Raw genomic sequence first — 140,803 nt, forward strand, 5'->3', positions numbered from 1 at the left:
TGGGAAATTTGGGCTCTAATTTCGGGACCGTCCGTGCAGGTGGTGGATAAAGGAAAGCCGGCAAAACAGAAAAGAGGTAATACATCACAGGTGACGAGGAGACAGATGTGGAATGATCTTTTACAAGCTGGTGTCCCACAATCAGAAATAAATGGGATCATGACATCAGAAATGTTTTGCCAATGGCAAAAGTTATCTCACACACAAAATACACGACTGCCCCCAGCCCCGCTGCCAGCCCCGCACCCACCCACGGCCCTGCCTGCCGCCTCAGGCCAAGGCAGCCCCTGGAAAATGCCAAAACAGCACAAATAAAGGTTCATCAGGTTCCCCAAAACTGCCGCCACTGTAGCCTCTTACCCTGCAGGGAAGCGATGCCCCTGTGTTCTTTAACGATAAAGTGGCGATCTGGGGGGATTTTACATGTGCTCACACTGGTGGATACTGGAGCTGAGATTACTCTATTACATAGTAGTATTAATAATAAAGAAACCACATCACAGCTCTGTAGATGAGGGAGCCCCTGCCCTCTGAGCTAAGGTTACCTTGACAATTGGAAATGCCTCTCTGTTTACCACAGTGGTGTTAATTTCCCCAATTAGAGAATATATTTTGGATATTGATGTGTTGGTGGGACAAACAGTTGAAACTTTAAATGGTCACTTCTGGTTCAGGATTTCACAAGCAGGATTTGCTATTTGGTCTGTAACTGTCTGGTGTGGATTCCTGAAGTGGGATCCTGCTGTGCTGCCCGTGCCTGCCAAGGTGGTGACTGTAAAACAATATTGTATTCTGGGGGGTTGGGAGGAAGGAGGAGGAAATAACTCAAAGCATTTAGGTGCTTCAACAAGTGGGAATCCTTAAGGAAACTGGCTGCTTTTAATAATCCTATTTGGCATGTTCAAAAACCAGATGACACTTGGAGAATGACTGTAGATTATAGAGAAATGAATAAAGTAATGTGTGTCCCCTCCCCATGCTTGCAGTTATGGTATCACACATGGTTATTCTTACAGAAAAAAATAGCAAAAAATGTACAACCCTGGAATGTGGTGATAGAGCTTGCTAATGCTTTCCTTTTGATAGCCATTGCTTCAGGAAGCCAAAATCAGTTTGCTTGTACCTGGCTACAAAAGCAATATACTTTCCAAGTATTGCTTCAGGGATACAAACACAGTCCCTCCATTTGCAACCAAGTGACAGCAGCTATAGTCAGGTACTGTTACCACTTGCCATTATATCGATGATTTACTGATTATGGCAGAGTTACAACAAGAAATTTAAGTAGCTGCTGAATCACTGAACGCACACTTACAACAGAGGCTGGGCAATGAATCCAAAGAAAATACGGGGCCCTAGTGCTACTGTACAATTTGGGGGAATAGTTTGGCATGGGCAGATTAGAGAAATACCAAATAAGGTACAGCAAACACCCCAGCAATTTCCTGCACCAACCACAGTAAAACAGCTACAGACCTTCTTGGGATTTTGAGGGTACGGGAGAACTTTTATCCCACATCTGGTGGTATTAATGTGCCCTCTGCAGACATTAACTTGGAAGACTCACAGAATCACAGAATGTTAGGGCTTGGAAGAGACCTCAAAAGATCATCTAGTCCAATGCCCTGCCAGAGCAGGCACACTTAGATGAGGTTACACAGGAATGTGTCCAGGTGGCTTTTGAATGTCTCCAGAGTAGGAGACTCCACACGCCCCCTGGGCAGCCTGTTCCAGTGTTCTGTCACCCTCACTGAGAAGTTTCTTTCAAATTTAAGTGAAACCTCTTGTGTTCCAGTTTGAACCCATTACCCCTTGTCCTATCATTGGTTGTCAACAAGAAGAGCCTGGCTCCATCCTCATGACACTCACCCTTTATATATCTGTAAACATTAATGAGGTCACCCCTCAGTCTCCTCTTCTCCAAGCTAAAGAGACCCAGCTCCCTCAGCCTTTCCTCATAAGGGAGATGCTCCACTCCCTTCATCATTTTTGTTGACCTGCGCTGGACCCTCTCCAGCAGTTCCCTGTTCTTCTTGAACTGAGGGGCCCAGAACTGGACACAATATTCCAGATATGGTCTCACCAGGGCAGAATAGAGGGGGAGGAGAACCTCTCTGGACCTACTAACCACCTGGCTTCTAATACACCCCAGGATGCCATTGGCCTTCCTGGCCACAAGGGCACGGTGCTGGCTCATGGTCATCCTGTTGTCCACCAGGACCCCCAGGTCCCTTTCCCCTACGCTGCTCTCTAATAGGTTATTCCCCAACTTACACTGGAACCTGGGGTTTTTCCTACCCAGATACAAGACTCTACACTTTCCCTTGTTATATTTCATTAGATTTTTCCCCGCCCAACTCTCCAGCCTGTCCAGGTCTCACTGGATGGCAGCACAGCCTTCTGGCGTGTCAGCCACTCCTCCCAGCTTGGTGTCATCAGCAAACTTGCTGACAGTGCACTCTATTCCTTCATCCAAGTCATTGATGAATATATTGAATAATACTGGCCCCACCCTATGATCGTTTTACAGCACCTCCGGTATAAAACACGGTGAGGACTGAAGTTCTTCCAGATAGTATCACTCCCAAAATATTAACTGCATGGTAAATGGAATTGTTTACACCAACAGATTGTGTGATGGGACCACGACCTATAACTCTAGACGTGCATATTCGTATAGTAACCGCTGAGAATGCCATATGGTTCTGTACCCCAGATTCTCTTATTTTACATCCTGTGTTGATATCAAATTCTCAAGTTCTTGTGTTTCAGGTATCTTCAACGAATATCTGTGCATTATCTAGAGGAGAGAGCACTGAAACCATGTTATTGGTGTCACAAACCCCGCATCGGTTTGAAGTTCAATCTGAAAAAGCGCAAACCAGAGCCCTTCTATCTATGTGGGCCATAACCCCACACCAGGTTATCAAACCCAGAATAATATTAGCCGAATGAGCTGGAGCAATGGCATACGTACTACTGGAAGGAGAAGACACTCCTGTTTTCCACCCTTGTCACAAGTTGGCCTGTCATGCTTTATAGTCTTGTACTAAAAGCATATGTCCTGGATACATTTCCATGAGATCCGCATGTAAATACTTGGATTTGGTTGGCCTCTACTGTAACTAACTCCTCTGCCTTTGGTATCGAGGGAGGATTAACAGCTGCAGATCTTTTGGCAACATGTTTCACTGGCGTGCCAACCCCAGTGTTACAGGATTATACTGTGCTAAATGCTTTTGATATTTGTGTTCCTCCTTGTTTTTTTTTCTGAGCAGGTAATGGCTGCACCCCAAGGAACATTACAAAATCAGTGGCGGTGGACTATCTCCTTCTTTGACACCATAAACGTGGCTCTGGTTTTGAAGGCATATGTTGCTTCAACACAACTGATGAATCAGCCAGCTTAGAGGATGACATTCGACATCCCCAGGACTTAATGCATCAAACAAAACAACCTACTGGTGGTGCCTGGCTGGCAGGATGGGTGGGACACCTGATTCAAAGCACTAGTGTAGTGATATGTTTATTCCTTTTCCTATACGTGTTTATTACGTGCCTCTGTAAGTTACCCGGCCCTACACTCTGCGAGCGCAGATGGACACCTCCAGCTTTGCCAGCCCCAGCAGATGCGGTCCCTCGAGCGAGGGGGTAGAAGGGGATAATAACGGAACATTGGCGAGGAGGATTACAAACAAGTTCAAGTGACCTGCAGATGTGGTGTAGAAAAATACATATATCATACTAACTGTGTGGCAAAACCAGCAGGTTCGGTGATCCTCTAGCATGGACCGAGCTCCACGATGCCTGTGTCCCCACCTGTGTGCTTCTGCCCGGGTGCTGCTCTGGGGATCCCACTGGTTGGTGAGGTAACGAAAATAAATTTACTCTTTGCATTTTATCTGTGGTTCTGTGGTTGTTCCTGCGTCCTGCCTCTGCTGACTCACACAACCAAATAGGGAAAAACATGTGATTATAAAAGAATAATATGTAATCTGATGTGATATATTCTGCATAAATTGTGGTCTTTGTAAGAAAAAAAAAAAAATAACAAGGAAAAATGTAGGAGTTTTGCATAAGATTCACCCCAGTGGATACCTATGGTAAGAGGGTAATGACTTTTTCTGTACTACACGCTCATTCAGAACAGGTTTTGGCTCTAGGCAGTGCATGGTTTAGTTGGTGAAAATGAAAACTCAGTTCCCTAATGCAGGCAAGTAGGTACTAGTTTACTAACTTTATTATTCTGGAAATTCTCTTTGGATTATAGGGACACAAACCATTTGGCAGCACCACACAAATTAATCCACACCTGGCAGTTGCATTAATTTCTGCTCTTTCTTCAGTGAAAATAACCAATTCCAGTAGATTAACTCCATCACCCTGGTGTTTTGAGTGGCATCAACGGGAGATGGCAAAGGTGGATGTAGAGTGGATATGCACTGGGCTCACTGGGGCACCACCTGTATTTTCATCCCTTCAGAAAACCAGATAAGTAAAAACAGCTAAATGGCACACAGAAACTCCAGCAGGTCAGCTAAGGACCATGGAATTTAAGAAAGCATCTATCTTGGTAGCTTGTTCAAAGGCTGCGTTTGCTCCTTTAATTCTGTACAGAGGGCAGTAACACCGCAAATAAATGTAATATAACTCCATTGTTCTGCCATAGTTCTGTGGGCAACCAAGCAGGAACACCTGTTTTTCTGTACCTTCACGTCTTGTTGGATTCTCTGCTGCATCGCACAGTGCACGCCTCAGTAACATGCTCACTGTATTTATGGAGTCTTTCTTCTATGTGGATTTTCTTAGCGTCTTACAAGAGATGACCTAATACTATTAGTCTTTCCCTTAGTATTATGGTCACTTTCCTTGAAAACTGAGTTTCCATGAAACTGAAAGAAACTTTCTGTTGTTGAAATTATCTAAGTTCATATAGATTTCGCAGAGAGGCCATAACAGGGTGGAAAAGCCGGTTGGAGGAGAAGGAAGGACTCTGAGATGACATGCAACATAATCATATTATATTAGACTAATTTCCTGAGGAAACTTTGTTACCCAGCACACCCTTTCTCCTCAGCTATGCAGTAGGCTCCTAGCACTGTGATCTGACAGAGAATGCCTGAAGGATCACTACTGGCACCGAACATTGTTTTGTAGCAAGCCTGTTAGGAACAGGGACAGGCCTCTGTGGACCAAGCACTTTCCAGACCTGACAAAAAGAGCATTCCTCTCCCTACGAGGTGTTTATTTGGCTCAGTTATATCCTCTCTGATGACTAGAAAGAGTTAAATTTACTCACAGATAGGCAGGAGAGAAGACCACAGCTGCCTGTGGGATTGGAAAGGCTGGGCCAGGTGGCAGCAGCTGAGTAATTCTCAAGGAAGCCAAGAGCAGCACTAGCATCTAACTGAAACTAGCCAGACTAGCTTAACTTACATTTTGGTTGCACAAAGATTGCTTAAGGGTTCCTTTAAATCCTGGGAACTCCTTGATTGCTCTGCAAAAAACAGGCCACAGGTGAAATGTTCTTAAGAGTTGAAGTTAGTTTTGATATGCGCTTTGAAAAGCTCAATGCAGGTGGCAGTTGTATCTGAAGACATCTGCAGTGCTGGACCAGAGCTGAAATTTATTTTCCTATGGTTGGTCAGGCACTGTTTGTTCCAGGTATTTTGGTAAGTGCAGAGTGTTTAGTTACATTACAATATTTGTTGTGGTTTTATTGACTGTGACCCAGAACAGAAGTAATTCCTTCTGTTGGAAGGATACTTCATAATACTGTGTCAGGGAAAATTTGTTGCTCAGGGAGCTATAAAAAAACTGAAGAACGAACTTGTACAGTATGAAAAACAGCCATGGAAATCCTCTCAAAATGGTTGTAATCAAGCAGGTTCAAGTTAAATGTTCAGCTTGTGTTACATATTACAGACATTGTCCTACCAATGTTCATTTTTCAGTAAATCTTAAGTTTTTTGTCTTAAGTTATAACTTTGAGTGGTACAAGCAGTGGAACCAGAGTATACAATACGGAAGGCCTTCAAGAGGAAGAAATTGGAAAGTAGATTAAGAGGAAGCTATGTGTTAAATGCTTCCTTTGGTGAACAGGCTGTGGCTTTAAAGGAAAGCTGCTTCTTTTAGTTCTTGACTTTAAGCTGACTGCTGAAAGGACTATTACTACTACTACCTATTAGCTAATTGCCTACCTAACAGCCAGATTAAGGGTGCCCTGACTGTCAGATATATGGAGGCTGTGGATTAAAACTGGACAGCTGTAGGTGTTAGCCCTGCTAATGACTAGACTTTCTGCAAGACAAACTCCCTGCCCTCTCCAGAGCCACACCTATGGAATCTGCTTGTGGGCTGCTGCAGTTTTGTGTTTAGTGAGTTAAGGTTGTGAAAAATCAGCGCTGGGCAGCCAATGTGGCTGTGCAGCAAACTCTGTGATTCAGCAGGTACTTGGTGACCCTTTATAAGAAACTGTTGGGAGTGTCCAAGCTCTCCCCGCGGTGTTGGGGAACGCACTCCTGGTCCTACTACATTCGCATTTCTCGACATTTGCTGCTTGCAGGGCCTTGTGCCTCCTCACGCTGTCACCTCGCTAGGGAACCTGCTGGTCACGGGCAGCCCCGGCGGCGGCAGCAAACACCGACGGGGCTTGGAACCTGCCTGACCCCTCTGTGCAGAGTTTTCAGTGAGGGAAACTGAGGCAAAAATTATTAAGCGCTAGTCTACTCAGAGCCAAATATGTTACCAAATATTTACAGCTACGCGGATGTAACAAGCGCTAGTGGCTCAATATAGCGCTGTTAAATTGTCACTGGGGGTTTTGGACGAGGCTGCTGCTTGGTCCAGCGCTCCCGCGGGCGCTCCTGGAGCTGCTGAGTGGCTTTGGCACGTTGTTATCATTTCCAGCACCCTGAGGCACACAGGGAAACACCTCTTGACGGCCTCAGTCGGAAACCACGTTTAAGGGGTGGGGGGGAAGCCCTTGTACGGGTGCGGGCGGCTGCTCCCACACCGGCCCACGGTGCCGGTCCTCAGTCAGCCGGCGGCAGCTGTTTCGCTGCCCGGGGTACGCACGAGGGGAGAGAAACCTTCACGGCAATTGTCACAACGGGCGGTGAGACTATGGGGGGGCTGAAAAAGAGGCTTAGTGGGGGGGGGGGGGGGGGGGTGGTATGCACAGACAGCAGCCGCAGCCACCGCTCCCAGCTGCTACGTGCCGGCACTGCCAGGCTGGCTCGCCATTGGCTGCTTGCTGAGATGGGGCGGAGCCGCAGCCACCGCTCCCGGCTGCTATGGGCCGGCACTGCCAGGCTGGCTCGCCATTGGCTGCTTGCTGCGATGGGGCGGAGCCGCGCCGCTCCTGCCGGGCGGGGGCCGGCAGAGCCGGGTCCGTCCCGAGCACCGCCCGTGCTGCTCCGCGCCCTCCGCCGCGCCGTGAGCGACCGCCGCCTTCCCCGGTGCTGGCTGGTCCCACAAAAACACCGCCGCTCGTCGGTTGGCGCATATTTAACCCTTGGGCGCAGGCGGTGCTTTCTCAGCGCGGGGTCTGCTCTGGAGCAGGCGCGGTGGCCTGGCAAGTGCAAACCAGCGAGTCGCCAGTCAGATTTCAGCACAGCAAGGAGTAGGTGACAGATGCTCAGTCTGTGTACAAGCGTGAAAAAATTTCTCCAAGATTTTTAGTTTCTGAGCTCCTACTCTGGCTGCAAAGAGTTTTCTTTCCCCTTCAAGTAAAAGAAGAGAGGATACTCTTATCAATGTTAAACCATTGCATTATTATGGAAGATATGTGCTGCATACTTCCGCTGGTTATTGACTAGAACCACTTTGTATAAACTACCTGTGGTGTCTTCCTTTTAATGTCTTCTGAACAAGAAACTTGCGTGTGTGTGAGGTGTATGTGCATCTTGGTCTACAGAGTAATGGACCCATGTCAGTAAGAGACTGACAGCCCTTACAGAGACGCCAGGCCACAGAGATTGCCCTCTAAGCTTTTGAAAGCCTCTTTAATAAAAGGAGGCCTGTATTGTTCCATAGCTTTGCACTAAGTATAAACAAGGGGTTGTATATACATAATGAGTCTTGTAATGCTTAATGGAAAACTGAAATACAATTACCCTTCGCATCACAGTGAGTTCACAACTTGTAAATCTTTACGTGTGTATTAGCAGACATTAATATTTAGTAAGTCCTGATCTTTACCAGATTTAAACAAAGAAAAATGTATATAAGGACCTTGTGGTTATAAAGTACAGTGCCTAGGTTACGGTGATCTCTGGATGCATGTGAAATTTTGTGGTATCAAATTTTCAAAGAAACAGACATCTGATTTCTTACAAAACTTGGAAATAATGAACAAAATTTACTTTGATATAGCTTTAGGGCACAGGAACAGGGAAGGATACAGAGAAGACATCTAATCCATTCCTTGCTCCAACTAGGATCCTTCATCACTCCTGACAGATGTTTGTCTAACTTCTTAATGTGTCCAGATGACGCTGTCAGTGCTTTATGGTACTTTCAGACTGTATTTCACTTTTAAGAATTTATTTTCTGACTTAATCTTCCAGCACTTTAAGATCACTAGCACCAGTCCAGTTTGCTGCAGGCTTGAAGGTTGTTTATTTTACTTTGTTTGCAGTTGCCTTTTCTGTCTCTCTTAATGTCTCTCCTCAGTCTTCTTGTCTATGGCCTCAACTCCTACATCTTTCTTTTAGATGATGTGCTCTAGACCTTGAAGTTTCAGATTAGTGGAGCTGAAATGAAAGGTTTTTTCCCCCCTATGCTTATGGTTGCTGTATTGCTAGAGACAAGTTCCTTTCAGATGGAGAGGTCTCCTCTTGGATGTGGAAAGTGTTTGCCCCAGGGGCCTGATAGCTGGTCCACACCAGTAGCACTAATACCAATACTGTGGTTACTGGCATGTAAGTCACTGCAGGCTGATATGATCAGAGGTAGCTTCTAGGCAATGGAGATGAATTTCAATATCTTTGCATGAGAAACATCCTCTTTTTTTGTCCTACTGGACCTTTTTTTTGGAGTGGAGATTTAAGAGTGAGATGCTGGTTAGATTAAAACCCACTAGGGACAATTAACATGCAAGACTAGACAAATCTGTGCTGGAATGAGGTAAGGGATACTAATTCCAGATGGAATAAAAAGCAGTCTATTAAAAAGCATAATTTCAGGCATGAGGGTGTACCTGCTCATTCGTATTTGAGCAAGTATTGGGTTTTAATAGTCTATGGTAATTCAAACAAACGTAAACTACTTGTGTAAGGCAGGATTTGGGAGTTATCCAATACATACTGTGTCAGAGACAATCACGCTCCATATTTTTTTGAGATATAGCAATTCTGGACTCGTTCTAGAAGTGTATCGGTCTTGGTCACAACAAATATAACTCAAGAAGTTACCTTAGTTGGAACTAAGGTAACTGGAGAGCAGTTTAGAGTGATGAGCCCAGGGGTTGTGTTTCGGGAGCTGCCCTGGTAAGGGTAAACAAGAAATTGTGCTGAAGAACAGTGTAACTCATTTCAGAACACAGCAGGTCTTTTCAGGCAAAATATGCTCAATTCAATATGACGACAGCTGAATTATCAAGCATACCTGTGCAATTCTGCTGAAGTTAGTGGCATATACAGACACCAGAGGCAGAAGTGATTTATCTTTCAACCTCAAACCTTTGTACCTTGCTAATTAGGTAGAATGTTGTTTGGGGCGCTTGCATTTTCCAGCTTTGCTTGTAGCTGGCAACAGCTGCATGTACCAGATATTAAGGAGGTAAACAAAATGCAGGGAAACAGTAAAATACTTTTGAATGCATCAGCAAATACCAAAAACTCATCCCAGACATGATCTGAAAAGAAAAATGGTTGATTGTATTTAGTTTTGTCCAAAAGCTGCTGCTTTTCTTACAGTTTGGTGACCAAAAGGGAACATTAGAAAAGGTAATGATCTCAAAAGTATATTTCAAGAAAATAATCCCATTTCTGAATTACAAAAGGCAGATATTTTCTTTCTTATTTTATGGGAAATGTGTGAGTGGGATCATCCATTTTGACCTGGACTACTTGGTTACTGTGGTGATGTGATTTTGCCACTGTCAACTTAACAACATGAAATTTAACTACCTGCAGCTCAAAAGTGGCCTTTCTTCTGCTGTATAGTGATTGTTTCTTCTTCCATTATTCTGGTGTGTGGTGGTGGTGTTGTTTTTTAAGGAATGTGGTACATTCATAAAGCAGGGTTGGCTGACATTGACACGTCATCAGAATTGCTGGAATCACAATGTGCAATTCAGGACAGCCTGTGGGTTTAGGAGTTCTGTCAAGCCTGCACACAATAGTATGTAGTATTATACTTGTTAATGTTGGGAAGCCACAGACAAATGTAATGTCCTGGAATAACTGACACCCGCAAGGGAGAAGCTGTCATAACTTTTGAGGCTGTCAGGATTCCATAACAAGAGAATCTGTCAACATAGTGAAAATGCTATCCTGTAAGAAAAAATTACAGATAATGTCATTGTCTAAGAGTGTGTGCAAACTCTCCTGAGAAGCTGAACCACTGTCCCCAATGCACTTGAATTAGATTTACTTTGCTGTAGTGATGAAGGGAAAGGGAGTATATTGCCATTTTGAAATACAGACCAGATTTTTTTTTTTTTTTTCTTGTGCATTTGCATTTGATTTTATTTTCCCCCAATTCTTTTACAGGCTGCACCAAATAGGTGACAGGGTTTATTGTTGTAGACTTGTAAATTGGAAAAGAAGTCAAGCCAGTAGTCTGCAGGGTGTGTACCTTGCAGACTTTGGCAAGTAGCTTGCAGCAACAGTGCGAGTGTGCTCTTGTGTGGTGCTCCTGGAGTTTTCCTCACCCAGAATGCTCAGGTCTTCCCTTGTTGTCCTCATTGTTCAACTGTGATAAAAGGCAGCCTTTATCCGCAGTGCACATTTGAACCTTTGGGACAGTTGCTGGAAATTTGGTAGAAATTATACATTTATTTGCTTTCCTGAGAGCTGTTGTGATCATTCCAGAGTACTGCAGAATGTTGTGATGTTGACACACGCAGGCTGAGTAAATCAGCTTGTCAGAAACTCTATTAAAAATAAACACATAAAAAAAGAAAAAGCCGAAGTGGAATAGGTATGTGCTAAAAGCCCTTTTAGTGACTGGAGAATCTATAGCATAATTCATGTTTCCTTGTAGCTGAGGGATTGCAGAGGGACAGATTCCCACCTGTCCTCAAGTTTAATCCTGGCATGACACGCTTTGTTAAACTGGAATTTCTGCATTACCAGACTGGGATGGATCTGGTGCTAGGCTGTGTGTGTATGCTCACCACAAATGGAAGGTGGAGAATCCTAGGATGAGGTGAAGACACTCATTCCCTGTCACTCCACGTTTCTTGCCTCATTAACTCATTGGTTTGGTGCCTCATCTAGGGTCCTTCCGCTCGTTTTAAAGGCCATAGCAGTTCCACGGTTGTGCCTTGAGAGGCTGCATGCTTCAGCTGAGGTGCTTCCCTAGGAAGTTGATTTGGTGCTGCTGGCCTGCAGCGCGTTCTCTTCGTAAGGAGGCACTGGGTCTGGAGAGAGCTCAATGTGAGCCTCCTCCAGGGAAGTCTTCATGGTGGCCTCCTCGTAGGAGGGAGGCAAACACACGGTGAGGAACGTGGCGTCAGGGAGCAGGGTGGAGTAGTGGAACCTCTGCTCGCTGTTCCAGGGCAGCACGGAAAGGAAATTGGACACGTCGTGCTCGGGCAGGACCTCGGGGAGGTCGATGCTGAAGATCTGCCCCTGTGGAGCGGGGTGCTGGCAGCGGCGGTACAGGAAGAGCAGCAGGAATGCCAGGAAGAGCATCATGGTGGCAGGCAAGATGATGCACAGAAATGGTTCTATGTCGTCTTTGGTTGAAGTTGTCTGTTGTCTGCTCTGTAATTAAAGCAAATAGGTAGAGTATTGGATTCCTGGAGCCCTCTTAATCGGAGATCAAATGCACATTCTCTACCTCCCCCTGCTATCACCTGGCCATTGCTTTTTCAAATTACTTTCTGTCTGCATTAGTGGCACTTAATATATTTTGCAAGCTTGTGATTTGTCGAATTGTATTTGGTTATCCATTAAAACAAAATACTTTGCAACTCTCCCACTTCTGTTGTCTCTAGTTGTCAAAGAGTGGTGGGTTTCTAGAAAACCCTGTCTCCATGGGTCAAAAAACCCAACAACCTAGAACTGTATGTATTTTTGTATGAGATTTTGTTACTCTTGGATTATGCTGGGACCAGTCCTTTCTGTGAGAGATTCATTAAGCTTTTAAAACCTGGGAGAACACTGAATTGCAGAGGAATAGGGCTGTTGATCCACCATCTAGTGTTGTATCTTTCAATTTGGAAAACTCTAAAGAAAAAAATATTACAACAACTATCCCTTTCATCAGGACCCACTGCCTACAGTACTTCTGTGGGCTGTTCTAACCTTACAGGCCAGCCTCAAATAAAACATAGTATGTCAGGACAGACTGGACTGGGCTCTTTCTTGAGATTGTTCTGCCAGCTATTCAAGAATCACAGAATCATTTTCCCTGGAAAAATAACTTCTAGTATAAGAGTAAAAGCAGCTGTGACTGTTCAGCTTAGCCTCCTGCAAAATACAACACAAAAAGCCTCAGTCCTACAGCTTTTGAATTATGCTGTAGTATTAACAGGAGTTATAAGCTAGTTTTTTTTAAATAACATTCATGCTCTTCTGTTGTGTTAGCTTCACTTCTGAAATGTAATCTATCCTATTTCCAGTCTGACTCTGTCTAGCTGTAGCTTTTAGTAACTGTCTGTCATTCAGAGTCTAGTCTAGAGAGGCAGGAAAAACCCCAAACCCTAAAATGCTGCTTATTATCAAATCATTCGCTTTGCAAGTACTTGAAGACTGTAATCAGATGGCTTTTTCATATTTTTATAGTGAGACTAAACAGATCAATAAATCAAATTTCCTTTAATTTGAATGAAAACAGCTTTTAGAGCTTGGGGAACTCAAGTGGTTCTTTCCTCAAAGCATCTGGAAGCAGGGATGCAAATGGTCTGTTTGCAGTAAGGGCTTTGTGAAAAGGGCCAGTAGCTCCAGTGCCCCCTTCCTAGTCTATGCAAACTTTCTTTGCTTATTCTTCCAAGAATCATGGTCATTATTTTAACTGCAAAATCACGCTGTAACCTACAGTCAACTGATTATTTACCAGGCAATTTTTACCTCTACAATTTTGTGTCATGTTAGGAAATTCTTAGTGTGCGGTCATGCCTAAGAAAAATAAAGTAAATAGGTTTTGATTTCTGACAAATAGTGTAGGGGAGAATTCTGCTTTTCTTTCTTGAGGTAATGTATGTCTGAGGCCAAAGCCATTAAAGTAATCTTAAAATACACTGAAACTATTGTGGATTAGTCATTAAGCTTTTTTTTTCCTTCTTCTTTTCCAGCTGTCTTTTTCCACAAAAATGCATACTAAAGAGCTATCTTGTATTTACTGATCATTTCTTATTAAAGAGTTTCTGGCAGTACAAGCTGTTGTCTTCCCTGACCATTAAATGAGCTACAGGAAACAGCAGAGTTGGAAGAAACTCTTCAGCTATTATTCTAATGAAGGCATTACATAATATTTTTTAAATGGTGTTTTCTTTAAAAAAATCTTTAACACTTTGTTATTGTATCTTATGACATGCATAAAACACTTCCCAGGAAAAATGAATTAAAACGTTATTACCACGTTTGTGCACTATGTATATTGATACTCACTGATACTGTTACATTATCAATACTTTTATAATGAAGATTTAGAAAAGCTGAGCTTCTATTAGACAGCATTTTTCATGATAATGAATAATTCAATGAAGAGCACATTTTTGAGATCCAAATGTAAGTTTTAGGTTTAATTTGTAGGGAGCAAGCTTTTAAGTTGGGTTGAGGTGGTATTTTTTGGATCTGCGAGTTGCACACTAGTGTCTTTTTTTTGTAAGGACAGAAGGTGAGATTGTCAGTGTTTCCGACATGAGACTAGTAAATGGTATGGAAAGCCCTGATTCTCTTACCTTTAAATTCAGTGCAACTTGCCTTTGAATTTCACCGAAAGGAAGTTTGTGTTTTAAATAATGGCCAAGAATGACGTATCCTTCGTATGCTGATGGAAACACAGATGAGTTTTAAGGTCATGGCAATGTCAGGCAATGACATGTCCTGGTATGAGACATGGCCTTATACAAAGGCTGGTTGTCTGAGAATCCGCAGGATGGTGAGGAGACAGAGGGAGGGAGTGGTGGGTTGGATGTGGATTTGAAGCACAAAATAAGAACTGATGTTCCTGAAGTGAAGAGCTGGGGACTCATCAGGGGAAGGAGGAGTGGAGAAGAGTGTCGATCAGAATTGTGCACCAGTGTGGATGGAGAACTTCGGCTTGTGAGGAGGGTACACAAGATGTAAAGCCGTGGGGGCGAAAGCCAAAAGGGATCTGAGAATGAGGGCAGTAGGATTGGGTAGGACTGAGAAGTCTGGGGAGCAAATGTTGAGGCTTCTCTCTCACTGCACCAGTCCCATTCTTGTTGCAGAAGAAGAAAAAAGGCTGGTGCTGAACTTGGAGGCAGGGGAAGGCAAAGTTAAGCTTGACAGAAGAAACTAACAAATGGTCTTGGATATCAGGGGAATGCTTTGCTCCAAAGCCTCATTTGGAAGCCAGCAGTCAGGCCTTTCAAAGAACTATCTGCCCATGCAATTATGTAAGATGTATTCTTGTTGGAAGGGCCAGTTTGTATCTAATGGTAAGAAAATGGAAGAAGAGAAGCTATTATATTTGTAGTATGAGCTAGCTTAGAGTACCACAGTCTGTGAAGTAGGTATAAAAGGACAACCTAGATTCATTTGGGTGTCAGCATGGTTACTGGGCTGAAAACTTAAAAAAAAAAAAGTTGCAAACTCAAGGCTGAGTAAATGTCAGTGTTTTGGAAATCCGTGAATCTTTAATTTGAACCACAATGCACGTAATTTTTAATTACATTATTGTGTACAAGGTGCCTACTGTCGGGTTGTGATAGATTCCTTAGGGAAGGAGACCACAGTAGCTCAGTGTAATGTGTTGCAGGATGTGTAGAGTATGTAGTGACTGAGTCAGGAGACTGAGGGAAGAGAGAGGATTGCCTGCTGGTTAGGGATTCCATTCCACATGTGCCCAGCAATGTGTATAAAACAAGACATAAGAAATTTGTAATTTGAAGAAGATGCGGTAAAGAAGACCCTGCGCTGTATGCTGAGAAATGTGGGGAGAGTAACACGAGTGGCTAGTAATGAAGTGCATGCTGTGTTCCATGCAGTTGTGAAAGAACAGTAAGTATGTCATACTACAATCTGCAAAATAGTAGCATGTGAGGCAGGTAGGATTAAGGATTGGGTAATATGTCTTTTTGTATGCTAACAGGTGACATTAAGGACCAGTTTTCCCCAGTCTGTGTTTCAAAGTGTCCATACTTTTTAAACACAGCTAACATTAAGCCTTAGCTGTCCTATTTGGGTGAAATAATCCATAGGCTACTTAGAGTATTTGAGTTGAAATTCTTTTAAACAAGTTAATACTGCCCCATAGATGCCCAGAACCTGAAGCATAAATCACAGGAAGTGACATATCTGTTTTATTACTGCCTCCTGCCAAACATTTTACATGAACTAATTTACATTCAGATATAGCTCAAAAATCTGATTAACTTATTGTAGGTATATCCATATATATATATATCTCGAATGTATTGGGAGACAACTGAGCAGTATTAGTCTCTTTTTCTGCTATGGTTTTGTGCCTATTTCTGGGATGAGTGGCTAAGGGGCTACTGAAGAATGTTGCAAAGATCTTGACGTTAGGACTTGGAAAAATCTTTTAGCCATAAAAACACAGATTATACAAAAAACAGAAATAATTTTAATTAAATTAAACAAAGGTCACTGAGGGGAAAAAAAAATATTTGCTCTGAAGTTCTAAAATTAACTTCTAAAACTGAAACTCTAAAATGAGAACAGGAACCAGTGTGTGTAAGTATCAGAAATAACTGCCAGAACTGGAGAATAAAATGATCTAGAAATGAGATTGAATCTTGAGTAATTGAAATGGAAGTGTAAGCAAGTAAACCAGCTGAAGAACATATATAAAACAAGATCATCCACTGTTTAACAACTGGAATTTCCAAACCAAGCATATGAAGTGACTGAGGGAGTTATTTGTTTGTGTTTTCTTAACTGGTTTGATTTTGATGCTGCTGCTTCACTGGAGGTCCGAGTGGTCTGCCCATATTATCACAAGCAGCTATTGTTGGGTTTATAATTGAAAAAAATAAGGCTCTGGCTTCCAGCATGAAATAAGTTACAGACACATAAATACAGGAAAAATATCCTTTATAAAGAGAAAGGCAGAAAGGGACATGGTGGTAAAAGGGATTATGTTTCTAAAAAGTCCTCTGTTTTCCCAGAACTGATTTTTAGTAGGATGGTTTGGCCATTGTAAGCTCACGTTTATTCTCTTCCTTTCATTTATATCTTTGTAGGAACTGAAGCAGAGGGTCAGTTTTCCAAAACACTGAGCACAGGCTGGAAGTAGTAAAGCCTTTCATTAGTAATCTGTCTGCCTGCATTTTTTTAATGTGTTGAGCATGTAGAATTGCCAGCTTACAGATTATGTGACCCATATCAGTTTAGATGAGCTTTTACTCGTGTCTGTTGATAAAGGAATGAAATGCAAAGTGCAGCCCAGTTCTGTAGTATTTCCATGATGAGTAATGGAATGGGTTTAGAATTGAGCTCTTTGTCTAGACCAAAGAAGCCTTGTTCCTGGCTTTAAAGGGCATTCCCTTTATAAGGCCAAACATGAATTTGAAGGAAAATTTGTGTAAGGATGGGAAAATGAAAGTTTATTTGGCTTGCTTAAATTCCCATTGAAGTGTTTTTTTCATTGGTGCTAGGATTTATTATGTTGTTAATGATTTGTTAGGGTACTTAGCACTTTATTAAAATTATTTTTAATATACCATATATTTATGCTAATATCTTTTGAAGTTGTATCAGGAAACTGATACTTCTGAAATGTTTTAAGTGAATTTGGAACAAAGTCTACTTTGAAGTTGTTAAGCTGTGGTCCACGCATAGGTGCTTTTCCAAACTCCATCCTACTTCTTAAAGCTGATTTGTTATTGCTTGTAAAAAGCAAAACCATATAACTCTGGCAAACAGGTAAACATTTTTATGTGTTTTTGTGTACATTAATAATTTTAAAGTGAGCCTATATTTACACTGAATTTTCAAATACTTGTTAGAATGTGACTCTACTGCTGTTTGTTGCCCACTGTCAGACAAAACCAGTCTAACTCTGGCAATGTTACTGATGAGGTAGACTGTTAAAACTGTAGAGGCATTTAAAATCTACTTTTTCTCCTGTTTTGACCCCCCCACCTCCTATCCCCTTTTCTTTTACAACAATACACTTGATATCTCAGCTGTGTAGCACAGCCAGTTCATTTGCTAATACTACTTGACTCAGACATTTACTGGGGATATATATGCACCTTAAATTGTTATTTGTGATCAGAGAAACCCTTTTGCTGTCTCCCAGACAAAGCCAGAAAGGCAGGCTGTGGATTTTCATCTCCGATGGCCTCTTTCCTCCCCCCACTTGCCTGCATGTGATCCTTTCTCAGAGAAGTAATCAGTGCACAGCTTAGGGAACCAGAGTTCATTCCTGACTGCTACCGACTCTTAACATCTGCAGAAAGGCTTCACGGGACCAGATCCAAAGTGTAAACGTGCATTTAAAAGAAAGGAAATCAAGGAACAGCAGAATGCATTATGCTTAAAAGAAATAATTAAACTTCTTTACTTGCCACTCCAGCAGGATTTTTCCATCTGAAGTTTTCTTTTCACCACAAATGTGTTTAAAACAACTTAACAGCAATAAATACATGCTCTGACTCTCTGTAATTGAGAGGTACTGCTTTAATGATATATCTCAAACACCAGGTATTTACTCTGTGCTACACATTGAGGCATTACACAGACATACACACACATGCAAAGTTGAAGGACATGCCACAGAGACGAGCAGAGGCGTACAGACCTGAAGCTCAGTTTCCAGAAGTGGCCCACCCGGTTCACTGTTTAGCCAGTCATAGTTTCCCCTGTCAGCGTGTCCAAATTTCCTCCAGCTGCTGCCCAAGAGCCACCTCATGCTTTCATTAACCTGGTCTTCTTTCTTCGTGCCTCCACCTTGCTTCACTGCTTGCAACTGTGTCCCCGCCTCCCAGCCTTGCCCCAGCTGGGCTGCTCGCAGCTAATGATCCCTCTTAAATGATATCCCGTTTACAGTGGGAAAAAAAGAAATTAGACACCCCTCCTCCCCTTGTCAGGAAGCCAAGCAAATAGATTTCAGAGCCTCTCTCTCCACTTCCAACTCAATCTCTCTGGATTTGCTTCGGTGGCCTACATTGCCAGCAAAGCTGGCATCAGGTATCCAGGAGCTGGGGCTGATAGTGCTCTGATTGGAGCGCTCCCTGCATTAGGATTATTAAAAGGGGAATTTGCATGTGAATCTGAGCCCACATGGTCATGACTCCATGTGGATAAGTAACACTCTGTATTTAGGGATCTAATAAACACGCTTTTCCAACAAAATAAAATAAATAAAACCTGTGCTTCTGTGTTGAGAGTGAAGGTCCACCCTCGGTTACACAGCACGAAGAGGAACCACAATCCAGGCAGGTTTTTTCTCCCTATTGCTGGAACATACAGTAAATAGTGAGGGTGGTTTCTGGTAGAGAGGCAAGGACATGAGGCTAAATGCTGTGCTGAATTATTTAGCGGTGTTAGGATGTAGATGTTAATGATAAATCCAGAGAGGGAGCTCTGCCAGGAAAGCTTTGGTCACTGAGATCATACCACTGCTTTCAGTAGTTATGAGTTATCAGTTCAGTTAAATCAGGACTCGTCCACAGCTTTCTAGGATACATGTTGTTAAATGGCAGTTGTTTCCAGCAAGAGGCCTTTGTGCTGTTTATGAAGAAAAAATTAAATCAGTGATGGTTGCTGACCTCTGAAGGGAGGAGTATTTAAGTTGAAAGTTGAATCAAAGTTTTAACTCTCACTGAAAACTTGTGTCTTTTTCTGCCTTGCCGTGAGCAGGAGGAGAGGCCGTTGGTAACATCCCATTCAACTGTGGTGTATTTGGCATGGTTTCTCAAGGCTAACCTGTTTAAGCAAAAGTTGTGTTCTGGACTTAGGATAGAAAACTGGGGTCAGAATTGTGACCTCTTCTTTCTCGATTGGATGTCCTTCTGTGAACTCTTCTCTGAGCTCACAGCTCCCAGAAAATTGCAGGCCTAAGGGGCAGCAGGCTGGCCTCTTACAGCTCCAACAACAGCTGCTGAAAGTGCCAGCACTGGCTGTTCTTGAGGAGAGGACTCTGGAAGAGCCTGTTCCAAGGCTGGATATGGTCCCTGTGGCTGCAGCGTGCAATGGGGATTTACCCCACAGGTGAACCTGGGCTGTGGGAAAATAGGAGGTTTTTTTGTTAAATCTGTCCTGTTTTGTTACCAAAGTTGCCATCCGAGCAGTGGATAGGGAACAGGAATTTTGAATGAAGGGTCCGCCTTGGTGCTGAAGCAGCTGCATCGTTCATTGGAAACTGGATCCCGCTCTTGTTTCTGCTGAGAGGTCCTGCATGAAGCTAGAAAAGCTTTTGCGTGCTTGTGAGAAGATTCCTACTTTCCTGGGCTTGTGAGCTGGGAAAGCACTGTCAGAGGTGCTGCAGCCAGAGCTTGGGGGAGTTGTGTTGTGAACTACGATGTCCCACGAGAAGCTGGGTCCTAAACATGACTTACCAGGTCGCACCAAGACTTTTGACTTTGTCTTTGCACTGTGGATGGAAGCAAGAATGGTGACCATCTTTCTGAATGTGGTGTTAAGAAAATAAATTCTTTAAGGAGCCTTGTGATTGTGTAGCTTAAATCTGTCATCTCATGTGCAAGCAGGAAACATTCATATACCATCTTAATTAGGGTCTTGATACAGCCCCTGAGATGATTAACACTATTTTTAAAAGCTTGCTGTAAATTTGCTTTGGGACTGTGCCATGAATAATGAGGAAAAGTAAAAAGTTATGTCCCCTTAAAGCATAAACACCCTATTTGGCATCCTTAGGTTGTAGTTAGATGAATTGTAGCCAAAATAAGGTGTGCTCTTTTAAGACTCACTGACCTGATTTACCAAATCTGCTTTGAATTTTTGACCTCTGGCAAATGTTTAAGAATGATTTAATTTTGTAGAGCTGAGGCCAAATGGGAATTTAGTGAAATGTGGTGGCCTTTATCATGCAGGTAATTAGAATATAAAATAATGATTGTCGTTCTCACTTTATAATTAGTGGGCCCAGCAGGAAAATTATTGAGAGCAGTAGAGATACTGTCTCTCTGCTCCCAGTGGTTGGATGCCCACTTGACACTCTGCCTGTGTAGAGATCATCTGCTTTTCTGCAGAACTAAACCAGCACCACTCAAGGCTGTGTTTGTGATGACAAATCTATTGCAGATTTCTGGCACACATAACACTGATTTCTCCTTCCCACAAAGAGTTCATAAATACCACCATAGCTTGGGCATGCTGCAGTGCGGAAGCTGGGAGGGGGAACATCCTTGAATCCAAGCCCCATGGCCAGACGTCAGGCTTGCTGCTTTGACGCATGGGAGAGTTAGACCTTTGGAGGTCTTCAGACCTTGACGTGTACAAAACTTGCTCCCTCTCCCCACACTGGCTTTGTTATTTGAAACAGTTTAATTTAGCAATTGCCCTCTCAAATAATCTGGAGAAAACAGCTGGCATGGAATGGTACCACCAAATTGACTGAAGTTTGGTATAGGTTTGTAAACAAACGCAACATGATGCTTTTAGCTGAGGCAGTATTGCTGGTATCACTTCCAATATTCTAGCAGGGGGGCAGGGAGAGACTTTCTGAGGAAGCCACTGCAGAAAATAGGCACCTCCACTGTCCTCAGTACGAAGCCCAAACTGTTTGTCAAAAAAATGTCATCTTTCTGATTTGCTGAGAAGTTCGAGGCCAGCAGTGCGAGTCTAGGCTGTGTTACCACTAGCACTGGTAGGGAACAGACCATCCACAGTGCTCTAGGTGCCTTTCAAATTTCTTGCTACTTTCTTCCACCAGTTGCTTTTGCTGCTTTCTACAGGCAGTGGTGGACCATCCCTGCTGGAATGACTGTGCTCTCATGTGTGAACAGTGCAAAACTAGGAATTGTAGTGGGTGAGGTGTTACCAGCATAAACTGTACTGCATTGTCAGGTGTAGATTCATTGGATGAAGTGAAGGGAGATCCTGTCTCTTGCCTATAACCAGCTGGTAGGTGCTTCTCTGTCCGTCAGGCAGGAGTGGCGTTGGCTCCTATCCATTCCCTTTCGCTTGGGTAATTAAGCAATTCATAATGATTGGCTCTTTTTTGATAAATTTTTCATGATATTGAGATTTTGGCTTTGCTTTTTTGTTAAATATCAGTACCTTTGTTTTTCCAAAACAAAACACCTTCTGAAGAGCAGTCTCCTTTCCCCCCGCCCCCCATCAAACTAAAATCACTGTCTCTTGACAGGGTAGATACAGGTTGGTATAACCCCAGTGAAAAGCAGGATTCTGGAGAGCAGCGTTTGTGGACAAGCTCCACAAAGGTTTGCTGTTGTTGTTTTTTGTTTGTTTGTCTGTTTTGTGTTTTTGATTTTCTTGTTTGTGTTTTTTTATTTTATTTCTGTCAATCTAGATTTAATCCCCTTCATTTACAGTTGGTCATCCTTACCCTGTTGTGTGTGGTTTTTTTTAAACTACTCTTTTGTCATTGCTTTAAGGCCAAGTGCAGCTCCAGAGCAGGAGAACTGTAGGTATAACCATGGTCTCCTACAGGTTAATGTCTCCAATTCCAGGTTTAGAGAAGTCCTTGTATCTTTCCTGTCACTAATCAGTGAATCTTCATTTTTTATTGTTAAAATGCTTAAAATATTTGAAAGCTTGAGGAAATACAGCTTTTGAAATCCATGCTCTGAAACATACTTAGCTGTAACAGTAAGAATCACAGTATCACAGTATGTCTGGGATTGGAAGGGACCTCAAAAGATCATCTAGTCCAATCCCCCTGCTGGAGCAGGAACGCCTAGGTGAGGTCGCACAGGAACATGTCCGGGTGGGTTTTGAATGTCTCCAGAGAAGGAGACTCCACAACCTCCCTGGGCAGCCTGTTCCAGTGTTCTGTCACCCTCACTGAGAAGAAGTTTCTTCTCAAATTTAAGTGGAACCTCTTGTGTTCCAGCTTGATCCCATTACCCCTTGTCCTATCATTGTTTGCCACCGAGAAGAGCCTGACTCCGTCCTCGTGGCACTCACCCTTTATATATTTATAAGCATTAATAAGGTCACCCCTCAGTCTCCTCTTCTCCAAACTAAAGAGACCCAGCTCCCTCAGCCTTTCCTCATAAGGGAGATGCTCCATTCCCTTCATCATCTTTGTTGCCCTATGCTGGACCCTCTCCAGCAGTTCCCTGTCCTTCTTGAACTGAGGGGTCCAGAACTGGACACAATATTCCAGATGGGGTCTCACCAGGGCGGAGTAGAGGGGAAGGAGAACCTCTCTCGATCTACTAACCACCCCCGTCTAATACACCCCAGGATGCCATTGGCCTTCTTGGCCACAAGGGCACAGTGCTGGCTCATGGTCATCCTGTTGTCCACCAGGACCCCGAGGTCCCTTTCCCCTACCCTGCTGGGTTGAAAATTACTTGTATAAACTAAACCAACTGATGTAGTAGGTAAGCTTGTACTGGGTTCCAATTGCCTTTATATGTGTGAGGATGAGCAGTGTGACAAACTGGACCAAAGACATGGTAGCGGTGGCCCTTCAGGCTCTGTAGACGGAAGGTTAAAGGTTGAGTACTGCTGGGTCCTTGAGTGGCCTCTTGGAGATGCAACAGAGAAACTGCGAGGAGAAAGCTGTGGTTCGCTGGAGGACAAGCTCAGGTAGCGGAGGTTGCCCCCTCCTCACTGACCGGCCTCTCACATGGGTCAGGCAGGTTATTTGCTCACCATGGGTGGCTTCCGTGCAGCTGCATCCCTGCCAGAACAGGGGCTGTAAATCGGGAGATGCTTGTTCAGCATTGTGCTCCATTGTCAAGGAAAGGCCCTTCTTCAGGACAAGGGAGAAAATTGTTCCCATCTGTGGACTTTTAAATCTGCAGGAAACTCCTTGAATTGAAGTGTGCATTATTTAACAGAGCATCATCTGAGAGGCTTTGGGCAATTTTGTGCTGTTTTAATTTAGGTGAACTGGAACATCCCTTTGCTTGAAATAAAGCACGTTTTGTGTTGTTTTAATTTAGGTGAACTTTGCTTGAAATAACACACTTTTTGTGTACTGTTGCAATTCAGAGTTCACATCTTGAAGCCAAGTCCCCAGTTGTGAATCTGGAGATTTCTATTACCAGCTTATGGGCAAGACGCACAGCTTCCTGCAACCTGTAAAATAAAGTTTGCTATAGAAATGAAATACGTTTTCCAATGCAGGGGTTATAAAGATATTTCAGAATTGACCAGTGCAAGGCTGTAAGGATAAGAGGGTAAAGGCACTGCCACAGTGTCCTCGGGCTGGGTTGATGAGAGTGTAGAGGTGTGTGAGTGGAAGTGTGCTATGGGATTGGAAATGAAAGGCCCTTGATATTAAAAAAAGGTGAAGCAGCATGCAGGACCTTCAAGAGGAAACCACGGATACAAAGGCAAAGGCTTGAAGTGGCTTCTTGAAACAAGAGACTTATCCAGGCAGCTGCGTGTGGCATTGAAAACAGGAGACAGTGAAAGAAATGTGTTGTCTGAGGGATGTGTGAATGATTGAAGGGGAATAATTACATGCTAGAAATACCTGGACAGTGTAGCTGCTGAGAACCGTTCTTTCATATGCACAGTCTGTCATGTCCTAAATCCAGGAGACTTTATTGTCATTTGAGACAGTATTGAGAAAATACCCACTGCAGTGACCCCCTCCTGGACCACAAGGGGGAAGGGGGTGCCCTGGGGTGTGTTCTGTTTCAGAGGGCAGTGCCTGCACTGATGCTGCTGTGCAAAATGTTGTTTCTGTGCAACACCCCAGCACTGCTCCGTGGGAACACTGCTACAGTGGGGAAGCCTTGGGTCCAGGCTGATTACACGTGGATTTTATTTTTAAAGAACAACTAGATCTTGCTTGGGGCAGTGATGTACAAACACAATCAGCTGTGAAACACATCAGCTGAGGCAATTGTTCAATTTGGTGTCTGCTGCACGATGGGGATCCTCTCATCCCATTTCCAGGCATAGCCTCATGCCCTCAAGGTCAAGTGACGGGGGGTGTCATGGCAGGAGGAACCAGGTGGCTGCTGTGGGGCATTGGGGCCTACCCGGGTGAGCAGTTAAGTGGTCCCAGGTTGTGGAGTCAGTGCTTGTTGTTATTCAAGGTTTTTTTCCTAACTGTATTTGGCTCCAGACATTTGCTTTTTGCCATGTGCAGGATGATGCTTCGTTGAAAGGGATGCTGGCAGCCTGGCTTGGTTCAATGGCTCAGCCTCTAGAAGAGAGAGTAAAAGTGAAATAGTTTGGCACTTGTGCCCTGCCCTGGGCTCATCTTTCTCATGCTGTTTTTCTTCAGCAATCACTGCAGATCCGTGCCGCTGTCTAGGATGGCACAGTTTACCCTATGCCCCCCACTATCCCTGGGGGACATTTAATGGTGATCACCCTTCTTGTCCTACCCTCAGTACATCTCTGCCTAAAAAACTGTGGCAGGCCATTCATTCCATCCCTCTTGCTGCTCTTGTTCCCCTGAAATGCTAAAGGAGATTTGATTGAAAACTTGTAAGAAAAAAAATATTAGCAAGCCAGATTTAACCTTCACTTTTTTATTTTTCCTTTTTTTTTCTTTTTCATGGTTGGTTTTGCAAACTAATAATCTTTATTCTCTTGGGCTTGGGGCTGGTCAGAAGAGCCTGCACTGAGATATTCAATTATTTAGCATCCTTTTAAAAGAATACGCAAGAGAGATGTAAGATCTGCTCTGATGACCATCCCTGCAGCTGAGACTTTAAAAGAATATTTTTATCAGGGTGCTTGTTCTTGCGGTGCAACCATTGCAGTTCTACCCAGGAAACAATTCCCATGTTTTCTCAAGGGAAGATTAATTGGTTTTGCAGGGAAGCGTTTCAAACCAGCCAAGAGTCTTGCCACTTTCCTCGCCTTACATAAGTTACTATAAAACCATTTTTCACTTTCTCATTATGTTTGACATTCTTGTTTCCCAAGCTTTAAGATGTATCTGTTTCTGACCTCCTGGGCATACTTACTTATCGGGATAGATTTCAGTATGGCATCTTATCCAGTTTTATTTTCATCTGTTCCTCTCCACATAATATCTGGCACAAAGGGAACTTCTTTTGAAGTACAAAGCAGGCTGACAGGAATGTAATGTAGCACTCAAAAACATAGTAAATAATTCAGAAATGCCACGCAGGAGAAGTATTTTAAATTATTTTAATCTTAAGTAATTTTGTTTGACTGTGGTGGGAAATTACTCCTCCTGAGAAGTGGTCACGCTAAGCATAATAAAAAATTATTCAGCTTGGGCATATTTCCTCAGAGCTGGCAAACCAGAAGTATTGTCTTGTCTTTATGGATACAGATCTCCTGGGAAATACAGTGTAGAAAAAGGGGCAATTCTCTTGTAAAAACGAAACAACCAAACGAGATTTACTGCTATGGATTTCTGTCAGGAGTCTGAAAATGGCACATGCAGCCTGACTAATGTGTGGTGCGTTGTTTTCAGTGTGTGATTTTTTGTTGTGTGTCTTCTTTTTTTTCCTTCATAATAAGTCTAGGACCTAATTGACCCAATGCTTGTTTCTAACTTGTTTTGATTTATTCGGGATTGTGTTGGGTTTTGAAACCTGGATGCTGAGTGCACTGTTCTAGGACATTGTGTCAGGTATTTGGATAAAGAGTTCAAGTTGTGTTTGTTTACGGTGATATTAGATGTTAAGAGGTTTATCCTGATGCTCGGTGCTTTGCCAAAAGCTCAGAAATCAGAGCTCACCCTGTGTTTCATGTGGCTCAACAGGCAGAAACCAAGCCTGGTTCTGCCTGTTCTTTCTACTTCTGTCACAGCCTCACTCAGTGGATTAAAAAAGTTTTCCCAGTCTGCAAAATGTGGATCAAGAAACACCTTTCTTGGAGAGAGCATGCTTCCAGCAGGATTACTGAAAGTATTGTCCCGTGATTGCCATGCTGGTACTTCTGAGTGTTTTGGTGTACAGATGTGCCAGTGGTTTCCTATGCAGCCCTCTTGTGCATTAGCTGTTGCAATCGAAGCACGTTTCCCTTCCCTTTAGTCTTTTACCCAAAGTATCTGCTTGGATCTCTAATTTGCATTTGTTATCCCTCCCATAAACTGTCTTTACAGTTACTTTTTTCTCTCCCTCTTGCCAGATCTGCCTGTATCCCACAGACTTAAGGCCCTGGAATAAACAAGAGGCCAGGGCATGTGCTGTAGATACTTTGGGTCCTCTTGATGTCAAGGACAAATTTTTGACTTGCTCAGTTTGTTTTCATACCATATGCAATGGTACTTGTGGCACTGGGCACTCTTGGCACCATGTCAAAAAATAATAATTAGGAAAGATGTCTGACTTGTTATGAGGGGAGATTTTTAACTTCTGTTATAGTTGACCACAGATGAACATGGTGTAGCCACATTGTGAAAAATCATCAGTTCTGAAATTTTGTTATAAACAAATGTTTGTTGTAAAAAACAAATGTATATCATGGAGGGGGATCTGGGTAACTCCTTGCATATCTCTTTGGCACTTCTTGTAATGGCAGAGGAAGGAAGAGGTTTCCCAAAGCTATGGAGAGAATGTGTGGCTTTGTGTGGTTTGGTGGGTGGTGTGCCTCCTCTGTTCCTCCTGGAGGAGGGTGGATGTCTTGTAGGAAGCTCTAGGGGGACTTGAGAGAGCTGACCTGCCTGGGTATGAGAGTCAGCCTCTCAAAATTGAACCATGGTCACTTTCTTCTGATAAATATGTTTTGGTAACAACTTCTATGGGAAGTTTTCATCACTGGTCAATTAAAAAACCCAAAAGCCATTTGTTAAATTTTGGCTACAAAGCAATGTGTTCAACGGCTGCTCAAGTGTCTACAAAGAAAGTTCACCACTTCCACCTATTTCTCTCACAGCAGTGGCAGCAGAAGCTGCGCTAGTCTGACCCCACTGTTAAGTGAGAAGGCAGTTGGGAATTTGAATATGTAAAGAGTTAGAGAAATAGTGGAGTAGTACTTTCTGTATTTACCCAGTTGCTGTTTTACATTAATGAATGCTGGTTAGGAGGAAATGAAAGTCCTTCTAATGGGATTTAAATGAGACGAGCAGCAGAAGGTAGTTTCCTGGAACGGAATTAGATCTGACTGTTGGGATTCAACATACACTCTTTCACCAGAAGTGCTGCAAGATTATTAAAGCATCACAACCTCATTTAGTTGCTTTGTAATCTGCTCTAATACATTTCTCTTAACCTTTGTGGTGGTGAGGTGGTTGTGTAACAGATGCTGAAAGCCAGACCTTGTGTTGCTTTGGTGCGTGGGAAGGAACCCATGCCCAGAGATCCCAGGTGGGAATTCCCACTGCAGCATTTTCACTCTTGAGATGGTGTGGAAAGGTTACTTAGTGCTGCTGTCCTGTCGCTGACACACTCCTGCCTTCAGGGAGCCCCATCACCATTCTCTTGACAGGGTACTGGTCAAACCTTTCTTCTTCTGCATATAAATTTTGGTGTGAAGAAGGTTTTCCTTGAATGTTTCCATTGTTATTTTTTCCCTGCAACAGGAATGATCATTGATCCAACTTTAATCAAAAGAGGGATTTAGGTGGCAGGGGAGAGTCCTTGCCTAGATTTTCAGAGGGATGAAGGCACTTGCATGCACCTGTAGATTTGGAACACTTTCTGGGTGCTAGCTGAACTGAGTGGGGCAGGTAAACACAGCTGGCAGCTGCCTGGCTGGAAAACCCAACAAAAGTTTGGCTGTGACAGTGGTCTGAGGAGCCCTGTGGTGCCTGCTTGTCCCCAGTAGTGTTCACAAGCAGCAGCTGCCACGCTGCGGGGCTGGGGCAGAGGTCAGCCTGGATTCCAGTGGCAGGAAGGTGGTGTACTTTGGTGTGCGGCTGGAAGTTTCCTTTGTTGCTGTGCTACTGAAGTTGCCTTTTAGGACAGTTTTCGGTTATCTCTGTAATTGAAAGTAGGTGCCTTTTCTCCCATTCTTTTCCCCCCATCTCCAGTGACATCAAAGCCAAAAGTATTTTCCTCATTGTAATGATTTAATGGGGGGAGAAATGCTTCAACTGTTTAGACATGTCACAGTTCTGCAGAGCGCCTACTTGTACCCTTAGTTGTCTCAGCAGCTTCATCCTCCTTCTCCCCAAATCTGGCCTGGACTCTGCTTAGTCAATCCTATAGGGCTCATTTATTAATGTGTTTACCTCTCAGCTCCCACTGAAAAAAAAAAACCTCAGCAGTTCAATGTGGCGAAATTCCCCAGGTCATCTGTGAAAATTGCAGTCCCTGCTGGTAGGTACCAAATATTTCAGGCCGCTTCTCAGTTCTGCTCCTTTGCTTCATCAGTAAGTGTAAAATAACCATCTTCAGACAAAACCAAAGCATGATTTATTTTGCATTTGCCCCTTTATTCTACAACACAAGCAACATAAATAGTTTATCATTTTTGTTTTAAAATATTTCCATTTCAGAATTCAGTCAGAATAAAATATACACAAAATACAATTTGCAAGCCAGCTTACAGTGACTGCCTGACCACTGGACACCCAAGGACCAAACAAAGCTCGCAGCACAACAGGACGCGGCAGACACAGGGAGGTGTTTTTTCTAAAGAACAGCAGAAGGGTAGAGGGAGGAAAAATGGATGAGACTGGGGAATTGCAGCTCAGTATGAACTCAGTAGAAGGTAAAGCCAAGGTAAGCACTTGCTTGACAAGGTGATTTACAGTCTCTCTTAGAAAGTATTAATGGCTCCTCCTGAATATACAGCTAGAGAGATGAAGTCCTGGGAATGATGTTTTGTGGGAAAATGCTTCCTATGGCAGCCATCATCATGGAAATAAAATTTGATTTTTATTTTTATTTTTTTCTTTTTCCTTTTTGAACAGGAAAGTATTAGATCTTTGGCAAAACGGAGTGTCCACTCCCTTTGGCTTGCTTTCAGTTTTCATTTCTGGTTGAAGGGCCCATGGAAGTATGTGTACAGTCTCACAAATAATGACAATTAAAGGGGCGAGGGAGAGAAAGTGAGGGGAACAGAAAGAAGGTGCTCGCTGCTGTCATTGCATACTTTTCAATCTCTCGCTCCCATCTACTCAGCAAGCACTGTGCAGCACAGGGCTCTGTCACCATGGTGCTCTGCCCTTCCTGGCTGTTGTCCCTTTGGTATCGAATCCTGCTTTGCTCTGCAGAGCAGGGAGCTCAGGCACCACAGCCTGCTTGTGCAGGTGATATTTGTCCCATGCTTGAACCCATGTACCTGTGCCTCTCCACCAGCTCAGCTCTCTTGTTTTAGCTCTTGTTTGTGGAAGCATTGGCACTGCCCTGCAGCCCAGGTGAACCAAATGCATGGACAGGAAACAGGGCCCTGGAGCTCCACAGCATTCGGATGAAATTTATGGAAAAGTGGGACATTAGGTAAAAGAATTGAAATAGATCCTGTTGCCATGTTTCTTAACAAAAAAAATGCCCTCCATAAACTCAGTTCCCTGGTTCAATGTGGCAGTGGAGACTTTGCAAACCTCAACTTGTGTATCTGCCAAAAATAAAGAGGATTTGAGGGATCTTGTCCCATAGGTGAGCTCATTTTTGCATTAATCCAGGATCATAGAGCGTAGCTCCACCAATATCCACAGAATTAGGGCATTTCTTCTTCCCTCTGCTTTTAGTTCTTAGCTTGGAGACCTCTGAGCACTAAGTGAAAAAGACTGATGAATACTTGCACCACATGCTTTTATATTTTCTTTTTACATAGGCAGCCCGCCATGTGTGGCCAAAGCCGTTTGTATAGTATGATACAGCTAGTGTCACATATAAAGTATATGTTCTGAAGGGGATTAGAGGAAACAACAGAAAGAGGAGCTACGACTTCTTCTTTGCAGCTGTACAATTTTCTGAAGTCCCAGATGTGCTGCTGGTGAGGGCTGCCAAGAGACCCTGACGTTGTATCCCTACAGAAGCTCTACTCAAAAAGGGAGGTTCAGAGAAGAGGGGTCTCTAGCTGCCAGATGCTGTTATCTACATTGCATAAAAATCCAACAGTTGTGCTTCTGTGCTATGGTAACTTGGTCCTTTTATACTAAAAAGAAAATTAACTTTTTTTTTTTTTTTTTTTTTTAATTTTTAATTGATGGTATTGCATCATTTCTTCAAACAATTGTGGAATGATCCGAAATGGAGAAAAACCTAACTCTATTTCGTATCATATGCCATGATTAGCACTACACATAGATCTTCCCTGAAATGACTATAACTACAGTAATGAGTAAATAGCTCAATTAATCATAAACTTATCAGAACACCCTCACAAAAACAGGGGCAAGGGAAGAAAGAACTTTTTTTTTTTTTTTTTTGGTGAATTAAAAGCTATTTATCACTGAATGGATTACTAAAGTTGACAATAGCCAGACCACATGCTTAATTTCCAAATAAGCTCCTACACAGAAGGGCTAGGTAGAAATAAATTACTTTGGCTTGCTGTGGTCAGCCTCTTACATGTTAAAACTGGATCTGTGCAAAAGTGAAGGTTATAGTTTTGAGGCACTGGGATGTGTTGGAATATGTGCTGGTTCCTGTAGATGTTTTTTCAAGCAGGAGGTGCATTGAGGGCAACATCAGGAACTGTACAGGGCTTTCCCTTTACTGAGAACTTGTGAACCTGCATGTAGGGATTGAAGGATTGAGTCCTGAGTATGAAAGATATCCAGGTATGTAACCTGCATTGATTTCCACAGTCTGGGCACTCTGACCGTGGGCCTGAGCTGTGGGGAGAGGCACAAAGTGCAGGCAGCACAGGGAGTGGGACCTCTCTGCTTGCTAACGTGTTTGCCACTCGGTTTCACTCTGATGCTGCGCTGAGCTCTGCAGTGCAGACACCAAAACACAGATGCTATTATATCAAGTGCAGATGGAGATTACATACGGTAACACAAGGTATTTAGAGGTGGGGGTTGTATCTTTGGCAGGTGAGGATTTGTCAGTGAATTTTACAGGAAGGTTTAGGTTTTAAACTCAAAGGCAAAGTACCTTATAGGTAATGGGTGTAAATGCTGCTTGGTGTTGACATGAGCCAGCTATTGTCCAGAATGAATTTTTTTATCTGCAATGACGCAAAAGCTGTGTTGCCTGTGCTTGGAGTTTTACAAGGGAAGTTTTGCCCAGGTCTGTGTAAATCTTTTCCTAATAATTTTTTCTGGATGCTAAACTAAGTTAGTTATTCTCAAGGAGAATATAAAATCTGTATTTTAACAGCTTAAAGACATGAAAGCATTTTGACCAAGAGACGGTGTTAATTCTGTGGCTGCTGAATGCTCAGAAAAGACTGCTATGGGGAAGGTACCAGAACAATTGTTCTAACCATTGCTGATGTGACACAAATATTCACAGAGCATGATAAACATACTACGAATGTGGATATTGCTCTGTAAAAATGCGAAATGCTCAGAGTATGGTAGGGACAGGAGCTAAAGGAATCTATACAGAAATAAATAAATAGTCTCTCATTTCTGCATATATTCACACTACAGGATAAAGTGCAAACATACACAATGGCCTGAAACCACATCAATTGGGGGTCAGACCCTCCTCCTGTTATACAATACAAGTAGCACTCCATTGATGTGTAGGCTGCTTTTTTTTCAGCTTTAAATATTGGTATGGTGATGAGCTGTTCCATGTGAGAAAAAGTAGTTGATGCTGGCCAACAGCAACTTACTCTGTTTGTGGCTGCCTGCAAGATTTTAAGATGTTACTCATGAGCTCTTATGGAGCGGTGTTAATGTGCAGAGGCATTAAGGGTGACAATGGGCACTTAGTGCCTAATTTCGAGGGCAAAGTTTAAAACAGGGCAACAGCAATACGGAAAATTTACTCCTACTCATTTCCAGTATGGTATTTCTAGTGTAAAAAGTTGAAACGGTACTTTGGGTCAAGATGGTGGCTAATCAGATATCATTAGGCTGTGCTGTGTTCATGGGCTTCAGGGGGGTGGTAGGGGTGGTGGCATTGTCACTCCTAGAGCTTTTCTTTCTATTTTACAGAAGGATCTTGGTATTACAACCAAGACACATACCCACCATATTTCTGGGATATTAGGCCCTCTTCTGGAGTCTTGAGTGATTCCATTGGTACTGCTATCAATTTTGCTCCTTCAACATAATGTAGGGATTTGCTTTAGTTTTGGACTAGTACAACAAGGATCTGCATCCATTTGATGCGTGTATAATGAAAAAGAGTTGGGGGTTTTGCATACAGTTAATTATTCTGATTTCTGTTGCTGCTTAATTAATGCACTGCTTTAAAAGCAGTTCTGTATAGATGCCCAATAAAAACTTAAACAAAAAATATAACCACCCTTTTACTCTACCTAAAGATGTGTAAGAAAGACATGCCAACAGAAATCAAACCACGCCACTACTCTCCTATATACCAAGGGCTGATCTCACCTATCTCCAACCAAGTATTACAACTGTTGGGGGAAAAAATGACAGTTGATGAAATTGTTAAATTACTCCTTTATAAAGTCAATGTAGGCAGCAAGAAAGTGTTGGTTTTCAGGAATTTTTATGTCTGTGAAACAATAAAGGCAAGTTTTGAAGAAAAGGAAACAGGGTGACAGATGCTATAGAAGGTTACGGGACAAATATTCCCTGCACAAGTCTAGCAGGTGACAAATGAGACAGAAGGGAAGAGGCAGGAGGATGGTGGCAGACTCTTTGTAAACACATCAGCTTGGGTGATGGCTGTTCAGTGAAGCCTCCTGGCTCCCTCTGTTTGCTTAGTTTTAAGATGCTAAAAGTTGTGCAAAATGCAGACCTGATATAAAGAGATGCCATTTTGAGGATGCTTTGGAGCAGGGACTGAAGCTGTATATTTAGTTGGTGTGCACATTTCAAAAGCCTTGGGAGAACGTCATTAAGGGGTCAGCCAAGATTAAAATCAGCTTATTTTCAACAAATTATTTTGCCTTCTAATCAACAAATTAGGTTGGGAGTATGAGATGGAATGTCCCAGGGGCTGTGACATAACTTGTGCAGCAAGGCAACCCTTTGCTGTGTCCACTGTGAACAGTGTCACATATGTATTTGACAATACAAAATCCTTCCCCTTCTCCCAACCCTAAAAATACCAGCTAATTGTTGTAGTTGCTATCAGATGGCTGCACAGAGGGGTTGTACCTCTGTGAGGATCTGTCTCCTCCTGTTTATATCAGCAGACTAGAAATGGGAGAGAAACAGGAAAGATCCTTTCAGACTATTTTCCATCTCGATTCAGCTCATTGTGGAGCGATAGGCTAAGTTCATCGTGGGAGAGAAGGGTGCTCCTGGCTACAGCTGCTCTAAATAAGTGAACATATAAGTTTCCAGTAAAAGCATAAGCTAACTTAGCTGTAGTGTTGCTTAAACTGGAACACTTTATTTCTACTGTGTTTAGGTGAGTGCTGGATATTGGCACATGCTGGTATTTGCTCTGTGGTGTGTCTTCCCCTCAGCTTCACTGGAAACAGCAAAACAAACTTCCTTGTTGCCCTTAAGGGGAATTAGACACGTGGAAAATGATCAGCTGAAGAGGCAGCCAGCATAGTGTTGTAGAGAGGGCAGCTTGACTGTGCCATTTCTCTTCAAGCAATACTCCACAAAAGCAATGAAAGGATGAATAGTCTGTGCTTGGTTCACCAGTTTTAGACCTGGGATGTTTTATATAGTCACTTATTAGCTACCCCAAACGTGACCAGCCTTCAAAGGCTCTTCTCAGAGCAAATTAAATTTCCACTTTCTCTAGTGAGTGAGGCATATAGTTAGTACAATAATATTTTTTGGCTTTCCTCTCTCATGCTAATTTCAGAAGGGAAAAAAGTTACCCTAAACAAGTGTCACCTTTTTACTTGTCCTATAGCCTCACTTTTTTCCTAACTTGTATTTATATTTTTAAAGTTACATAGGCTACTGGCCTGGTTTGACATCCAGATGACAGTGGTGTTCACAGCTAGCTGGAAGTGTGGAAGTTCAGCTGTAGTTTCATGTGGTTCCACTATTGTAGATTTCAATTAAAATGAAGGCTACTGAAATGTATCACCCCTTCAGGTACTAGGCTGACTTACTGGCAGTTTCTGGGGCCATTCCAGACCCCCCTGGACACACTCATGCTTTGCCTCCTTTGCTAGTGTGAGTGAGGGACACAGTCTCAAGTGGATAGAGGATATACATCAACAAGCTCATTGTTTCTTAATTTATCACCAACAAACAGGCAGTTAAAGAACCCCAAATACTTCTTTGCTGTATACCTTGGATATCGTCTCCCCTTTGCAACAGAGCACACCTCGGTTTAAATGATGATGTCGTAAACTCGGCCCACTCTTCCCAGCCACTCCCTCACTGCCTGGCGGACACGGATATCTGTCACGTGGCAGGTCAGCTGGCTGATGCAGGGGAACACCGCTGGCTGCAGGGCTGTGAATATTTGGTCTGGCAGGGCCTGAATCTGGTTGAGAACTGTCAGCACCATGTTGGTCCATGCCTACAAACAAATTGGATACAAGAAAAGACTCCTTAGAAGACCTTTCTAAATAGATGAGCCCATCAACTGCAGCAGAAAATAAGATATCTGGGGGCTGCAGTCTCATGAGGAGGTCTGAGTAATGCTAGAATCTTCATTTCATGTTCACTGTGTCTTCCTAATTCACATGCAGTACTCCAAGTCCTTATTGACTTTGTATTGCAGGTATCATGCCCACCCTTTTATTTCATCCTGCAGTGAACAAAGACTTTCAAGTTTGGTGCTTTCACTGATTGGTTCACTTGGAGATGCAAGCAGCAAGTTTCTGTTTAGCAACAGAGCCCACTATTTCTGCTGTCGAATTAACAAAGAAACCTACCTAAGTACAAAAGCATTGTGACAAACAGCAGCACATTTTCAAAGGCCCTTAAGTGGGTGAGAGCCCTAAGCAGTAAGCAATGAGTTCATTGTAGGCTGTTAGTTCTTAGCACTAAGTGCAGCTTTGGCCCCAGATGCAGAAGCACTCTTCAAAGCTTGAGCAGTATATGCCTGATTACACGTCCACTGATATTCTTTGGCAGGACAGAATCAGGCTTTTATCAGCACAAGCTGCTGAAATATTCAGTCCTCATCATGATGACTTCTTTATGTAATGACAACATTTAATGAAGAGATTATAATCATTACAATAAAAGCAATAGGAAAAAATACTTATAGGTATCATTTTAATTGCTGCTATTATTATTAGTACTCTACAAATATATCCTACCTGTATCTGAGCCTCGGCATCCCTAACAGATATATTCAGGGAACTGACTGTGGATCCTGAGCGCGGTCTCTTCTCTTGTCTCAGGATCTCTGGACCAGCACTGAATGAATGCCTCATTTGACCTTGATCTATAAGATGTTGTGGCCGCTGGAGTATGGGTGAGTCTGGCCCTCTTGAACCCAGGAGCTCCCCTTTCTTTTCCACTTTGACCTCTTTGGTGAAGGATGTCATGGCCTGTTGCTGCTTTCTTTTCTTGTATTCTGTCATGAGCTTGGAGATAGTTTTGTCCGTGGCTATGGTGTAGATCTTGTTGCCAGCACTCTCCCACCATTCTTTTTTCCTGGTTTGCTCTTTCTTCTCTGGTTTAGGACTTAGGGGTGGGGGTAGTAGCAACATTTCTCCTCGGGGTGTCAGGCTGTCCCCCAGCTGGTCCCTGATTTGACTGCGGTCATCTTCTGATGGTGTGTTCTTCCCAGATTGCCCTCCGGTCGATGGGGTGGAGGTTTCTGAATGAAAGGATGGTAAAATGAAGAAAGGGTCACCTTTGAACACTGGAGGCTCCTCTACATTATTCTCCAGGTCCAGATGCATCTGGATATAGTTGTTGCAGAGTTCCATACAGAGCTTATGAAGCCGCTTGATTAGCCATCCCCAGTCTGCATTGCTGACAGGCTGTACACTTAGGGATGGTATTCGAGCCCTCCACTGTCTCTTCTCTTTCCCTCGTGGGGGACTGACCTGGGCAGTTTCTTCAAAAATGTCTTCATCTTCTGAAGAACACTGCTGTGATGAGTCTGTGCTTCTCTCATCATCTTCAAAGAGGATCTTCTTCACTTGTTCTGCAGTGATGTTCTCCTGGTTTGTCAGGATTGTACAAACCAAAGCATGGAAGTAGATGTTGAAGCTCATGGCTGACTGGCGATATAAGTTGGCAGCTCCACTAATGCCAGACACTTTTTTCAGCAAACACTTCAACCCAGGTCTAGTGTCAAACTCTCTGGCTGTTCTGTAGGAGTCCAGCAGTAAGTCAAAGATTACAGCCAGGTTTTGCATGGAGATGTACCTGAGAAAACCAGCCAACTTGTTTTCTGGTACTTGTATTGTCATTTTCTCCTCCATGTTATAAGGGCCTTTCACAAATTCTTCCAGTAAGATGTCATATAAATTCTGGAGCAGTACTTGGTGAGACAGCAAGCTCACCACTATGGTCCTGAAAGGAATACTTGGTAAACCAAGCATGAGAAGGACAAAAATAAAATAAAATTAAAATGGTAGAATATAGAAGTACAGGAATACTTCATATTTCCGAATCTAACAAGGAAGATGCAAATGGAGGGCCCAATTTTCAGAGCCTTGTTACAAAACAGTGCAGGAAGATAAAGTTTTCTAGAACAGTCTTTCAGCTACTCTTTCAAACACTTTCCTAGGATTGAAGAAGGTTAAGAAAAAATAACTGCCCACAGCGAGCACACTAGTGGCACTTGTGTGGAGGTGGTGGTATTAAAACAAAGCTCTTTTATAATTTTTGTCCTTTTGTCTGGAGATGTCTACAATTGAGAGATTAAATACTCTGTGTTTCAATGTAATGGCAGCTGAAGGTACTCTCAATATTTCAGCCTGCTATAACCGAGGAGTTTGTTAACATACAAGCTGTGCAGCACTGACTCTGATCCCTGACTCTAATTTCTATTGTAGTTGCTGAACTTTGGCTAAATTGCAATATCCTTAAAATTTCTCCACCAGCATTTCAGCCAAGCTTAACTTTGCCTTGACAAATCGAGGCCAAAGCTAGTTCACCACTTGGTTTCCATTTCCAGTAATGCCAGGAGTACTTCTTAAAAACAAAACAAAAAAAGAGCGAACCAACTGACAAACAAACATCTACAGAAACATCAGCAGTTCAGTGGAGCATGCAAAGAAGCTGAAGTCTTGCTGCAGGCACATTGCACTGTTCGCTCTTAAGACTTCAACTTGAACACCGAGAACCCAGCACGGACATATCTGTTCCTAACCCTGTTTCCCACATGTAATCCTGGGTGATGCTTGGCTGTGCTGCTGTGAGTTGTTCTAGATCTCGCTGATTTTTGATTTGCACAGGGAACCAAGGAATAGCAAATTCCCCCAGCCAGAGTTTCCAGGTAATTGACTAGTAAATAACTGATTTTTGATTTGCACAGGGAACCAAGGAATAGCAAATTCCCCCAGCCAGAGTTTCCAGGTAATTGACTAGTAAATAACATTGGGAGGCTTAGAGGCCAGGGAAGCTAGGAAGAAGAGGTGGGACGAGATTGTTGTTTGGATTTAAAATCAAAAACTCTGGAACCTATCTTAAGGCATTTAAAAATAGGCTTTCTGTAAGATTGCAATGGTGATATTTTAAATTGAGCTGATGCTCTGGTACACTCGGTAATACTTGTTTTGATTTAGGGAACTATGATGGGTCGCATTTTAACTAGCACTGCTGTCTAGTGAGGAAGAGATTTTTCAGTTTGCTTGCAATACTGCAGTTTCAGGTCTAAGTCAAAGTAAATATTCATGTAACATGAGAAGTTCAATTGTGGGCCTTTAATTTTTTTTTTTTCAAAAATTACTCTACTTTCATTAAACAACTTTAAAAGTGTTTTCAAAATACCAAAATAAAAAGTCAGGTTTGAGAGTGCAACTCTTAAAAAAAGGAGTCAAGAAAAACATGTCTTAACTCTCAAAATTTTGCCTTATGTTAACTGACTTATAAAAGCACACAAATGGTCCTGATTGATTAAAAAAAAAAGTCCTGATACTCCTGGGACTACTATATGCTTGGCCATGTAGAAGCTATGGGTCAAACAGAATTGTGCTTCTAAGGTTAATTTACCTATGTCAGTTTATTTACCATGACACAGCTGCCAGTGCTAATAGATCAGTAAAATGTAATAGTCTTATTTTCTGACAGTGCTAAAAATCTTGATGATTAATACACACATTGGAGCTCTGTATGGGGAAGTAGTTTTCCACTGTAAAAATCATTATAAGGTCTGACTCAGAAAAGCTCTTAAGAGCATGTATAAAGTTAAATGAGTGCTTGCATTGATTGCAAGAGACTTATCCTGTTTCAAAAGCAGGATCACAAAGCAGATCTGCTTTTCCTTGTAATAGCCAAAAAGTCTATTGCCAAGGACAGTTTAAAGTAGTGCTTAATTCCAAAAGAAAGTAGTACAGAACTATAGGTGAAAGCACACACTACCAAAGCTGGTTAAGGATGGATAGTATTTTCTTATTCTGCCCAAAGTTTCGAACTGAAATATATTATTTTTTAAGAAGAAAAGCTCCCTTACCCCAGCTTCCTGTGAAACGATGCAGCATTAAGGAAACAAAAGCAAAAAGGGAGAAGAGAAACCCCACAAAGGTTAAAATAAAACTTTTGAAAGGCCACAGTTACTAGCATGCAAGACTGGCATATTACTGCACTGCTGTAGCAAATAATATGAAAAACAGTGGCACAGTCAACTTTTGAGCCCTGTTTTGGTGAAAAATGAGCATTGCTGGAGTGACATTTGCCTATCAGCATATACACTTTCTGCAGTTGTTTAGACAAAGTGCAGTGTGAGAGCATTGAGAGTTTGTGTTAATTGCAAGCTTGATTTACTTACTTGTTGCAAGACAAGCAAGACCCGCACTACCTTTATGAATGCAGCCTGTTAGATTGCATGGCCTTCTGTGCCATGAGAGGGGAGTCCTCCAGCCTTTTGCTTTGTGTTCATTACAGCAAGAAGAATGATCTGCAAACCTTCGGAAAAAGCAGATATTTTCCCACCATGAAGGAAGGGTTTAGACTGTGATCTCAACCTTTCTTCACCTGCGCAGGGCCCTTAAGGGGCCCTTAAGGTTCTCTTAAGGTGGGGCAACAGAGCATCTGCTCTTGGGGGAAACATCTGCACAGCTGTGTACGAATAAGGAAATCCTGCAGGGTCTCTCTGGCTCCTCATTGCAAGCAATAATTTAGTTTTGAATAAGAATGACTAAAGCAGATTTGGTATCTAGTAAAAGACAATTTCATGCCATGTATTACGTACCTTGCAATACAAACACAAACCCTGAATGCAGAATTCTAATTCTTGGCCCTACTGATGTTACAGCAGTTGCTTAAACCACTGAGTGCAAGCAGAAAGAAACATTCTTTGACAGGATCAGATTGTCATGCAAATGCATGAGTTTCTGAGGTGGTAAAACGAAGAAGGACTTCCACAAAAATAAAGTGCTAAGCAAATATGATGTTCCCTAGATCAATGTGTTGACAATTTCACAGCTTTGGATGTGGTCTCTGATTTATACTGCTCCAGTTTATCCATTAAATTTTTCTACCTTCTTAATCCAGTAATACTGAATTTAAAAGACCATTAGTGAAGTAGACATAATTTCTAGGTATTATTACAAACATAGAAGTACTTCCAAAGCTTTCTTCAAACAGATACTTTTAACTCTTCTTCTTAGAAAATAATCTCAATATTGGAAACATTTTCCCAGTTTTTCCTACAAAAATTCTTTCCTTAATTTAATCTGCACTTCCTCTACTTGAAGGTTTTGTGTGACCTTATGTATCCTTCAGGCATTTATAACCTATCAATCTTTACTATCTACTAGAAGTGTTTTCCTTATCTAGCTTTCTGCCTGCTCACCAGTGTAAGACCATGAGAACATTTGGAGAGCAGACAGTATTAAACTATTGTCTCCTGTGTCACAAAACTTAATTTTTATCGAATTGGTGTATTTCATTTTTTTGGTGAGAGCTATGGAGAGGCATGGGTTGTCGTGCTCTGTTCACATCTCCGCCAGCCTAACAATATTTTTATCTGGCTTTTAATGACACAATATTTTACTGAGAAGATATTTTACCTTCTTTGGGTATGCCCATTTGGTTTCTTATCTGGTGGCAGGTCAATGATGAGCACGCACGACTGGGCATGTTCAAACCCTTCCTTGTTGCTAGGCGTCTTTGGGGAGCACTGAGTCTCCAGCATGAAGACCTAGAAAACAACAAGTTACATGAAACAATCAGTTTAGCACTTGCACTGGGTTCTTGGGGAGCCTGAGAATAGGATTTCCTGCACTGTGAAAGATCTGTTATGATAACTTATTTTATAGTGATGGAGAGAATGCAAAGTATCCCCCCAGGCAGACCTTACCTGGAACACGCTGCTTTGGTAAAACAGCCTCAGAGCCGTGGGCTGCTTCCAGACACCCAGAAGAGCACAAGGCAAAGGACAGACATCTTTTTTCTTTGAACTCACGCAAGGCAGAATACCAAACACCAAAACAAGCTTTCTGCTGTCTGTATACTACTATCACAAAATATAATGTATGGTGGAGACAAGACCTGTTTACATAGTTAGCCTCTAGTACCTAGAAAGGTTGGCTGTTGGATTATTTTCAGCCATGAAGACACAACAGACACCTAACCTGCAATTATTTGGATGGGAAATGAAACAACTCTTAAGTTGCTGTAGCTTAGTAGTTGTGTCAAATCCCCCCTGAAAAGGACTTGGGGAGTGCCACTCACAGAATCTATAAGAGAAGTATAAATGCCACATTCCCTGCTTTATTGAGTTCTCTGCCTTTAAAACTTACACCTTTTTTTTCTCTTCAAACAGTCTGCCACAGACACATTACTTGTGATCACAAGTCCTGGTCTGTGGGTCTCAGATTTTCAAGCAGCATCAGGGTATGATTAATCGAGTCAGAATTTGACACTAAACATCTGTTGGTTCTTTTAATCCAGCTACTTTCCTAGGCTAAAACTGTCGTATGTCATATGTCGTATTTACAGTTTTAAGGTACCTTGCAGGTCATTAGGTTCAGTCTGCTGTATTTCAAGGAACTTGTTTCATATAACCACTTTCATAAAATGATCAATCTCCATTGTAGTCAAAAACACCCCGAGAAGGTTGTCTCCAAGCTTGCTCTGCTGATTAGGAGCTAGTGGTGAGTTTAAAATAATTTGTTAAATGTCAGCATTATCATGTAGTTCTCAGTAACTCTTCTTCTCAGCAATATATACCCAGGTATTTATAGAGACAAAATCTCCATTCCTCTTCAAACTCTGCTTTGATAGGTTGAACAAATATTGGTTTTGTTTCATATCCCAGTCTCTGTTCTAGTGCATTTTTTGACCTTTAAAATTATCATTCTTTAACAGAGTAATTAAAAATGTATATGACATTCTAGGTGAGAATTCATAGTGCCACTACTATTTCCTTTTCTCTACCAGAAACATTTCCATTGATGTATGCTAGAGCTGCCTTTTTTAAAGTTACATTACACAATAGGCTCATCATCAGTTTGCCTCAGGTACCTACAGATCTTCCCCCATGCTAGGCATTCCTAATTCCTACTTACAGGGGGACAGTTTTAAGCTGTGGTTGTGGTTGTTGTTTTTTTTTTTTTTGGTGTAGTTGTTTCCCCCCATTTTTATTACTTTTATTTGACTAACAGTAGTATTGATAAAAATGTCAGTCTGGTGATGAGGAAGTCTTTGCCTGTAGGGTTTGTGAGGAAGATATTGGTAAAGATGTACTTTCATAAAGAAAAGCCCCAAGTTTAAAAGGTTCTCTGACTTCCCCTGAAACATCAGTCAGTACCTGTTGTGCCATTGCTCTGATTCTCCAGTATTCAGCTTCAGCACTTGGCGAGAGGGAGGGGGCTGCCACTTTCACTTCACAGGCATCTCCACTAAAGCTTTCAGAACCACTGTGGAAATAGCCCAACAGGTTCTATAGAGAGACACAACATCAGACTTTCACTGTGCGTTAAATGAAGTCAGTGACTGTAGCGTTGTCCAGCCTGTTCATGTTCATACCAGATTCAGAGTGATCTGTCCGATTACCATCAGCCAGTCACCTGCTTTTTAGCATTTGATGTATTTGATGCGAAGGCACTACAACTTCTTATGTAGTCTGGTCTGTGATTGGATTTTTTGTTACAAGAAAGATAGCAGGTTGAGAAATAATCTATGTGGAGCATGCAGCTACAGGATCAAGTAAGCAACTTTGTCTTCTGTCCAGTTTTAGCCACTCCAGAGGAAGAAACAGATCAATAGGTTAAGTTTTCACCTACTAAACTCTTCTGATTTCATGCTGGCAGGGCAATTTAAACTAAGTCTGGATTATTAGTGACTAGTGCTGTCTGCACATGTTTAGAAAAGCTGATTTAAATCTGCATTGCTGATCCAACACCTTTCATTGTGAGTGAATTGACAAAATAACAAAAGCTACCACAGAATCCTTATGCTTCTGCCAAGGAAGCAACCTGCCAAAAGTTACTGAGTCTATAACTGCTGTGATTACATTTTGTCTGTCAGCAAAAAGGCAGTTTACCTTTACTGGCTCCAGAGTGGCAGAGAATGCATCCTGCAAGGCACAACATGCAAGCCTCCACATCTCTTCAGTGAAAACAGGCCCTGCTGTCACTAACACATACCTGCAAGGACACAGGAAAATGTTACCACGTTCAAGATGGAACTACGCAATTGTTACTTGTAATGGGAGAAGTTTCAAAACAGAACAAAAGGCCTACTCTGTAGCGTAGTCTCCTCGATTGTTACCCTGACCTATTTTTGTAATTATAGTGTAGTTTTGTCTTTTTTTTTTTTCCTTTGCTTTTCTTGGTTAAGTAGTCATCTTGCCAGTACAAGAACCACACATTGTGTAAGTATATAATGCAGTGCTTACTTTGATTATGACTCTAATAACCTGATGACTGTGAAAGGTATCAGTTACCTCTAAAGACCTGGGAATTCCAACAGAAAGACCCTTGATTATTTTTCCTAAGGGTTAATTATTGACTAACTACATATAAGTAATGCACAAGTGCTTTTTATGGGAATGATACACATAAAAATGTCTAAAATAGCAGGTTCTGAAGCAGACAAGAAACAGCAAGAAAAGGTTAGTAAGTCTAAAATTCATTATTCAAATAACAAGAGATAGATATATTGTAGTCTTCTTTAGAGATGTTAGCCAACTTAATCAGTTCACAAGTTCTTCAAAGACATAAAGACATGCTTTTTTTTTTTTTTTTTTTAATATACTAACAGAATGAATAGACTGTGTTACCTGATACAAGAGCAGCCAACTCTGGAAATAATTTCTGTTGGTTCTGCTACACAGGCTACCAGCAACTTGAAAAGATCCTTCAGCATAGTATTGATCATATTTTCATAACCAATATCTATAAGGAAAAGATACAGACTGGTTTTAACCTCATTGCCTTTTCATTATAATTAAAGTCTTGCTACACTTTGCAAAGCCAAATCTTTTTATGCAGCTATCACTACAGTTAAATTTTGAAACATGCATCACATCAAGCTGAAGTGAGAACAGTCCTTTTGATGTTAACAATATAAAATGTCTGGGCTTAAGTGGTACTGGAGAAATTATGTTAGATTCCATTTTCGAAAATTCTAGTTCTTTATGATCAACTATATTTAGTATATTCTTTTGGAAAGTATACTATAGGCTGTGATGATTTAATTGTGAAGATAGCCCTGCTCTGAGCGGAGGCTGGACTAACTTCCCTAGGTTCCTTACAAGTTATTTTTTTCCATAATTCTGAACCCTCTAAAGAAAAAAAAAATAAAACCAGAAAATTTCAACCCTCTTCCTCTTATTCTATGCTTCAGTAACCAAAAAAGCAATGAAACCATCTCCCCAAGTAGCTATTAAGTAACATGCCACTGATGACTGTCAGTAGATGTGACAGCGCAATGACGTACCTGAGTGTATGAAATTTTGAATGTGCTCCACTACAAGTTCACAGGAAAGGCCAATGGCATGCTTGAAATTAGCAGATGCCACATCCCAGTAAGAATGGTCACCGTGGCTGCGATGGAGCCAAAGAGACATCGCGGGAAGAAGAAGATGTACAACTGCGTAAATGCCAAATCCCGGGCCTTAAAATAAACACAATGATGGTTGTATGTTTTTGCTTACAAAGCCTACGTGCACAGTAAATTTCCTAAGTTGTTCCATGCTTCAGGCCAGGGGTGGTGCTAAAGAAAGCAGGTTCTGAAACCTTCTTTGTGTGACAAGAGTGGAAGGCAGTTTCGGATCTAGTGGTGAGGTAGTATATGAACATTTAGTCAGCTGTTTACCTGCTGTCTTTCCCAGCGGGTCTACAGGACTATATAATTTTCTTTTCCTATTTCCTGGACACCAGACAAGTGTTTTCTGTGGCTAAGACAGAGTACTGCACCTCTTTGTGCAGTAAATGTAAGAGCATGTTCAACATACTCTCACGAGATACCTTTTGTCAACACGGAACAATGCACTAACTGGAACAACAGATCACGCTCTGAGAAAAACCCTTTCTACTTGAGAATGTCTCTGGGCTGCTCTAGCATGAGTTACACAAGTTATCAAGCCTTTTCATTACCAGGTGTCTTGGCAACGTCCCTCAGCAATTCAAAGAGCAGATCCAGAGTAGGAGGCTGGTGCTGGCGGGGACAGTTGGATATGGCAGTTGTTAATTCTTCCAGCAGAATAATCCAGACATTGATAAGGCCTACAAATAAGGGAATGAAGATTAAAAGAGTGAGATTCTGCATTGACCACAGCTGGAACTTGCCCTCAGAAAGTGACAGAGGCTGGGAAATTAATTAAAGATCATGGGTTCTTGCATGTTCACTCTTGCTGTGTAATAGTTGTGGGCAGTATCAATTTTTGAAATGATGGTCTCCTTTTCCTTCCCTCTTTAATATAGTCTGTGTTTTGTCTCATCCTTCCTCTTCCATGTACGTCTTGTTCTGGTCTTCTTTCTGAGTTTAGGACTTCCACTAGTCCAGTCTCTTTAACCTTTTTTTTAAAAAATTTTTTAATGAAACACTTTACACATCTCACTACCATTGCAAATGCTGCCCACAATGGTTTGTAATCATTTCGGCTTAGCTAAAAGGTAAGGACCCTAAGGTGACTAGCCATTGTTTAACTGTCTCTATTTGGTACCTAGAACTGAACACCAATAATGCCTCATGAAGTATCATCAGGCTGCACCACATGTCATCTCATTGTGTTAGCTCTCAGAAATATATAACGGTTGTATTATTAATATCAGGATAATCAAAATATTATTAATTCAAATATTATATTGTGCCAAGAGAGGGGTTGTATTTTTCTCATATATAAGCTGTATCTTCTAACAGAAAGAAGGTGACGTGACCTGAACTTCCAAGCTCCGTGTGCGCTCGTGTGTGTGTAGACAATAGGAAGACAGTAAATTATGAAGATTTTCCCTTCCTTTTTGCTTTCAGCAGCTGGCAAAACCGACAATGAAATGTGGAAGAAGCAGTTGATCCATTCTGCATTTACTACTTTCAATGCACTTACCAGTGTCATCATCAAAGTCAGAAAGGATGCACTCAATACCATCCTCACTGCTGGCTGACTGTTCCTGCACTCTTCGGGGCAAGTTAACCAGCCGGCCACTGAGGAAGATGGGTTTCAAGGGCATTTTATAGATTTTGGCTAACAACTGGAGACAGTGTGGGGAGGAGAGAGAGGGGGAAAAAAAAAAAAAAAGAGAGAAGGAAAAAAAAAAGTAGTAAAGTTTGTAAAACTATCATATACAACACAGGTATGTAAAATAAAATACAAGTTAAGAAAGCAGCATAATGTCAGCATCTGTTCTGTTCATCCAGTAAAAATGTAAATGAAAAACATAACTAGAGGGCAGAAGCCTTCTGCTCATTGACAAGTAAGGGGCAGAGGGGAGAAAGAAAGGGAGAAAAGCAGTTTAAATAACACAATTTTAGGAAGGAAGTGTGCTACCTCCTCATTTGTGAAAGTCAAATGTTGCTACTTACTGATTGCACCTATGACCTAAGATGCTTCATTAGATGTACACAGAATATTTTGGAGCACTGAAGGACTAATTAAACACTGACAAAAGTACCTATACAGCTTTATCTCAGAGCTTCATTGCCTGGGTTGTCTGTTACCAAACAAATACAAACTTTGCAGAATTGTACTACAGCTGGGATGCTACCAGTATTCTACCAGGCCTTTCTAAAATAAGCCATGTATTTGCAATATATAGACGGGATCTCCTTTTAGTTATTCTTGTTCTTCTGGCAAGTTAAAAGGTATAACAAGATTAAAATGGCTGCTTTTTTAAAAAAGGAGAAAATATTTCTGCCTCACTGTTGACTGAGGGTTATAAGAATAAGAAAGAGTGATTTGATGCATATAGTGTGTAGACAGAACATATACTAGGTACACACATAGCCATTCACTATGTTTTTTAATGTGAACCAGATAGCAAGGACAGTTTGACATGTCTGCTGTTTATTACTCTGAGCTGCTTTATTGTTTCCTTCTCCTCTCAGTCTGTGTACTGAATCTGCCCGTTATGTCTGAATTTAGATATTAAGTCCTTTCAGCTATGGTAATATCTTTTGTTATGCATTTGTATTGTACTCAGAAAAAACATGGCCTGGGTCCAACAAAAAGACCTGCAGGTACTACAGAAATACAAACAATGTTATAAAATCAGACAAAAAATGTCCTAATAACTCTGGATATTAATCTGTCCTGTGTGCAAGGAGATTACAGGAAACATGCCAGCATTCTAATTGTTAAGAGATTTGCCCTGAGCTTCAGATATGTTTTCATGGTACAGATAAGCTGCTGCTGCATTTTAGAGGGGGTATCCTGTTGCTCTTCTTCAGATCTGAGAATTCTCAGGGATTTTTTTTTGTCCTTCATTCCCAACACTTTTTACCGTAACAGTTTAAATAAGAATGAATGTAGGTTTGAATATGTTACTACTAGGTTTTGAACATTCACATTTTCCCACATGCTCCTTGGGTCTGAGTGTTTTTATCTTCTCGGTTTTCCCACCATTAGCTGGCTTAGAAGGTATGAGATTCCTTCAGACTCCCACTCTCCACCTGGCAGTGCAGGTTATTACCATCAGGCTTACCGCAGATTTTCTTGTGTTCAGGCAAACCATCTAACCATTGATGCCAAGCCTGGAGGTTAGAACCGTTTCCTAGGCCAGGTTAGTACCTGTGTAAGATTGTTCATCGTACCTGAGAACATCTCCTGAGGTAATCAAGCGCGGGAAGGCACAAGTCTGTAGATGCAGATCCTGATCCTGGCACACAGTCACCCATCTCCTTACAATCTACTTCCCCTGGGAACAGGAAAGGCAGCATCAGGAAGGACAGAAGAAACAAACATAGCATTAGTTTTCATTTTTTCATTCAGTTGTGCCTAATGTCTGAAGAGAATCCAGGAAACATCCTTTGTTTGATCTTATTACGTAACAACCAGATATTCTCATGCAAACAAAATGGTAATATTTTATATGAATAAATGCTTTAATAAATACATGCCTATTTACTAACGCTTTAGTAGAATCTTTGGGAGTTCTTATAATCATACCTTATAGTCATCTGTCATATTGACTCCACTTTTTTCTATGGATGTATTAATTCCTTGCTCATATTGACCCTTTGCTCAATTTATTCACTGACTTTTTTTCTATTCATTTGCACCTCAGTGCCCTGGAAAATGATTCTAACACAAGTTCTTCCTTTAAATTCATTTATTCCTTAAATACAGCATTAAATATTTTCTGCTACAATATTTCCTTCTGCTGTCTAATTCAGGTGTCAAGGTCTCACAGTGTCAACTATATTATATCCTTGGGCTCCAGTGTCTCAGTATCGCAGGTATTACTGACTCTGTGGTATCAGCAGACTCCTACTTGCAGGTCAGCTTCACTAAGTGTATTCAATAAGCAGATCAGTTCCAAGGCACACTATTGCAGAGCTCCTCCCTGATTGACTCCATTCACACCAGCATCTTTCCTGTCTGCACAGACTGTTTTCCTCCCCTCTCAGCCAATGTTCTGCCCACCCTAGAAGACTTTGTTTGCAACCATTTCTCCAGTTCACCCAAACACTTCCCATTCAGTGTCAAATCTGAAGCTTTACTAAATGCTCGTATACATTAACATTTTATTGCCTTAAAAGTTATTCCTCTCCTAAACCCCACAAGATAAATATGAAATCCTTTTATTAAATCCTACTTTATTCTCCTTTTAATACATTTATTTACTTTTTCTATGCCCTTAAGTACTATCTCCATAAGATATTTAAGTCTTGTCTACTATTAGGATCAGCCAAGTCAGACAACGAAGTTTGCATCCTTTAGTTTTTTGTTAGAAGGCATATCAACAGTAGTGTATTTTCTATTGCTCATTGCTGAAGTAATCCAAGTCCTACTACCTTTAATACAAAAAATATACTGCTTTTTGACATGTAACCATAAAGGCGCCAAACTTATCTCATGGAAGTAAGGAACCTAAAGAAATGCAAGACAGGCTTTTAAGATCTCCAGAAGGAATGAGTTCCCTCTACTGGTGCTGGAAATGCAAGTTTGTTTCTCTTTTGTAGTAATAATTACAATTCCTGTCTGTCATCACAAGCTGAATTCTGCCCCCATTGAAATCGATGGGCTGAAATAGCTTAACAAGATGAGAATAACATTGAAGACTAGATCTGCTGCAGTTAGGTGATCATTTAAATCAAAGGGAGTCACTTACAGACCTAGATACCTCTGTGAATTAATATACATATAAAACCACCCCATTTTACCACTTGCTAGAAGTTTTGCGATTCACGTAAGGAAAAAAAACAATCATTGCCACAGTTCAATGAAAAGTGTTAAGGTCTAATGATCAAGGCAAGCCAGGGAATGTGAACACGGGGGCAGAATGACCCAAGCCCATCTGCCTTTGTTCTGAAGTTGGGTGAAGCACCACCATTACTCTGCTGGGCCACCTTGACTTGACACACCTGGTCTCCGCTGCCCTCAGTAACAGAACAAAAAAACATAAGAATGGGGACAGTGTTGTTTTTTGTAAGGCTTGTGATCTCACTGCAGTTTCAGCAGGTTTTCAGCATGGCATATGCTAAACTACTGCTGCTGAGGTGAGCAGGGGTAGAAAGGAGCCATGTGTCTTCGACTGCTGAGTATAAAAACGTACCCCATTCTGCTGCAGACAATCCATGCTGGCACAATGCCAGGCCATTTCTACAATATTCTGTGAAAGTGGCTTTTTTTTTTTGGTTGGTTTTCATTCTGGACTTGATTTCTATGCTGCCTCTCTCTGCCTTATCATACTATGTATTACATAACTGAATTATCCTCTTCTGCAAGATCAAATTTTAAATATCATGACTTAACAGGATGAAAGAAAAATAAAAATAATTACCCAGTCCTTTGACAAACTTCATAAGGCACATAATATAACTGGTGGCAGCATTAGCAAAGACTTGGATGCTGTCTGTATTTAGAAATGCTTCAAAGACGTCAAACACCGGAGCCTGGCGTTTTCCTGGGGAAATAACAAGATGAGAACTCTTCCCCATCCCCCATAAAAGTGATTTTCCAATTGTTTTTCAACAATTTAACTGAGTCTGTAGAATCTCTTCTGTTCTGGGCAGAGGGAGAAATGATATTTGAAGTAAAACCTTCTTTTGCTCATGAGGCAACTGGTGTAGCCCTTCATAGCAAGTAATAGAGACATCTTCATTTGCCTGATCTGTGAAAAATATCAGCTTATGCCTGCCCAAATGCTAGGGGCAGGTTTGAGCTCTTGAACTCAGCTCAGTAGCTAACAGTTCTGTTTTGTGGAGGTTTCTGGTTTAGTACTTGATAACTGCCAAGATGAGATCAGTCACTTGGAAAAGTATTCAGTCTATACAGTGGCAAAATATCCCTGCTTTTCCTAAGTAGATTATCAGTCTTCAAAAGCTGTATACACTTGCATTTTGCCATTGATCATAACAGATCTGAAAGACAGAATTTAGGAGGAAAATCATATCCCTTACACATGACTTGTAACACTTAAAAATGCCTTCTAATGGGGCAAAAGAACAGATTAAAGTGATTTTCCTATATTACTCATACAAGCAACCTTTGGGAGAGATACAGAATCATTCTTAGGGCAAACATGGTTCGTAATGGTGCTAGCAATTTGAAACCTTGTGATTAAGTACCTGGACAAGCACTTGCCTAGATTATCACACTAACTTACCCTCATGTATAAGAGCAATTTATTTCATATCGTAAGAAAGACACTCCACATAAGATGTGGTGGCTGCAAAGACTATACTTTCCTTTCTCTAGCAGGACAGTGACAAGGGCCCAGCCAAGGTCAGTACTCCTGCACTACTGTTTTGCTCAAGAATATTCAAAACATTTATTTTTAATTCTACTCATCTGCCAGAATCTAACAGATAAAAAGTCAGAAAAATACCTCTGCTCTCTTTCCCACCACAACTAATAAAGCAGATACTTCAGTACAGTTCTGGAGTGTTGCAGTGCCACTGTTAAGTGCCACCGTTCAGGTAGGACACTTTAATATATTGAGTCAGTTGTTGTGGCACCAAGGAATAACACAGGGAAACAAAAGCAGATATGAAACAGTCAGTTCAGTAAGTCCTTACCCATAGAGTATTCTCCTACGAGGTACTCTTTAACCTCGGACTTGCTGCTGCTGTGCACTGTTTCCAGAGCACTGAACAGGGGTCTCCATCCTGACTGGATCTGGGTAGAACACATTTCCACCAATTCTCCTATAGAGGTGACCACCTGCAGACCGTGTAGGAGAGGTTAAAAGAAAAAACAAAAAAACAGAACTGATACATAGATAGAACTTCAGAAGAAATGAGGATGGCTTTAAACACATTCCTAGATTTCACTATGTCAGTCTGGAGTAATTTATTACTAATTTTTTTAAGATAATAAAAAGTTTTATTTAATTGCTTTAAAGCCATGTGTACTGTCTCCATGCTCTGCCACAATGCTGGCTTATGTAGGCAGACCCCTCCTGATTCCTTGAAGATGATGAAGGACACATTGGAAATGCTCTCAAGTGGAGCAAGTGCACTCTGGAGACCATCCTTCTTATGGGCATGGTAGTCAGATACAGACACCCTGATCAGGGCTGACTTGCCTGGTCTTGGACATCCTCATCACACAGCTCTAGCTGCATGATACGCTCAAAGGGGCGGAAAAGCGCCTCATTAAAGTGAAAATGAGAAGGCTCATTCCAGTCCGTCAGCACTTCAGTGAGGATGTCATGGATGAAGGAGACAGCCTTCCGAGACACATGTCTCTCCTTATGACAAGCAGCCTGCAGGGAAAGGAGAAGTATTACAGTTTGTCCAAGCAAAAAATTTGCTATTAGCAAAACATTTTTAAGGGAGGTAGGCACTTCATGCTGCTGAACCCTAAAACCAGCTTCACTGTTAACAAGACTAGGGACCGTACTGCCATGAAAATTGGAGAGTACTGCCATGGAAATGGGTGACTGAGACTCTGAGCTGCCTGGAGTCTCACAGATGCATGAAGGTCTGCTGACGATTCAAAAAGCACAGAGCTAAAAATAAATAAGTTAAGCCCACAGAACAGAGCTCATGTGAAATGTCTTTTGTTTCTACTGTGTGACCATTCTTCCCTTAAAAAAATGTAGTTTGTGCATATATTGACCATACCTATCTATGCATGACCCAATATCACTTTTTATTTGGCTATTTATGGAGCTTAAAGTGAGAAGGTTCTTATCACTTTTGGAGGAGCTATTAAAAAAATTAAACACTAATAAATCTGGATATGAAGTTACTGTTTTGAGTAACTATGCAGGTTATGCTAAATTCTGTCCTTTCCCTGATATTGCTCCTTCCCAGTAATGCCCTTGTCTGCACTGAAGTCAACAAAAAAGACTGAGCAGCACTGCATTCTAAAAACATGGAAGGTACTTGAGTTTAAACTGGCTTGGGATCTCAAAAGACTTAAAAGTGTTCAAAACATGAAAAGTATTTAAAGTCATATCAGATTGGTAGGCAAAGGCGAGACACTAGTTTTCCACATAATGGGCTATTAGGAAAGGAGAAGGAAAGGAAAATATGTCACCATCTTCCCAGTTGAGCTGGTTTTATGTGGGAAAAGAAAGCCTGCATCCTTTAATGGGAAGACTTGTAAGGATGCAGACCTTTACTTAGCAAATAGGTAGATGGTGGAGTTACTTGTAACCTCTTAAGGTGGCTTCATTTTTTTCACCACGGACACACAGGAAGTATCATATTGCAAAAATCGAACACACTGTCCCTGGGCCTGCCCATTTCAGTTATTTAAAAGTGCACTCCTCAATGCCAGTATCACAATATATGAAACAGCATATACAATACCCCAACAAGAGTATAACCAGAATTGACAACTTTGAGGGTTGATATGCGTTTTAAGAGCTACCAAGCCTTCTCCAGCTGTTTCAGCTTTGCCATTTCTTGCACACACTCCCATTTTCTCCCTCGCTCCTACCTCTACAAGGTGAGGTGCCACCAGGCTCCAGCAGCGCATGAGGTGGAGCAATGGGCGAGATTTACTCCTTACGATTCTGAGCATGGCATCACCGAGTCTGAACAAGTGAAGTGCACTTCTCCTGTCCTGGGTAGATTTTACTTCACCTACAAGGAAGTATAAGAAAATAAATTGAATCTAAGCAACAGCAGCTCCTTCATCTCTAGATATCTAAATTGGAATACAAATCAAGGTAGAAGTATTAAGTCAGGGGGAGTGGGGTGGTGGAGGAAAAAAAAGGAAAAAAAAGAGAAAAAAAATCAATGTAAAACACGGCCTGTGTCTGTGCAGGTAAAAGAACAGGAGATTGACCCAAGTTTTAAGAACAACTTATTAAACACATTTTATTTTGATTTAAGTGATTTTTTTTTTGGAAACATTTTAAAGACAAAGGCTTGGAAAAGTTAAGCAAGTAGTTAAAAAATTGGTAACAAGACTCGAAATAATAGTTGCAAAAACCTTTGGTGACATCTACAGGAAAGAATAAAAACTGCAATTTCTGTAGTTTTAGTTTGTCCTTTTGTATTTATCAAGCAAAGCATGTGAAGCAAAGACTGTGAGAAAATACTTCTCTGTTCCCCAGCCAGTAATATGTGTTATTTCGTATTGAAAGGGATTAATCTTCCACTGCTCTTACAACATTTAGAAAGACATTAATTCTCTCATCTAAAATAGCTGGTGCTTTTATCTCTAATGAAAGATGTAAACAGGGAGCACATCACTTTTAATATTAAAAAAAGCATTTAATTGCTCTATCCTAATTTTAGTTTCATTATTACTAACTATTGTTGATTGCCTACTAAATACATAACAGGGTCACTATTTATTAAAAATACAGTGATGAATGTTGAGGCCTGGAGATAAGCAAGAGCAAAAACCAAACAACTTGAAGTGTCACATTGAGAAAATGACAAGTAACACTTTAGGGAGAGAGGAAACTGATTAAATTGGAGATATATACCAGATAAAATCCACGTCTGCCATGGGACAGAACAAATCCCATATGACTAATGTAACTTCTAAAGGCACTGTAAAATTCAAATTATCTTCCTTTGGGTCCAGTCCACCAATTGAGACAGTGGTGGAAATGACAATTTACAGGCTTTTGTTTGTATGTTCTCCACTCTGCTGGGGAAGAGCAAGCAGGACAAATCCCACTGCGTTAATCAACATTCTTCAGTTGTGTGCTTTGTTTGCTACCATCTATTTTCTGAACATTTCAGAGGTTATCCCACTGTCAAATGTCTAACCTAAATCCACTGTCTTAGGTCTACATTCACTCAAGTTTCCTTACTGGATTGGGCTCCAAAAATAGGGCTGTGATTAGATGTCTGTGGATAATTAACACCCCCAAAGTCCAAAACACAAATCAATGTCCTCTGAAGTGTTTCATAGCAGGTATGGATGTAGTGCCTGCCAAAAAAAGCACTCACCTTTTCTAAAGACTTTGAATTACTCCTACAGAAAGATCTCATCAGATTAAATCAGAAAAATTTAAACCGTAAGAATACAAAGCAAGACCTGTAAGCAGTACAGGTGTATATGAAACACAGAAGCCTGTAAGGGATCTGCAGGCAATTTACCTGGCATTGCAAGGGAGTAATCAACTGTATCTGTGACTGAATGGAAAAGCTGGGCCTGAGAAGCCTTCTTGAGCTGGTAAAGGAAGCCTGCCAGTGCCATCAGGTTTAGCTTGTCAGCAGCATCTTCAAAGAGCCTGTGAGTAAAAGAACAGAATCTAATTCAAAAATTAATGAGATGCAGACTTAAATGTGTATGTAAGAGGAAATCTCTTATTCTCTACATGGCTGCTGTGTTGCCTCTGGTGACACACTGGTTTACTGAGGACTTTTTCATTTATACAGTGCTACAGAAAGACTTTGATCTAGAAGCTTTATTGATTGGAGGGTGGGAGAGTGCTGTAGGACCAACCAGTACCCTTCCAAGATTCAACTGTGGTACTAAAATAAAAAGCCACTTTTTCAAGGAATCAATGCTTTCCCATTAAAGTATCTTAATACTATAAGAAGTTCATGAACCAGTAATAAAAAAAACAGTAAGAATATGCTCAGTCCTCACAACACGTATCATCATAGCTTCACTGACTTGAGAGTTACACCAGTTTGCTCCATCTGAAGTTACAAATCCTTCCATGAAAAACAAATTAATTCACGTCTTAAACCTAAAGTCGCTGTACCTGAATTCCTATTTAGGAATCTAAACACGAGATGTTGCCTTCAGCTGCAATGAGCTCTGAAGATTTAAGAGTTAAAATCAATACCCTTAAAGCAGTAGATTTATGCTTACATAGGAGATGAGCTCCAGAGAGATCACAGTGAAACTTCACAGGGTGCAGCCACAAATTGGCACAAATATGATTTTCTGACATTGCTCTCCATGAAAAACTTACTATAGCCCTGGGAAACTGGGGATTGAGTCCTAATAACATCCATATTGAAGTAAGAGTGTGGAAATCAAACCTGCATTGTTAAAATTACAGTACTGCTATTCTCTCATTCTTGGAACCAAGTTGTATTGTGAGTTTCCTGAATAAAAGGTACTTTCCATGCACAGAGTCTAATTCTTATGAGTAGAGCCAGTATGCATTACTTTTTCTTCTGCATTTACAAATAACAGCCTTCTATTAGCAGAGATCAAGAATGCAAAATATCAGCTGGAGAGAAAAAAGTATTAAAAGCATGCAAACCCAGAAAATATTCAACTCTGGCCTGGGCTGCTGAAAGAACAGCAGAAAAAGTGAAGAAGTCTCTGACATATCAGTCTGCAGACTGTGTTGTAGGGACATGTAACCTAGCCGTTCTGTGACCATGTGTGGTGGCCCTTCCTCCTTTGGACACCTTGGGGCAGGCTGACAAGCTGTCCACACAGTCCTGACAGAAGCAGCTGCTTTCTAACTGACACCAGTCTTGTGATTCAGTCCCTTCCTGTCAGGACAAGACATTTATTTCATCTGCTTTAATGAACACGACAGATTAATTTACATGCAAGCAATAAATCCACCACTCTCAGGATGCATTTCATTTACTTGTCGTATTTGCTGTTGTGCACAGACATACTCAGCCCTGTACTTGCACGGCAGGTACTGTAGAGATAAACAGGTATTTTAGGAACTGCTGTTTGTGACACACATGCAGCTGTTTTGTGAAACTCAGCTGAAGCAAGTGGCTGCAACAGGCAAAATCAAGCTCGACTGAACCACAGAAATGTCCATTTTGCTCCTGTTTTGGGAACAGGAACTCTGGCTCCTGACAGCGCTGCTTTTACCTGTCAGCTTGTGTGGAGAGTGTGAGAACAGCCTTGGCAGCACTGGTCCCACATAGCAGGCTGCCTCCCCGGAAGTCAAAAGTTCTGCCCTTACTGCTCTCCTTGACGAGTTCCTGAATAGAAACCGGCTGAATGACAGGGTTGGTGCTGAGTGTGGTTTCCTGCTCAGGGGTCAGTGCCTGGGGAGACTCTCCAGGCTCAGAGTCCGGGTGCAGCCCTCCAGGTGCCTGCTGTGACTGGGTGATGGTAAGGGAGGGCTGGGAAACACCATCACTGAAGTGGGTGTGCTCCAGTGTGCTGATGTACTCACACACCCTGAGAACAAACAGGAGAAGCAAAAGATGAATAAAAGCACCCAAAACAACAGCTCCTCCCCCCACTAATCACCAGGTTCCCTGAAGAAAAGCATGGGTTTGTACTTCAGAGGGGAGTCAGGAGGATAGTGCAATTACAGCTGTTGGCTGCCTCACAGTGCCATCACTCTGAGAAGCCACCTTACATGGAAACCTGCTGCCAATTCACAGGCACTGATTTCTACATCTGCAGCAGATATGATGTACAGGATATTTTCCTCAAACCATAATCAGATGACCTCTGATTTTCAGACTACACATAGATAATGTGTTTTCTTACATCCTTTGGCCTCCCGTGTGCTTAGATAGCAAATAGTTTGGTGGTGGTGTATGAAAAGCTCACTTAGGTACCTGCGTCTGCCACAATCTTCTGGTAACTTTGAAGTTTCTAAGCATTGATTTTGTCTCTGAATAGTGGTGGAAAACAGCATCATCTTTTCTCTTACAGATACTGGTAGTTAATTCACTCTTGACACTTTATACAGAATACTCGTAGAGCATGTAAAGTCCTTTTTCTCAGTCCATTACTTTCAGGCAGTGTGGTATAAATTCTATTTATTTTGGGAATGCTGGCAGGTACCTGAACACATGAGGCCAACAGTCCTGATTGTGGCTTCCCATCTCCAGGCCCACATTAAGGACTGCATCCATGCACAAAACATGAGCAGTGTGCAGGCACACTCCCTGCACTTTCCCCATCTGCTCCAGTTTCTGCTCCACTTTCTGTTTCACTGCAGCACAAAAAATAAATAATAAAAAATACCAATGTTAGCTTCTCCATCTTTTAAACAAACACTGGTTTGCATATAGGGTGATGGCAAAGGTATACAGTCTGAAAGCTATAAAAGAACATGGCTTTTAGACCAAAAAAACCACAAAAAATCAGAGAAACACATTTCTTCCTAATATACATAAGGCAGTTTTAAAATTAAAATCCCTTTTGATTGATCTTATATGCATGAAAAAAAAAAATCAATGCCGGATCGACACCCTCCACCCCCAAATTCACATCTTGTTGCCCACAGAACAGATGCAGATTGCCAGTGATAACAGATGTTTCTTTTTGGAGCTGGCGGGCTAGATATTTATTTTTACCAAAATCTCCCTTGCTAGTGAGGAAAAAAAAAAGAGTTTGCAGATTTCACATCTATTTCCACACAAAAGTTCCACCAAAGAGCTTTTGTTAATGTACACTTGCCAAAGCAAAACTAATCCTGAGCTGAACTACAAGCATTTGGACTTCATTCTTTTCCTGAGAATCTCTGAAAAGCTTAATTTTCATGCTGTATTGGAATGGAAACAAATTTTGAAGCTTTGCAAGCTTTCCTAGAACAATCTGTTGGCCCCTGGCCACTGCTACTGCCTCCTCTTGCTTTAGTGTTGCCTGGCCAACTCACTTCAGTCACATCTGGCAGAGTGGCCAAAAGCTAGTTTGTGCTCAGGCCTATTCAATTTTGTTTTCTCTACTGAGACACCAAATTTAAGTGCCAAGCAGGGTCATTTGTGCAACACTGTGTTTTGTTATGGGCTTCTTGCCACTAGAAATCAGATGTCAGACACATTTCACATTTCAGACATTGGAGACAACAGTTGACTTTATTGACTTCCACTGGGTTTGAAGTAGTGGTATAGAGATACAGAACTTTTTACATGTTATACATTTATCATGTTTTCATTCCAGCTTCATTTAACTTGATTCAGAAACAGTTTTAAATATCTGATGATGACGACAACAACAAAGGATGTATACACAAGACAGAGGGAGAGAGATGCAAACTCAGCTTATATTACCACTCAGAATACTAAAACAAATTGTTTCTCTGATGCTCTCTAGTACTCCTACTAGTATCACAAGGCTTAAAAAGTTCACATTTCAAAAATGCTGTTGGCTCATCTGTTGTTCCACTGATTTCAGTTCCATATAAAATATAATTAATGTGACATAATGTTAAGAACCTAGGACAGCATGACACGCACTGAAGCCTCTAGGCATACAACCCATATGCCTACAAGTGAGTGGTGCACAGTACTAGCATTCCCTTCTGTCCTTCTGTGTATAGCAAAGTACTTTCCAGTTGCATCTTCGCAGGCAATATGAAATAAGGTAGGTAATTTAATCACGTAGTTACCTTGAGCTATAGTATCACTGGGCTCTTGGATTTCTTTTTCATCTTTCTCTTCTTGGACACAGGAGGCAGCAGCCATTTGGGCAAGAGCAGATGCACAGTTAGCAGCAACTCCTGGAAAGCAACAACACAATAATTGTTTAACCAGCATTTCCTCCCTAGTCCCATGCAATCTCAACAACAGGTTGTATCAAGGAAAGCTGGCTCTAGGGCAAGTACGCTCTATGGGGAGTCCTACAGTCTAGGTTCCTATCCAAGGCTGGAACAGCATGCTGCTTTTCTCTCTCCTAAATTCTTTCAAGGAAAGTTAGCATCCTATTTTATGAGTCTGCCATGACATCCCACATGCAACAGTACCTAGAGCACAGCTCAGCCGGGCTGCCCTCCTCAGTCCATCCAGGCTCACGCAGATGGAGTCCTTCTCCTTTTGGTTCTGCTCCTTGGCTCCTTCTGCTCCCAAGATGAAGGCGAGCCCCTTCGAGCTGCCTGCCATGCGGCCAGTCAGTGGTGTGGACAAAGTGTCAATCAAGTTCTTCCAACAGCCAATTAAAAGGTATCGGGCAAAAGCAACTCCTGGAGTGAGAAATGCATTACTATTACTCCTGGAAAATGACACAACAGCGGCTTTATCATCAGTGGTAAGAAAACAAGTAATATTTGTCATCTGCATGTCGGGCCTACCAATTAACATATAGGACGTACTGACAACCCTTACATTGTTGTTCTAAAACACAATTTATCTAAATATTCTTATGGTATATAACAACCCGCTGCTGATAGATACGTTTATGCTTATAATACAGTCTTAATACCTGCAACAACAGAATCATCTGTCTTCTGGTTTTGGGAAAGAGGAGATTGAGCTGAAGCAGAGGCCATCAATTGGCCACCAATTGCACTGCTTCCCAAGCCATCGATGTCTGCCAGAACATTAAAAAAATAAGATTACTATTCGACACAGAGATAGTACAAGGAAAGTGTCTCCTACTGGCTCTTCATTCAAATTAAGTACTAGCGCGCCTGACTTCTCAGGTATGTTTTTTAGTTGCTCTTTTCTGGCAGCCTTCTGAAGCATTGGCATAAACAAGAGCTGTGGCATCTCATGCTTAACCCAGTATAACTAATGTTTTCTTGAAGAGGGCAAATATCCCACTCTCAGAAGCATCAGCCCCTAAACCTCTTCCCCTGAAGTTATGCATTCAAGAGAACTCTCAGCAAGGATATCATGGTATTTTTTGCAGTTCAGAACTTCCTAAATGAAATTTTTAGTAGACCTATGTAGGCTCAGTCTCAGCAAAAGAAATACAACCCTTTCTCCAATGCAACAAAAGACCAGCTTCTCACAGAGAGTTTAATGTTAGGGACATCAGATTGATTTCCCTTCTAGAAGCCCCTGTCCGTCTGTCTCTTCTCCACATACTTCATGGCCGTTGTTTTTCCAAAGTGCTTCTTTCTGCTCTCCACTCAATAACTAAAAGCAACACTCAGCTCAATACCATTAGCAAAAAAACTTTCAGAGCAATGCCCTTTGATTACCAGTTAATGGCTCAGTTGAAGCCAGTGTTCTCCCTGCATACACAGTTTTAATTACCTCTTCATAATCACACAGTATACACATTCAAGCAGACAGTGCATTTTATATCAATACAATATCATAGACATCCTACTGCCTTTCAGCTGATACCATTTGATTTTTTCCCTCAAATGAAGCTAAGGATTGCTTTTAAGAATTTGTTAGAGGTGCTCCAGATTTTCATCTTCTCTTCAGTGCCATTTGGCATATCCCTCTTCAGTGCCATTTGGCATATCCCTAGCATAGCACAAATCTGAACCAAGGGGAGCTCAATCTGTGGAAGGCTTCCAGGATCAGAAGCTGCTATTTTTATTTGCACTGCACCACAGGCACACTGAAACGGCTTTGCTATGACATCAAGAAAACAGCAGCCTTACCACCTATCATTAACAGCTACCAAGTCTACCAGAATTGAAGCTAAGAGATGTTTTGGTTCAGTGAACAAACCTACTCTCCTTGTCTCCAGGGAGAGTTTGTTTTTAAACCCATGTTTCAAAATCTTTCTGTCTGATCCAAAACAAACACTTTAAGTACCTGCCACAGTTAAGTCTGATTCCTTCTCTACTGGTAATTTTGTGAAACACCACATGTTGCATGATGACATGCTGTTCTGTATGTAATGCAACGAAGCAGCATATTATTGTAGCTTGTCTTAGACAGGTTTGGAAGTTAACCTTGCCACCATAACACAGCACTGACCGGTCAGCATGGTGATAAGTGGAAGGCTGTGCTCCTCGGGGCTTCCCCAGTATCCAGCTTCCCCCAGCATGTTCCTTTCTAGTACCTGGTGGTACAGTTCTTCAACCCAGGCCTGGGAAAATACCATCAACACTCCGCTGGACTGGACCTGCTTCATGAATTCCTTCTGCAGAGAGCCATAAAAGCCAGATGTAAGATAACAGTAAGCCCTACAGCATGAGCATCAGCCCCTAGATCTACTCCTCAGCTTGAGGGAATGCAGGAGTAGAAATGAAGTTATGCAAATCATAACGACAGGTCTTGCACAGTAACAATGGGACATGCTGATCTCTCACTATTTCCATAAGGCAGGGGTAGTGTGTAAATTCCAACAAAAAGAAGTTGTGGCACTTAATGCTGCCTGTCCAGCAATCAGGCCCTCGGGCTTGGAGTCACCACAGACAAACTGGGGTCCAATTAGATATCTGAATTATTTTCAACAATACTCAGGTCATGCTTAGGCCCATTGTGCACAGTGTTACACCTAGGGAAGGTTCTGACACACAGAATTGCTTTGGCAGCTGCTATTTTTTTTTTTTTTTTAATGTTTAGGAAAACTCTGAGATTATTTCTCTTGGTCAACTTAGTTGAAAAACACAGATTCATATTTTATAACTCCTGCAGCCTATGAAACATTTTTTGAAAAGCCCAAAAATCTGAGGAATCCCAGGTGACACTAAAATAATCAGTTCATATTACTAAAACCCAATTATTTTTCACTCTTAACTTCTCATGTCTTCACCTGCATAAATACACATCAAGTATTAAGCAGGAAATTTGTCATTATGCTCAAAGTAGTTGCAAGATGAAGGTACGTCACTTGATAACATGCACAAACAATACGTGCTGCATCACATGGTGCTAATGAAGATCTGATCTGAAGATAGAGTATCCATTAAAATGACTTCAATGATAATCAGTAAGCAGCATTCATTCCTCCCTGAATTACAGAGAAGCTGTGTAATTCAGATGCACAACATATATCATGCAAGATTCATAAGTAGCTTGGAGAACACTTGATTTGCAATTATTATTTCTCCACTTAGCAAGCAGCCTGAAGGCTTTACATGTGGGCTGTTTTACATGAAAGGAAGCAAAACAAATTTTCTTTTTTAAACAGTTTTCCCATATTCCCCAGCTCACCAGCAACACAGGGGCTTGGGCAGGCTTTTTCCGGTAGTAATCCGAGTTGGCCAATTTTAGGTTCAGCAGCAAAGTGTAATGTGAGACCATGTAGAGACTGTCTGCATTCATTAGAGTCTGGAAGCTGAAATGTAGGTTTCCCTCAAATCCCGGTGAGTGCATCATACCTAACAAAAACACCATGTGAGCTCTCACATTTTACACAGATTTTGCCTGGAAAAAACAAAATCAGAAACTAACCCTAGCATTTCAGCAGTAACAGATTGCTAAGACAGTTAATGAATTGTCAGTAGAAATTACTCTACTAAATGTACTAGAATAGAGAATAGAAAAATAAGTAGTCCATCTAGAATGCAGTGCTGCAAGGCAAACTGAACACTCCAGTCGCAGTCCGGAAAAGCAACATGCTAAATTTGAAATACCCAAGGAGCACTAGCATGCATTGGGATGACTGCCAGGTCCAAAGCAATGCTAACTGGAGAGGGGAGGCAAAGCCTCTGTACTTAACTGAGCATAGATTGTACCCCATGGCTTAATGAGGGTGACAGCCCTTTTAAACCCCCTAGTAAATCTGCCTTGGCTAAGTGAGCTGTTGGATGGGGACTGGAGTGCTCAGCACCTTGCAGGGTAATCAGGCTGTGACCATCATTCTCTCCATGACCTATGTGGTCAAATATCTGGAGCCAAGCTGGCTGGATCTCATTACAACTCCAAGCCCTGTTGAATTTATGCAAGATCTGCTTTCTAGACAGCTGAGCATTTGCAGCTCTGTCAGGCCCAGAAGCCACCTGTAAGTACTCAGTACTCCTGAAAACATTATTTGTATCAAATGCCAGCCTACAACCATGCCCAGTGGCACAATCCCTTCTTCCCAGGTAGGATGGGCAGTATGTACATTTTCCTTCGAGTTAGCTGACCTATTGGTAGAAAAACATAAATCAAGTATGAGCAATACCTAAATGAATCCCCATGATCTGTAGTTTGAGCCATGAAAAAAAACATAAATATTAAGGACCACCCCTCCCCATGACTCAAAATATTTTGTGGTTTTCACGTCAAGTGTGAAATCCATTAATATAATGTCAATTAGGAAAGAGTAAGGTCTAAGCTTTATCCTAGAGGAATGTTTGACATGAAACAAAAAAACAGCTTCCAAGGTTAGCTACATGATGAAGCAAAGCTGTGTCATTTGTTAACTGCCGCAGTGGTTTACTGTGAATATATTCCTCCCACCATAAAGCTCATGCCTCTTCTTAGACAAAACACAACAAACCATTGACAAAAAAAAAAAATCCACACACAGAAAAGAAGCAAATGTTTTTCTTGCCTCGTGAGGGTTTGCAAGCTCTGTGTTGCTGCCTTCTCGGACTTTCCACTGTCGTCACTTTGGGGGCGTGGATAAGGTGAGTAACTGTTTGAGGGTGGATTTAGAAAGAGAGTAACTGTTCCAGGGTGGGTCTAAAAAATGAATAGCTGTTCAAAGGAGCAACCTTTGTGGAAGAGGAGTGACAGGGCTGGCCACAAACCACACCCACACAGGCTGGCCTGTGCTTGGGGTAGATTTTTCCTGGTGAATGTTAACAGAAAATCTTTACCTAGTACCAAAACTGCAACTACAAGCCTGAAAGTAGCCTGTGAATAGCTCCAGTGGCTCCACCACTGAAGGCAAAGATGCATCTTAACACTTTGTTGGATGGAGGATCATGACATTGATGTAGCTGGAATATATTGATTTGATGCCTTATTTCTCTTAAATATGTACCTTGGGGACTAGAATCTGATAGGGTAATAAAAACCTCAAGGCAAAGAGGTATGTAAAAGAAAAAAAAAAGCCCACTGAATTTTCAATTAAAATATTTTTTTTAAATGTGCAACCTTCTATATAAGGCTACAATTAAAAAGGTGTTTGGAAGTGGCTACTACATATTTGGTATGTATTTGAGCACCCAAAAGTGTTTGGGAAAAATATTGTCCCTAATTTCCTCTAAAATATGGGAAAATAAACAACTGCATTTGAGAGATGCTCAGATCTCGAAAGCAGAAGATTAGCTCATGTGCAAACTTGCAATGATGCTTAACAACACAAAACCCTTGCCACTAAAAGCTACGGAATCAAAACTGAAAGGAGGTGCTAAAAACATTTGCTATGATATTCACACAATTGCACACAATTTTTAGAATGAATGCCTTGACACTGCAGTTAATGAGAATAGTTATGTCTGAATTAAGACAATACTGATCATCAACTTTATAAAACTCTGCCAGCTATAATAAACAATGAGGTTAGTGCACTGTCTTAACAGAGAGAACAGTTCAGTGAAATTGGCCAGGTAAAAGGAGGTCCTGAAAAAAACGCAAACTTAGTCTTTTATAGATTCATAGAATCGTTTCAGTTGGAAGAGACCCTCAGGATCATCAAGTCCAACCATAACCTAACCAACTCTAGCACTAAACCATGTCCCTAAGAACCTCGTCTAAATGCCTTTTAAATCCCTCCAGGGATGGTGACTCCACCACTTCCCTGGGTGGCCTGTTCCAATGCCTGGCAACCCTTCCCGTGAAGAATTGTTTCCTAATATCCAATCTAAGCCTCCCCTTGCCAACTTGAGGCCATTTCCTCTTGTCCTATCACTTGCTATTTGGGAGAATAGATCAACACCCTCTATACTACAACCTCTTTCTCACTGTATTAGCCATACTGAATGATGACAAAAGCCGCATTTAGCCTTAAAATCTAGAAGTCTGCTAGGTCTTCCTCTTCCAGTGCTTTAAAACATTCTAAAGAGATTTGACAGATAAAAGACAAAAGAAGTGGTATAGTCATGCATGAGGGAAGAGGTTCACAAAAGTTTGAGGCAGAGTTCTAGTCCTGGTCTTTTGGCCTAACCTCAAGATCACTCTTTTTTAGGAAAAAGAAAACCCTTGTGACAGAAAAGATGCTTTTGAGCACCTTAATTAGGAATCTACCATCTTCCTGAGTTAAGGCTTATTTGGTCAGCATTTAAACAGGATAACAGGAATATTCAGCTTATTCACTCAGCTTCATATCTAAATTATGCTGTATGATGATGGGAGGCATCCATTCTGACTCTGTATGAGTTTAATGTGTGTGAGAGAGCACAAATGAATGAAGCAATGATTAGGAGAGGAGCAACAGGGAAGGCAACTGTATGTGAATTAAGTTAAAGAAACAGAGAAATATAGTTTAACAAACACTTCTACTTGGCCACTGTTAGGAAAAAGAAACCCTTCCAAAAATACATACATTTATACACATTTTAAACATATTATCAACAGGACAAACTAGCCTTTGCGTGGTATTTTTTTGTTTGATTGACCAAGTCAAGATCCCAAAGGTTCTAACCCTGAAAGACTGCAGGTTCTTCATTTCTTAAAAGGTAAGATCTTTAACTACTTTTCACTTGGTCTGAGCTTTGAGCTTTGCATTTCTTGTCATGATAGACAGCAATATTAAGATAAACAAAAGAGTGAAGAAGAAGAAGAAGAGAGTCGCTTCTCTTTTCTTATCCTTTCAGGAGCTTACTCATGTGGAATTTTTATCACCTTCTTTACAAGGCTGGCATTACTAATGGTAATGCAGTGATGTAGTAAGCTACTTAAACCTCTTTCAAAACAGGTGATGGTCCCCCCACAGCCCCTATCATGCTAAGGGGCAACCCCAACCTCTCTCTAATGACAGCATGCACAAATCTCAACAGATCTTCACAAACCTGTGAAGAGGTATATTACTGGAAAAAATGTGATTTCTCTATTGACTGAGGATGTAATCCAGATCCTGTTAAGAGTCAATGGACTGACCTCCCTTTGAATCAGTGCCTGCAGATTCAATTTGCTTTGCCCTAAATGAAGTGTGCTGCTGTGGAGGAATGTGCTTTGTAAAGAACAAACCTCCTTATTCTGGACATGTTCTCTGAATATGAAATCCTACAAGAGAATCTATGTACAGTGTTGTCACAGTGTCCATGCTCACTGGACAGTAAATATTGGCTTGCAAACCTGAGCAGAAGGTTGAAGAGAAGCTCTGCAGTGCTCCATCCACCTCCTCTATGCTGGGAAGAGCTATAAGCCGAGGAAGAAGAGCTTCAAGTGACTGGATGAACAGCCGTGCACTGTGCTGGTCTGCTTCTTGGTTTTTCAGCAATTTCAGAGAGAGAGCAGCAGTACGTAATGACCTGTGGCCTGGACAGTCCCGTGGTGTCTGCTCCTCATCAGCCAGGGAGCAATTGTCAGAGCCTATGTCTGAGACATCTGACCTGCCGGAGTCCTTCTCTGCTGCCATGGAATACTGATCACATGAATCAAATTCAGTCCTAGAAAGGTCCTGGTCATCTACACTGAAGTTACTTTCACTGTATCTGGATCCATAGGACCGAGTCTTGCAGTCAACTGATAAGAAGTTAGTTATATCTGGATAGACTATGGTGTGGCTTCTCTGAACAACATCTGGCTGGTCGATGGTTTCTGACTCCGGTTCTCTGTAATGAATCTCTTTGCTTTCATGTCCAGCTGGAGATGGCAGTGAGTTTTTCTGACTTTCTGGATTATCCTCTGGAGTCGTCTGTCCCATATCCCCTTCCAAAGTGGTCTGACCAGTGTCTGTGGTAACACTAATGCTAATATCAGGACTCTTCTCATTTCCTGATTCCCAGGCAGGATTTTCTGAGGACAGGATGCGCCTCTGCCACCTAAAGTCAGCATCATTGATCTCCATGGAGTCTCTGCTTGTCTCGGTCCCATCCTTCAATTCTTCTGCACGCTGGAGTAGCAGCTGGATCTGCTCTTCACTAAGACCCCTCCCTTGGCTCAGCTCATCTAATGCCCCAAGCAGGGCAAAGACGCAGGACACCGAAGCGTAACATGCCTCAATACCACCTTTGATGCACGCTTCCGTCATGCCGTCCATGATACTACAATTAAAACAGAGTTTATTTAAGTGATGCAGCACATATAGTGAGCACATGTCACTGTCATCCAACACCATCCTTACATAGCCAGGAAAAAAATAAGTGAAATTATTCTGTAAGACTACTCCTGAGAAAGACAACTAGTATTAGAACAAATTTTTATGTCTCCCATGTGGACATCGCCATTCTGTAAAGGAAGTGCCACCCAGGGAAACAGCTACCATGCATTTATACCAGCATGCACAGCATGTTTTCCCTTACAGACAAGCACTTACACTGAAAAAAAACCTCAATACCCAACAGAAGCTAAATTTAAAGCCATCTGTGTCCTGAAAATTATCTTTTCTTATCTGCAAGATATGATCTTTATAAGAACTGAGAATCCTTTTTGCTCAATCTGACAATGTATAAATTTTCGATTACCTCTTTTGACTTCATTGTGGAAATGTACCTCTAAATAAGCACATAGTTATTTTCATTGCAAGGTTAGGGACCCAAACACAATAATTTCCAGGTGCAAACCACCATATTTGGGTATTTTGGCAAACTCCACAGGGGAGTTATCTATGCTTTTACAAACAGGTCCAGACTGACAACAAACCAGTAAGAGCTTTCACTCCTCTTCCATTTTCACAGCTTATTTAACCAGGGAGATACCCTGGTTCATATTTGAGTACACTTCTGAAGGTGTAACTGTTTAAGCGTCCTGGGTGCACAGGTTTAAGAGAGAAGAGGCTAAAGGAGGAAACAAAGCATACAGCTTGAGGAGATCCAGATGTGACTTCCTTTTAGAAATAGACCTCTTCCTGGATTCTGACTCAGAAGAGCAGGGCCCTGCCAAATCACAAAGCCGCCGAGGACTACCAAGTATCTGAAAGGAAAGGAAACAGAAATTAATAGAGGATTATCTAAGCATTATTTAAATACAATAAATGAGTCAGAATTCTGTCAAGCCCTGGAACCCAGTGCTGTAATTTCTCACAGCAAAGGAAAACAGCACACTGATGTTCTACTTATTAAAGCTACCTTTCATCTTCTTAAAGGCATAAAAGCAGATAGAGAAGAGCAGAATATTCAACATGAATCTCATAAGAATGTTCTCCAGTGCTTTACATTTTGACTGAATATGTTTCAACTGATACTGCACACAAGACTATCTTTATGCCTAAATATAGAGCAAGAACCCTGCATCATATTATATACCAAAGAGGGCCTTTCTCTTCAGTGACTGAGTTACAAAATGACAGGAATCATGCAAACATAGGCAAAGTGTTTCCTTCCAACTCAACCTGCCAAGTGGTGTCCTGTTAATGCCCACCATGAAATACAAGGAGGCGCCTTTACAAACAAGCCCATGTTAATAACCAGAAAGAGGCAAGAGATAAATCCTGCAGGAAACATTAGACTGAGCTTTTCCTAAATGTTCAATTGTCATCTTCATATTGTGTGAAATTAGAAGAAGACAAGTGCTGGTTCAGACAACAACCCAGTGGTTGGCTGTGTGGTGTTAGGAGACATCTTCAGACACAGAACAGCCTAGGCAGGCACAAGGTAGAACAAAACCTGAACAAAGACCACCGTTCCTACAAATTCTGTCAGTTGCCTCCTGTTCCACAATGTTAGAAGAAAGCTGCACATGTGAAATGGAAGAGCCCACGATTTCAACTGCTGCTCAAAGAAGTCTCACAATGCTTCAGCTCTAGTGCTGTCAGAGGCACTGGGCGAGAGGTCAGAATGGACTGGTCTTGACAAGGCCACTTAAGACATCTGCAGCTTCCTTGTGGCTATTCTAATAAAGCTCAAGAAAACGGTATTTTAAAAACCTGGCACATAATCAAGGCACAGGTTCACCTTAATGCCTGGAATACTACACTGTGAGGATGAATGTCTTCTTCTAGCAACAGCAGAGAGTAAGGAAAGATGCCAAAGAAATTGAGAACTGAATCACTGTACTTCATCTCCTCCAAAAGAGCAGTCATGACTCAGTGATAAGATCTGCTCCATGCAGTACCACAGCATGAACACTGAGGAGTTGCCATAGCAGCTTGCATTATGGAGACAAATATAACTATTACGACTTTGTAAAACTAAAAATACTTGTCAGAGTAGCTTTGATGCAACAGCTCTGCTCAGAATGGGCAATTTCAACATCCCTATTGCTAAGGTATGGGATGGTATACACAACAACATATGCTGTTATATAAATATTTTGCTTTACATGCCTGCATTTGCACGAGATCATCCTACCTCTTTCATGATTTTGATGGCCTCTACTCGGTGCTGAGGTGGTGGGTAAAGTAATATCCGGTGATAAAGAGACTGCAGCACAGGCTTCATGGATTCCACTGACCCCACCAGTCGAACCAGTTCTGCTGCAATATAATATATGGTCCGTGCAACTGGCCCACTCAGGGCAGGTGCTGTGGAGGAACAACCTGAACCCCGGCCATGATCAGAGATCCCTGAGGAAGGTGAATCAGCCTCAAGGCAGATGTTGCTGTGAGCAGAGGTGATAGTTTTGTCATGGATTGGATTTCCCAGGATTACTACTAGGGCTGGACACAGTTGCTTCCTGAGAAAAAGAGAAAAGCAGCAGATGGTAACTGAAAAAAATAATCTCACAGGAACAGATTGCAAATAGCCCACAGTTAAATGAGATACACACTCTTGTTTTAATGATCAGTCAACAGCAGTGGTTTGATCGAATATCAAATTATGTCTTTTTTTTTTTCATGTCCCAAGCATCAGCATGCTAGTGCATAAGGAAATACTTTTGGGTGCTTTAAAAACATGGTACTGATCTTGCAAGTTCATGTCGCTGCAGAGTGCTGCCCTTTGCAGGATAGCATGCCTGCCTCTTTCATTGGCTGCAACCTCTCACAAGGTAGAAATGCTAGGTTTCTACTGCCAAGTGTTTCTTCTTCAGTCCAACTTGGGAGCTTTAAGAAAAACTGACCAAAACCCCTCAATCTATGTTAACTAGAAGGTCTGCGGTTCCATTAATGAACTGCACATGATGTATTTTTGTAAGTACCCTTAGCTGTGAACCTCTGTTTTGCTGGCTTTTGAGAACATAATTAAAGCCATTCACAGTAACTCAAAGTGTGCATTGTAACTCCTCATAATGCCACTACACACTAAAAACATCATAATTCCTTCAACTGGCTTTCTGCAGGACACTCAAGTGATTCCACACCAGCAGATCACTCTTCTGTGAAGCAACAGCCAAAAGCAACGCAGCACTTTGCTTCATTAGCTGTTATTTCAGCTTTGCACTCACGCACTTGACATTTTACTTCAGTCTGCAAGACCCTAATTTAAAAAGCCAAGTGTTGCATGAGAATGTAGTCCCAAACCTGATTTTCACCCCTATGCCTCAGAGGTTCAAGCTGGCACCCAGAGCAAGCACCCATAACAAGTAATGACTTGGCATAAAAAGTATTAATTACGTCCTCATAGGTAAGTACATCTTATTTTCTCAAGATTTTTATGTAGCCCAGAACTTTCATTGCTTCTCTTAATGTGCTTGCTAAAACAGCTCAGCTTCCTGAAGTCAGAGAAAGAAAACCGTCTTTTAATCAGATACCAGATAATAACTTTGAATCTGCTTATTCCATTTCTTTCTCCAATCAGGTATGCTTCAAAGCATATCAATTCACTGCTTAAGAAATGTGCCTGCCTCTAAGCAGGCATAATCGTAGGTTGCAACAGCAATATACTGCCCACACGTTAGTCCCATCAAAGTGCTTCTGTATTAAACTATGGAGAACACTGTCAGAAGAACATAGGGCTAAATCTTCTGTCTGCTCCCTTCTTTGTCTTCTGTTGAGAACTGACTACAAAGTGCCAGACAGAGAGAAAGTTCTGTGCATGTAGGCAACAGCTCCTTAAAGAACAAAGACAACTATCAGTTTGGTTCACAACTTCACTAGACAGCTACTGGATTAGTGTGTACTTACACTGCTATATATTCAAAATGATGTTTGCAGTTTAAACTGTTTCATGTCTTCATTTTTTTTTTTTTTTTTTGTTCCACTTCATCTGAAGCATGTATCTGGAGGATGCATATTCCTTGGCAGCAATGCAGGTTAAGATGTCTTGCCCCAATGACACATAGATACAAATATAAACATCTATAGATTCGCAGCGTAAGCTGGATCATCAAAATGATGTAAATTGAAAATAAAACGGGAATTGTTTTCTTCTAACAGAGATCATTTCAGTGACCTTGCTTATAGGATGGCCCCACAGTCAGTCACATAAGCATAAACAAAGGGTTGGGTGAAATTCAAGAACAGAAACTCCTGAAATGGGTTTGCCATGAGAGAGAGAATTCTGCTTTGACATTAGAGCTCCCAGACACCCCAACACAGGGTTCCTGTGCAACCCTGCCAAGTATTATCAACCTGAAGACCTTCCAGTCCAGCAGCCACTGATTTTCCTGGGACAGCAAGGGAAGTTACAGGTGCCTCTACATAGTGCATCCTTAGAACTGAGATTAAGTCAAAGAGTTCCACTTCAAAAATTACAGGGTAAGAGCACAGGAAATACATTTGCCATTAACAGTCATGTATATCTTTTCTTAACAAAATCACCCATAAAGGTCACAGGATGGGCATGGACTACAAGGAATTGCATATCAGTTAAATTCTTGCTTTGTTACTATGACTCAGTTATCCATATGCTACTAAAAAAAAGCACAATTGCAAACAAAAAGAGGGAAAAGGATTATTTCAGGTGCTCTGAGGTGATGGTATCGAACAATTTAGAGGCAGATATGAACACTAAAGACGTGAAGCCTTTCTGGCGAAGTGTATTAAAAAGAGGATTTCTTGATAAAGTGGAATCACTACAAAGACCATTTAGCCTCAGTCCTTATACAATGCAGGTGATGAGCATTTCTGGTCACCAGCACAGCATCTGACATTAATTCTGCTTATCTTCCTGTATTACTGCATCAGAGCAGTAACATGATCCTATGAATCTCTACAGCACCCTCCCACGGCAAGCAGAATATTTGTGTGTGTTTAAAGCCACACACAAATCCAACCTATTGCAGAAAGCCTAAGAGATTTTCTGTTCTGGCTATGTACATTAGACTTCATTACAGTGATAATTCGCTACAGGGATTTAATGTGCTAGCTGAGCATGAGGTCCTAACCAACCTTATATGATGCACAGAATGAACTAATAGTAGGTTAACAGCAAGCTCTTCTCACGTCTGGAGATTTATTACAGGTTTGTTTGCATGGCTGAGGGGAGAAGGTCCTTTTAATACTTACAAACTGAATATATGCATTAGTTTGCCAAAGTACTCACCATATGAGATCAGTGAACCCTTTGTGCTGGTGCATGCTGGGAGAGGAGCTGTTTAACATGGAGAGGATGCACTCCAAGTAAAGAAGCTGAAGTTGCCGATTGTCACTGGCAAAGAGAAAAGATGCCATTCATGTCACATCAAAACAAAGATTATTTAATTTTCTAAAATAATTACATTAGTTCACTTGAAAATCACACCACAATTTACAGAAGTGATTTATTTTGCTTCTTCCTATGGATTTACAATGGTGTGGTCACCTTTATCATCCCATTTATTTTGTACTGTTCACATGCAGTGATCTGCTACTTTTTGTAAGTAATAGAAAGAAAATAGATTTAATTGATCAGATTTCAGAGTAAGGAATTTTAAAAAGTCCATGTGAAAAAAGAGGAGGAAGAAAACAGAAATAGTCATTCAAATTGGGTAGTTTCTTCGGGCACTCTTAAGGGCATTTAAGCTGCTCTCTTCTGGTTATTTTTCTCTTTTCTCGGTGACAGCCACCATGGTCAAAAGTCAATGTCTACAGGCAGAAAATTGCCTGATGACATGGCTACCTTTCAGGGCCTTGACAGTTACTCTGTCAAAACCATAAACACAAATGAGTTTCATGAGAAAGAATGTCCAAGATCCTGTGGACACCTGGAACTGACACACTTGTAACGTACAATGTGCTTGTACCTACTCGCAGAATTAGCTGCGGGATTCGGGAGACAAGTAAGGCTGAGATCTGCCTTATGAAAGGATCTCCCCATGTCAACTGCACTCACATTCTGGTTTTTATTCCTAAGACAGCTAGGATTTAATCATTATTTTTTTGTTTCAAGATGAGAACTAGAGGAATGTATTTTCTGATGTATGATGGTACGTAAAGGAAGCTGTAAAGAATGGATTTATCTTAACTGAAATTAAGGAATAAGAAGTGTCTGTTCTTCTGTCACTGCCTGAATTCCTTTTGTTCACATAGATGAATTTTCATCCAAGTAGAACAGTATCTGTTTCACATGACATGCAGAAAATAGTGAATCCCAAGGCTCAAAGCTAGATTTCTATTATAACTATGTGCTATGGAGGCTTTAAAACTGCTGGTTGGTTATACATTTTAAAGGTAATAGCCTCTTCCTCAGAACAGTCCACACCTATCTGGAAAAATGTACACATTCCAGATACAATTGCCTTATTTCCTGACAGCTTTTCTTACAACGTATCTTAATGTATATCATCAACATCTCACAGCTGACACTTGCATGGGCATGTAAAGGCTGTCCCTCCACTCTTGACTGCTCTGATGCCTCTTAGTACCTATTTTTTTCCTGCAGGTAACAAATTAATACTGCACTCCTGCACATCTCAGCATAGCTGTCATGTTCACATCACTGCTGCCACAAAATCCAGAGGTTCTGATGCAAAACTCATCTTCCTGAACTCTTCTTCATCACACATAGCTATGCCTCCCTCAAACCCAAATTCTAGTGAGCTTAAAATTTAAATTAATGCAGTCTTCAGACTAAGAAATTAGAACATGGCAGTACCATAGAACGGTTTGGGTTGGAAGGGACCTTAAAGATCATCTAGTTCCAACCCTGCTGCCATGGGCAGGGACACCTTCCACTAGACCAGGTTGCTCAAAGCCCCATCCAACCCGGCCTTGAACACTCCCAGGGATGGGGCATCCACAGCTTCTCTGGGCAGCCTGTTCCAGTGCCTCACCACCCGCATGGTGAAGAATTTCTTCCTGATATCTAATTTAAATCTACTCTCATTCAGTTTAAAACCATTACCCCTTCTTCTATCGCTACATGCCCTTGTAAAACGTCTCTCTTCAGCTTTCATGTAGGTCTCTTTTAGGCAGTGGAAGGCTCCTCTAAGGTCTCCCTGGAGCCTTCTCATCTCCAGGCTGAACAACCCCAATTCTATTCCTGCTTGAGGGGCCTGTAGCAGACCCCCACTATAATGTCACTTGTGCCTGCCCGCCCTTTAAACCTGACCTGTAAGCTTCTCATCCATCCCGAGGTGGAGCTCCACACACTCCAGCTGGTCACTGACATATCGGGTGACGCCCTCTCCTTGTCTTCCAGGTCTGTCCTTCCTAAAAAGCCTGTACCCTTCCATTCCAACACTCCAGTATAGCAAACTAAAACCTCACCTCACTGACCTGGAGGTTCAAAAGTTAAGTTGCTGACAACAAAGTGTTTTGAAGGAGATACCAAAATTTGCCTTGAAAAAAATAAAGGCTTTTCATTCATGGAGTTAGTTCTTTAACAAGCCACCCTAATTAAATTTATCTTCCTCAGATTCAATCAGAATGCTTTACAATGCTTTGCTCATAGAGATTCTAACAGTCTGGGTACCTAATTACAAGCATGAAGTAAATTATGGCTCAGTGAGTATTTTTAAGTCTTCTGAATTTCTTACTATATTTTATTTACAGCATGACTCAAACTGTTCTAATTTAGTGCAGTTTTATGGGGAGCTGGGATAGCAGATAATTTTTAAAAGACTTTCAGTGATTTTTGAGAGATCTTGTTAGGTAGTTTAGTTTTGATATTTCATATCCAGTACTTCAAAGACATTAACATTTGGTGGACAATGCTTATCAGATGATAGCTGTTTATAGCTTTATATGTGGGAAAAATTGGATACAAATAATTAATCTTTAAACTGGTTTTGCCACTTGATATTGTTAGATGCACACTTTTGAAGGTCTCTTCTTACTGTTCTGTATCTATGCACACAACTAAAAGAAAATAAATATTGCTTTAGAAGATTCAGAAACAAGCTTTTTTTTTTCCCCCCAAATGCTAACACTGATCAAATAATGCTAGGCGAGGCACTCTTCCCTTTCAAATCTTGCTGTAATTAGAGATAGTCATGGGAGAGCATTTTATAGGAGAACTGCACACAAAGACGTCTGTGCTGTCTATGGCTCTGGTAGTTCCTACGCCATAGTTTTTCTCAAAGTGGTAGAAAAAGGAAAACACCAACACATGCTTGTTTTGTGTATCTCCCATTTCCCCAAGTTCATCACAGGTTACTTTCACAGACATGCGATCCAACCTAAGAGACATTATGCTACATTTAAAATAGTTTCAGATTGGGTTTCCACTACAACTCAGGTGATTTGCAACTGGCAGTAGCAGCAATTTAAATCTTATTTCACTGATACAGAAACAATGTTGTAAAGTGAGAGTTTGTTTTTCCCTTAGAAGTTTCTAATTATTTCTGGCTTGCTATATTTCTATTTTTTATATAATTGCTGTGTTTGCACAGTTTTTGGTTGCTTTGTTACCTCTTCAAGACCTAAGGCTTTTTTTTGGCTCATTTCTTAACAGACCATTAGTTGAGCTATGCTGGAATGCCACAGCAAGTAATTTTTAACTCATGAGTAAGCATTTAATCTTACAGTACTGGCCAATGAGAGACTCCAGTATTTTAATGCAGTGCATAGAATAGAGTAACACTCTATTACTGCCCATAATATCTGCATTTTAAAAGTTAGGCTCATGCATTTCCAAGTAGGTAGAGTGTACGATATTCCTAAATTTAAGGAATGTTTGGTAATGCAAATTATTTGAGTTGGATAAATGCTGCCTTTCTAAGGACATATTAATTCATTTCACATATTGTTTCCTCTGGGCTTTTCCATGTCTATTGTAATTGTTCTTTCTGCAGCGGTTGCTTTCAAACCAGAAAACTTATCCTTTGACAAGTGTTTTGCTGCTGTATGGAAATTACTTATAGATTAGATTTACTGGAAGCTCTTTAAAGCTCAATGGTGCATAAAGAAGGCAAATTAGCTTCTCATCTCAAATAGACATTAAATTAATGCATCAAGAACAATATTTCCTCTAATAAACACTTCATTTAAGCACAGTTTTGCTCCATAATCCCAGAACTACAACAGTACAATCACATGTATCAGTGAAACTATCAATCTCCAGCTAATACATTCAAATTATAAACTGAAGTAACTCACTTTATGACAGCCTGGAGCTTCTCACAGAGCACAGTGAGGACAGATACAACATCATCACAAAGAGACTCAGTTGAAGTACCTCCAAAAAGGACAGAGATCAGAGGCATTACGTATGTGCAGCTCGATTACAACCTCAGTTTACTTTATGGACTTTCAGAGATGGTCAGAGCTTCTAAACAATGAGCAGGGCTGCCAAATTCATAAAGATGCAGCAGCCCAAGTCCTAGATCAGAAAGTGATCTCCACACAATGAAAAAGCAGTAGTATTAAATCCGGAGAAAGCATTAATCGCCTACATGCATTTATAGAAGTTTAGGTGAAATTCAATTCAGCTAATAAGTATATAAATAAATAAAAGAGAACTGGCTCCAGTACTTCTAAAAGGCAGCTAAAATTTCTATATCTCTCCCTGCATTTTGTCTCCACTATGCAGCTTCTGATGTCTGATCAGGTTCTGATCTTAAAAGAGGATGCTCGTGCACTTCAAAGATTTTTATCCTTCATCCACACAAGTTCTCCTGCAGAAATCCATGAGAAGGTCAAAAGCAGAGATTATTTTTACCTACCAGGGAAGATCTTGGAAGTTAGGCCAGGATGGGAGTAGAAAATATTCTCTTGTAATACAATAATTTGGCAAGCATGAACACACCTTTGCTAGTGATGCACTTTCAAAAGCTGCCATTACATAAACCATGTCTCTGGCCTGAAATACAGTAACACAATCATTTCCTGATTCCACATCCTCCTCCAAGAATCTGTTTCAATTTAAGAAAGAAAGCCACTTACTAAAGCTTTCTCCAGGGCACTGAAACTCCTTAATTACAGAAGTTAGCACCTCAAAACAAACATTTATTACTACGTTGAGTGCAACACCGTTACTGTGTCTCAAATTAAGACATGACTGAAAATGTCAGGAGCTAACAGGGCTGTCTCAGTTCTTACCACAGGTAACACAGAGAACATCAAGCTATGAAGAATGTAAGAAGTCCTGAATATGCAATTCCTGTGACACCAAACAGTACTGTGCTGATGAAAGGAAAGTGAAGAGTAAAAAAGCTGAATTTGAAGGAATCATTAAAAAAGTGTTACAAATACCTTGACTCTTGAATTTCTGCAAGGTGTCATGGTTTTCAATTGTCTGTTGAGAAAAGACAAAGGTGGTGCAATTGGTGCAAGGGATGGAAAACCACTGTAGAAGTAATACTTGAACAGCAGAGCTTTCTTAACATATCCATGTCTTCTGTTTTGGGTTTTTTGTTTGTATTTTTTTTTTTTTTAGATGAAGCCTTTTCAAAACATTTTCAAAACTCCCTTAAGATCTGTTTTAACAGTCTTGTAGCCTTAAAAGAACTCACCTCTCATTGAATTGAATTAGGAATTTTTAAATCCCTAAGGGATTTTCTACACCTAAAAGAACTCAGCAATAACTAGACATGTAAGTCGCACTGGAAATAACAGAGGAAACCATAGTCTACATTTCACAAAGTACTAAAAAACCAAAATCATTTGGGTGTTAGAGATTTTATCACATTGTCACTGTTAATGTTACAGTGCCAATACAATTACTGGCAGTCAGGAAATGGAAAAGACCTCTTGCATCATTTGGTTCAGCTGTGGTATAGGATTCTTCCTATCAGTGCAGAAAGGGGTCAAGCCAAATTCTTCTCTCTAGGGTAAACAACAAACTGCCAGGAATCAAATGCAGCTCTCATATGCTTTCTCCTACTCCTCAGCTAAGAATGGAACTAAAAAAATTCAGCTTTCAGACCCAAAATGAAATTTCAAAACTTTTTTTTTTTCTTTAAATGTTTTGGCTTGTAAAATGAACCTACTTAGCACAGACAGAAGGTAAGTTTAAGTAAACCGATCAATTTTGTTCTGCAGTTGCTCATCAGGATGAAAGTAATCTAGTCTAATAATCCAAAATAGAGGTGATCATCTTAACCCAAAACAGATGCAAGGAAAATAATCTGTAAAACTAAAGTCCTTAAAATTTCCTAAAAAATAGAAACAGACTTTTACAAAGACTACTTTTTTGATAATATGATAATAAACAGAGGAGCACAAATGAACGTAAGAAGCCAATGTAATTTCACATGTGCCCAGAACATTTACAGTTTTGCTGATGATGTGCTGGGATTTCATCTAAACAGCTATCATGGTTTTAATAATTCAATAAACAGAATTTACTTTTTTGCTAAAAATCAAGCAAAGAATCTCATGATCTTAAATGATCTTCTCCAAAAAAAAGTAGAAGAAAACCTCAATTACACTTTCTTAGTTGAGAATTTGTTTTGTTTATGTGAATTTTTGTCATGCAAAAAACCTTTGGCAAAAGGATTTCAATGAACCCTATGAAAACAAGCAAACAAAATAAAGAATGGAAAAGGAAAAGACCAAGGCAGCCTGACAGCAGAACAAAGCCTCTTTTGTTTAATGGAAGGAGAAAAATAATGAACAGCCAAATAGAGCTGACAATGTGAGAGCTGCATTTCCGATACATGGCTCTGAGGCAGGCACAGAGTCAGAGCCCAAAAAAGCTTCTAAACACGATTAATTGTGGAAGTGTCAAATAAAAGCCATAAGGCACAACAAGCCAGCACAATACACGGCATTCAGAGAAACAAAAAGTAGGCAGCCATGGACATGGAACCATTTGTTGATGCCAGAAGGCTCACCATATTTTCTTGCTTTTGTCGTAACTGTAAAGTCAAGTCACTCAACATTTGGCTGAGGGTTGCCCGCACAGCGGTGTTAATGCTCCGCTGGTGATAGCTAGATACATATGTCTCAATGCAAACCTGATGAGGAAACAAGATAGCAATACATAGATATGAACTGTCACTTACCAGTAACGCATTTTAGGAGGATACCAAGGTCTCTTGCATACAGATAGTCAGCCTTGCTTACTATTTCATATTGCTTTATTAGCACATTAAAAGTTTTCGGCAATATGGAAAACCGAGTAAGTAGCATTTAGAAGCAGCACTCAATTCATCAGGCTCACAGCTGCAGTAATGGTGAAGCAAAATTGGCAAAATCTTCCCCTTCTGTCAAACCCAGGTGATTTCTGGCACTTCTGTTGCTCCGTACATAATTCCCTAAATGCAGCTTTGATTGTTCATTTCTGGATTCTTATTTTTAACTATGACTCTGCAAGTCAGTATCTGCAATGTGAATACTCTCCAGTTCTTTAAAGTTGTTGCTTCTGTTTTATAGGCATTTGCTACTTTTTCTACAATTAATTATCGTATACTGCAGCACATCTGAAAGCCTCTGAAGACCTTTCCTAATACAGAAAAATACAATAGCATTTTACCATAAATAACACACAGATGATTGCCTTTCAATAACTGGCAATCAACCTGAGGGCTCCTCAGCTCTGAGATCCCAGAGGAGCCAAGGCAACTGATGGATCATTCAGTTCCCAGATCATGTTATCCAAGTAGGTGCCAAAGTGTAATGCAGCTAGGATGCTGGGGACAACACACCAAAAAACACAGTTTCTACCCTTGATCAGATTTTCAGTGGGAGGTGTCGGTCTCTGCGAGAGCTTCTATAACTGTAGTAACCACTGTAACTACTGCACAGGAGCTACTAAGTGGGTAACACTCTTGATGGAGCTGAGTGGCTTTGCAACAGAACTGTACAATACAATTTGTATTGTACAGATTGTACATACTGTACAATATTCTCAGACTGTAATCTGAAGAAGCAGTTTTGGTCCTTTGGCCTACACTGAGCTTTGTCATTAACAATGACTGTAAAAAAAAAAAAAAAAAAAGAAAAAAGAATATTCATATACTTCTCAGCCTTTTTTTAATTTATTCTGCCATCATTCAGATCTATAGCTAGTGAGAAGAACAATGAATAAACTGTGAAAAAATATAGTATAAATGATATGCATGAGGAGTATACATAAATGCATCTGGTGTATGTTTTTGAATGAGAAGGATATTATATGATGTAAAGACATTTTTATAGTTCCCCAATGAGGATGAGGTTTTAAGAGGAAAAGATTAAAGTGATCTGAATACACAGGCTAATCAGTACTGGAACAGGCACATGGACAAAACTCTTGATTGTTTCTAACTCCTACTGAAACGAAACCAAGCTATTCCATTGACTAAGACAAAGCCTGTGGGCTCCAGCCTATAAAGTTTAAGATGAATGTGGCACAATTCTGTATGTGTTAGAGTGGAGTGGAAAACAATGTAAGTATGTTCCTAAGACCCTTTTGACCTCCTTACATTGGGTGACCTCACATCTCAGCATTTCAATAAAGCCACAAACACGAGAAAACGTTACTTTCTCGGATACAAACTGTATCTTAAGTGGGAGATCTAAGACATCACACATGAAAGTTATTTAATTATGGCTCTTGCCTTATTTGTCCCTATTTCCCAACTACACTGAGAGACAGCAATAGGGAGCTTTTTAAGTGCATGTACATAACTTGTTAAGCTAGAAACACTATGCAAACGTCAAACTCAGACCGATTATCTCTTTTGACAATACACTAGAACAGGTCACAGTTGTACACATTTGCAGAATATAAGGGACTGAACTGACTGCATATCTCATTCTTGTTGCCCTTCTTCAAGAGTCCAAGATCTTCCCCCTCACCCATTAATAACCTTCAAATCCACAGGATTTTATATAGCTTGAGATCAATCAGTCAGTGATGAAGATGGTCTTAAAGTTAAAAGAAGGCCCCAACCAACTTTGCCCATCATTCACCTGAACTCCAATGCACAAAAAACCCCTAAAGTCTGTTAACCAGGTACAGCCCTTTGCAGAGGCCAAACCATTCCAGTGCTGCTGATATCATTCTGTTGTTGTGTAAGTCTTTTCTAGAGTACATGAATTAATTGATGAAATACCATTTTTAGAGGTAGGCTGACTTTCTGGAAAGAGCATGGTTGGTATCTCCTTCTTGTCTCCCCTCCCCATGCCAGCTAATAAGAAACAGTACCAGCCACCTGAGCTCCAGTCTTACAGAAGGCCTGTGTTCTAAAATGGCTGGACAAGGTACCTTGTGAAAAGCCATTGATGAAGAAGCACCAGTAAAAATGCGAGAGCTCAGGGCCCCAAGGAGGTGTGCAATGGACATTTTGATCATTTCATGCATTCGGGGACTTCCAGCTCTATGGCATGCAAAACACAACTACGAGCAAAACACAGAAGGGTTAGCCAATAAACACAACAGAGGCAAACAAAGCAAACCTCCATAAGGTAGACGAGAGTAACAAATACACACACAAAACCAAGCAACAGCATGAACTAAACTTTCTTGTGTAGGTCTAGGCAAGCATGGGAAGGTGCACAGAGCAAGGTTTAGTTTGTCTTCAATACTATTAATACTCAACCCACAAAACAGAGCACTCTTTGTGTTGGATGCTTCCTTAATTTGAAGCTGATAATATTCAGAAAGATTTGGGGTGCCATTATTTTGTACACATGAATTTAGAACAATCAGGTAGCACAAAACAGCCAGACCATAGCCTTGTTTGTCAGGGTCCTCGGAAAGTTCTACCAGTAACACAGGCAGCACCTTTACAATTTTGCAGTAGCTCCACTTTGCTATAGAGGGCAGGCCAGGAAAACTAAGGGACTGACTTGGAAAGAAATGCCAAATAGCAGGGGCACTGGAGCAGAAAGCTCCTCTTTGCCACCTTTCCATTAGAGCACATCAGAAAAATAAATCCTAAGGCTAAGCAAATACTGAACTCAGAAATAACTTTATGTTTCCTACTGCTTATACATTGCAAAATTCAGATACAAAGGCACATCGAGTCCAGCTGTTAAGTCTCTGCCTTATCTAAAACCTGGCCAGGAGAAACCTGAGGAAGCATGTACATGCCCAGTGGGACTTGCTAATTAGAAAGACCTAGGTATTCACTGAAGTGATGGTTTCTCAGGGAGCATGAGGAAGATGGTTGTATGTCTGAACACTCCAAATAGAAACACGCATGCCCTATATTACTGCTTGTTCCAGTTTCCTGAAGGAAATTAAATTTTTGTTTGCTTTCAGAGCCACTGTTCACTTTAAAAGAAAAAGGCCAAACTATGATTGTGCTAACTTGTACCACTATACTAGCAAAGGTTTTTAAGAGCCAGGGTAGCCTTTTGGGAATGACAGTGAAGTGCAACTACCAAGAACAGTAGAGTTTAACTCCAGACTATGAAAGAAAACTGCCATTACTCAGGATGCTTTAAATGAATAATAGGCCTATTCTTACTGAAATTTACTGGGAGAACAGAAAATTTTTTCTGATACAGCTTATAGCACACACAACATGACTGATCATTTTCCACGAGTCTTAGGCAGTGCTCTTAAAGATTGAAATCAGAAGGCTTTAGAGCCATTAAATACTTTTCCCAGCAAGGGAAACCAGGACAACCAGGCAATCAGGCCCAGTCAGCAGAGGTTTATGAAAGGCAGGTCCTGCTTGCCTAACCTGATCTCCTTCTATGACAAGGTGACCCGCTTAGTGGATGAGCGAAATGCTGTAGATGTCTACCTAGACTTTAGCAAAGCTTTTGACACTGTTTCGCACAGCATTCTCCTGGAGAAACTGGCTTGGATGGGCATATGCTTTACAGGGTAAAAAACTGGCTGGCTGGCCAGGCCCAAAGAGTTGTGGTGAACAGAGACAAATCCAGTTGGCAGTCGGTCACAAGTGGTGTTCCCCAGAGCTCAGTACTGGGGCCAGTTCTGTTTAATCTCATTATCAATGATCTGGATGAGGGGATTGAGTGCACCCTCAGTCAGCCTGCAGACATGCCAAGTTGGGTGGGAATGTTGATCTGCATAAGGATAGGAAGGCTCTACAGAGGGATCTGGACCACTTGGATTGATGGGCCAAGACCAATTGTATGAGGTTTAACAAGGCCAAGTGCCAGGTCCTGCACTTGGGTCACAAAAACCCCAGGCAGTGGTACAGGCTCAGAGAAAAGTGGCTGGAAAGTTGCCTGGCAGAGAGGAATCTGAGGGTGTTGATTGACAGCTGGCTGAATATGAGCCAGCAGTGTGCCCAGGTGGCCAAAAAGGCCAACAGCATCCTGGCTTGTATCAGAAATAGTGTGGCCAGCAGGACTAGAGAAGTGATTGTGCCACTGTACTCAGCACTGGTGAGGCCCTGCCTCAAATACTGTGTTGGGTTTTGGGCCCCTCATTATAGGAAAGACATTGAGGTGCTGGAGAGAGTGCAGAGGAGGGCCACAAGGATGGTGAAGGGTCTGCAGCACGCGTCTGATGAGAAGCAATTGAGGGAACTGGGGCTGTTTAGCTGAAGGGAGACCTTATCACTCTCTACAACTACCTGAAAGGAGGTTGTAGCACGGAGGGTGGTGGTCTCTTCTCCCAAGTAGCAAGCAATAGAACAAGAGGAAATGGCCTCAAGTTGCACCAGAGGAGGCATATTATGTCCTATACCTCTTTCTTGAGGAAACTTCATTAGTTTTAGACTTTAGACTTATAAAGAACTCAAGGAAATTTTTCTATTGCACACGGCAAAGTCTATATGAGGAGTAGTAAATGTGCAGTGTTGTAATATATAATTGTCAGTCAGTTTCCAAAAGTGCCTTCCCATGCAAGCCCATCAGCCCAACTTGCAGCTATTTCTTCACACTGGACATAAAGTAATACCAGTCCTTAAGATGGTAGTTGTGATTTGGATTAATTCAGTTTCAGAGTATGTGTGGAAGACATACTCTAGGTAGCAGGAGAACATGAAGTGACACAAGCACTGGTATGACAGAGGCACTTACCTCAGCAATCTTCAATACTGAACTCCCATTCAGCTCAAATGTGGAGGTATACGTTATACAGAGCAAGACCTTGAATCAAAAGAGAGGGAGAAAAGAAAAAAAAAAGTTTCATCTGTTATTGCCTCCCTTTCCCACCCATGCTCCTTCCATTTTTTGAGCGTACATCAGAAGCTTCTTAATACCACGTGAGGGATAAAGGAGATGGCACAATCAAGTTACTTTTTCCTGAAAAGTTGCAATTTCTGTCCCAGGGGTACAGCCCAGTGGATTAGTTATTGCTGTCTCCTACATTTGACCACAGAAGCAAAGGCAATCCAGTGATCAACACTGGCCTTGGGCTCGGTAGCCAGAATCCATTCATATTTTATCCACAAGCTTTGCATGATTTATAATCAGTCTTTCAATTCAGTTCTATTAGTATAACAAAGGAGGAGGATGAAAGAAAAACGCATACAATACAAGTTACTACTTAGATGACACAGATACATATGTATTATGTGAAACAAGCCATAATTACTGCTTGAGATGAGGATTTCCCAGCCTAGGATACTTCCCATAAGCGCATTATAGTCACTTGATAATGAGCAGCTAAAAAACAATTCACAACCCCCAGCTCATGAGAGAACGCTTGTCCTGTCTTGAGCTCAGCACAAGCAATAGGAACTAAAAGCCCCGTCCAGCACCTTACTTTGAAGAGAAGGGGAGTGGGAATTTTATGTGATCTACCAGGGTAGTGTGGTGAGCAAGGCAACGTGGTGAGAGGTGCTGTGGTGTGATGCCTTTAGTGTCTGGAAATGTCCTCCCTCCTTATCCTCCTTTCCAGTCCTTTCTGACCCACAGAAAACTGAGAGAGTCTGAGCTGTTGTCCTCTCCTTCAAAGCATAAAATGCCCCCATCGCCAGAATTTATGCTTTGCTTGGTCAGAAACAGCATGAGTTTCTCAGGAAGAGTGTGCCAGCAAATACCGGTCACATTAACACTAATGTATTGGCCCCTACATCTTCTCAGCCCCTAAGAACTACTGTTCTGCGCTTTGCAAGGAAAATTGGTGCATTAGATAAGTTAGCATTACTGGCTATTAACCATCTCTCTTATTTATTACCTGTTTCTCAGTGGTACTAGGTTTTTATTTTATGGGTAGGTACCTTAACAGCTACCAATGCAGGACACCATGGTGTAATCTCCTTAGCCCAGAACGCAAAACAAACAAACAACTTTGCCACACTGTTTCTGATGAGAGCTTGCAAATTAAACAAACAGAAAAAAAGGTGCCAAAGATACATATGCTGAGGAAGATCATTCCCCTTAGGTCCCTGTAGTGTGTCATTTTTTTGACCTTTTATTGCTTCGTGCAGTTTCCACTGTGCAAAAAGGAAAAAAAGGAAGAACTCAGGGAACTACAGACCAGTCAATCTCACCTCTGCGCCCAGCAAGATCATGGTGCAGATCCTTCTGGAAACTATGCTAAGGCACACAGAAAATAACGAGGCAATCTGTGACAGCCAACATGGCTTTGTTAAGGACACATCATGCCTGACACATTCGGTGGCCTTCTATGAAGTGGTTACAGCACTGGTGGATAAGGGAAGAGCAACTGATGTCATCTACCTGGACTTGTGCAAAGCATTTGGCACTGTCCTGCATGACACCATGTCTCTAAATTGGATTAGATGGATGGACCACTCGGTGGATAAGGAATTGTCTGGATGGCTGCACACAGAGAGTTGCGGTTAATGGCTCGATGTCCAAATGGAGATCAGTGAGGAGCGGCATTCCTCAGAGGCGGGTATTAGGACCGGCACTGCTTAACATCTTCATTGGTGACATGGACTGAGAGCACCATCAGCAAGTTTGCCAATGACACCAAGCTGTGTGGTGCGGTTGACATGCTGGAGGGAAGGGATGCCATCCAGAGGGACCTTGACAGACTTGAGTGGTAAGACTGTGTGAACCTTATGAAGTTCAGCAAGGCCAAGTGCAAGGTCCTGCACGTGGGTCAGGCTAATCCCAAGCACAAATACAGGCTGGGTGGAGAATGTATTGAGAGCAGCCCTGAGGAGAAGGACTTGGGGGTCTTGGTTGATGAGAAGCTCAACATGACCCAGTAATGTGCACTTGCAGCCCAGAAAGTGGACTGTATCTTGGGTTCCATCAAAAAAAAAAGTGTGTCCAGCAGGCTAAGTAGAGTTTCTGAGTTAAGTTTCTTTATAGTATCCTTTTTTCTGTGAAATGGGCAAAAGGGATTTTCTCATCTTAAAAGTGTTAGATAGCCTACATCAGTATTATGAGATATGCAAGCTATAGAGCACTTGAACTTGCCAGAGAAGGAAATCTGTTTCTAATTATGAATGATTAAGAATTCTGTACTTTGTATTTCTTGATATGAACTCTGCAAATTTCCCTGCAGTCTGCTGCACTCACTGACAGATAGACAAGTTCCAGTGATGATGAACAGTGATGCCTTTTTTCCCATCCACTGAACAAATCCTACTGAATAGCTGCAAAGTAAATGGTCAATTATAAAAGCCCTTAATAACCTCATTTAGTTGTAAGTACATAAGTTACAACAGCTGTTATTTTCACCTGCTGCTCAGTCTCTACCTGCAAAATTTAAAACTTCAAACCTGAACCATTTTGTTTGGTATTAACTGAATTCTAAACTACTGGCCAGCCTTGTATCCAGCTGTTGGGCCTCACCTTGTCAGCTGTTAACTGCTCTGAGAGAACTCAGCAGTTGGCTAAAAAAATATATTCAGTATTTATGGGAAAACTGTGATTTGTACTCTCCATGTACTGCTGTGTAAAACACAGGTGTAACACACAGTTCATAGACCCAGAGACACACAACTGTCACCTCCCACTGACAAACCTCTTGTTATTGTGATAAGAGCCAGGACAGATAGCCAGGCTCGTGACTAATCTTATTTGGCGGTCTGCATGTCCTGATTTTCCCTACTTGTAAAACCTTGTTTGCTTTATGTGATTTTCTGCTCTCTTGTACCATCTTGGCTTTGTACAGTTTGTTAGTACCCAATGCTTTCCACAGATCAAATCCTGGAAGCCATATAGTTCCACATGGAACTACACACCAGTTTAGGCATTCTTATAAGGCCTTGCTCTTCAAAATCTCTTCTCCCTCCCTCTTATTTTTTTTTTTTTAAAGAAAAAAATCCTACCTTTATAGAGCTGAACTGTGAAAAATTAGCACATATATGCCTAATCCATTGACACAAGTGCCAACAACCTGCTTGTCACAGGTGAATGATAGAAAAGTCAGACACCAAGCACAGTAATGATGATCAAAACCTTGCTATAAAGCAATAGAGAATTTCAGCAAAAAGACTGCTGAGTTATGACTGCTACTTTTTAATAAAATGAGATCTGGGAGCCTACTAGCTAGAGAAAGGGCAAATGATTGGATATAATCAAATCACAGAAGCATAAGAAGTTATCAGCCAGCATATTCTTGGCTTAGTCCACTTGCTAGAGTCTTCACTCACAAATCATTTGTGAGATGCGAAAGATGGTCTCTGACCACCGCACAAGACAGCTCTCAGCTGTGACTTCCACTGCAGGGCTCGTTTACAGTCTTGGCGATGTTCCAGACACTCAACTTGTGTGTCTTCCCATTTATGTCAAACAAACAGTAAGACAGCAGGCGTCTCTTTGAGATCATGGGATGAAAAATGGGATTAAAAACAAAATCATAATCATTCAGATCCACTAAAAGCATTGAGTCTCCAGACAGCATAGCCCATAGGCTGTTTAACTACCCATGACACTAACTCAAGTAGTCTGTATGTAAAAAAAATTAAACAAGAAATATACATTTTTTTGTGCAATGACATTTTGTTTTTGCAATGACTGGTAGTGCAAGCAGAAGCAAAATTACAAAGCAATTCCTAGTAACACTCGTAGTACAAAACAACACTAAAAATCAGTTTTCACTGTGTGTGATTAGATCTTAATTGGTACGAACTTTAAAACACACCTTCTTTTCTTAAAAAAAAACCCCTCAAACTCAGACGACTATAGAGATAGATTCAGATTCACACAACCTCCAGGATTTTTTAATTGGTTTGAACTATCTTGCAAATGCCCAGATGAGATCACATTTCCATAAATGGCTTATCCATAATGAAAGTATTCATTTTAACTACTATTGAAGCTTTGACTGTCATAGAACAAGAAACACAATTCCTACTCCCTGGAGTCCCAGGTCTCAACTCTAATATTAGAGTGCATGCACAGACAGTTTTCATGATAAACAAAAACAATCAAAAAAACCCCACAACCACCCCCCCCTTGAAAAGTGTTTCAGATTATATAATGGTCAATTGACACAGAATGTACATTATTTAAATTGCAATGTAATTGAGCTGACACTAAAATGTCCACTCACAGCTTAAAAGAGGTCTCTTAAAGAGGGAAAATTTTAGATTGTAAGACTGTTAAGTGTTGCCAGCCAAGCTCCCCAAGTGCTTAGTACACATCTGTAGTAAAAGGCAATTCTCACATGGAAGAGCTTATGGTGGAGTCACATAAAATAAACAAGGTGCACAAGAAAGCAAGCAGTAGACCCCAAGATGGAGAAAAGGGGGAAACATATAAAACTTGAAAGGAACTGCAATCTGTCATCACCTGAGGATGCTTCAACACCTCACTGCACAGCCACGTGCTACTGCACTCCTTTTTCTATTCCAACACACAAAGTCCCATTGGCAAAATCCTTTGAACATTTGTGTTTCTCTAGATGGGATGCATGTAGCCACTTTAGTCCTCAGAATGCTGAATTTTACAGCCACCTCTAATCCCTTTGTGCGATTCATAAAGGAATCCTGACTTGCTTTAATTGCAGACTAGTAAATGTGGATGCAATGTATGCTTGGATGATTCTCAAATCCTCCTCTCCCTCACACCCCCCTCCCCACCCCTAGGAGGAAAAACCCAGCCAGAAAGCAAGGCAGAAAAACTTTTTATCTTGTTCAGTAATTCAACATCTAAAGCAGACATCCAGTATTTCTGCGAAACAGTTTGAACAGCAGGTATCCTTACACTTGGCAGAATAACTAGTAAGCTGCTCATGTTGCATGCTTCGGCCTTGAAGGAAAACAAGGGCAAGAGAAAGGAAGTGTATAATGAACTCATGTACATTGTGTCACCATGTATCACCGTAGAAAATGGCAGATTTTAATTACACAGAGAAAGGAGACAGTGTCTCCCATGAATCAGTAAACCCCTAAGATGTGTTGCTATCACAGCAGCAACTTGTGCTTAGCATTATGGATGCACAAGGGCTTCAAACAGAAGGGCTGTATCTGGTATAGAAGAACCTCACACATCATCAGCGGTGACAGGCTGAGTGCTCCCACAAGACAATGCCCATTAGTTCACTAGGCTAAAACAGAACTACCGCTCAACACTATTTATGGTATAAAACCAAGTGAAACTTCTGCTTATGTAGTACAGTTATAGAAGGGAAATAAATGATTTAAAGCAATTGCTTAATAGATATTTAACAGGTTTTCTTAACGGCTCTGACAGGGGCTTTTATCTTTAGAATTTAACACTTAAAAGCAGGGAAGATTAAAAAAAGGCTGACTAGCACTGCTCGGATGGCATTTCCCACTTGACAAGTTACAGCCTATTTAGGTATACTGCATTACTTTATGAATTTGAAGATCTATAACTGAGCAAAACATAACTGAAAAAACACAGCAATACAGAATTGAAAAATACCAACATACAGTTTAAAATCTTAAATAAATAAAAAGTTAAAGTTCTAATGCTCCTTTTCTCATTAACAAAGAATGACACAATAAAGGGAGATTCAAGTAGATCAGTCATGAAATAAAGTGCTATTTGGTCTGCTCAGAGTGCTTGAAACCTCCCCTGAAATATAAGTGGGTAGCATTATGCATCAAGCAAAGTAAAGAAAACGCGGAGAAAAGACAGACTATGACCGTAAAAATCTTAAGTAGGAAAGTAGTATAAACCAAAAGCAAGAAAATTATACAAAGGAAATTTTCAGGAAGCATCTTTAAAATAAAAGTAAACTGAAAAAAAAAAATTCCATCTACTTAAGGAGTATACAAAAATAATACAAAAATATTTTAAGGCAATCATTTTACGTATAGATAAGCAAAATTAGTTTTTCATACTATTTTTCATGCTTTTTAATATTAAATAATATATTTTCATTTTGTCCACGCTACAAAGACTGTTAGCTTAAAAATTAAGAAACAAGACAGAACATGTTCTCTGTCCAAGACAGAGCATGTTCTCTGTCCAAAAACACTTCCACAACCTTGCAGCTGAGGAAGTGCTGAGAAAGTTAAAATTTTTGCATTAGAATTTCTTCAGGCAAGAAACTAAGCCTACTTGTCTACTCCTGCAAACCTTTTAAGAGACAGGACTGACCCTTTGCTCAGATTTTTAAAGCCTCATGGCCATCTGGACCCACAGAGGTTGTCCAGGGCTATGAATTCAAGCACTGAGGAAAAGCCACAGACCTGGAAAGAGGCTGATTTATGAGATACTGCTTTCACTGCTGACTGGTTAAGGCAACTCCCATCCAGCACCCATTCGGCCATATCCAGGCTGCTGCCATCTTCATTCAGTTGTACCCATTAAGGCGAAAGCTCAGGTATTTAATTCAAGGCTTTGAATTCTGCTATGCCAGCCAGGCACCTAAGAACCAGGGGAGTTCTTTAATCACAATCTTAAGTATCAGCAGTAGGCATTTACCATAGTTCTAATTAATTTGGGAAAGGCTGAGCTCATCTTGAAACACACAAGGTAGGTCACTCAATCCATTGGAATTAACCTGGTTACTTGTAACTAAGCACATGCATAACATGACTTTTAAAAGTAACCAGGAAAAAAAAAAAAAGTAAACCCAAGAGAGTCTGGATTTGTAGTTGGCCTACATTATAGCAATTTAACTTATAAAAAGGCTAAGCAGAGGAAGCACTAAGAACTCTAGCTAGATTCCTGGGCAGGAATGAAGAAAAGAGTCTTATCTGCATTATATTGTGCAAGTCTTTTCAGACTGGCCTCTTTGACAGTGTAGGCTGCCAAAACATCTCTCAACTATGGGCTGGACAAAAATCAGTTATTGCCTATGACAGCTTGTATCAGGCACCACTGTCACAAGAACTAATGAACACATTTAGGTGAAACATTTTCCAGAATTTTTCAGCATTTCATTAATTTTTTCTTATTAATATAAATTTTAAACCAGTTCTAGATTGAAGTATACAAAGTTGAATAATGGCTTTTATTTTTTACTTTATTTGAAACATAGTCCTTTGCTCAGCAAGAGATTGGATTGCAATTTATATTGCAAATGATGCTGAAAAATGTTTGCAATAATTCAGTACATAAAATATATTGAGGGGAAAAAGTGATTTGTTATTCCAAAATCATATAGTAATTAAAATATGTAGATTAACAGCAATTATCAACAATTGGGTTGCTGATTTTCATCCTGATAATGTCTCTCTTCTCCATTTCCATTTACATTTTTACTGTTGCACCAATTCATTATTATTTTTAATGGGCAATGAAATCACTCTTTTTGTTCCTATACAGAACTATTATACATGCCTTGCCTCAAAGAGGCACCATGGGGAACAACATAGTTTACACATACCTTTAAATCAAGTTTTTTCAAGTTCAGCTTCCTCCTCCATTTAATTTAACAGTTCAAGACAAAGCAGAACAGTTGCAAATAATATTCTATTAAGCATAACCAAGTTTTATGTGGAAAGATACTTTTCATAAACATTAATCTTAAAACAATGACAAGATCTATATATTTGTGAGAGTTTATTATAGTGACCAGCTCATTTATCAGTATCCAAGAAAAAGCTGCAGAATATAATCATCCACAGAGGCGGGATTTTACAGTTGTGTTCTGTCAACATTTCGGATCAACCAATTTAGAACTATTTTTCAAATATATCATATAATTTGTTCTCTGTCATGGAGGGCCAAAGAAAAAAAAAATAACTAGTTCCCCATCAAACACTCCACATCTTGGAAAAAGAAAAAAGTTAGTCTTCCTGTTCAACAGAAACAAAGTTCCTGCCAAGTTTTCTGAAGCAGTTAACAATAAATTTTGCTTGGTTGCTCCAGCACAATCCAGCTTAATCCAATATTTGCATTAGATCAGGTCTATCTCCTTGAACCTGTAATGCATGTTTGTGCAGAACCTAAAACAGGTCAACTGTGACTGTTAAAAAACTGAAAATGAGGACTAGGAGATGGTTTTTAGTACTCAAAGAATCACTTTGCATCTTTAAAGCATTATTGCAGCAATCTTGAAAAGAACAATTACAAACATCCAACCCAAAGACAGCATTTCAGAGGCAGAGCTATTTGCTCCATTTTTTTTCCAACCTTACACAAGCTCAGTTTTACCACAGAACTCTAATTCAGATTTCCGTTATGAATATATCCAAAACAAAAACTGAAATCACAAAAAGAGCTGTCTAGTATTATTATGGAGAGATCCTAAACACTGTATTAATGGATCAGTGAAGAGACAAAGAAAAAATTGCCTTAACATAACATATTTAGCAATGGTTCATTAAACCTTATTCATAGATTAAGACAACTTCTGGCTGACTCCTCACTGAAAGCCTGCAAAAGAAAACCATAAAAATTTTGCCCATCAGCAAGAAGTACACCTAATTCACCAACAAGTGCAAGCTGGAGTCACTGGGAATAAAAAATGAAATAGCTGTTCACCATGGAAAATAGGTAAATAATGGGAATTGGAAGAGTCTTCTCTCTCACAAGCCACTTTGGCAGAATATTCTTTGGTTTCAGAAAAACCTCAAGTTTATTTCAAAAAACACCACAAGTAGAGTAGCCATAAATACTATGAAATCTTCTCTGAGGTAATAAGAAACGAAGTTTGGAAGCTCCACTGACAGAAATGTAATATATATTTGTGACTTGTCCAGCATATCATAACACCATTAATTAGAACAGTGAAATAAAGACTAAATATTTTAAAAGACATCAAATCAGAACACTGAGTTTCCTTAATAAAAGGTAATTATTCTCATTCTTGCCTGAAAATTTGTCTTGCCAGCTGTAAATTTGTTGGGAAATCTGGGCACAGACTGAACTGACATGCACTGGATTACATGACACAGCTTCATCTGTGACTGAAGAAAACAAAAGGAGGCAGGAGAAAGGAAAATTCTAAATGATCAATCATGCCTTTCTTTGTAAGAACAACTAGTTTACTCACAGAACCCGTTACATTACAGTGTATCCGGTTGATCTAGATAGCTTATTTCTGTGTGAGGACTCATCTACTAATTTGCAATTATTCACTAAACTCTACTTTTTTTTGTTATTTGAAAGTAAGGTTCTCATAGTTAGAGAGGGGTACTGCATTATTAGGAAGGCTGTCAATTTCTAAATTAAAGTCACCATAACATTAGTGAGATGACAAAAAAAAAGTCCTTGCTGTTCTCTGTTCTTTCCACCCTCCTCACTTCCTTCGTATTTGGTTTGACCGGCTTCAACTCCATAGTTATGTTCAAAGCTGAGTTCCAGTTCTTCCAGGAGCCTTTCCTGAAGGAACTGGATTTTAGAGTCGGGGTTACAGGTAAAAAACTACAAAAAAAAAAAAAAAAAAATCAAAGAGAGAAAGTAAAAACCACAGAAATGTTAAAGCTAAAAGGGACCTCAATCTAGAGGCTCAGCTATAGATCAGTTTATTTTTCCACTGCTGCTGTGACCATATCTGATAGTGCTTTTGTCAATACTATATGTGTTCCTGCAAACAAAGGTCTAATTGAATGAAGCAGAAGTGCTTCAGCCATTTCAAAAACATCTGAAGCCAGAATTTAAAAGCATCAAACCAGGAGAGAAAATAAGATCCTCCCCACTCCACAACCAAACCCAAACCCATGATATTAATCTTCAATCCAGAACATGTCCGGCACCCCTTTCTGCTGCAGACCATCAATTTGCTTGCCAATCTAGTGCCTAAGATCAAGAAAAGGTCCCCACTTGTCAACATGAGATATACCCTTGCATTTCACTCAGTTATAATACGGCCTCATGTCACACAACAGAAGTCTTCCCACTTCTGGGCAAGCCATATTGCATGATCATGTTCCTCTAAGGTAAGTGCTGAATTACTGCCTCCCCATTTATTGTATATATCGGCAACTTCATAGAGCAGTGAGCCACTTTGGTACCTCACTGATTAAACACTGAATTTGATAGTAATCAACATCTCTTCCTTCCCAACTCACATGAATATTGTAAAGAAAATACATAAGTAAAAATATTCAGATTTTTTGTTTGAAACTGCAATGAAACTATTGATGTATTACAAGAAGATCAACAACAAGGCACTGTATGATTGTGTGATTTTCCATTCCCTTGGTACAGTCAGCTAAGCATAGTAAAGACACAAACTGATATTACATATGTTAGTGGGAATTTTCAGTGTGATAGCAAAGTATCATGGCAACAGCAAAGGTGAATGCTAAAGTGGCCTTATGTCAGCTACATTGCTCCCTCTGGTTATACTTCCTGGACTACCTGGTTTCTCAGTATTTCTTAACATGATTTAAAGCATCTAAATAGCCTCAATTCCCCAGTGTGAAAATACTAATAAATCTCTGCCATAAAATGTGTCAGAGGTACAGAGAATACAGAGCACAGTCATTGAGATATTCCAAAGAAATACTAGGCTCAGCAGTTAAATAACATGCAATTCTGAATGCAAAATTTATACAGCCCAGACAGCTTGCTTCATTACGCAGGAAATCAAATACAGTTAGTACACCTGTGTTTGTTATGGGTGCTCATGCATGTCTCAGAGAAACCACAGTCTTTTCCCTTTCCTCACTGAAAAGACCACTGCCTTCTTTTGGGCACAAAAGTGCTGATGACATAAGAATTACTCAGAGCTTAGTAACAATAAGGGTGTCCTGCAAAAAGATAAACAAGGACTTCAGACTATCACTTCTACTCTGGAAATTCAAGGGGGGAATTTCCCTACATAAGCACTCTATATGAGCATCTAAGAGAAAGATGCAATTCACAACTGGTATTCTGAAAAACTGGAGATACTGGCAGCAGCCCCTAACTTGGAGTTTAGTTTAGTATTTTCTTATTACAAAAAGTAAAATTCCACTTTGATTTAAAGTTCATAATAAGGATGAGGAGTACCTCACCTAGCACAGAGGAGAGAGGTACTGTGAAAAATGAAGGCTTTGAGGTCATTTCAGCAGTATTGATCTTCCCTGGCTGCCCAGGATGCCCTTCAGCACAATCCCCAGCCCTGGCCCCTCAGCCTGGACACTGTCAGCTTGCTGGTTTTGTGATCCTCCAATTCGGGAATCTGTAGAACATGCCATGACACTCATCCTTTAAAAATAAAGAGGATTTGATATCTAGGCATAAATTAGCGAGTGTTGTTTCACTTCCACAGCAGTGGCCCCAACTGCATGGTTTTCAGTTCCAGAGGAGGTCCAGCTAGCACTCCTTTCCATTTATTTACAGTAACCATTTCAGTTACTCTATGTCTTTCCTGTCTAATGCTGCCTCGTCACAATAATATTTGACAGATTCCAAAAGGCAACTAACTGCACTTATGCCTCTCTCCTGCATTCTTCTTTTCACTGCCAATTCCAACTTCCAGTTACCTGAATGTAAACAGCTAATCAAATCCCTTCACACTGACATTTGCAATACAGGTGGGTGACAATGAAACATTAAAATAAATATCCAAAACATTTATTTTGGATAATGCACGCAGTGTGAATTTCTGGTGCACAATTATTGGGAACAACAGCAGAAAACCACAACATTTAAGTGATTTAGCAGCTTACGTGCCAGCAACTTACAATGAAGTCTGTACTCCCACACCTCTATTTTCACATATATTTTGCACAACTGAAAGCTTTTATGAATTTTTTGATGGTTGCATTCTTAACATCTGCAAGACTGGTGCAACTGTGTAGCAAGTCACAAAGAAGCCAGCCAGTATCACTGCTGATCCAGTTTCACACAAACCTGCTCATCTTTAGTAGTGTCTAATATCTGCACTGGATAAAGATGTATTTAATCTCTTTGGAATGGAGTAACACAGTTTAATGTACAATCATACATTGCCTGGAGGACACATTTTAGCAGATCCAGGGGTATAAATGCATTGCTGAGACCAGCTGCTTGAAAAACCCTGAAGGTTTCAGCCATTCCAAGAGACCTGGATTAGCTACAACATTTTCAAGTGTTACAGTGGCATCTGCAACCTCCAGGTTACAATGTAAAAAGCTCTCTACTTGATTTGACTTTTAGGCAAGGCTCAGATTTAATGCCTCTGAGTTTTAACTGCCCTGATTACAGTATGTTTTGATCCTCTGGTCTCTTGAAATACTTAAATTGAAATAGAAGTTTTGCTTTGTTCTCAGGATATAAAGACGTAGCCTGATTTTTACCATACATGCTCTGCTTTTAGCCAGAAAAGGATTTGTACATCAAAATTTCACTCTGTTGAATGAGAACGATGTTCCCCTTTCTCTTTTGCGCTTAAAATGGAACTGAACATGTTGGCTTTGGTTTTATGTGGTTTGGATTTTTTTTTCCTTTTCACATATCAAGACAACTTGAAAAGATATTCACTTGTAACTGTAGTAAAATACAGTGCTCACATTCTTTTCAGTGTGGGAGAAACGCATCACAGATACATGTCATGGCTTTCAAAGAAATTGTGTGCAGGCAGATTCTGAATCTGAAGCACTCAAGAAGGTAAAAAAAGCGACTTGCAAAACATTACTGCATAGCAAGAGAGACTTGCTAGTTCAGTAGTACTAGTTAACTCTTCCCTTTTCCCACCAGAGAGACAAAAGGCAGGAAGGAGGCATGCTGGGTTAGGGAAGCAGATCTGGGTGTCACCAGTTCAGCCCCTATGTGAGCAGAAGCCTGCTCCCATAAACTGTGTAACAGTCCACACCAATATTCCTCCCTTTTTTCTGCTGCTAGGCCCACCATTCTGCATGTTCTGACACAGAGTGTATGTTGCACCGAGGTAGGCATCTGCAGGGGCAAAAAGAACAACTAGTACAGAGCAGTTTCAGAGTGGATAATGTATATTCATTAGAACAAGGATATCGCATGCAAGAAAGAAATAAAATACCTAATCTATGCACTTAGAAGTAAAGGACAGTCAAGTAAGTAGACTTAAATATATCAGTTGGGGCTAGGTATAGTAAACATGCAAAAAGGACCACCAGGTTTGTTCCAAAAGTCAGCTATAGCACTACAAACCCTGTAGTACAGAGTTTACACCCAAACATCTGAGAACTACACACCACTGTACTGCTTCACACAAATACAGATATTGGAAGTCACTTTTTTTATGGCAGTACTGGCAAGTCATACAATCAACCCAATGACAGGGCAAAGAAATTTGACAGCAACTCCCCTCCAAAACAGGATCTCCCAGCAGCTACACTTCATAACACACACACAGAAGAATGCTAAAGCATTTCTAAAAATGAAAGTTTTCACTGAGTATGGAAAACAATTTCTCTCATGCACTAGTCTAGGGACATTTGGGTGCCTAAACAAATCATGCTCCATTATTAGCATTTTACAAAGAGAACATAAAACTAACAAGCTAGAAAGCACCTGTGTACACATAATTCAAAATTACATACCTGCACAGCCCACTCCATGAGCACTAAAGCTCAATACCAAACACAAACTTCCAAATCTACAAGTCATTTATCTGTGAACTCTCATGAGGTGAACTGATTGTTCTGTTTCAGTCTGCGAAAACAGGGACCACCAGTGCACTGACTCTTAATATAACTGTCTCTTATTTAAGCCGGGGAAAAACAAACCAAGTAGAAATGAAAACAACTGACATCTGCCTGCAGGAAGGAGAGAGTCAAATACCATCCTAAGGTGAAGATTTCCAGGGCAACAGCTAATTTGCTTGCTAACTGCAGCATTTGGTCATGCAGCCTCTGTTGCAAGCACTGACGTGTGTGAAACACTAACCTTCATCACTTCAACCTGCAGGTCTTCGTTGAGTGAAGGAGTCACTTTGACAGCATTCAGCATCTGATTAAGCAACTGTTTCTCATCTGAGTCTGTTTCCACGGATACAAACCTCTCATCAGATAGTAGCTTCTGCAGAGAAAAAATGGCAAAGTACAGGTTGAGACAAAATTGCCTCTGCCCAATTCTGCTGTAAACTACGACACCTAAACCTATTAGTGTTTGGTACTATGGTGGCTAGGTTTTCTATGTACAAATTTCAAATTGATCTAATAATACAAAATACAAAACTACAGCAAAAAACAGGAGATCCATGCCACCATATGAGGACAATTAACATCTTTCAAATCAGCTGCCATTCCAGTACCATCTTTCCCCATCCCACTTCTCCAGTGTCCAGAAGAAAGCAGACATCAGCAACTGATGTGAGAGATCACAAACCATTCCAAGTAATGCTCTCAGCAAAACCCCTCGACAAATGGGAAGAGGGTGGAACCCTCACACTTCCTGCAAATGCAAAGAACAATGCCAAAAAAAACCCACTCAGTCTGGTATCCTGGCCTCAAACTAGTGCCATCAGATACCCTATCCAGCAGGACACAAGACTCAGCTGTCATCCTGCTTGCTCCAACAGAGCACAAGCACTGTGGAGGTGGCACTTCTGATCACTGACAAGATGTATTTTATGTCATTCAGAAGTTGACTAATCAGGTATGCGATCAAGACACTCAGAGTTAAGGCATTTGTCTTCCCAAGTAACCATTGCATGTGATGGAGCCCGGCTTTCCTGGAGATGGCTGAAAACCTGCCTGCCCATGGGAAGGAGTGAATGAATCCCTAATATTCTTGTGCTTGCACATGCAGCTCTGCTTTCCCTATCAAACTCTGTCTTAGACCATGAGTTTTCTCAAATTTACCCTCCCGATTCTCTCCTCCACCCCATTGAGAGGGAGAGAGTAAGCAGCTGGGTAGGGCTGAGCTGACAGTCAGGGATAACCCACAACAACATTTTAAGAATTTCCCCACATAGCAGTATAGCAAGTGCTTTAGCACTGTACAGCCTGATGAGACTTAACTCAACTTACAAGGAAAATGATATGTTTTTCTATATAAAGGAGAGTGTTTAGTTTGGTATGAGAGATACAGAGCTCCTGGAGAGAATCCAAGGAAAGGCCACTACGATAATGAAGGGACTGGAGCTTCCCATGAGGAAAGGCTGACAAAGCTGGGACTGTTTACCTTGGAGAAAAGGTTTGGAGGGGGCGGTCTCATCACTGTAACTGAAGGGAAGGTACAAAGCGAACCAAGCTGGGCTGTTTTCAGTGGTGCCCACTGACAGGACAAGAGGGAATGGGCACAAACTGAAACACAAGAGGTCCCTTCTGAACAGCAGGAAACACTTTAATGTGAAGGTGACTGAGCACTGGCACAGGTTGCCCAGGGAGGTTGTGGAGTCTCCCTCCCTGGAAATATTCAAAAGCCATCTGGATATGGTTCTGGGCAACCTCCTCTAGGTGACCCTACCTGAGCAGGGGGGCTGGACCAGATGGTTTCCTGAGGTATCTCCTAATCTCCACTACCCTGTGACCTACTTTTGCTAGATGAAAGTTGTACTTCATCTCATTTTTGTCTTTTAGCCTATTTTTTAACCTATCTCCCTAACATCAGTTGCATGGTGTGCTGTTATATCCTTCATAAAACTTCACATACCATAAATGCAGATGAAGGACTGTATTTTTGCCTGGATTACTTTAATAGGCTTCTAGATAGGAGGTAACACTCATTTAAGGTGCCATGCTGCAAATACACAGCTTGGCAATTCCAGTTCCTACAGAACTCAAGCATATGTGCAGCAAGTTAGAAGAGTAAAAAAATTAAATTTATCTTCACTGAGTGTTCTCAAGGAAGTTATACTACAGTGGGTAGGGGGACATTCATAATTCCTCCACTAACCTTAGTCAATCATCACTCTACAAAGTTCTTCTAACAGGCATACCTGCACTGGTACAAGAGCAGACATATATTCAAATCCCACTAGTCTACTGTTACTTTCATTTTAAAAGCAACCCCCTCTCCCTCTCCTACTCGTCCTCCCACTGCTCATATATCTGAAACACAGGGCACAGGACCTCCGAGTGAGACCAGAGGACTATGCTGCAAGAAAGCAACACGTGTCTTCTGGCAGAGCCCAATAATTAGAGTGACCCTTCAGAAAGTATCTTTTTTCCTTAGCTAGAGCCTCCCACAGCTATGTCACATCCTGGTACGGGGCACTGTCTAAACAAATGCCTGACACATCCTATGCTGAATTGAGTGAATTTGAACGACCACTTACATCCTTATACTCCCAAAACAACTTCATGCTTGCCCTTGGAGGGAGAAATTTCTTTTTGGAAAATGGTGGTATGCATTTTACACCCCAGCAGCGTACCAGCTTTTTCCACAACTAGCACTCCCCTAGTGGTACGTATTTACTGATACTCATTTGTCGAACTAAAAGAAAGCTAAACTGATTTAGTTTTTATACTGTCAAACCCAAGAGTCATTTTGTTGCTTATGCTGCAGTGCTGTTTTCTTTCGCAATTTCTTGAACTTTCAAATCAGGTGCTACTCCTACTGTTTTCAGTGTACAAAAAAGCATGGAAAGTGCCCACACATAGAGAACACAGCTCCCAGATCCTTTGTTAGCCTCTCAATCTTTCAAGCACTGCAGTCCTCTCTTCTAATTAAATAAAACAGAAAAAAGTTGACTCAGATTAGTTTCCAAGACATTTAGAAGTGGCAAGGCTTACTGAGGGTAGCACAAGGCCATACAAGGAAGAGTACATCTCCATTTCAGCACTGAAAGCCAGGAACTTCCACCTATCTGCAGAACATTTTTAGCTTCTGCAGAATCACTGGCCTTTACTTGCATCCTAACTTCTGAACACTGTTACAGAAAAACAAACATTATTGTTAGGTCCACCTGAGGACAGACACTTTTCCTGCAGTATTTTTCAAAAGAAAAGCCTAGATTTCCGTGACACCCACTACCCACTAACACACTCACTCACAAGCCATACCTGCATCCCTGCTAGAGCCTGTTGGGCCAGTTTCATGCTCTTCGATTCCAGAGCCAGTTGGAGAGGAAGGAGACACTTCTCCCTGCAGAAAATTAAAAACAGTAAAAATGAGAGGGAACAATGGAACTGAAACTGGTATTCAAAGGAGGAACATTCCAGAAGGGCCGTATCGTTTTCAGTAAGATAATGCATACAGGAATCAAGGAGAATTTCACAACTCAGGGAAGAACATTTACCCTCTAAAGAGAGCTGGCATATTTCTTCACATACTGTTAAGAATGGTCTTTTAATTCAAATTTCATAAAATATTTCCCAACTGTTAGCCCTCTGTGTGCATACATGAATGTGCAACACATAATGAAGGGATTCACACATCAATAGTGGTCCTTCAACTCAGCATGATGAGCATTACACTTCAGTCACCTTCTGTTTAATACTCAAATTGCTAGAAAAGTAGTTTCATAATTCACTTTCTATTAGTCAAGTTTTGGTCTATGGTCTCCTTTACAGTACAGTATGCCCTGTCATTTTAGCTCCCTCCAATTATAAATGCTGTAGAAAAAAGCATGTAGCATGTACAACTACTATGACTAAGCTGCACTTTGATTACAGAATAACACCTTTTTAAAAATATTAAAATAACTAACTAACTAGGATAATATTTTAGATGCTTTCGACTCAGTGCTCACATACTGAATTTTTCTAATTTGGTGACCAAACCAAAGAGTGTCTGGAGCTATGACTTCCCACTTTACTCCTTGTTCCTTATCAGAGGAGGGCTGCAGCATCTGAGGAGCACCTAGTAACCACAAGCCCTTTAAGCAAATCCTGCTAGTTGGCAAGGAACCCATTCCTGATCAGAGATACTCAGCTGATGTCCAACTACAGTTGCCCCTAGAGGTTTGCAACACTTCATTAGGTCACATATCATAAGAGGCTCTTATCTCTTCATACAGAGTCTATTTTTGCATTTGTATAGACACACTTGCTTCTGGCAAACCATTCTGTGCCAGCCCTTGAGAGTATTAGTTCTCCAGCTATCTGCATTGTACCCCAAGGAGCCCTTTCAGAATTGTATTAATTTCCTCCCCATGGAAACAAGTATGTGCAAGGTAAGAAGGAACAACCAGTTGAGTCTTTTCTTACCCCACTGGAAACCAAAAAGCCCTGACTTGTTCCATTTGAACTATTCTTCTTTGTCAAATCTCAATGCATTCAAACAAACATATAAACCCCCTGTCTTTTCAAAGTAGAGTCAAAGATGTTTAATTTCTAAATATACCAAAATGAAGAGTTTTTCCTCTTTAGCCCCTGTGAACTGCCTTTTACCTGAATTCACTTAGTTTCAGTTGACTAACTCTCCTACAATTTTAAAGGTTCAAGTTCTGACATGAATGAAACACATGCAGTAGGCCAGTGCGCACAGTCTGCTCCTCTTGCACATCCTCTCTTCAGTAACTAGCTAAAGAGAAGCCCCGGGTTAGAGCAACAGTGATTACCAGAGTTTCAGATGCACTGTCAATGCTACCTGAAGTCATGCTTTATCATAGTTTGCCCATAACCCGCCAACCTCCCCCCAAAGCTGGCAGTCTACAACCTGAACTTGCTGTTAAAAAAATTTAAATGTAAATTACCAAACACTGACCACCCAGCTTTGGGGAACCTGGCTTGTACTCCTTCAGTGGATCCTGCTTGCAGAGGAGACTGAATATCCACTCTGAAAAGTTAACTCTGTTTTGGGTGTGTTCAGTTGGTATTCCCTTCTCTCCACCTTTCCCAAAAAAGCACAAATCACAAGCTACCCCAAGGGGCACAATTCTGCTATTTACTCTTTGAAATGCAACCCCTTCCTTTAATGATAAAGAGTTGAGAGTCACAAGCTCAGGTAAGCAATCCAGCAAGCTTCTGTACTTGGCAAAGACCTCTTGAGAATCTGCAGTTCTTTTCATATTTCCAGGTTTGCAAAAGGCCATTTGGCATAACACCACAGGAAGCTTTTTAAAAGAAACATGAATTATACAGATTTCTAAAAAGCTAGAAGATGAGTACATGTGTGTCTTGAAATAGGTTTCTAACTAAAAGCTAACCATTTACTTCACTTAGGATATTCTGAGAAACAAGCAGGCACAAAGCCCGGTTTTCTCAGAAGCTCCTTTCTTGAATGTTTCTGGAATCAATTAACTAAAAGGACTCTTAACACCTGCAAGTTTAGCAGCCAAAACAGCTTGAATTACAGAAATCTAGGAAATATTTCCTCATAGAGTGTCATATGATCCAGATCTACAGAAACTGCCAAAACATTGACTCCCAGGTTCAGACAGTAATCCTCTAGCCAGTACAGAGCTGGCTACTGCCTGTGTATTTACTGCCAGCTTTGCCTGGACCTGGGAACATTTGTAGCATGCAGGTAATTTTGATAGGACTTTGAAGTTTAGAGATGTGCCACAGCAATTCATCTCTAACCCACAAAGCACCTTTAAGTGCTAACTTTTATGCTGTGACTTCGACATACTCTCTCTTTTAAAATAAGTTGTCATTATCACCCTCTGGGAGAGAACTCACATTTGAAATTAGTAGATCAACAGGTGCCAAAACAAGGTACCTGTGCATTAACTGGTAGTCAGTCAGTCAGGCACACACAGGAGAAAAAGGAGGGAAAAACAAAAAAAAAAAAATCACAATAGCTTATAGTACTAACTGCAGGGATGCTAAAAGCTGATATTTATTTGGACCTGCACCTCTTCAGGGCAGAACATCATGTTTCTTTTACACTTTCTACAGTTCACTGCAACAGCATGTAAAAGTTTGGGGTATTATTAATACACAACAAATTTCTTCTCACATTAAAGTGGATGGAGACAGGGAGGAGAGGGGAAAGAGAAGGCAGTCAGAAGTCACTGGACTGGATCCAGTTCAGTTTCATTATAATGAAGACAGGTGGGAGCTCCTATGGCTTACGTGTAGCTACTCTGCACATCAGTGTGTTGCCTACCATCTGTCATCACATACTGTAATGAGCAGAAAACAACAATAGCTGTTTCTTGAGATATCTCCCAAACTGAAGAGCAAACAATGACAATCAGGAGGATGGAAATCAGGACAGACTAAAATGTTTAAGAGAAAACCTAATTAAGGTTGCTGCAGCCTGTGCTCCCACTGTATTCTTGGAGAAAATGAATTGCCATTGTGTCATTTCCTGTTCTTGTTAAACACTCAGTCAATTAAATCTTTAGCATTTCCATGCTAAAGCTACAGCTATTAAACACCTGCAGAGATACCTCACAATGCTGATTAGCCTGAGCATCTTCCACACTTCAGTTCAACCTGCTATTTAAATGCATCATCTGCTAGTGTGAGAACACAGGACACAGCAGATAATCCTCAGGCAGAATGGGAGAGGATGATGTAAACTAACACAACTGGTCCCTGCTAAGGTCTGCCACTTAAGAACTGGGTTAAATAAGGCTGCACAAGAGATAATGCAGACCAGAATTTGGTCTTGGAGTGTAATAAAGAAAGGGATTGAGGTTTTCTCTAATACCTTAGTCCTTTTACAATTTTGAGTGGTCTCACAACATGGGATCTCATTGCTTACTCCACTCTCTGCAGTTCCATACTGTCAAGTCACAGTTCATCCATGTGATGCTCTCAGAATAAACTGGTACACAACAATATACTTCAAAACAAGTTGAAGAATGTTTTCCATTTACGTTACTGTACAGAAACTAGTTTCACACTGGAACTCTTATACTTCCATACTGATCCATGCAGGTGGGGACACACATACAAATACAGTTTTAGGCACACATACCAATTAAACCCTGCATGACACAAGTCAAGTACAACACAAAGTGGGTATGAAAGGAAGGGAGCACCTTTGACTTTGAAGAGGAGAAGCTGCCAAAAGCTTTGGGATAAGGTATGCTGGGCATTGACAGATGAAACAAAGCAATGGAAGCAGAATGTAGAGGGAAGAAAGAAGTTGTGATGGTGTAAAGAAGGAATGGTAGTGAAGAAAAAGGATGTGTTAAGATCCAAGTACTGTACTATGCTGAAATCCATGCTAATTGCATTGTTTGCATATGTCCATATAGCAGTGCTCTCAAAAGGCAGCTCAGTTTAAAAACCAAACCAAACCAAACCAAAGGAACCACCCTCCCAAAGAGGAAGAAGCAGGGATGGCGGGGGGGGAAGAGAAAGAACAGAGAGGTGCCAATAACAGATCCTGGCTGTAGTGTTCTTTATGTAGTGTTCTTTACCTGACAGCACAAGATAGTCTGGAAGAACTATTTTAATGCACAGAAAGTAACTGCAGAATTATGAAACAGCTTTCTTAGTCACAGTGTTTCCATTAAAATCTGGTATAACACACAAATATTGAACGAGTACAACATGATGGAAGTCTCCTCCCTTCAAAACAAATAGTGCCAACAATTCTCCTGTTCTGACCCAGAAGGCCAATTAAAAACAAACAAACAAAATATATATATATATATATATGTATATGTAAATATATATTCTAAGGTCACTAGAAACCAGTAGCCATTTGCACTAACTGGCACTCCATTAGAGAAAACAGCATTTGTTAAGTGCAGACCTTGTTACGTGCAAAACAGAGAAAGCAGAGAGCACCAAGGACAACAATTCAGTCCTGTTCCTACTGAAGCTACGTAGAGTTTTGTCACTAGGCCTCCATGGTATCTTAACTGAATTCTAAGTCACCTGCCCAGGATCAAGCAAAAAGGTCAGAGACAGAACCCAGAATCCAGGACCAGTATCTACAGGAGCACACGTTGTCCTTCCTGAGCCACCCCACTCCACGACCGTCAGCTTCGTAAGCTGCAGAATGAGTCACAAGAACCTAAATACCCTTTATATTCAGCACACTGGGTTGTAACAACCTTTCTAGTCATTGGAGTTTGTCATGGCTCATCAACTTACCTCTTGCCCTGCAGGTCTGTCACAAGGGGTACTATGACAGGTCAGTCAAAACAGACTGCCAAAAAGGTCAGAGCAAGACAGATTACTATTGTAAGTAAGAGATAATAAAAATCTTTCTGTCCTCATTGTAGCAGAAAAAGTCTTCAGTGAGAGGAGAATAATGGTTCATTAATTCACTCTCATAATGAAAATTATAATGAAGGTAGGAAATGGCCCAGTCTTAACTCCTTCTTGTTAGTGCCTGGAACACAGTCTCCTGGCCCAGCTTTACCTCCACAATTCTGACTTAGAGAAGGGGGCACTATAAATGACGTATTTGTCACCACTCTGAAAGTTATTTGCCTTCATGCAAATTGTGATAACCATATTAACTTTCAGAAATGGAATTAAAAGTAGAGATTAAAAATAAGACATCTCTCTGCATTATCTTCCCCCTGAAAATTACATAGCAGAAGCAAAATTCAGAACCTCAAGGCCTTATCAGCATGTAATTTGTATTCCATAGCATAATTCACAGCCCAGTCAAAGAACAGATAAGAATTTAATTCACAGCTGTTGCCATTTTCTGATACGCTGTTTGTTAGGCAGGATAACAGTCATAGCCAGAGTCTGACGTTTTTCAGTCAGAGTAACGCTGACAGTTCAGAACTGCTGCTCCGTCTTGCCTGTTTAAAATGAACAAAGTGTCACAGTGTGTAACTCCATTAGCCTCACTCACTCAAGCAGAAAAGTTGGCCCACCATGAGAAAATAAATGGGAAAGATGAATTCTCAAAATTCTGGAGGTACTCCCAGCTGCTACCCTTAAATAAACCAAACAGAAGCAAATACTGTCCCTCTACAAAAAAACCACAAAGTGGTGTCATTTGTGTAAAACAAATTCCAGCTGTGTATATATGAACACATGTCCATATAAAGTAGAAATATCTGTAACTGTTCTTCTCTTGTGCTAAGCTTAGAGAAAGTTGATAAAAGAACCCACCAACAACTTTATGGTTCACAATGGAAGTACTTAAAACTTGGAGGAGGAACAGGAAATAAATACATCCTTTTTCAAGCAAAAGCTCTTCAAGACGAAAGCAGATTTTAAGTCCTTGCTCAGAGTCTAGAGAAATTATTATGACCATCCCACTTATGAAGAGTATTACAGTCAAGCTCAGAAGTCTGGAGCTTGCAATGTACAAATATATGGCAAGTTTGGACCAGACGACTACAACAGAGCCCTCCAGCACTAAAATGTCTATCTCTATGCAAATACAAGTTTGTTAATAGTACTTAGAGACTTCTTAGAGCAATATAACGAAAGACAAAATCTGAAGCCTTCTAGTTAGAACAATCCTTTTCAAGAACAACAACAACAACATAAAACCCCAAACAAACAACACAAAAAACACCCCAAAGAAACCCTGCCCCAATAATAAGTTATCTTTATGATGCTGTACCACTGCAAGATAACCATACACTGTTATACAACTTTGATGCTACAGAACTTCATAAGAACAAACAAGCAGTTAGCGTTGCAGTTTACAGGTCTTGGAAAAACAAACAAAAACAGTTGAGAGACTACCGTCAACTGCGTTGATATAAATTCTGACATGCTTCAGCAGAGGCAAGATTTTACCCCAGTTACTCACAAGCACAGAGACACTTATGTGCATGTTTCCCATGTCAAGAGATTTGCCTCTCACATAACCAGGTGAGGTTCCACCTTTACTAATAACTTCATAATTTCGGTTGAAAGCCAGGTCAGGTTGGACAAGGCTCTGAGCAACCTGATCTAGTTGAAGATGCCCCTGCTCTTTGTAGGTGGGTTGGACTAGGTCACTTTTGAAGGTCCCTTTCAACCCGAACTATTCTATGATTTTTATTTTATTTCCTAATCACTTGAAACTTTGTTTTTTTCTTTTAAACAAAACAAAACCTCTTATTCTTTTTCTCCCCAGACAGTACAAAACTCTTCACTTTTATCCAGTTACAGTGGAAAGACTTCTTTTCATATGACTGGAGGTTTAACTCTCTGAATCTGATTCTCTCTCACCTCTGCTGCCAACATCAGCTCTCTCTTGGACTTCCCTCTGGGTCTCCCTTCCAGCTAAGTATTTCCTTTTTCCATCCTCTTTGTTTCATGTATTCCCTTCTTCCCTTGACTCCCTTTGCTTTTCAAACCAAGACAGAAAGTAATCACTTCTCCCAATGCTAAAATAAACCTGCCTCTGGAGGGAAGCATAAGAGTTGCTTATCAGAGGACACTTAATGATACAGGAAAAAAGCAAGTGAGGAATAATGCCTAAATGTAAATTCGTACAGTTTGTTAGCTACGACTTTAAGAATTTTTCAACCTAGAATGTTGAATGAAATTGCAATTTAATACTGCTTGGTATTAAAGTGACATAGTGGCATTTCTATTTTTTTTTTTAATTTACTTACTTTCCAAGAGACATGGATTTGCCATAGCAGCAGAAGTATAGCTCTACTCATGGGAAAGGCAAACATGAACAATTTAATCTTCCACCCAGCCTAATGCAGCCGAGACCAGAAAATTCATACAATCGTAATTAGGTAGCTCAGCGCAGTCACTCGGCTGGAGAGCACTTTAAGTCATTTGCTTCTTCACTATACTCACTAATAACATCTTGATTTCAACACAAAGTTCCTAGATAGGAGCCTGATACTGTTGTCAAGGCAAAACCGAAACAGAACAAAATGCACCTTTGCTTGAGAGAAGAGGAAGAGAGATAACAAAAGATTCTGCATAATACTAAAGTGGACAAGGCCAAAATAATAATCAAGATGCTTCCAGTCTCCAAAGCTGTAGCGTAATCTGTGACACATCATCATCACTCTCCCTAGAACATGCACCCCAGTAGATTTTTGCCCTTCGCACAAGGTATGACAGCCACTTACTAACTCTGCTCTTAAAGAATTGAATAACACATGTAAACCTCACACGGTCTTAATTATAAAGCGATCTGTATTCTTTATTTTTTTAATTGATTTATTTTTTTATTTTATTGATTATCATTTGAAACACATAATGAAGATGAGGTGAGGAGCAGAGTATCCATGCCTAGTGTACACCTCCTGGCCTGAATTAGAGCACACACTGGACTTGGCTCAGCCTACAATTTTGAAAGCTTATCAAGCTGTTCCACAAAACCTCTTTTCCCTATATTGGGTAAGCCTGGAAGGGAAGCTGAGGATTTTCCCAGTGGAAATATTTTTGTTTCAAAATTCCAGTACACTGAGAAGAACAAGTAAAGCATCTTACAAGAATTGAACTTGCATCAGAAGTTTTACAATGCTGAAACAGGGTAGGATTGAGGAGACAAAAAAGAGGGACAGAGGTACTATAGCACAGACATCTTGCAAATGAACTTATTTTCTCCATTACAGTTGGATGGTCTAGAGTTATTTACAAAACAGTTTGATGAAGAAACAGGAGGATAAGGTATATTTCTGGTTATTACTAGTTACATTTTGAAGGTTAATGCTGCAATCTGGAATTCCGTTCAACTTTCACAGCAGTGTAATGCTAAATCTTGACAGACCTAAGGGATGGTTGTTAAAAATATCCCTACATTTGCAACGCATTATGTAATTTTATACTCAATGCACCTTAACATAGTCAATTTCTTAAGCAAACAAACACTTAAGGAAACCAAAGGCAGTCTATTTCCTGCAGCTTAGTTACTTTTCACAGAACATAAATAAAAAGAACTGTGAGAAAAGACTTATTATTCCCACTCACCCCTTCATTTCCAAAACAAAGAAAAGTCATGACTTGCACAGCATCACACAAAGACCACAGCAGAGTCAAGCCTCATTTAGTAGGAAAAGAGTCCTCCCTATTTCAGGGTCACTTTTCTTCCATTCCCTGGTTTCCCCGCCCAACCATATTTTATTCTCTACGGCAATTATCAACAGCCTCCTGATGTTCTCACTTTCTTCTCCTTTGCAAGCACTAAAACCGATCAGATGTTTAAAACAAACACACACACAGCTATCCCACTATCATCCTTAGACTCTTGGGACAAGATTGTAGTTGCATTTGTTGTTAGAAATTAGATAAACACTCAAAATTAAGGCTGTTCTCATTTTTTATTGGTGCTATTCCTGTAATGAATTAATTGCCTACATTGCACAGTAACTGTATGTTGGGGGTTAACCTCAAAAGGCAGCTCAGCCTCACCCAGTTGCTCTGCACTCCCAGGCTACCAGCTTCCATGAATAAAATCAACTCTAACCCAGCCAAAACCAATATACAGGGGGCTTTTCTCACAAATCTAGAATTTAGTTTCAGAAGAATCTGTAAAAGGAACAACAACCCAAAGCACTGGTGAATATTAAGGTTCGCTACTACAAATAATGTCAGGAGGGGTAGAAAGTTAGTTTCAGAAACAGCAAGCACTGCCTTAAAAAAAAACCAACCAACCAACAAAATAACAACAACAAAACCCAACCAAACAAAAAAAACCAAACAAACCCCAACAACAACAAAATCCAAAACAAACCCCCAAACCAAACAAGCAAACACAAACCAAACCAAAAATGCCAAACAAACACCAAAAAATCCATTAAAAAAGAGTGACAGAAATAATATTTCAGAAACCATGCACCTTTTCCCATGACAGTATCAATCCTTCTTCGATACCTTCAAGAGCCATAACCTCAGCTGACAGGTTTTTAGGGACTCCTAGATCTAGAGGCCTTCCAACACTTTGGGAATCTTTTCTTGGCAGCAAGAGTTCAGACATGCATGATGGAAACTGGCCCTATACACCCCTTTCCTCACCAACACTGCTGTCTTTGGGGCCCCAGGGCAGATGTGAAGCTCTTGCTGACATAAAAATACCCGCCCATCAGACAGAAATAGGGCCAGTTACATACACCAGATTAAACATGCAGATTGATCCAAATACTGTATTAGACAGTGCCACCCTGCCTTTCTAAACATCAATCACCTCCCCTCACCCATCCTCCAATAACAGAACTAGGAATGCAACATTTTGAATCAAGACAAGAGCATGTACACCATTCAAAACACCAAACGGGCTACGTAAATGCCCCCCAAAAGTCTGGATGCAGTCTGTAAACTGCCAGCAGAGTAGATGCAGCTCAGCAGTCCACACTGCCACTATAATCTCTTCTTGGCCAGGTGCCAGCCAGGGAACTCATCATCCACTTACTGAATGCCAGATAGCAACTGTGTAATGGTTGAGCAGCATGAGTCACATACCCAGCAGTCAGGTTCAGGAGGAAAGCACAGGAGTGCTTAATGCCAGGTGGCTGTGGCAGCACAAGCAGGAAGCAAAGTGCATTAAAAATAAGAAAAATCTAGTAGAGAGGTGTATGCTAAAAACACCACCCCAAAAAACTCAGAGACAGTCATTCCTCCCTCCCTGCTCCTTTCTTCTCGTCAGGGGATCTGATGAATATAGAGATAGATAGATAGATAGATAGATAGATAGATAGATAGATAGATAGATAACCTTTCCTATCCACTCCCAGTGGAAAGAAACTAACAGAAATTATGAACAAAATTAAGTAGATGGGAGAAGAAAGAAATCAGGAAATCACAAATATTTCTTCACAATGGAGAAGTCAAAATGCATTCCAAGCCTCAAGACTATTTAAGTGAATTATCTGCAAAGCTAAGTGGACTGGAAGTCTCCATGGCATTGGATGTTTGGTGATGATCACACTGCACTTACTGCTTTTATTATTTGTTGAGTACAAGCTAAAATGTGTGAGCATGTTGTTTTATTTAAAAGTTTGTAAGCTGTATCTACTTCCCAAGCAGTAGGTCAGATGCAAAGTTAGAGGTGAAAAAACACATGGCAGAGTAGAACCAACTTCATCCCCAAATTCCCATGATTATAGGGAAAAAAAAATGTTAGGAGGACAGATATTTTGGAGTTGAGCTAAATTTAAGGCTTACTTCTGTTTCTGACTGCTCTTCATTGCACTGCACTCCTGAAGTTAACAAACCGCCCTCAAAAACCAGCACCAAGATGAATAGTACTGGAACACAAACAGGAGAGACAGAACTGGACATAAACTAGTTACTATTGAGGACCCTGCTCACCACTGACTTCTGACTCTCCAGCTCTAATCCCTGGAAATACTGGTTATTTTTTGAAAGGCCTATGTGAAATACCAGAGAGATGCAAGCTTTTGCAGTGATGAACACAAGACCTGCTACCAACACAAAAAGGAAGGCCTGAGCCTGTGCCCCCAACTTGATTTCAATTACTTTCTGCAACTTTTAGGTATAGAGATGTGCAGTGTACAGATATGCTGAATAGATAAGCAGGCATTTGGAAAGCCCTTCTGGCTCTTCCTTTAAGAAGGGATGTAAATTACATACATTATTACGCCAGAACACTTCACTCATCAGCATGTCTCATGGCCATTACTTTAAAGTCCACAGGGGAAACTTTAAGCTGGCATGAAGAGCAATTTAAACTACTGAGAGTCTTGCATATGCATCTTCTGCACTCAGCCACATTTCTCTGAGAGTAAAGAGACAATAGCCACATAAGCTCCACAGAACAGCTCAGACTCAAATCTGCAGTGATGCTCCTGCTACACTGACAAAAGAGCAAAAACCATATCTTGTCATTGTTCTGGTCAGAAGAAAAGTAGTAACAGGATAGTAGAGAAACCTGGAAATTACAGGAAATCTCTTGGAACTATGAGAAAGCCTCTTTAGGATAATAAAAACATAAATCCTAATGAAGAATAGTAAGGACGTAGTAAGAAATTCTGTATAAAAGATTCCAGGTTCCAGTAAGGAGAGAAACACCAAAACACAACAGCTAAACTACCCACCAAACCACAGCCTCCCTCAAAAATCCAAACCTACCTCCTCTTTTCAGCACCATGCTGACAGAAAGCCACTAAGTTCTAAATAGCCTATGAGGCATGACATAATTGCATAAAGCATTCCAAGAAACTCTGGTATACCAAAGTTTTTTCAAAACACCGTGATTGACAAGTGCTTCCCGGCCTCCTATTTTATTCTCTGCTATGTATATAATCCTCATGAGTATTAAACCACTCTGATCAAACATTCTCTTTCAAGGCTCATTTTTTTGTGTCTGTTCAGTTGCCTTTTATGGGTCACATTTCAGCCTCTAAAACCACAATGGAGAAACTGGCCAGGAATTAGCCAAGAAGAGAGAGTTGCTCAGTGTAGGTGGTTGGCCCTAGGGCAGAATTTGTCAACTTGAAAATACTGAACTGAATGCAGCTCAACTTAGTAGCAAACAATTGTTTGCTAGCAGACAACATTAAGCTCTTTCTAGCTATTTTCCATGTGATCAGTTCACCAATTAAAACATCAGCACATCAATTCCTTTTATCTAATTCATTATTTATAAGTCATCCATTCAGCCTCCTCAAGCACTTAGCATATATCTAATCTTCACAACACCTGTTCAGAGACAAACATCATACTAGGGGAGGCAACAATGGACCAGTTACCAATGGGTTACGTGATTCTCCCTTCTCAAGAATTCACAGGACATCTATGGCAAAGCCTTCAACTGGCTTAAGGTCTTTTCCATCCTGGTTCACTTTAATCTTCTTTACTATTTCATACCCCTCCTCAGTAGTCTAATCACAAATTAAAGTACTGAAAAAGCACACACATACTCCTATCTCAAGGCAGAGCTGGCAGAACTCTGTAGGGAAGTCTCTATTTGTTGGAGATTTGTATTTCTTTAGAAAGCGAGACATTTAACTAATGTCCCCCACTAGAATCAATATCACAGAATCACACAATATGCTAGGTCATCAACTGGGATTTGCATTCATTTAACTACCTGAAGATACACTCAACAGATCTCTATCAAAATAAAGAATAACATTCCAGGCTGATTGTCCGGTCACTGCACTCCCAGGTGCTCTCAAACATACCAGGCACTTGCTATCTAAGCAGTTACCAGACAAGTGCTGGAAACAGCCCCCAGATAAATGCCGCAGCTGAACCACCCAACTAATAGCACAGACTTGAGGAAACTACCATGTGGCCTGCCTGGTGCTCAGTAACAGAACCCCAACACAAGAGAGGATACTATGAGTAGCTCAGGAACAAGCCAGAACATAGGATTAATCTACCCCAACACTATGGTGAAGATAAGTATGTGGCTGATACAACACACATAACAACGCCTGAACTCAACTAGTCATAGTCTGAGGAAATGAAAAAAGATAACTTGTCCTCCCCATTCTCATACTAGGATCACTGTCTTAAAATAATACATTATGAAGAACCTCTATTCATCTAAAACCACGGTTTCAAAAACAGCAAATGGCCATTTACTTTTTAAGGGGGAAAAAGGGGAGTATGCAGTTTACACCTTCTCATGAGCAGACTTCATTCTTCAGTTCCAGAATGAAAAGAAGGACCTGAGTAAGGGCATGGCCATCCTGTTAAACAGCAGTAAAAACAGCACAACTTGCTAGTGGAAGCCAGATGCTGCTTCGTGGAGAAACAGAAACAATACTGATTGGGGTACCTACTAGATTCACTAGTTCTGAAACTGAGTCAGTATTTAAGTCAACTGGACAAGGGAGATCATAAATCTCTGTTCCCCATTCCTATGCAGTATAGATGTGCCCCAGATAAGTCCCCAAACATACTGTAGAGAAATGCTAATATACTTCTGTTTTATCCAGCATATTCTAAGGACACACCAAACTTTCCTACTAAACAAGCTGGAACATTTTCCCCCTCATGATGTACTCTAAATACTCTTTTCAGCTGCTGCTCTTGGAAGAGACCTCACAAATATCTATTTTTCTCCTAAACCATTTGGCACGCTGCCTTTAATGCTTCCAGTATGTTACCACTATAGATCTCAGATCAGAGTTGTGGATTAGGGTCACTTGGTAGAAAGACACCACATACCTTCACTCTATCTCTAGTATCACAGAATATTCCAGACCACATCCCCAGGCTCTGCTATTACACCCCAAAAATATTACAACAGAAAGGGTGAATGGCAGATTGAAAGTGGATGAATGGCCAGGGTTTGATGTGTTACAGCAGATGATGCAATCTGCACCTCATCAAGATGAAAGAAGAGAGGGACATTGTCAGGATTGCCCAACCTGCACCCATCTTGTCTGTATTTCTGGTCTTTGCCATTGCTCTGTTTTCAAGGCTATTCTTTTCCAGTGTTAGGAAACAAGCTGTCACAGTGCCGTTCTTTAACAAATACTAAGCAAAGATGAACTTTTTTCTGGTTTGCACATCATGCAGGCAAACTCCAGCCCAAGATGCAGCCTAGTGTGCTGATCTGGAGTCTGGCAGTAGCTTGTTAACAGAGAATGAAGAATAAGCTCAGAGTACTGGTGACAGCAACATGTCCCACACTGTCTGAGGTTGTATGGCAGAACCCTACCAAGGATCCCACAACCAAAGCTTTTATTCAAATTCTCTAGTGCAGCCTTAATTTTGTAAAACATCCAGTAATACTGAGTACATTGTTACTGGCAAATCTAATGTTAAGAGCTTACTTCATCATAGCTAGACCTGTGAAGGTATTAGCTTTGTTTGAAAAGATGAGTATTTACAGTAGGAAAAAAAAACAAAAAACAAAAAACAAAAAACTAAACAAATACAACTTTAAGAATATTAGATGAAGAAAAGAAAAAGGCATATCTATAAAGAGGCAGTAGGCAAGTGAAAAAGGAAGATGTGATAACAGCTAGCTAACTAATTCATAGGGAATGAGAATAGTACTTAAAAACAGAGAGACCATATACCGTAAAGATGAAGGGTGATAAATAGGAAGAGAAAAAGCCAGTTTTCTCCAACCACAGTGCCAACAGCAACCATAATCTAAGTCTAATGGAACTACTGGGAATTACTTCTCCAGCTGTTCTCAGCTGCCCAGCCTGTGTTGGAAATGAGTATGTCTGGCACTGGTCATGTCAGACCTGTGTTACATCCACTCCCCATTGACTTGAGGCCCCCTCAGGCTGCAGCTGGCAGGTTTTTAGAGCAGCAAAAGAACTGCTCTTATTCCTTCCCTATCTGGTGACTGCTCTGAAATAACTAGCTCTTCAATCCCTAATTTTCCTTGCACAAAGCTGCACCAAACATACCTGAAAGGAGCAGTGAGGAGTAATGAGGTGATAAAAATACTCTCAAGATAGTAATATTGCGGTAAAAAAGTGTCACCTCTGTCAGCATCTAACAGCAAATATCTAGGAGGACTACAGGACAGGCCAAATTTATGGCAACATTTTACATACTCTCTTAGAAACTCAATCACCTGTAACTAGAGTACTTCTGAATAAGAAGGGATACCTTTGCATCTGATAGACTTCAATTAATTTCTTCAATGGATTTGTTGAGGTGCTTTCTGAACCCATGCAAATTTTTAGCATCCATTACATTCTTATTAAAGTCAAGCCTAACCATTTCACACCTTAACTATAAGCTGTGTGAAATAGCATCCTGTTTTGAACAGTGCACTTGCTAGTTTCTTTTGATGCTTCCTAACCGTTCTGTCAGAAGAGACAGTGAATAATCTTGCCTATTTACTTTCTCCATAGCAATGAGAATCTCCAAAATGAGATCTTAAATAGCTCTAAAACTGAGGGCAGTACCACCTCCCCCATTTTACAGGTGTACAAATGGAGGCAGGAAGAAGGGAGAAGGCTTACTTAAGATAATCTAGCAGGCTAAAGGAAGAAATAGGCATAGAAACTGTATTATGTTAATTCATACCCAGTGGCCTAGCTCTACCGTAATATAACCTTTCAGTTTCGAGAATATTTATTTTCAGTAAACAAAAACTGATCTGGATTTAAAAGAAAACAAACACAGTGAAAAGCATCATCACTTGTACTGAATGCTGTAATTTAGAAGGAAAACTCTCCAGATCATAAAACAACCCTCCTTTCTAACCAAGTGTCACCATTATACATACTCATGCCCATTTTAACACATTTCATTCATGGCTAGAGGCCAAAAGCTCATCAGCAAATTACTCACTACTACCAACCCAGATATGTATATCTACAAACTAAAGAAATCACAGAGATTCATCCCTCTCCTCTATCTCATTTTTAATTCAAAATTTTACTCCAATTTTAGTAACACAGATTCAACATTAAATCTTCTTACCTTAGCTGGTATGGAGGTATCTTGATAGCAGCATCAGGAGAATCCAACGTTTCTGTAGAACCAAAGGAAAAAATTGGGCTTTTAAAAGAAACTTTTGACTTCAATCATAGTAATACATTTGGCTACAATCTCTGAACCAACAATCCTAAAGTTTATACCTACTCCAGCTGGCAGAACAACAATCACTGCTGCTCTGAGTCTTCAAAGATTTACATTAATCAGGACACTGCGTGCCCAATGAGAAGGCACCGGGTACCATCTTCTCAGTGAACTCCCTTTCAACGTATCAGCACTTCAGCAGCACATATAGCAAAACTGGAACAGTACAGATGGTATTAGTATGGCTGCTGTGCAAGGATAACACAAAATGAAGCAACCCAGGGAACATCAAGCTGAAAGGGCAGTAATGATACAGCAACAGGTATGAACTACCAGAGATTGCTGTAACTATGTATGGGTGAAAAACAAAAATTTAAAGCAATTTTGAGTACCACAGTTATGCTGATGTAAGTTAAAGGTCTTGTTGACTAATGCTCCAGGCAGTTAGTATCAAAAGCACTTTAAGCTTCAGTCAATCTCTGAAAATGGGTGGATGCTGAAATGTAACTAAACTCGTATTCCCTTAAAAGAACATCTCATTGATCATTATTTCCATTACATAGTAAGGATAAAAGAGCTTATGGAGTCCAGTAGAAAAAAAAAAAAAAAAAAAATCCAGCTTTTAAAATAGGTGCCTGAACGTGAGCCAGCAGTGAAAACTGTACTGGACATTTTTTTACAAAGATTCAGGAAGGGAATGAGGGTTTTCAGAGAAAAGACACATACACACGCCCAACATACACAGAAACTGACAGCCACTGATACCCATATCTGCCTCTCAAGACCCACGAAGCAGATCCAGAAGGCGGCGGGGGACGCGGATGCTCCGGGACCACAGCCCCTCCAGCAGCGCGGAGCTCCGGGCATTTCCAGCCGCCCGAGGCGCTCCGGTCCCTCCCCGCCCGCTGGAGGCTCAGCGGCCAGCGCGGAACAAGTTTGTTGAGGTCCCCCTGCCCCCGTCGTTATCAAACCTCCCCGCCGGCGGCTCCTACCCCGCACCGCTAAGGGCACTGGGATGGCCGGGCCGTGCTCTGCTCCACTCCCCGCCAGCAGCCCGGCCGCGGCAGGGTCAGCCCGCCGCCGCTGCCCGCGCCCCCCGCCCCTTACCGATGGCCCAGGTGCAGCTCTCCTTGATGGCCCTGTGCTTGCTCCCCGACGCCTCCTTCTGCAGCTTTCGCAGGATTTCTTCCATCTTGCCTCCCCCGGGATCCTCGCGTAGCCGCGGGGGCAGAGGGGCAGACGCCGAGGAGTAGAGGGCGGTGCGGGCGGCAGAACGGTGCCGGGGCTGCCCCCGCCGCGGCCGTGCCTACGCGGGGACGGAGCGCGGCACCCCGCTGCCGCCCCGCCGCGGCTGATGAATCACGCCGAGTTCCATGGCGGGGACACGTCAGTTGTTGCCGCTGCAGAGTCCCTCCTCTGCCTCCTCCTCCTCTGCTCCCCGCGGTGGCGCAGCCAGGCTGGGGCTGAGCCTGGCCCCGCCCGCCGCGGGCACAGCCCGGCGGCCACGGCTTCTCTGAGCCCGGGGGACGTAGGGCGTCCCTTCCCGGCGCCGCGGGGAGAGGCAGCGGCTGCTGCGCCCGGGGAGCGGAGCGGTGAACGGCGCCGCCAGACCCGGCCCCTGCGGCGGCAGCAGCTGCCCCTGGGGGAGAAACACGGCACGGGCGGGCTGCGGCCTGTCCGGTTGCCATGGCGACGGGCGGGCGGGGGGCGCCGGCAGACCTGCCTGCCTGCCCCGGGGAAGGGTGCGGGAGGGCGCTTGGTGTTTGCCCGAGGCGGCTGAGCGGTTCCAGCCGGGCGCCTTACGGGGTCGGGCGGCGTCTCCGCGTCCGGGGGCTGGAAGACGCTGTCTGAGCTTTGCGGAGCTGAGGCGGGGGCCTGTTCCTGGGTCCGCCCGGCCTCCCGCCAGCCCCGCTACGGAGCGCGGCGTGGAGATCTCTTACCCGGGCAGGGCAGCCCGGCGGTCCTTTTCCTGCAGTCCTGCTGCAGGGCAAGCCCTCGCTCCAGCCTGTGGAACCAGGCGGGGCGGGATGCAGGGACTCAGGCCTGCATACCGACACCTGTGCAGGGGCCACTCATCCTCTGAAATCAGTGACATCAAATAAACGTCAGTGTGCCCTACAGGGTCTACAACTTCGTTCCCAGCTGGCACTTGCTGAAGGTCTTGACTTAACCTACTCACCTGTGTTCCCCCAACAAGGCAGTCCCTGGGAGAGAGAACACTCTACTCCTCAGACATTCCTCCTCACAGCCCAAATGCTTTTTACCCAGCAAAGCTCCTGCCTTCTTCAGTTTGTTGTTTCAGTGCCTTATCTCTAGGATATGCTACTTCCTCCTTCTTTTGCAACTACATCAGTTAATGTTAACTGAGTGTTTCAATGATGTTGTCTTATTGCAGAATATCTCTCAAGATACAGGAGGACAAGCAGTCTAGGAATAGAAAAAGACAACAGATAAGAAAGGCAGTGCAGGTAGCAGCTGGAAGTATTAGTGGTTATGTCCCCTACTGCTAATTGGAAGAGTACCAATTGTGAATTACCAGACAGAATATTGGCACCTGGTGAATCACTCATAGCATTTCCCATAGGATATTGGGCTTTCAAAGGCTGTCCTTTATCCAAATACTTACAAGGGCTGATCCTGCTTGTGTTCAAAGTATAATGAATGCATAATCCATAGTTGCATTTTAAGGCCAAAGTGTAAAATTCATATCTGAAGAAAAGGATTTAAAATGATGCCAGAAAGGTCTGGAGTTGGTTAGGGAATGCCATGAGCTACAATACTGAGGATTTAAAAAACCCCAAACAACTCTGATAGACCATTCAGATTCCAGGGCATAAACCAACATCTAAGAAACTGGAAGTAGTTTCCCAAAGTTTCTTACCTGACCGTGCTCTGCTACCTTCCTTGGAATGAAAAACTGGAAATAGTTAGTGGCCACAGTTATCAGTGAACCCTGGTGCTGTAATTCAAGGCTTGAAAACTGAAGTGATGATGAGTTATTTCCCACCTATGTTCTTCCTCTTTATTCCAAGGTGTGCTTAGTGGAAATGAACATAGGGATGGTTTTTGTCTGTTCAAGTCTTTGATTTTATTTTTTTTCCTTGGGGCGAAAACAACAAGAAGGGTTGTGATGGTGTTTAAGGTATTTTTAATGTAGAAATTATGTACCAGGGATCACCTGGACCTGTGGAATACTAAAATATAAATATGTATCTATTAACAGTAAATAATTAATTGCTTATTTTCAGGAAGCCACTGATTAAAGTCAATTAATTTCTAATTTGAGATTATTTTATAGCTACATGCATCATCAACTCACTAGTTAATTCCTCTGTGGTCTCTAAAGGAAGCCCTTTGTAGCTGAAATCCTCACCAGAGCTACAGTGTTTTCATAGATGCTGATGTCACTGAGCCAAGATTTGCATTTATGTGTGTTTTAGTCACTGTCCAATGTCTTCCGGCAAAATGGATTCTGTGCTGCTAACACTTTTTCCCAGTAGTTATGTCATCAGAGTGAGAGAAATAAAAATCATGTTCAGGCTCTCTAGAGCATCTTAAGGCCTGTCTATAAGATTATGCAGATGGAAAAACAAGTAGGCCATGATGAATCTTCCCAAGCCCATGTGTGTGAGTACCATGAGTCATGTTGCTGACACTTTTCATGTAAGTCCTTCCATCTCCAAATGAACCAGAGTCCATCAGTCTTTGTCTCTGTTGTCTGTCATAAGCACATAAATACACAGTAGCCATGTCTTGCTGGAAGTCAGTCACTGAATGTGCCTTGGACAGGGAGGAGATCACATTTAATTGTGTGATTTGGGCTCCGCTTCAAGACAAGTGGCCTAGAAGGTTTGGAGGTCTAGGTACAGAGTAGGGATGATGGAGTAAAAACCTTCTATCTTCTGCCATGAAGAGACAACTAAGCTTCTATAATCACTCTTACAGCTCGTAAGTCCTACTTGCCATGTCCTGGCTGTTGAAAGCCAGCAGCTTCCTACTGTGGTAGGGGCTACCTAGGACTCAGCTCTGATGTTCCCCTGTACAGCTCGAACTTTGTCCATCTGGAAGTCAGAAGGATCCTGTGCAGATCTGGTACCTTCAGGATGCAGTGGTTATGGATCACTAAGATGCAGTGGGAGATATGCAGTGTGCTTTCGGGACTCTCACCTGGCAGTGCTACTGATTGTTTGCATTACAGGCATGCAGATTATATCTGAGGCTATACCTACAGCTCTGAACACAGCCAAGAAGCGTGTAAGCAAAGCCAAACTACTCAAGATACCCAGAGTGACAAAATTCTATTTGTACAGTTCTCTGTAAGCTAGTGAGCAGAGTTCAGGAGCAGCATATGCTTGCATTCAGACATCCACATGCTGCTGTGGCTCTGCTCCTTCTTGTAGCCAAGGAAGGCGATGTGGTGCTATTTTAAATCTCTTCCCATAGCATATAGCCATATTGCCCAGGCACACACCTGCCCTGTCACTGTAGCCTTTGAGATCCTAAAAAAGAACCAAATGTACAGTGGAAAATTATGAGACAAGGGCATGTTAGGCTGTGAGATAACTGCATATATTTGCTATTAGTTATCACTCATTAATTATCTCTGCTTTGGCCATTTTACCAGTGTGCTTGGTCAGGATCTCATTGTACACTGTGGATGCTGGACAATGTGGACCAAAGAAATGAGCTGTGTCCCTGAGAACTTTCAGTTTAATTACAAAATACCAGGAGATACCCTTAACGACAGGAAAACCACCTTGTTCCGTGGTTCAAAAATCGCAGTTAGCGAGATTTTTCAAAATTACTGTTTTCCCAGAAGCACCCCCATGACTGGACTGACCAGACTTGCAAAAGAAGCTTGGGCGACATGGCCCCATCAGCACCTTCATGACACGTGATATGAGAGGCAGGTACCCTTCCTTCCCTCTCCCAGAGGGCAGCAAGTCTTGGACAAGCAAGAACCTTGTCAGGGTTTGGTTGTGGTTTTGGTTGTCTAGACTGTAACCACGTCATCACTGATCGGGTGGCATCTGTCACTGTTTGCCTGATTGCACAGTGAGTTACCAGAGGCTTGCTGAGTGCTCAGTGAAGTCGCTTCAGAGCAGGTGCTGCCTTCTGCAGCCTCCACAGTGTGACCTTGCTGAACAAAGGCGAAGCACAGCAATGACGGGTGCTGCTGAGTGCAGGGATTACGGAGGTGAGGAGAAAAACCCTCTGCAGTGGGAGCTGTGAATACAGCTAGCATGTGTTCAGCACTGACTGTTCAACATAACCTCACATCGTTTATTCTGTAAAGAACAGTTGAAACAAAAGTAAAGTCTTGAGATCCATGCCAAGACAGAAATAAGAGACAAGACTCTCTGGCCCTGCTGAGACATACTTTCTGCCAAGATAGAGGAAAACCAAAAATCCCTTTAACTGCCTTCAATCTACCATAATCTTCTCCTCTCCCTGAGGAATTGCAAAGGCAATCGAAGAGGGTATCAGGAATGCAGAACGGCTATTCTGGGTGAGATCAAGGTTCTTTTTACCCAGTAGCTTATTTCTGACAAAAGTCAGTTGGGGATTCTTAAAGAAAGGGTAGAAAGAATATAGTGCCCCTTCCTCTGGTAAATTCTCCCATTTTCTATTAATTTGCAGACAAGGTACTTCCTGAGACAGTGGTTTTATATTTATGGATTCAGTAATACCTGACAGATTTTTCTTCTTTGAATGTATCTAATTCCTTTTGAACCTTTTCACAGTCATCCTATGGCAGCAAGTTCCACAGCTGAGTTACACACAAACAGAAGAAAATACTTTTCTTTTTACAGTTCCATCTTCTTTCTTTTTTTTTTTTTTTTTTGCACAGGTTTTTGATGCTACCTAGCTTTTGTACTGTGAGAAACTTTGCATAAGCTCTCCCTATTCACGTTTTCCCCATCATTCATTATTCCTTATACACTGAGTGTGTCCTCCCTCAGCTGCTTCTATTGCAGTCTACAGCAGACTGTTCTTCATATATGATCTTTGGTCATACCGATTGCCCTTCTCTGTACCATTTCTAGATCTGCTCTACCCTGAAATATGAGAGTTTGGAAGGAAGAATGAATACACTGAAAAAGGCAGCATGAAGATTTGAACTATAAAAGCTCTTTCTTCCATCAGACTCTACTGAAAAGGCTTTGAGTGGAAAGAAAATTACAAGTGACTGTGGAATTATACTTGTTATCAAAAGGGTTTCAAGTTGGCCAGACAGCTAAATGTCAGAGGACTGATCGAGTCCCACCTTTCTCTCTGTAATCCAGAGGACTCCCATAGTCTTAATTTATGGAAGGGGAGTTTAGAAGTCTAACAGCAGTACATTCAAAGGCTTGAATACTAAGGTCAGGATTGTACTGTCTAGCCAATCTCTCTTAAGCTGTGAAAGAGACTGAACTGACAAGTTTTCATATAGCTGTATGAAATGCAGGTCACTCAAAATTACAAATGCATTATACATATTTGAGGTCATAAACTGCTTTGAAATTTGTTGAGGCCTTTGACTGAGAAAAAGATGTTTCTCATTATGAGGAAACAAGGACATCATGGCATCTACAGCTGTCAGATGCTCATGATGCAAAGTCAAGAAAGGTCAGCAAGACCTAACTACATCTCTGCTGGCTGGGAAATGGATTGTGATTTGCATACCCTCTTTGGTGTTAAGCATGTAAATAAATGAGTTGAAGTACTAGAAATATTCCTAGAAAAGCTGAAATTATGTACGTTTTCAACCTAATATGCTCTTTTTAAGGTAGATTAATAGATTTTCATGCCACTGTTTCAAATTTTAATATAACTCTCTTGTGACAAATCCGTAAATTTCTTAAGTATAATGCAAAGTAAAGAGAAGCACAAAGGGACAAGTTAAAAAGAAGTTTATTTAATAGTGTTGATTTGCAGATTCTGTTCTGTTACAGACAGATCAATCTGAAATGAATTACCTTGTTTCGGGAGAATGTTGTCAGTTTTACAATGCAATGGTGGCAAAATTCAAGTCAGAGTGTTTTTTTGTTTTTTATGCATTCAGATAATATTCACATATAAAGACCAAACAAGAGAAAATGTCTCCCTTTTCTTCTTCATGCTGCCCATGAAGTCTCTGAGATGTGGATTGACTCTGATAGTCAATCGTACTTATTTTGACAGCTTTAAAGACCAACTTGAAAATTTAAAAGAACGTGTTCTGAATTAAGAGAGCAAGTTAGCTCCAAAACATAGTTTGGTTCCTGTTTAGTATTCTTTTTTTCTGCACAGTGATAAGTAAGAACTTATTTAAAGGAAGGCAAGCCCTGGGCTCCAAAAGCCCTTCCAAAGAATGTAAGAATCCATTATTCCCCATATGCTCATCCCTTTAGATGCTACTTCTCATCATATCAAAAGACAGAGCATGTTCAATACTTTCAACATGAATTAGGAAACTATTGATCACTTATACATCTCTTTCTGCCATCTGACTGGGCACAGGACCGAGTTTCTGGATTTGATGCTTAAATTGCAAATTAACAGTAAAATCAACCTGTAAGTAGACCTGTGGTATAGTCATATACTTAGAGGTTTTTCTTGAGATGTTCTTCAAGACAGCACTTTGTTATAAGCTGACAGATGAGCTTGCATATTGAGTGATGCCCTTTTATATTTCACTGCTGGTATTAATCAATGTGAAATCAATGCTCAGATTGTTGTTGGTGTATACTTTCTGGATATATAATCAGAGGGAATATAGCATTCAGCTTCCAACTTTTTAAGAGCAGACAGTAATTGCCTCTAAGTCATGATCTGAAAATCCAGTGCTAACTGGATATTGAACCACACAAAAGCTCTTATTACAGCAACAGGCACACAAACACACAGCCCTGTAGGCTTGAGGGAGATCACCATATGTTTTTTAAGGCTTTTGGAAATTGCTCTTACATTAAATGGAAAATCTAGCAGAAAGACACGTTTTCCAACATGTATTTTGAAAAGGGATTTCAAAGAATGGCATTTCAGAATTCTGTGTTTGGATTTCTGTAGCTTCCAGATCAAATATGCTCAGCCTACAAATGAAAAACCTTGGGGGAAAAGTGATCTAGTAACCTGGGCTACAGATTCATCTGTTTTCTATTAGATTGGATTCTTTGCTCTCTGTGGTATACTATAGCATAAGCAGAAATAAAAAGATTAAAATATTTGGGAGATTATTAGAATGATGGGCCTTTAAAGAGCAATGACTATTTATAGGGCTACAGTCTGAATGTATTTAGTTGGCTTGGTCTTAAACATATCTGGCAGAAGCCTTTCTTTCAGTGCTACTGTATGCCTCACTGATTTCAGTGATGTGTAATTTGACCTATGCAACTCTTTTCCCTCACATTATGTTGCCACAATTGCAACCAGCAGAACTGTCTGATTTCAAGTCTCACTGATATGAGAAGAGAGAGGCTTTCCTACCGTAGCCCTTTACTTTTGCAATGTGCTCTCTCTCCTTTGATCTGTAAGGGCTTGGATTGCTGTGTGGTAGCTGCACTGGTTTGCCCTTTTATTTATGTATTTATTTATTTTTAATGCATGTTATTTCTTTTTGTTTTTATTTTATTTTTTTTTTTTCTGGGCCTTTAAGGAACAGGGAGATATGAATAATAAGAAGCCAGTCCACTGGATTGAAGAAGATTGCTCTTTTATGGGAGGATAAGGTACTTGGCTTTTCAGGTACTTAATTTCTGAGAATAATTTTGTGCATATGGCACATTTTACAAAAAGACATCAGATTTTAACACACAAGTTCTTCTGTGTAAAATTTAAACACCAATGAATGTTTAGAAGTGTACAATAATATTTGACATTTAGCTTGAATTAAAGATGTTCTGCATTAATATTGCTATTATTTTCTGACAGCTAGTTTACAAAAGGTGATGACTCTGTCCTCTTTTCTTTCTCATCAGTCTTCACTATTCCATCTGGTACATTCACATGTTTAGTTATAATGTATACACAAAGACACAGTTATTAAAAGAACATTGAAATGCAACTTGTGCATCGTGATAAAGTGTAGATGCTCATGCAACTTCATGACTCCTCACAGTCCCAGCCTCCTTATTCCCTCCACTCAGCTCTGCCCCAGCTCATCTGTGCTTCATTGTGTCTCTTTCTGCAAGTGCTTTCAGCTGCTCTCACTGCCGTCCTGTCCCACACTTCTTCCCAGGCCAGTCAAGGTTCACCTTGCACCATACTTCACATTAGCCTACTTTGCCCCTTGCCTATGTGTCCCCTCAGTCAGCCCTTCTGTCCATGTCTTTTTTATAAAAAAAAAAAACAAACAAAAAACTGCCTACATGTGTGCAGGTTTACAGATACAGGAAAACTTCTGTTTAGTCCCTTACAGTGTAGAGTATTAGCATAAAACTATAAAAAGACTCTTCAGAGATTTTAGCTGATAAAATCTGGTGGCCTTAATGAACATGTGCAGACTGATTTTATGAAATTTTGAGAGATTTGGGCAAGTTTTCAAAAACGCAGGAAAAAAGCATAACCCTGATACATAAACCACTCAAACGCTGTGTTTTACTTCTTCATGAAAGAAACAGGGACAGTACATCTTCTCAAAGAAAGGTTATCAGATTGCATTAACATTGGCAGAACATTATCTTTTGCCTAGAAATAGCGAAACTAATCTGATCGAAATGCAAAGCAATCACCCCTGCTCCCATCCAGATGGAAGATTTCAGCCCCAGTTAGTATTTGGCAAAGTGAGTGAAAGTAAGATTGTACTGTGGCAGTTGTCAGATAACCTTAGGGTAGTCACACCTGTAATGCCAGCCAACTTTATAAATGAGATATATATTATAGATACAATATTTATTTCATACAGTCACATGTCACTAGCAATGAGAATATTGTTCATTTAATTTACTGTGCCTTTTCTAATCTGTGTGGAAGACAAAAACATCTTCTTAAATACCAAGTGAAAAATAAATATAAAAATTAAATAATTGTGTCTGTCTCTCATCTTCCTTCCTTCCCTCCTTCCTTCCTTCCTTCCTTCCTTCCTTCCTTCCTTCCTTCCTTCCTTCCTTCCTTCCTTCCTTCCTTCCTTCCTTCCTTCCTTCCTTCCTTCCTTCCTTCCTTCCCTCCTTCCTTCCCTCCTTCCTTCCCTCCTTCCTTCCCTCCTTCCTTCCCTCCTTCCTTCCCTCCTTCCTCTCTTTCTTTCTCTCTTTCTCTCTATTTTTTTTTTCTTTTAGTTAAGCTCCCAGGTTCCAATTTTTCCTGTCAGCCTTGTGCAAAATGTAAACTAACTTACTGTTATTGGCCACTGAATGCAAACACAAAGACACACCTTCCTGCAGCAGGGGTCAATTGATATTATAGGATTTCCCTCTGGCAGTGGAAGGAAGTCCTGCCGCTACCACAGTCCTCCCCAATAACACAGTTTGACATACCTCACCTATTTCTTGCAGTCGCCAGATTCTTTAGTGTATGTACATGTTCTCTACCTTCTGAGGAGGGCAGCAGCAATTCGTGTATTTTCTGCCTTCATTCTCAAAGGCTAGTGGTGTAAACAGAGATTAGCTGCTGTAGGTGTTTGCAAGACTGTGAGCTGACGTGTGTCCTTCAAAGTAATGGAAAATGGTCCAGTAGCATTTCACCAGCAGAAGAGCTAGGCCCATATTTTTTACACTGAAGCATAGATATATAGGCATATATATGTGGATACATGCCATAATGTAGAGACTCTAGTTTCATAATCCTAAGAGAAAATTGAATGACTGGATGATAATTAAATTTTATTAACTTAATTAACTTAAAGAGAAATTCAAGGAATAGATATACTGCTTGTTAATCTTTTCATTAGTGATCTTTACGCAGTATGCTCGCAATGAATCTAGTTCTACAAGAATTTGCATTCCACAGATTCATACAACACATTAGATTATAATTTCGTTTCTTAAGGGAAAACCCTTAAATGGGCATTAGAGTGATTTATGTTATGTTGTATGGATGGTTTATGTATTTTGTATTTGTGCTTAAGAATGCAGCAAGAATACTACATGACAAGCTGCATGTTGGTATGAGGATTTATCAGAGTGCAATATGTAAGCTTCCCATGGATTATGCATCTTTATTTGACACCTGTGTGTGCTGAGTCTCATGACTTTTTACCCCTCTCCTAGTTATTTGCCCCATTAAACTATTCACCTCAATGCTTTCCGATGTTTCTTCTCTAGCAAACTAGCTGCATAGATTTCCCAAATTCTCACATGGCCAGAAAGCCACAATATTCACACTTGTGTTTGTTTAACTTTTTCTGTGTTGAACATGGCACTGGGACATATTTTCAATGAACGCCTTCTGTGCTTCTCAGATATCTCACACCCTTGCTGTGGTGTTCAGTTACCTACAAAAGCCGTTTGTCACCTCACACATTCCTCCAACATGGGCATTATCCCTTAAATAATTCACACTCCATTGTGCCCTACCGCCTGAGCTGCCTGAGCTGCTGCTTAAAATATTTATATATAAAAAATATTTAAGGACAGTCTCTATGTAAAGCTCACATAATTTCATATAAGTACAGTTGAACTCTCTTGTGGAGTCAGGTTTGCTTCAAGAAAGCTCCAGCTCAGCAGGAAATTTTCTGTGTCGTATGAACTATTTTCCTCATGATTTGTGTCTGAATCATGAGAAAGAGCATCTTCAGTGCAAGCTGCATTGTTGGCAGAGCATATACAGGCAGTTAAATCACTTTTATCTCCTTGATGCTCTTGTGATTTGTTCTTTTTGTTTGGTTGGGGTTTTTCTTCCATTTACAGTCAGGGTTAGAACAGATGGCAAAGGCTTAGCTTGATGTAACGCGTCCATAAAATAAGCAAAGCTGTCAGTGAGCCTTCTCTCCAGCAGGCCTATTTCACTTTCAGGAGGCTTTTTTTTTTCCACTGTAATGAACCTGAAAAAAATGTGACTTTAGGAAGAAATTAGTAGCTCTATGAGCAGCAGAAGCTAATGGTTTTGTGGTTCTCTGTGAGCTCACTGTAGAGCTTCTCCCTTAGGGGAGGAAAGTGATACTTTGGGATTCTTGGCTCCACAAGGCAATGTGTTTTGACAAAACTTGCAGCGATTCCTCAGTTTTGCTGCTTCTGCTCTTGTGTCATTAAAAGATGTTTTGGGAAAGTAGGGAGTTGCAGGAAGCTGACAAAGTCATGGAGACATTAGCACTGCATGTGTTCATGGCTTGATAGAGCAAATCACCTCAGTAAGTGCAGCCTCAATAAGTTCTTCTCATCAAGTTCCAAAAGGAAAAAAAAAAAACAACTTAGTTTTTTTTTTCTCCCGTAGGATTTGAGCTAAATATCTTCTAAAGTTGTAACTTCATAAGCTATTCCTGCTGTGATTTCTGATGCCAGAAGTGCCCAGTGTGTGCCAACATATACAGCCCTCTACAGATAGACAGTAAAGTCTGACTTTAGGCTTTACCCAAAGCAATATCTAAGCAGAAAACACAGGTTAAACAAACTTTAATTTTACTGATTTCTTAGCTAAAGAAATTATGGCATGGACTGCTCACATGATTTTGCCAAGGCCATACACAAAGTCTGAGAAAGAGCTGTGTCTGAGGAAGAGAAAAGAACAGAAAATTTCTCCTAAGCCACAGATCAGTTCATTAAGCACAGTTCAGCCTTCCTTTTCAGAGTACCACCAGTTAGTGACATATTATTCAAAGTTGCCTTGTTCTAACAAATGAAGGAGTGGCAGTTGGCAAAAGGTAATAAGAGCACTGGGCAGCAGAGATTATAACTACTTGTACCATGCATTGTATTGTACATTTATTTTTAAATGCTCCCTTAGAGAAGAACAAACAAGAATACAAAGGAAGCTGAAATTTGACACCTGCCTATAATTTATAATACTCATTATATTTTTGGGACAGCCATCTCTTGGCAAGGTAAGCTCTTTTATTTATAGGCAGGGGCTGTTCATGATTTGCATGCTAATGGATTCACATCTGCAAAACCTATAAATTAGCCTCTAGCTCATTATGGCAATGCCATTGTCCCACTTGCCAGTATGTAGTTTGATCCCAAATGTTTCAGATGTCCACAAAGTAAAAGCAGTCTGAGAGAAGAGTTTCACTGTTGCAGTATTAGCACACCAAAAAATACTACCCCCCCCACACCTTGCCACCAAACTCCACAAAAAAACCCAAAAGACCCCAAACAAACGAACAAAAACCCCAAACAAACCAAAACAACAACAAATGCCTTGGAGGAGGTGAAACTGCCAAGTGTTTCAGAAAGATGAGCCCAAAAACTCAAGAAACTGGGAAACTGCTGCTGTGTTTTGAGGTGCTTATGTCAGTTCAGTCAAAAGAATTAATTTATAGCAGCTTTTTAATGGGTTCCCAATAAAAGTATCTTCATAGAAGATTAAGTAATTTTGCTGTGTATCTTGATTGTATCCTAATGTGTCAAACATGAACACTCTTGTTACTGTTCACGTTCTGGTTGTGTCTAGCTACCTGAAACGGACAGTGAGGTCTTTTTTTTTGATGAGTCTTATAAAGGCCATCCCTACTTCAGGTAGTCACGAGTTCATGATTATGTCAAGATTTTGCTCCTTTGTTGAGCTGGCAAAAAAATGAAACACAGTATAGGCAAAGCAAACTCATAGAGTGCATATTCTCTCCCATCCAGATGTGTGGATGACTCCTGTGTGAATTCACTTTGTTAAAGTTAACTGGATGGTATAAGACCGCTGGCCCCACAAGAAAACATTGAGCTTCTGAAATCTCTGCAAGCTCTGCTTGGCCACCATGGGTAGGATGAAGGATACTCCCCACCAGCCTCAGATAAACTCTGGCTTGCTCTTGTAACTTCCAGCTGGTTACCTTTAACTGTGCTGAGACGCGTAGACTTGCTCATCCTTAACAAAGAGAAAAGTGAAACCCTTACAGATAAAACACTAACCGTACCTACATCATTGGCAAGATCTTAAACAAGGTGACAGAGCTGCTGTCAGCAAGATTGACAGATTTTGTTATTTTATGGGTATGTTACATCTTGCCCATATTTGCTTCTGCATATCCCACTGCTTGCATCCTCTGGCCTTTTCATTTCTGCCTCCCAACCTTTCCACCTACTCTTCCCTGGCTGAAGAGTCCTCAGAAACCTCTCTTCTTTGCTGACATATTGCTATAGGTAAATTACTATAAATGAGAAGAAGGCCTGAAACAGAAAAAGCTTCAACTGAGGCTTCAGAGTTGGAGGGGGCAAGGCAGGATCCAGATGTACCTGCATGCAAATGTAGCAGTATCTTTATTAAATGTCTTTATTGAATTCTGGTTGATAATAATAGCTGCTTATCTATTTATTTACCTATAACACTCTTGTTTGTCAGAGTAGGTGGGAGAAGAGCAGAAAAGCAGAGCATTTCATGAGTCATAACCCAGAAAAAACTCTGCTGAGAATACAGCTCACACTGCTCTGCAGCAGAGCCCGGGTGATAAGCATCAGTGTTGCTGTTGTCTCCATGCAGTTGGTTTCATATTACCATGGATGATAAGATTCACTATGACATATTCAAATGGGACTGTAGGTAAAGATAGGTGGGGACTTCTTAATTTCATTCTCTTATATATACTCTCTATATACTGCCATAAGAAAGGCAAATTGCAGCATAAAGAAAAATAACTACTTGTTTGGAATAAATCTAGAAATGTAGAAAAAATATTTTACTTCTAAATCCATGTTTTTTACCCCAATTCTGTTCATCCGTACTTTTGGTCTTGCAAAGAATTGCACAAGGCTAGATCCAGCTATGGGGACTGGGGAGGGTTCATATATCTCTGCTGCTTATCCCACTACACGAGTGGGCAGTGTTCATGCATGAGCCGCAGACTTGTCACCCTCTGTCACCCCTGCAACTGGCAGATAGCTGGCAAGTCTTGCTTTCAAATATACGACAGCCCAAGGAACTCTGTGGGACCTTCCTAGCTAAGAGCTGGGCACAGGGTTAAGGAACAACAGGGCCTGGCGTTCTTGCTGAAACCTGTGGTTCAAGCACATGTTTAAAGGCAGCTGTCCTTGCCCACATTAGGAGACGGGCTGCTCGGTACTGAATCTGTGATGAACTTCTCACAGATGGGCCCTGGAGTGGTCACTGCTGGGTGAGGACCTCTGGCCGCATCCACGCTGCTCTGAACATGCCGAGCTGGGGATGGCAATGAGCACTGGTTAGGTACCTCTCCCCTGCACATCTACCTCACCCAGAAGCTGAAGACCATTTGGAGCTGCTGAGGTGGTGGATGTGTGAGGTCCCGGGTGTCCCACAGAGACCAAGCAAGCTCTGGCTGTGCCTGGGGCTGCCCTTGTAGGTTGGATCTCTGCACAGGCACTGCGTCTTGCCTGCTGGGCTCCTCCAGCCCTGCAGCAGACTGTGACAATAGTGGTTGCAAAAGATTCCAGTATTTGAATAGTTTATTGAGGGCTTCCATGTTTATTGTGCTTCTTCTTTTCACAGGAGAATGGAGCATGGAATACACTGGATGTTGCTGTTTAGATACTACACTGAAAAGTACAGTGTCAGTGCCTAGACAAAGCTGATTCCCATCCCATTTCTAATTGCTTTCTTTTTCTAAACTTGGCATAATTTCCTTTACAATAACTTGTGTGGGGAAAAAAAGTCTTGGTAGCATTTTTGTTAAGATCACCTGTGATAAAGCCTCATTTTCTCTTTTCTCTGCCTATTGTGCTTTTCAAAAAACTTTTGCTGAACCTATACTTTGGACCTAGTACCTTCATGCTTTGTACTACAGAGATCCAAGGAATTATTTCTTCACAAATAGTAGCAAAAAAAAAAAAACCAACAACCAAAAAATAAACCAAGCAAAGGCTAGAAACTGGCATGCTGTAAAGACAGTTTAAAAGCATAAAAGCATACATTTTCCTCTGTGTGTATTTAACAGTTTCCATCTTTGCCATATGTTCTTTCCCTCATCAATTTGCCTTTTAGATTGTTCTTTAACACTTGCCTATTTTCTTGCTTCTGCAACAGAAGGGAAGTTGATCTTTCATTTGTTCCGCAAATATTCCTTATTGTCCCAGGTTTTATTACCCCATCTGTTATTGTGTGATCAATTGAAGTCTCTCGTGGTCTCACTTTTCCAACTGATCACACTATACCACAGGTTATATTTCAATTTAATTGCTATCTACTGTATAATATGTAAGCTAGAATGAGTGGAGCATAAAGACGAGGATATTTTCCCCCTGCCTACCATTCCTCTCTTTCTGTGTAAGCACATATCTTCAGTGCTTACTTGTTATCAGTGACAGCGTTTAAACTAAAATCCCTCATCTCAATTATTTTCTATGCAAATCCGATGCTTCCATCTCAGTGTTTACTACTTTAAACACAAAAGTATTTACAGAACATGCTCACCAACACTTGAGAGAAACAGGTAGATTCTGTCACACTTCATCAGCTAAAGCAACACTTCCCTGAAGCATCCTTGCCAAAATGGGAACTTCTGTCTCCAAGCACAGTGTTTCCTCATTCTTCCTCCTCCATCTCCCAGCCCTCTCTTACTGCTCCCAAACCCTTTGATCTTCCTGTCCTCAGCTCTATCTATCACAGCAAGGTGTTCAAGGTCTTTTAAAATCAGAGGTACAGTACTTTTTCTGCAAGGGGAAGCTAGCCCTGTGAGCATGACCAAGCTGATTTGAAGAAGATGAGTCTTTTGCAGCAGGACACATAGATGGAAATTTCTACTATCTGTCCAGTTCTACGGGAGAGAAGACTCATTTATAGCTATTGCTTTTCATAATAATAGTGCAAAGTGGGTCAATGCCAGGGACGAACATGGAAGCAGCTCCTTCTGTAACAAGGCTTGGGGGACATTGTGCAAGAAACAGCACCCCCGATTTGCCCCTGAAAATAATGACTCAAAGTATTGACGTTCATGCATGCTATGTTAATACAGTGTCACGACCACATGTGCTGCTAATTTGGTGTTGTGATCCCTCATTTGATCATGTACTTAAAGACCAGGCTGTCTCTTAGAAATCAGGCCTCGGTGGACTGAGCTGTTGGATGAATCATTTATAAAAGCTTAACAGGATCTTTAATGTGGAGCTGTGCAATGAAATGTATCCTGTCTGCTTCCGGATGCATACACGGAGATTAAATTTATCCCAAAAGCTCCTGATGCTGCTGCTGGGATTCAAGTCATCGTTTTACAAGAGCTGCCTGTGCTGAGGCTGGAAAGAACAAAAAATGTGACTTCTACAGTGCTGTGTGGGCAGGTCTGACAGAGGGGAAGGGGGAACTAAGACAGGAAATACAAATCAATGCAAGGAAATACTAATATTGGTGGAAAGAAAAGCTGCGGTAAATCTATCAAGCCAAATATCTTTTCCTCAAGATATTTGAATGGAAAGCTCTTTCTAGATTTGACTGTTTCCTCAAAAGTATTGACTAAAAAAAAAATAAAGATATATATATATATATATAAATCTGGGTGCTAAGAATGGACGACAAGACAGCAGCTTCTGGCTCCCTAAGTGAACTCCAACCCACAAATGGAACACAGTGCCAATCTCCCACTGAAGGCATAAAGGCATTAGGCTCCACCATATGCATGTCTGTGGTGTGGGTGCATGGACAGCAGCTAACTCCATAGACTGGATAACTCTCCATCATCAGTGGGGAGACAAACAGGCATTTCACTTCAGCCTCAGTCTAAAAGAGCTGAGCAAGAGGAATTCCACTTTGGGTTAGAATTATAGAATTATAGAATAGTTTGGGTTGGAAGGGACCTTCAAAGGTCACCTAGCCCAACCCCCTGCCATGAGCAGGGACATCTGCAACTAGATCAGGTTGCTCAGAGCCCCATCCAGCCTGGCCTTCAATGTTTCCAGGGATGGGGCATCTACCACCTCACTGGGCAACCTGGGCCAGTGTTTCACCACCCTCACTGTGAAAAATTTCTTCTTATATCTAGTCGTAATCTCTCCTATTTTAGTTTAAAATCATTACCCCTTGTCCTACCATGGGATTTCCACCCTGCAGTTTCAGGGGGAGTTAAGCACCTTAAACATCTCGCTGCTGCAGGAGCAGGAACACGGACGGCTGGCTTTGTGCCCATGGAAGGTCCCCACCGAGCCTGCCCAAGCTACTCGGGACGCTCCATGGCACCAGGCTGAGGGTGCGGGACACGGCAGGTCCCTTTGCGGGGGTTGAGGGGAGCGGATTTTGGCCGAAGGTCCCCGCTTCCCCGCCTCGGATCGCAGCCCCGGGTGTTTCCTGCCCCCTGGCGGTCAGGGCTTGCCCCGCGGCACGAACCCGATCCGCCGGTGGAACGGGGGTGTGCGCATCACATGCGCTTCCAAAAACAGTGCAGTCGTAGGAGAAACCTCGGGTTTCAAGCAGAATTTCAAATCTGACGCCCGTACTCCGGATGACGTGAAAAACTAACATCTTCCCTGCAGGTGGCAGTTACAATAAATGCATTTCCAGCTTTGTATCTGATATTGCACAAATACGGTATTTTCCAAAACACATCTTCTCTCAACTTATTTGATCTGAACACATAATTCAGAATAAATATAAGCATGCTGCTCTGTAGGAGTAAGTCTTCCTTGTACCTCTGAGTAAACAGAAGTAAATGTTAAAACTAAAAACCAGTGAAACCCCTCATGCATAAATGTACACTATACCTTGGGTTTTCTTGAAGGACTGGTTCAAAATGTAATACTGGCAGCTCCAGGAAATAATGTTGACATGTTGCACCGAGCTCCCATTCCTGCGGGAATAGTTTCAGTGTTAGCTGGGCAATTGCTATCGCTTTATTAGCACTCTTGACCATCATGCACAAAGATGGTCTGTTTGCAGCCTTGGTAAAGGATTTATGGACAAACCTAAAATTAGTATGGAGGTCAAGGATGACACAGTTGTTTTTTTGATGCTTTCCTTTTACATACTTTGAAAATGCAAATAAGAGGATGTGGTAAAGGAGAAATAGTTGCAGCAACAAGTCCGTAGACCTTAATTTTCCAAAGACCCTGGCTATTGTGTGGGCATGATTTGTGAGCCTGAAGCCTCCAGAGAGCTCTGGGACAAATACTGAGCCACCAGGGATTCTGCTGTTTCCTTTAACAGAGATGGGATTCCATCCAGCGCAACTCCAGGATAATACAGAGGCTTCTGCACAGCTGAAGTGTAGAAAACTGGAGCTGCTGAGTTAGTAGGCTCACATGCACCTTGATGAATATCTATATGGCAATCATAGGCACAGAGTGCACAGAAGGAGGAGAGCTCTTCTATCTTTTTATTTCTAAGATTTTAGGTCATCTCTGGCTGATGGAGTCGCATAAGGTGTTTCTTGTGGGAATGAGAAATGGTTAGTCACACCTCTGCGGGCCGCGCTGCTGTCCTAGTATTTTCACAAGGCTTTTGAAGCAGCCTCAACAGCACATCAATTGCATGGAGCCAGCTTATTTCAGCTGTGCCAGCCCCAGATGAGTCTCTAATGTATGCTGAGTTCAGCCAAGGGCTACTGACAAGAGCTGGTCAGAAAAATTGCTTTCTTTTAAATTTAGATAATGGCAGCTTTTTGGCACACATGAGGAAACTGAAGTTTGATCTGGAAATACTGCTGGAGCAATTGTTGCAGGTTATACAAAGTACCTCCCATCCCTATCCTGTTTTATGGGTTGAATGACTACCTTATTTGGTGATGTTACTTAAGCATTATGGCTGTGATGCCTGAAGAGAGATTAGTAGAATTGGGGCACATGGACATGGAAGAAAGTGAGCATAAGATGCTGCTGAAGGACAACACCCACGAATTATGAAATAATTGGATTTACAACAGGTATTCAGTCTGCAGACATTGCTTTTATTCCTAATGGTTTTATCTGAGAGGTAAACAGACTAGAAAAAATGGAAAAAGGAAGGACACCCCAGCCCTGAGGGGATCCCACGTCCTGCCTCACAGCTGCCCGCTGAAGGGCAGAGGGGTGCCTTTGGCACTGTGCTTCTCACCATGTTCCCCAACTGCCCCCTTTCCCAAATGCACTCTTGGGAACCAGCCTGGGATTCCCAGCAGCCCATTTCAAAGCTGTCCCCCCTGAGAGCCCAGCCATGCCCGTCTGGGCTGGAGCTGATCCCTGACCTTCACTCAGCGCTGCTTGGTTTTCTCCAATAGCTGGGTGAATGATTGCCAGCAGTGGTAAATGATTTACTCCACGTAACACACTGTCTACTGGAGCGGCATATGTTGTAGAGCCCCAAAGATTATGAAATTATCTAATTATTTACATAATAAAGAATTAAAGGTAAGGATAGTGGTGCTGAAAGAACATTATTATTCCTTTATTCCACGGCAAAACAAAAATTTTGGAAAAGTGTTTTATTTTTATAATAGCTACAAAAGACATAGCTTTGTTCATAGCTGAAGATAACACACTTTTGACAGAGCAGCTTGATCCAGAATGCCCAGATTGATTCAGGCATTTTTGGTTGTTTAGTAAAGCAGTCCCCCAGTTTATTTTGTTACTTATTAGGGCATCTTTTCCTCATGATCATAGCACTACATGTTTTTCATCCATGCATCTTTGCAGCCCCACAGAGCTGACTCCTACCATCTGGTCTCTGTGAAGATGCGGGCTACACAGCCTGTAGGCGAGAAAAACGACATATGCTGCTGGAGCTGCCTATTTTGCTGCAGGAGGCACTGGTTTATTAGTTTGCTAGATTTCCTCACTACTAAATCAAAGCAACATCAGGACTGAAGGCAGATTAACTTCGTTGACTGTGTTGTAGGCCGTTGGTCACACAGAATGAAATCTTTGCTGTATTTTCTTTTAACTTCTGCTAGATTTCGCACTTGTTTAAAAGCCAGATGTTTAAGAACAAAGGAGAAGATGGAATTTCTCTCTTCATGGGGTCACTGGGAGCAGCAGGGTAGCTGACCAGAGCTGCTAATGCCAGAGGTGGGCTTGGAGGGGTTTGGTGTGATGTGGCGCAGCAGGGCCAGGCTGCTCGTGGTGCTCCTTGTCGTGTCCCCCAGCCACCGCAGTGTCCAGGCACTGAGGCACTCCGGATACAGGCAAAGCCTTGGGAAACCAGTTAATGGAACTAGAACTCTCTAACTTCAGACCTTGTGATAAAGTGAGCACTTTCCTGAGCGGTGCATTCCTACTCTATTTCTGGCAAAATGGATGAAATTTGACCTCCCTTCTCTTCCAACAACTCTCCATTTTTGTGCTGAAGAAAGTACCTTCTGTGTCTGCTTCGGAGGTGACTTGAGTGCTGACAGTAAGACTGTTGGAAAATTACCTCTTGGCACCTTCCAAATGAAGTTCTGCTATAGTGACAAAAAGAGACGACCGTGGTGCCCAGTTCTGCACTTACTTCTTCTTTATACAAAAATTGTGTGCTAAAGAATTATGCTTGCAAGTAGTTCAAGCAAAATGTATTTACAGATCGCTTTTATAATGAGTTTGGAATGAAACCTGAACAGTGAACATGGCCATCAGGAGTGAAGGAGGAAGATTATTTTGGTTGTAGTATGGTACTGAAGACTTGGTTGTATTTGAAAAGGACAAAGTTATGGTAATCGAGGCCTCAAGAATAAGACAAAGGTAGAAATTATTGGAATTGATATTGCAACGAAACACTGGTGAGAACTGAAGGGTGGAAGAGGACTTATGAAGAAAAAGTATCTGTATCTAAAAGGATATGTATATGTGCATGTGGATATGTATATATATATATATATGTATATATTATAAAACAGTAAATTGATACCTTGTCACAATACCACTTACTATGCGAGAATACACAGGCCATTAATTTTTCAAAACGGGTGATTTAAAGCTAAATTAGATCTTAAAACCAGCCCCTCATTATTTTGTCATTCAATATGCACTTGCCCATAAAAGCCCACGAGACAGTTAAGTGGCAAGTAGCCCTTCGAGAGTATTAAAAAACGGAAATTCTTAAAAATCTCAACTTAAAAATACCCTTTTTTCAGTTTTACGAAATGTTACAATAATTCATTGCTATAGCTTTTCATTTGCACTCTTTGAAAAGCCACATGCTATCCAGCAAATATGCAAATGATCATTTGAAGCTACTTTTTAACAGAAATTGTGTATTTTTATTATTATTGATGGAATTAGTATTTCTCACTGTCCTATTTTTCCCTCACATTCCATTAACAAGTACATACAGGTATATGCTTTCTAGATACATATAGCATCTTTCTAGATTTTTCTGGTGTGGAGTTTGAGGAGGGTGTTAAGAGAGGTCTCGTGAAACTCTATGTGGTTTGAAGTAACCTGCCTGAGATATTTTCAATTTGCCTATGGTGATATCATCTTACTGTTCTAGTTTTTGCATCACAATCCATCCCCTGGCATTTGCCAGTAATCGGTACTCAAATGAGTTTCACCATCACTCCTCAAAGGATGCTTCCCCTGCATATCTTTTGAGGAACTGACGCTGGGCACAGTCTGAGCATGTTTGACACAGCTGTGAAAATATCCCCTTTGATGCAGTCCAAGAAGAACTCATATGCCCCTATCTTTCATGAAACCCATGTAATCCCCACTGCCTGCTATTCTTTTTCAGCCCTTCAGAAGTCAAAGGTTTGCTCTACTGATCTCTTTGCTGAGGCCTTGAAGCTTCTCCAAGCCTTGACCAAATGCATGTGAGTTATGTGCCCAGAACACATGCATCCCTAGTCCTGTGATAGGCACATGTCTGTTCATATCATGAGAGTTTATGCTGATGCTGGGCAATGGGATGACATGATGGGATGTGTGTAGACCTTATTGTGGAGAAGTGTTTCGCCCATGACAAAAATGTTGGGTGTTCATTCATGACATGTGATGGGCAAGCTTTCATTTTGGTCATCTTGGGGCTGCATTTCCAGATGTGGGGTGGGGAAAGATCGGGGACTATGTGTCCTGAGTACCACTCCTGGACTGTGCCTGGCACAGCCTGGTTGGAAGCCAGAGCATAATTGCAATAAAGCACTCATTAGACGGCCATTAGGAAACATGCATTTGTTTGATGCCAGGCAAGTGATGGCATCCTTATTAATTATGTCATATTCCAAACCTCAAATAAAAACCTTTCTTTCTTCTTCTCATTTGCATTAAAATTGTCCAAAAACTGGGCAAGAAGTTGACTGTTTCAACTACAAAGCAACTTATTACAAACTTTTGGCACCTGATGTGGCTAACAT

At 41.2% G+C, this 140,803-nt stretch overlaps 2 protein-coding genes across 2 annotated transcripts; both read right to left on the minus strand.

Moving 5' to 3' along the window:
* Nucleotides 1–11,528: 11,528 nt before the first annotated feature.
* SMIM28 (small integral membrane protein 28) lies at nt 11,529–18,240 on the minus strand (the record flags this gene model as incomplete). Its single annotated transcript, XM_082048946.1, has 2 exons — nt 11,529–11,936; nt 18,130–18,240. 2 exons carry the CDS (start codon nt 18,238–18,240, stop codon nt 11,529–11,531), a joined length of 519 nt encoding a protein of 172 aa, XP_081905072.1.
* Nucleotides 18,241–28,785: 10,545 nt separating this feature from the next.
* ARFGEF3 (ARFGEF family member 3) lies at nt 28,786–118,863 on the minus strand. Its single transcript, XM_082050105.1, has 34 exons — nt 118,666–118,863; nt 117,460–117,511; nt 101,377–101,458; nt 98,315–98,446; nt 84,269–84,337; nt 79,174–79,296; nt 77,591–77,633; nt 76,496–76,574; nt 72,522–72,626; nt 69,450–69,774; nt 67,961–68,073; nt 66,295–67,205; nt 62,278–62,444; nt 61,096–61,261; nt 59,636–59,743; nt 59,181–59,396; nt 58,827–58,937; nt 57,278–57,428; nt 56,345–56,659; nt 54,643–54,776; nt 53,021–53,166; nt 51,657–51,836; nt 51,148–51,292; nt 49,911–50,033; nt 47,719–47,822; nt 46,016–46,160; nt 45,066–45,194; nt 44,407–44,583; nt 43,748–43,862; nt 43,010–43,112; nt 42,275–42,406; nt 40,533–40,663; nt 35,661–36,882; nt 28,786–34,912 (listed from the first exon to the last, which is right to left on the minus strand). The coding sequence occupies exons 1-34, from the start codon at nt 118,748–118,750 to the stop codon at nt 34,721–34,723; spliced, it is 6,531 nt and encodes a 2,176-aa protein (XP_081906231.1). The 5' UTR covers nt 118,751–118,863; the 3' UTR covers nt 28,786–34,720.
* Between the last annotated feature and the right edge of the window lie 21,940 nt (nt 118,864–140,803).

Source organism: Streptopelia decaocto, assembly GCF_964273445.1.
Source record: "Streptopelia decaocto genome assembly, chromosome: 3".
NCBI classification, from domain to species: Eukaryota; Metazoa; Chordata; class Aves; order Columbiformes; family Columbidae; genus Streptopelia; species Streptopelia decaocto.

Excerpts from the sequence above, each read along its gene's own strand:
- ARFGEF3 (XM_082050105.1), bottom strand. The coding sequence starts at position 118,750 with ATGGAAGAAATCCTGCGAAAGCTGCAGAAGGAGGCGTCGGGGAGCAAG. Across the intron at positions 76,575-77,590 it reads GCAGAAATTCAAGAGTCAAG|GTACTTCAACTGAGTCTCTT; the intron begins GTATTTGTAACA and ends TCCTTTTTGGAG. Across the intron at positions 51,837-53,020 it reads TGGCACCTCACCTTGTAGAG|GCTGCTTGTCATAAGGAGAG; the intron begins GTAGGAGCGAGG and ends CTTTCCCTGCAG.